Source organism: Ochotona princeps, chromosome 22 (assembly GCF_030435755.1).
Source record: "Ochotona princeps isolate mOchPri1 chromosome 22, mOchPri1.hap1, whole genome shotgun sequence".
Classification (NCBI taxonomy): domain Eukaryota; kingdom Metazoa; phylum Chordata; class Mammalia; order Lagomorpha; family Ochotonidae; genus Ochotona; species Ochotona princeps.
Genome location: NC_080853.1, coordinates 35,176,574 through 35,296,094, shown reverse-complemented (window position 1 = coordinate 35,296,094; position 119,521 = coordinate 35,176,574). Strand labels below are relative to the sequence as shown.

The 119,521-nt window shown below is 50.7% G+C and overlaps 2 protein-coding genes across 2 annotated transcripts; one reads left to right on the top strand and one right to left on the bottom strand.

The window, feature by feature from the left end:
* Nucleotides 1–3,354: 3,354 nt before the first annotated feature.
* Nucleotides 3,355–68,079, top strand: CDS2 (CDP-diacylglycerol synthase 2). Its single transcript, XM_004593342.4, has 13 exons — nt 3,355–3,611; nt 51,644–51,780; nt 53,176–53,272; nt 56,059–56,156; nt 56,279–56,418; nt 58,372–58,430; nt 60,030–60,112; nt 62,406–62,493; nt 63,168–63,236; nt 64,126–64,278; nt 65,612–65,731; nt 66,630–66,733; nt 66,973–68,079. Exons 1-13 carry the CDS (start codon nt 3,555–3,557, stop codon nt 67,103–67,105), a joined length of 1,338 nt encoding a protein of 445 aa, XP_004593399.1. The 5' UTR covers nt 3,355–3,554; the 3' UTR covers nt 67,106–68,079.
* A 20,215-nt stretch (nt 68,080–88,294) lies between these two features.
* On the bottom strand, nt 88,295–95,096 carry PROKR2 (prokineticin receptor 2). The gene is made up of 2 exons (XM_004593343.2): nt 94,504–95,096; nt 88,295–89,063 (listed from the first exon to the last, which is right to left on the bottom strand). The coding sequence occupies exons 1-2, from the start codon at nt 94,959–94,961 to the stop codon at nt 88,367–88,369; spliced, it is 1,155 nt and encodes a 384-aa protein (XP_004593400.1). The 5' UTR covers nt 94,962–95,096; the 3' UTR covers nt 88,295–88,366.
* Between the last annotated feature and the right edge of the window lie 24,425 nt (nt 95,097–119,521).

Here is a 119,521-nt window from a genome sequence, read left to right as displayed (position 1 = left end):
GCGTCTAGTTCTCTGGAAGCATCTCTGGCCCCCAGCGTACACACCCCGAGATGATAGCATTTCTTGATTGTTTATTAAATCTTTTCTGCATTTCTAAAAAGAAATAGGTCCACGTTTCTACAGAGTATGGTGTGTATGTCTGTTGGATAGGGTGCCTGCTACAGGGTGATGTAACGTCCCTTGGAGGAAACTTAATTGACCGATTCCCACAGTTACTACAAACACGGTTGGGCATTTGGGGGCTTGTTTGGGAAATCAGTTCCCTGCAGTGGTGCTGAGTGGAGGGGTCCTCACGGAATACCCTGATACATGCTACTAGTTGGCCTCTAAAAGATTGTCATTTATATCCTAGCCCACATTGTGTGTGACCGTGCTCATTTTCTTCATGGCGTATTAAATATTTTGTTTTTAAATCTGTATTCAAGTGTGTGAAAAGTTATTGTCCCTATTGATTGAAAACATTTTATGAGTATATGTTATGCTAATTGTTTCTCTAAAACACAGAAACATAACAAGCACTTAAAGTATGTGGACAGGTGGATGGAAGATTTTAGTTTGGTGTAAAGATTTTCAAATCCATGTATGTTTGGGTTCTTCAGAAAATTCAAAGAAAATGTATATTGTGTAAAAACTTTCAATTTTGCACCAAAATAAACTTATGCTTTAATATCATTTTTCATATACTTTATTTAAAGATTTATTTCAAAGGCAAAACGACTGAAAGGGAGCGCTCCCCCCCACACACACACACTGTCTTCCATCTGCTGGCTCACATCCCCGGTGCATGCAACAGCCAGGAGCCTGGTGCTGCACCCAGGTCTCCCACACGGGTGGGTGGCAGGCACCGGACCACCTGACCGTCAACTGGATCCACAGCAGTCACAATTCAACTTGAAACACCACCATGACATGCGGGCGTAGCGAGCCGTGGCTTACTCGGCTGGGCCACAGCTCTCACACGTCCACAAGCTTTTTTTTTTTTTTTTTTTTTTTTTTATTACAAAGTCAGATATACAGAGAGGAGGAGAGACAGAGAGGAAGATCCTCCATCTGATGATTCACTCCCCAAGTGAGCCGCAATGGGCCGGTCCGCGCCGGTCCGAAGCCAGGAACCTGGAACTTCTTTCCGGGTCTCCCACACGTGGGTGCAGCATCCCAATGCATTGGGCCGTCCTCGACTGCTTTCCCAGGCCACAAGCAGGGAACTGGATGGGAAGTGGAGCTGCCGGGATTAGAACCAGCGCCCATATGGGATCCCGGGACGTTCAAGGCGAGGACTTTAGCCGCTAGGCCAGACCGCCGGGCCCGTCCACAAGCTTTCTGAAGTGCCTTAGAGGAGACTTGCTTGTTGCTATTTGTGCTGTGTTTACTGCATTTCTCTTTAGTAGCTATTAATATCTTGGCCTGTAGAATTCTTCAGCTCTCTACTACCTACTTAGGTACTTAGGTACGAGTTTAGTTATTTTTTTGTTAGTCCTTAGTGTATTGGAAATGCAGAAAGAGCAGAAGCCTTGTGTCCACTGGTTTTTTCCCCACATCTGCACCAACCGAGGCTGGGCCAGAAGAAAGCCAGGGGGCCGACTCCATCTGACTCTCGCACAAGGTAGGGTCCCGACTGCCTGAGCCATCTGCAGTTGCTTCCCAGGACGCGCTAGCAGGAAGCTGGATGGGGAGTGCAGTAACTGGATCTTGAACAGCGACTTTGTTTTGTACAAGTGGCAGGTTAAGGCCCGGCGGCGTGGCCTAGTGACTAAAGTCCTCACCTTGAACACACTGGGATCCCTTATGGACGCCGGTTCTAATCCTGGCTGCTCCACTTCCCATCTAGCTCCCTGCCTGTTGCCTGGGAAAGCAGTCGAGGACGGCCCAAAGCCTTGGGACCCTGCACCCACGTGGGAGACCAGGCTCTAGGCTTCGGATCAGCACAACACCAGCCATTGCGGTCACTTGGGGAGTGAATCACTGGACGGAAGATCTTCCTCTCTGTATATCTGACTTTGCAATAAAAACAAATAAATCTTCAAAAGAAATGGAATAGTCATTGCAGTAATAGCTGTCTGCTTATACTGTCTTTATGTTCTGGGGGCTGGCAGTTGCATGTTAGTAACCACACAGCACCTGAAAAGAACAGAACCAACCAAGGAATGTGAGAAGCAGTGGCTGTCCCTCAGATCTGTGCCAACCCTGGAAGAATTGACCCCCGCATAACTGAGAACAGGAGGGAGGAGAGAGAGCAGCGTGGTGGAAAGCCCTTCTCAGGGAGAAGCGGGAGGAGACTTGTCGTTTTGAAGAAATGCTCACTTCTTTCCCAAAACTCACAGCTCAGGCTATTTGCAATAGGGAACAGCAATGCCTCTGTGTGTGGGTGTCTCAATGTAAGATCCCACTTTGGCTAAGGGTAGTTACACCTGCGTTGCATCCCGTACAGGGCAGCCAATAGGAAGCACCGGGGGCAAGGCTAGCAGCGGTAGCTGTGAATTAGGCAGGCAGTATGTAGTACGGTAACATACACCGCCTGGGGCTTGGTGATGAACAGGTCTGTATTCCAATTCTTGCTGGGTAGTCGCTTTTCAGCTGCGGGACTTAGCGAGGTCATGGACACCTTTTCAACACGCACTTGTGACGTCTCAGGTACCTATGGGATGCACAATAAATAAAGCAGGCAGCATGCCTCCAGACCTACCATAAGTCTTTGAACATTTCAGACGAAATCTGAAATACGGTGGAAGAGCTTGCAAAAGGAAAACCACGTCCACTTCCAAGTGAAGCGCGTTTTTACAAGGCGATGAACCAACTGGAGCCACTCTGCAGCTCTGGGCCCAGCCAGCACACACCTTGAGTTCAGTCAAGACTACAGACCTCCTGGCGAAGCAAACCGGGCAAGACTGTGCCTTTTCGTAATCTCCTAAGCGGGTAGGTTCACCTGCGCTCTCCAACAACCGCCTTAGAAACGTGAAGGGGGAGCCAGGGCTAGGGAAGACCCAAAGCCGAGGGCGGCGAGGACCAGACCGCTTGGAGCCTCCGGGGGGCGCCGTTTGCCCTCAGCAGCCATTCCCTCCAGCATCCCGGGCGCCCCGCCAGTCTTCCGCGGTCAGGTGGGAGCTCCCATTGGCTGATCCCACTCAGATGCGCAGGTCTTCTCCCGCCCCCTCACGCCACTGTCCAATGCGTGCTCTCCGCTCTGCCTGGTCCCGCCTCCCAGCCCCGCCCCCTGGTGTCTCTGCAGCCTTAGTGGATGTCCCTGGCCGTGATGGAGGCAGTGCGCGTGCGCGCTCGGAGGAGGAGCGAGTCGGCGGGGAGGTGGGGAAGGCGGGCCGCGCTGGGTCGGAGAGGAAGGGCTTCGGGCGGCGGCGGCGGCGCTGGGCGGGGCCGGGCTCCGGAGCTGTCGCCGGAGCTGCGGAGGGGCCTGCGAGCCGCGGCGGAGCGGCGGAGCTCCTGGCTCGGCAGGGTCGGCTGACCGAGTCCGCGCGCGCGCGCTTGCGCTTGGAGCGGCTCCCTCCGGAGGTGGCCACCGCGCTGCTCACCGGGGGCGACATCGCGCCGGAGTCTCCAGCATGACGGAGCTGAGGCAGAGGGTGGCCCGCGAGCCGGACGCGGCGCCCGAGGACAAGGTAGCGGCGGCGCCGCGCGCGCTCGGAGGAGTCCACTGATCCCTCCGACTCCTGGTAGCGGCCAGCGGCCGTCCCGGGCCTGGCGGCGCACAAGGTCCTGGGGACCCCTTGGGACCCCCACGCGTGTCCCGGGTCAGCGGCCCCGGGTCCGCTTGGGGATGGTTACCCGGAGGGTTCTGGAAGGAGCGCTCTGGTGTTGTGCGTACCCGCTTGCCTCCCAGGGCCGAGTGCGTGGGGGTGGCCGAGTGCATGGGGGCCTTGTGGGTGTGACGACTGGAACCCCCGCGGCACGACTTGGTCTCCGCGTTCCCCCTGTAACCTGTTATTATTTTTATTAATTTTCGAGGCTATGGGAGCCAGGACGCAAGGCCACAGGGTCTGCCTCCTGGGAGATTTCATTCTGTCCTGGGGAGTTAAATCCGTTTTCTGGGAGCAGAGAGGTGTGTTGGTGGACGCGGGGAATTGGCTCGGTGGTCAGCAGGTGCTGGAGGCACACACCTGGCTGGGCTTGTTTTCTGCGCCAAGCGTGGGCGCTGAAGGATGGGGTAGAGGAGAGAGGTTCGGAGGAGGCCATCTTGGCGGGACGCAGATTGTGTTTGTGTTGTGTGGGGAGGTGAGGATGGGAGGTGAGGATGATAGCTGACTGCTTTTCCTAAGGGACCCGTCGATGGAGATTGGGGAAGGCGGACAAGGGCTGCAAGGCAGCGTCATGGTTGGGACTTGGCAGTAGGATTTGTGTCTGTTTAGTTAGCGTTGATCTGGCACGGACGTGTTTGGGAAGTTGGTCTTGCCTTGGTGTGTGGAATAGACCGAGCAATTGTGGCTGGCATGATGGGGACTGGTTCATGCCAAAGGGATGCAGACAGGTGATGCTTGCTTTGGCTGACAAGTCGGAAGATTCCTGCCGACAGTCTCAATTTCTTACTTGTCTTGGAGGGTCTGATGTTGCATTCTCCCTCTGGAGAGTGGACTGGAGCTGCGACCATTACTGCCACTGTCCCTGAACCTACATCCAGCCCACAGCACCTGCTTTTGTGGCCTGTGGAGGAAAGCGGTGTTAGGGAGATGGCTGGAGGCAAGCAAGTGCCTGATTTGCTGCTGGATGTCAACAAACCATTATAGCTAGAAAAAACGCTTGGCATTTCAGATTTTTTTTTAAGATGCATATTCTTGGTCTCAAAAGCAGAATTAATGGCAGAGACAGGGAAAGACAGAGAGGTCTTCCATCCTCTGGTTCCCTCCTCAAATGGCCGCAATGGCCAGAGCTGTGCAGGACTGAAGCCTGGAGCCAGGAGCTTCGTCAGGGTCTCCCATGTGGGTTGGGGGACCCAAGCACCTGCGCATCTGCTGCTGCTTCCCCACGGGAGAAGGGGAGCTGGAACAGGACACCTGTGCTGCAGGCGGCCACCTAAGTCCCTGTGCCATAATCCCGGGCCCTCAGGTGGATTTTGAACACCTTCTCGTTATTGCAGTTGGCAGTGGTTCATCCTAGAACTGCCTGATAGGTTTTTAGAACTTTTGGAAGAAAATACAAGGCAGGGAGAGCAGAGCTGGAGACAAGGTGCTTTGAGGTCTCCAGCCCTGCCCCCGAGTGTCTCAGTGTGGCCTGAGCAAGCGCTGTGCTCCTCCTGTGTGGCTGGGGGACCTGTCTCAGGGTGAGGTGATACCTGAAGTTCATGGGAAGGGGTAAGGAGGGAGAGAAGATATGATAGCTGACAGGCAGTATTTTTGAAAAGCTAGCTGCAATTATTAGACGTGGTTAGAAAAAAGTGCAAAATGAAGACCCACTCAGGATTCTAGTGTGAAACAAAGTTTCTGGCTCCTGGGATCTGCCCCAAAGGTAAAGTGCAGGTTGGTTGTTGTTTCAGGTTGGTGTTGAGGGAGGAGTGGAGTGAGTGGAGGAGCTGTCCGGCTGAAGGTGCTCCACAGTCAACACCGCCTTTTCCCTGTGTGTTTAACTGCTGCGATACAAGGGCTGCTCTTCGCGAGTTGTTTCTTAAAATACAGCAAGTGTGCACTCTGAACCTGATGAGGGTCTGTTAGCAAAGAGCAGTGCGCTCCATCAGAGCTCCGAAATTGTAGTGGGTAAGATTTCATTTTTAGCTTTGAGGTTTTTCCTAAGGACAGACTTAGGGACTGGCATGAAGTGTAATGGGTGAAACCACCACCTGTGATGCCCGATAATACTGCTGCTGCATTTCTCATCCAACTTCCTGTTAATAGCCAGAGAAAAGTAGCAGGAGATGGCTCAAGTGTTTGGCCCCTTGCCGCCTACATAGGAGACCCGGAGGAAGGTCCCGGCTTCAGCCCGGCCCAGCCCTGGTGGTTGCAGGCATCTGGGGAATAAACCAGCATGTGGAAGATATCATTCTGTTTTCCCTCTCTGCCTCTGTGTGTAACTTGATTTTCAAATAAATAAATCCGTCTTTTAAAAGCACAGATTTAAAAATGTGTGAAATACAAGATTTGCTTTGATAGTTAAGTTATTAAAAAAAGATTTATTTGAAAGAGTTACAGAGAAAGAAGGAGAGCCAAGGAAAGGGAGAGGGAGGGAGAAAGGGAAGAATGGAGGGAGGGAAAAAGAGAGAGAGAGAAGGAAGGAAAGAAGAGAAAAGAAAAGGAGAGAAGAGAAGAGAAGAGAAGAGAAGAGAAGAGAAAAGAAAGACATAGGAAAATCTTCCATCTGCTGGATGGGGTCAGTCCAAAGCAAAGAGCCAGGAGCTCTTCCTGCTCTCCCATGTGGGTGCCTGGGCCAAAGCTTTTGTGCCATATTTTGCTGCTTTCCCAGGCACATTAGCAGGGAGCTGGAGCAGAAATAGAGCAGCCAGGAGTCAAACCAGCGCTCACATGGGATGCAGCAGCGCCGCAGTGCTAGCCCCAAATTTTGTCTGTTAAAAAAGATGATTTATTCATTTAATTGGAAGAATTTTACTTGTGTGTTCATGTATCTGAGAGAGGGAGAGACACAGATTCTCCATCTGTTGGTTCACTCCCCAAATGTCCACAGATGCTGGAGCCAGGAGCCTGCTATGCACCCACGCGTTTGGGCCATCATCTGCTGCCCTTCCAGGCACATCAGCAGGGAGCCGCACCGAAAGTGGAGCAGCCAGGACTTGAACAGGAGTCCATGGGACATGCCAGTGTTGCCGCCGGTGACTTAAGCCAGCGTGCCACAACACCAATCCCAATAATTAAAATTTTAGAAAGTCTTGTTTTATTCTGTTTCATAGTTGGGGGGAAAAACCTACTTCCATGATTGTGGCGTTTCTAATATCCCTGTTAGAACCCTAAAACAACAGAACTAATAATAAGCCTGTGATTTGAGGGAAATGAATTGTGAAATGGAAACTTACTTAACTGTAAAAGAATTTCAATAACAATTTCAGGTCAATTCTTTAAAAGATCTGTAGCATTTGGGCCTGGCACGATAGCATAGTGGTTAAAGTCCTCACCTTGCACGCGCTGGGATCCCATATGGGCGCCGGTTCTAATCCTGGCAGCCTGCTTGCCATCCAGCTCCCTACTTGTGGCCTGGGAAAGCAGTCGAGGACGGCCCAATGCCTTGGGAACCTGAACCCATGTGGGAGACCCGGAAGAGCTCCTGGCTCCTGGCTTCGGATCAGCTCAGCTCCAGCCGTTGCAGCCGCTTGGGGAGTGAACCATTGGACAGAAGATCTTCCTCTGTGTCTCTCCTCTCTGTATATCTGACTTGCCAATAAAAATAAATAAATCTTAAAAAAAGATCTGTAGCATTCTATATAATGTTAAAGTTGATTAACTGCTAAGGCAAAGCCGTATTGTAAACAGACAAGCTTTAGGATTAAGATAATCTGGAGAATGTGTTTGTTTATAAAAGTCAGAAGGTATTTTGTTATATTTAGCATCTTAGAATGGAATTTTCAAAGCCAATGTCTAATAAAGGAAATGTTCTCCTCTGGGAACTGTGCTTATAATTTTAAAGTCCTAATGCACAGTGAAGTTGCCAAATTAAGAAACTTGGAATTTAGGCTTCGGGAATTGTGCTCTTCCTACCCAACCATTGTGATTTTTTTTCCCCCCAAAGAAGTTTAGGAAGGAAAAGAATGAAACACGGGCCAAAAATTGGCATCTGAGAATTTGTGATTTGCTTGGGATTTCAGGAGGTTTTGTTTTGGAAGTTAGTGGAGGGTTCTGTTGTTTTCCTGCTTTTCTGTGGATGCTGTGGTGCTGTGTAAATGAGAGCTTTAGTGATTTGAACGTTTTCCTCCTAGGTGGGTGAAGCTGGTGTGGAGAGGAAATGGTGACGTCATTTAGGAGAGGGTTTGCATTTGAGCTGAAGGTAGTGATTAAGATCAAGGGCCTTCAGAGTCAGCCAGGGGCTTGGCATTGTCACGCCACAGGTTAAGCCTCCGTCAGTGCTGCCAGCATCCCATACGGGCTCCAGTTCAAATCCTGGCTGCTCCACTTCCGATCTAGCATCCTGCTAATGTGCCTGGGAAAGCAGCAGAGGATGGCCTGGGTCCTTGGGCTCCTGCACCTGTGTGTGAGACTCAGAAGAAGCTCCTGGCTCTTGACTTTGGATTGGCCCAGACCTGGTCCTTGTAGCCATTTGGAAACTGAACCAGAGGATGGATGGAAGATATTGAATAAATAAATAATATTTATATATATATATATATATATATATATTTTAAAGATTTATTCATTTTATTACAGCCAGATATATACAGAGGAGAGACAGAGAGGAAGATCCTCCGTCCGATGATTCACTCCCCAAGTGAGCCGCAACGGGCCCATGCGCGCCGATCCGAAGCCGGGAACCCGGAACCTCCTCCGGGCCTCCCACGCGGGTGCAGTGTCCCAATGCATTGGGCCGTCCTCAACTGCCTTCCCAGGCCACAAGCAGGGAGCTGGATGGGAAGTGGAGCTGCCGGGACCAGAACCGGCGCCCATATGGGATCCCGGGGCTTTCAAGGCGAGGACTTTAGCCGCTAGGCCACGCCGCCGGGCCCAATAAATAATATTTTTAAAAAATCAGATCAGTCTCAAAAAGCCAGATCCATCTGAGCTTGAACTGTACCACTTACCAGCTGGGTAACTTGTAACAAGTCTGTTAAGTTGTATGAGCCTCGGTTTGTCTATCCCTGAAATGGAGCCATGAAACTTCGTATGTGCTCATAGCTTATTTGTGTTAACTCAGTGAGTATGCATGGTAAGTGCCTGGGATAGCTGTAGCTGCTACTGGTGAAAAAAAAATTTTTTTTTAAAGAAAAGATTTATTTATTTACTTGAAAGCCAGGGTTATAGAAAGGGACAGACAGGAAAAACAGAAGGAGGGAGGGAAAGAGAGAGAGAGAGAGAATTGAGAGTTGCCTGCTGCTGCTTTACTCCCCAGATGGCCACAGCTACCAGAACTAGACTGGTCTGAAGTCAAGAGCTTCTGGCTGTCCCACCAAGGACCTGGACCATCTTCTGCTGCTTTCCCAGGGGCGTTAGCTGGGAGCTGGCTGGGAGGTGGAGCGGCCGGGACAGGAGTTGGTGCCTGTTTGGGATGCTTGCATTGTAGGCAGTGGTTTTCCCCACTATCCCATGAAATAGATGTTTTTAGGTTAAAAAAAAAAAAAATTGCTAATCACTTCTAGTCTTGGAAGGTGATTGAATCTTTAAGTTGTATTTAGAATGATCTGATCTTCATCACCTTGATAACAAAGTTTGACAGAGAAGGCCTGGCCTGTGAAGGCCTCGCTTCACGCTTTCTGTGCTCGGAATCACTGGTCAGGCTTTGCTGTGCGAAGAGCCCCGGCCGTTGCCCCATGCAGCTGTCGCCTTTCCTAGCACGCACTCTCTACCACACTGGTGAATAATTAGAAGAGCTATAACTTCTTCAGATGTAGGAGGAATGTGTCATTTTTTTTTTAATGTTTTTACATCGAGGAACAATTTGGGACTTGAAAAATCATTAAACTTGATTATGGTTTTCAGATTTAATTCGAGAAAGGAGGTGAAAAATTGATGGTTCATGTGACCCAGCATATAAAAAATATTTATTTTTTTAATTGAAAAGGCAGAGTTAGAGAGAAAAAGAGAGACAGTGAGAAAGGTTTTCCATCTGCTGCTGGTTCAGTCTCCAAATGGCCACAATGGCCAGCACTGAGCTAATCTGAAACCAGGAGCCAGGAGCTTCTTCTGGGTCTTCCTTGCAGTGCAGGGACCTAAGGAGTTGGTCTATCCTCTACTGCTTTCCCAGGCTACAAGCAGGGAGCTGGATGGGAAGTGGAGCAGCCAGAACACGAACTGGCACCCATATGGGATCCTGGCACGTGCAAGGTCAGGACTTTAGCTGTTAGACTACTGCACTAGACCCTAACCCAGCATTGTTAAGTTTTTGTTTTGTTTGTTTTTTTTTTTGTAATTATTGGAAAGGCATATATACAGAGAGGAAGATCATCTGTCCAATGGTTCATTCCCCAAGGGGCCACAATGACTGGAGCTGAGCCAGTCTGAAGCCAGGAGCCTGTAGCTCTTCTGGGTCTCCCACGCGGGTGCAGGGTCCCAAGGCTTTGGGCCATCCTTGACTGCTTTCCTAAGCCCACAAGCAGGGAGCTGGATGGGAAGCAGGGCTGCCGGGATTAGAACCGGAGCCCATATGGGATCCTGGTGCATTCAAGGTGAGGACTTCAGCTGCTGGGCTATCATGCTAGACAATTTACCAAACAGCATGATTTTATTTGAAAAAACTAAATTGCTTTTTAATTTTTAACAGTGTTATTCAGAAAGTTAATTTCATTGAAAATGTTTTGTGTTCCCTCTAATTTATTAGAATTTAATATGCTAAGATATTCACTGCTCTTCTCAGTCATTAGGACGGGGAAGGGTCCTAGGGGGACCGGCACAGCCCGAGAGTCAACGTTCCTTGCCCAGGCCACCTCCTTTTAGTACACAGGATGGCGGAGGGTGGGCGGGGCTTCCGCTTCCTGACATTGCCTCATGCTGTGGCATACTGATCCTTTCAAGGGTATAGGATGTGTTCATGTTAAACACTTCTACCTTTGGGGAAAAACATGTCCAAATATCACCTGTTTTTCTCATGTGGCTACAAGATGTGTCAATTCAAATGGCAAATATAAAAGTAAAGATTATATACACATAGGTTTAGGTCAGATTTTCTGGGTTGTTGGGTGGCTGGTGATGTATTTCAAAGCCCTTGCCTGGGGCTGGCCTTGAAGGGAGCTTGGGTGCTTGGGCTGCCTGGCTCAGCAGAGTGGTTGGGAGGCCGCAGGTGAAGAAGAGCTTTCTGTGGTGCCCTTGACATCAGCACCATCAGTCAGGCGTTCAGTACAGGATTCCACACCTCAGGACAGGCACCCTCTGTGGGTCGGAGGACAGCTGCTCTCAGGGCCCACGAGGATGAGATCCAGTTGTTAGACCAATTCTCTCTCTCCTTTTAAGTATTTATTTATTCACTTAAAAGGCAGGGATAGAAGGAGAGATCTTCCATCCACTGATTACTTACCAAATGGCTGCAGTGCCTGCCTGGGGTTGGGCCAAGCTTGAGCCAGAAGCCAGGAGCTTCTCCCTGATCTTCCACATGAATGATAGGGCCCAAATAATTGGGTTGCCTTCTTTCGCTTTCCCAGGCATATTGACAGAGAGCTGGATCAGAAGTAGAGCCACCAGGACTTGAACTAGCACCCATATCCATGCAACAAGCAACAGCTTTACCCATTGTGCGACAGTGCCAGCCCCAGACCGATTCTTTTTGAAGATATATTTGTTTATTTGAAAGGCAGAGGGACAGGGTGTGTGTCGCTGATTCCATCCAGTGATTCATTCTTCAAATGCCCACAGCAGCCAGGGCTAGGCAAAGCTAAAGCCAGGAGCCAGGAACTCCATCCAGGTCTCCTGAGAGGGTGGTGGCGACCTGAGTGCTTGAACCCTGCCCTGCTGCCTTCATTAAGGGGGAGCTGGATGGGAGGTGGAGTAATGGGGGCTCAATGGCAGGCTCTGAGAAAGCATGGAGGGCCCATGCATGTCACTGCCTACCAGTCTGACTGATTGCAAGAAATCGTCTAATTTTGAATCTATCTGAGAAACGCCTGCAGATGAGTCGGTATCTAAGCTTCACAGTGTAAACAGCCTTTATACTGCTCGGAAGAGCATGTCCGTGTTCTCCCCTTTCACGCCTTTCCATCTTTTCTAGAATCCCTGGAAGTGGCGTGTGTCTCCCCCGCCCCCAGGCTGTTTTCTGTGCTGTGACAGCTTCCAGGGCTTCCTGACTGGGCCCAGAGACAGTGGGAGGAGAAAGTGGAACTATTCCTAAACACGAGCCCTCTGGTATGACAAGGTGCAGGCACTGTGTCCTGACAATTGGATTTGCCAGATTCTCACTGAAATGCTGATTTGTCCCTAGCAGGGGACAAGCGCTGTCACGTGGTAGTTGCTTGGTTGGGGGAGTAGCAAGCAGACCTTCGTCCGGTCCCCATTAGCCGGTTCCACCTGCCTGTCACCCTCTCCTGTTTGCTCAGTGGTGGAGATGGCATTGGGCTGCCAAATTGAGTGACCTCTTAAAGTTCATTACTAGTGACTTTGACTAGGCCATGTGTGGTTCAGAGCTGGAAGGGTACAAAGGGTACTCTGTGAGGCCTCTCTCCTCCTACTTGCTTCTCCCAGGAGGTCGCCCCCATGGCGGGCTGTGGCACTGTCTGTGGGAGGGACCCAGACAGGCCAGTCAAGATCAGAGATCCTTTTGATTAGCTGCCTGTGGCTTTAGCTCTTTCCTGTTTGGGTCTCTGCAGGACCAGCTCCAGCTCCGGCCTTCTCTGGGTTGAACTTGTGAAAGAGCGTGTGGGACCTGGGGTTTTGAAGATTGATTTATTTTTTTTATTTTATTGGAAAGTCAGATATCCAGAGAGGAGGAGAGACAGAGAGGAAGATCTTCCACCTGATGATTCACTCCCCAAGTGAGCGCAACGGCCGGTGCTATGCCGGTCCGAAGCCAGGAGCCAGGGACTTCTTCAAGATTTCCCACGTGGGTGCAGGGTCCCAAAGCTTTGGGCCGTCCTTGACTGCTTTCCCAGGCCACAAGCAGGGAGCTGGATGGGAAGTGGAGCTGCCGGGATTAGAACCGGCGCCATATGGGATCCCAGGGCTTTCAAGGTGAGGACTTTAGCCACTAGGCCACGCTGCCGGGCCCGACTTTTAATTTTTTTTAAGGGGCTGGGGTCTGGCATACCTGGGTAAGCTGCTGCCTGCAGCAGTGGCATCCCATTAGGCACTGGTTCACCTCCTGGCTACTCCACTTCCAATCCTGCTGCCCCTTGCTGAGCCTGGAAAGCAGAGGAGGATGGCCCAGACCTTTAGGCTGTTCCATGGAGAGACCCAGAAGAAGCTCTTGCTTTCAACTTGGCCTTGCTCCAACCATTGTGGCCGTTTGGGAAGAGAATCAGCAGGTGAAAGACCTTTCTCTCTGTGACTGCTTTACAAATTAATAAAGTCTTTTTTTTTTTTTTAAGAAAGTTATTTGAAAGAGGGATTGAGAACTTCCTGTCTTCCATCCCTGTTTCGCTGCCCAGGTGCCCACAGTGGTGAGGGCTAGGCTGTGCTTGGAATGACAGGTCCACTGGTGAGTAGCAGAGACCCATGTGAGGTGCCATCACCTCACACATCATCCAAGGTGAGCACTAGCAGGAAGCTGGATCCGAAACAGGTGAGACTCAGTCCCTGGCAGTCCTTCCAGGGTGTGGGTCCCAAGTAGCAACCTGAGCACTGTGGTGCGAGCCCTGATGTTCCTTAGTTGTAGCAGAGGTGTTACAGCCTAGCAAGCACAGATTCAGGAGTTGGGCTGCCTCTGTTACAGCCTAGCTCCACCAGTCAGTTGCCTCAGCTCTCTCATCTGGACAGTAGAGCTGAGAACAGTATCTGTCTGTGGGGTTGTTCTGAGATGTTCTTCTGTCTTTATAGGTGATTTGAACCTTAGCACATCCAAGAGTTGATGAGGGCATGTTTGTCTTTGTGAAGAACCGACACAGGAGAGGGAGCGTATTGTTTTGCCCCCTTGATGAATGAATAGGGTGTGGCAGAGATTCTCAGTGCTGCCGCCCTCTGGACAGCTGCCAGGTCCCAGGTTGGTGCTCCGCGCAGGGGCGTGGTCCTGTTGGAAATCTATCTGGGCCTAGTCATGCTTTGGTGCTGAGTGCTCACTTAGCGGAAATGGAGGAAATGGAGGTGGAATAATACCGTGAAGCACTAGGTGGGCAATTGGCCTGGCTGCTTCAGTAAGTAAGGAAGAGGGAGGGAGACAGTGGCGAGAGGGGGCACACAGAGGGCAGGCCCTCCGCACTAAGACCTTCCAGGGGAGTTAGTGATTGCTTGACCGTGTCCGGATCCTGATTGTCAGTCAGGGGAAAGCCTGGGAATTCCTGGCGGAAGTTCTGGATGCACAGACATCATCTCCTTAGTCTGCTGACTGTCGATTCCCCACTTGCTGTCATCACATTTTGATACAGCTTTCCGTATTCTGGCCACGCTGAGGCGGGGATGTCTGCAAGCCCTAACGGCCGGCCTTGGGAGAGCAGCCCAGCTGAGCACGCAGGAGGTCTGGTCTGTGTGCTCAGAGGGTGGCGCGCCCCGTCTGCTCAGGGCAGAAGCTCCCGGGCCCTTCCAGACCCTATTAATGGTCTATTTCGGGCTGCTTGGTTGTATCCTGTGGAATTCTCCTTACATGAACTGATAACTGGCAGTGAGTTATACACTGATAACTATGTATATACCGTCAGTGAGCAATAAACTGATAACTATGTATATACTGTAATAAACCAATAACTGTACGTACTGTCAGCGAGTTATACACTGACGACTGTGTACATACTGTCATTGAGTAATAAATCGATATCTGTGTATGCTGTCAGTGAGTTGCTGCAGTAATTCACTGATGCTGAGGCAGGGACCTTGGGATCCACTTGGTGAGGAGGAGGCCTGGACTTAGGTCCATGAGGACATTCTTGGGGACAGTGTCCCCAGCCTGCTCAGCCTGTGAGGTTGGATGCCAGGTCTGGACAGAGAATGTCAGAATTTGATTGTGTTGAGGACAGCAACTGGTGAACCCCCAAATCCAGAGTGAGTAGGTCCCTGTATTCACACTGGGAGCCTAAGCATGTTCGCGCTGATGATGTGTTTGGTTTATCTGTGCCGGGGGCTTGGCCAGGTTCTCGGCGGATGAGTCTGCAAGGTGCATGTTCCAGGGTTGTTCCAGGGCACAGAGCCTCATCTTCTGCGACAGGCTGTGGTTCTTGCCCTCAGCTCTCTCTGGGGTTTCAGAGGGCAGAGGCCCCTGCTTTCCCGTCCTGAAGTGCACTCCGGCTGCACTTGCTGTCCTGTTGCAGCCGACTCAGCTCCTTGGTCTGTTTTATCATCCAGGAACTTGTTGAGCTCTCTGGCCCCTGTTGTTCCTCTTGCAACCTTGGTCTCATTCCTCACTCTGCCCACTACTGTTCACTTCACACAGATGGTGGAGCCTAAGGCATGAGCCCCGCTTCTCTCCCCAGGAGCAAGTTCTGAGGTTTGGGAAACTAAGCTGACTTTACAGTATAGAGGCAGATGGTTGTAGCACTTTTTGTTTTCCAGTTTTGTTTTTGTGTGAGGGACCATAATGCTTTCTCTTGATTGGTGACACTTGTGAGTTCGGGGCTTTAGCTGTTGGTGTTAGGATGGGGAAGGCCTGGGATTGGGCGTTTGGTGTGGTGATGAAGCCACCACTTGGGACGCCCACATCGGTACCGCCCAAGTCTCAGCTCCACTTCTGCTCTGGCTTCCTGCTCGTGAGCACTGTGGCGTGCAGCAGGTGGTGCTGTGAGTGTTTGCAGTCCTGTTGCCCATGTGAGAGACCAGGTGAACAGAATTCCAGGCTCCTGGCTTCTGTCCAGCCCAGCCCCAGTGGTTGCAGGCCTGTGGGCAATGAACCAGCGGACGTAAGTGCATGCTTGCTCTTTCTCACCATCTTCCCCATTTCAAATAGAATTTTAAAAGGTATGTAGGAGCCTGGTGTGGTAGCCTAGTGGCTGGGGTCCTCGCCTTGCATGCACCGGGATCCCATATGAGCACCAGTTTTTGTCCTGGCGGCCCTGCTTTCCATCCAGCTCCCTGCTAGTGGCCTGAGAAAGTGGTTGAACACAGCTCAGACCCTTGGGACCCTGCACCCACACAGGATACCAGGAAGAGGCTCCTGGCTCCTGGCTCCTGGCTTTGTATCAGCTCAGCTTTGCTCGTTGCAACCATCTGACTTTCCAATTAAAAAAAAAAAAATCTTAAAAAAAAATGATGTGGAAATGCTCTGTTGAAGATAGCCAGAAATCAAACATTACACCTTTGGACAAAATGATCTGGCATGTACCTTGTGTTACCACAGAAACGTGTTTCCTGAATATTGAGCAGTAACTTGCCAGAGGCAGCACAGGTATCCACAGGATTGAAACCCAGGTGCCCTGCTGCCGCAAGTCCCTAATGTGGATGCATGTTAGGTTCTTCGTAGCAACTTGATATGGCTCTTCTCCCTGGGAAATGAATCCGTTATTGATAAATGCTCTTCAGTAGGGAGTCTTTTTGGAAATAGATGAAAGGATCAAGTTCCTGGTTGGGTCTGCTCCAGCTCTGTTAGATTCCTGAGGCTCAGCGAGACGGGCTGGCCAGCATTCTGATGGCCTCTGGCCTGGATATTTTCCCCTGTGGACTCTGAAGGCCGGAACCACAAGCTCGCTTTATCCCCTTCGGCTGTTACTCCTGCTGGAGAATGAGGGAATCCCGGGCTGGCCTGGCCTCCCTCAATTGCAACTCTTCAGCTCCCTTGGAGAGAGTCCTGGTCTGGGCTGTGTTTGGACTGACGCTGTCCCCTCTCATACCGAACCCTGTTTTCTCATGGAGGTCATCCAGGCAACCCAGTTTTCCCTTGAACAGTTATCATTCCCATCTTCTGCCTGTTCCCAAGGATTCTTTGTACAAAGTTTGTTTTGTTTTGTTTTGTTTTGTTTTAAGATTTATTTTTAGGACCCAGCACGGTGGACTAGCGGCTGAAGTCCTCGCCCTGCATGCACCAGGATCCCATGTGGGCGCCGGTTCTAATCCTGGTGGCCATCCAGCTCCCTGCCTGTGGCCTGGGAAAGCAGGCGAGGATGGCCCAAAGCCTTGAGACCTAGCACCCACGTGGGAGACCAGGAGGAGACTCCTGGCTCCTGGCTTCAGCTCTGTTCATTGCGGCCACTTGGGGAGTGAATCATCGGACAGAGGATCTTCCTCTGTCTCTCCTCCTCTCTGTATAACTGACTTTGCAATAAAAATATATCTTAAAAAAGATTTATTTTTATTATTTTTATTTGAAAGTCAGATATACAGAAAGGAGAAGAGACAGAGAGGAAGATCCTCTGTCTGTTGATTCATTCCCCAAAACGGCCGCGACACTGGAGCTGAGCTGATCTGAAGCCAGGTGCCTGGAGCTTCTTCTACGTCTCCCACATGGTTACCAGTTCCCAAGGCTTTGGGCCGACAATCCTTCCAAACTTTCTTTCTCTCTCTTTCTGTCTCTTTTTGTCTCTTTCTGTCTCTTTGTCTCTCTCTCTCTTTCTTTGAAGGATGTATTTACTTTTATTGGAAAGGCAGATATACAGAGAGGAAGATCTTTAGTCTGCTTCACTCCCCAAGTGGCCGCAACTGCTGGAGTTGAGCCAATCCGAAGCCAGGACCCAGGAGCCTCTTCTGGGTCTCCCACTCAGGTGCAAGGTCCCAAGGCTTTGGGCCGTCCTCGACTGCTTTCCCAGGCCACAAGCAGGGAGCTGGATGGGAAACAGGGCTGCTGGGATTAGAACCAGCACCCATATGGGATCCTGGAGCATTCAAGGCGAGGACTTTAGCAGCTATGCTATTGTGCCAGGCCCCCAAACTCTTTCTATGAAGCCAGTATCACCTTAATACCAAAGCCAGATAGAGAAACTACAGAAAAAGAGAATTACAGACCAATATCTTTGATGAACATAGATGCAATGATACTCAACAAAATACTTGCCAAGGTTCTGGACCATCCTTGCCTGTCTTCCCAGGGCACAAGCAGGGAGCTGGATGGAAGGAGCGCCACCAGGATACAAACTGGCACCCATGTAGGATCCTGGTGCGTGCAAGGCGAGGGCTTTAGTTGCTAGGCTGCCGCACTGGACCCATACAGAGAACTTTCAACTTTCAACGGAGTGCTCTGCTGAAAACACGCCAGTGGGGAGTAGTTATTTTGTGAATTTCTGGAAAAAATTGTTTCTCCCAGAGTATGCACAAGATCTGGCATAGGGAGAGGTTCTGATGGAGGAGCTTGGGAAACTCCTCTGTCAGGACACAGTCCCTGCAGGTGAGTGCAAGAACTGAGAAAGGGATCAGCCCAGACCAGGCCAGAGAAAGATATCCACCGGCATACATTTGGCATTGATTGGGGGCAGACCAGGCTGAACCAGTTCACATCACCTGCTGGCCAGAGTACCAGAATAGAGCATGGGTTGGGCCAGGTTCGGCCGCGACACAAACCATTGCACATTACGGAATGCCAAGGTGAGGTGAGCCCTACCAGATGTGGCAGCAGTGCCCAAAGAGCAAACGTGAGATCCAGGGAGGGAGGGTGCAAAGCCAGCAGGGGGAATGTTGGCTCCTCTGCTGGACAGCCACTCCCACTGGAGAGCGTGGGTTGGGATAGGGCAGACCAGGCAGGGCTACAACACCTGTGGGCCTCATGTGAGCTAGACAAGAGAAGGGCCAGGGTGGGCTGACTGTTCCAACTGGTGCAAGCAAAATTAGAGTGGGTGAGGGTTGGTTGGGCTTTGCCGCAGCATCAGCTGGCACTGGAGGCTGGCACTGGAGGCTAAATCTGTCTAGTGTAACTGCAGAACCACCTGGAGAGTGCATAATCCGGGAGTGGGAGTGGCTTAGTAGGGAAATAGTGGGCTCCTCCCTCTTGGGTTACCACTCCCACTGGAGAGCATAAAAACCAGGATTGGGGCAGGGGTGGCTAGACAGAACAGCACCCGCCAGCATGTGTGTGGGCTGGATAGTAGGGTTGGTTGGGTTGAACTAGGCTTCAATGCCCATTTACATGTACGAGAGCTAAATGGTATGTGGGAGAGACTGAACAAGTCTGTGGTACATAGAGGCAAGCATGGGAACCAGGGCAGGGGCAGGCCTGGTGGAGGTTATGGGAAGACGCCCCAACTAGGCTGCAGCTTCCAATGGTTTGCGGGAGGGCCAAGTATGAAGTGGGCAGGAGCGGGCTGGACTGCAGCAACCTTTGGTTTGCGTGGAAGACAGGGCTGGAAACAAAATTGACCCAGCAACTGCAGCGACCAGCATGTGCATTAGCTGATGGGGTGACGGACGGTGCTGGACCCTGTACTGGCAAGCACACACAAGAATCAGGTCTGGGCGTAACAGGTATCAGACGAAGTTTCTTTAGGGATCCCTCCAACTGAACTGCTGATCTCAGAACCCCAACCATGGAGAGACTGTCAGCCAGTGGATTCTGAAGAAATTTCACCGTGCTTGGAACGGTGAAACTGGCAGCAATTCAAAACTGTTAAACTGTTGAAACTGCTAGAGCGGGACCCTCGGAGCAAGCCCCACATCCGGGACCTGGAATGGGTGGGAGGCTGGGTGAGGCTTCTCCCTTTGTTTCTCCCCTTACCCCAGATACAGGGGAAAAATGATCATATTAGTGTGTGGAAACAATGGTCTTACCCACTTTCCTGTAGCCCTTGACCCTTTGTACCCTAATCAACTATATAAGATTATAAAAAAAAATAAAAAATTGTTTCTCCCAGAGATAACAGTTTTTTTTTTTTTTAAAAGATGTGTTTGAAAGGCAGAGTTACAGAGATGGGAGGGAGGAGGGAAGAAGAAAGGGAGGAAAAGAGGGAAGAGAGAGTGAGAATCTTCTATCTGCTTGTTCACTCTCCAAATGCCCGGGGCATGGCTGGTCCAAAGCCAGGAGCCAAGAGCTGCTTCTGGGTCTCCCACATGGGTGCAAGAGCCCAAGCACTTGAGCTGTCTGCTGCTGCTTTCCCAAGCACCCTAACATGGAGCTGGGTCAGAAGTGGAGCAGCTGGGACTCAAACTGAGCCCATACAGGATGCCAGCTCTGCACATGGCAAGTTGCCTACTGTACGATAACGCTGTCCTTCAAGATAATCAACTTCTAGGGTTTGCTGGTCAGGAGAGTGACATCATTATTGGGTTGGGTCGATGCTGCTTGAATCCCAGAAACAAAGTGACTAGACGCACCAACCGAGGGGTAGAATTTTCTCCATTATTGGATTTGGTGTCCTAACGTGGGACACACATTTCTTGTCAGTCTTAAAATACCCAGAGCGCTAGAATGAGCCACTGTTGGAGAGTAGAAGAGGCCTTTTGTGTCCCGAGGGTCAGACAGGAGATGGAAGAGCAGAGGGCAGTTTGAGCGTTTCCAGGCATGTTCAGCCTCCAGCTTTCCCCACTTGCCTTTGGATCTCTGTCAGTCATGTGGTATGGAAGCTGACCCGGGACACTGGCTGCTGTGAGGAACTTGTGCTGCCGCGTGCATTCACGCAGGCGCTCACTGGCTTTGGGACCGCCGTCCTGGCAGGACCCATTACAGTGATCAGGAGGACAGTTGGGCCCATATGTGCCCATAATATTTAACTGCTATGCTCTCTTAGTATTTTTATGTAAGTTTGATAATTAAAAAATTTTTAAGATTATTTTTTATTGGAAAGGCGGATTTCACAAAGAGAGAAGCAGAGAAACAGAGAGAAATTCTTCCATCTAATGGTTCACTCCCCAAATGGCCACAGTGGCCGGATCTGAGCCAGTCTGAAACTAGGAACCCTTTCCACCCACGTGGGTCCAGAATCCCAAAGGCTTTGGACTGTCCTCTACTGCTTTCCCAGACCACAAGCAGGGAGCTGGATAGGAAATGCAGTAGCCAGGACAGGAACTGGTGCCCAAATGGGATCTAGAATGAATCTTTAATCTATCTGTGATGTATTTTACTCTATGATGATGGGAAACAGATTTAAAGTGTGGCATTAGAGGATTTTATAAAAATGGTCATCTGTTTTTCAGACATCCACTGTGATAGCTGAGGACCATGTGGGCAGTGCTGGCTTTGAGGTAGTCAGTGGCTCAGCAGGGCTGTGGTGCTTTACAAGGCCTGGCCATGCATAGCCAGCTGTCCACCCGGATCCTTTCCTAGAGCTGGGCTTAGTAGAAGCACTGGTTACTGTCTTCAGGGATGAGCCAGCAGGCTTGGAGTTGAATAATGGACAAGTTCTAGTTCAGTTCAGTTGGGCAGAATCGGAGTTCCATGATCTTAGTAGCTTTACTTCCTCCCTCGCCTTCCTCATCGCCCCAGTCTGTTTCCTTCCTTCCTTCTCTTTCTCGGTCTCTGTCTCTGTCTCTGTCTTTGTCTCTTTCTTTCCCTCTCTACCTCCTTTAAAAAAATTTTTTTAAAGATTTATTTGCTTTCATTGGAAAGGCAGATTTATGGAAGATAAGGAGAAAGAGAGAAAGATGTTCCACCTGCTGGTTCACTCCCCAAATAGCTGTGATGACTGGAGTTGAGCCAACTCAAAGCCAAGAACCAGGAGCTTCTTCTGGTTCTCCCACATGGGTGCTGGGGCCCAAGGACTTGAGCCATCATCCTCTGCCATCCCAGGCCACAAGAAGGGAGCTGGATGGGAAGTGGACCAATTGAGACACAGTCTGGTGCCCGTGTGGTTGCTGGTGCTTGGAGGTGGAGGATTAGCCAGTTGAGCCGTGGTACCACTCCCCACCTGCTTCATTTTCCATTCATTCATGGTTTGGCCAAGGGACCCCTGACACTAGGAGGACCTGGGAGCTTTAGGGTCGGCCGGCAGGGTCATGGGAAATGGGATAGAATTTACCTCACCCTGTGAGGAAGAGGTGATGACAGGGAACCCTGATTCCTTTGGTTCTGCACACTAACAGCCAGGGCCTTCTGGTGCAGTGGGCAGCCTGTGGCAGAGTCCCAATGAAGCCCAGCTCCTTTCTGGACGCTCCCCAATCTTGTGTGGATGTGCTGCCCAAGACCTTGCCAGAGGCTGCCTCCTCGGCGAGCATTTCTGAAGTTGGCGTCGTTGTGTTGGACTCTGTGGCTCTTGCCTGGTTTACTGAAGCCTGGTGATTCCCCTTGGGGGCTCCTGGCAGGGGGCCACAACTGTCCTGGGTGAGGGGGAGAAGCAGGTGGAGCTCACAGGCCCAGCTATCTTGTCACTGGATCTGGAAGTCCTGGTGCTGTTCAGGTGTGGCTGTTGCTGCAGGCAGGTGTCTGGAGGCCTGGTGGATACTGTATAAGCTGTGAGATCAGCCAGTGTTTTGGAGGTAAGAGACCTCCTTTGGTTTTTAGGAGGACTTAGTTTACTGACTACAGCTGTGTAGCAGAGAGAACACACTGGCACATTAGTGTTTTGTTTTTTTTTTAAGATTTATTATTTTTATTACAAAGTCAGATATACAAAGAGAGGAGGAGAGACAGAGAGGAAGATCTTCCATCCGATGATTCACTCCCCAAGTGAGCTGCAGTGGGCCTGTGCGCGCCGATCCGAAGCCGGGAACCTGGAACCTCTTGCGGGTCTCCCACACGGGTTCAGTGTCCCAGTGCATTGGGCCGTCCTCGACTGCTTTCCCAGGCCACAAGCAGGGAGCTGGATGAGAAGTGGAGCTGCCGGGATTAGAACCAGAGCCCATATGGGATCCCGGGGCGTTCAAGGCGAGGACCTTAGCCGCTAGGCCACGCCGCCGGGCCCGGCACGTTAGTGTTTGTCTTACGTATTGAAGTGCCATGTTGACATGCTTGATATCATTCATTACAGAGTGCCCAGAGAGCCAGGCCATACACACGCAGTTGCGATTTTTTTTTAATTTCTGAGAAGTATTCGCTAAAGGCTCAAGAAAATGAAAACCCTCAGGCAGCTCAGCTTGAGGACCCCTCCTCCTGCCTTGCCCTGGCTTGGGCTGCAGGGGAACCACTTTCTGTCAGGGCACTGGTTGCTGGGCGGGCAAGATGCAGCACGCCTGCAGGAGGAAGCTCAGCATCGTCTGTCAGCCTGCAGATGGAGGTGGACCTGGAGGCCCAGACATCTTCAGACTCACCGCTCCACAACTGCTAGTATGACGAATGCACGTTTGCTCTGCTAACTACCCTAGCAATACCAGGCAGCAAGACTAAGTGCTATCTAAATCAAAAAGAAAACTGCAGAAGAATCCACTATATTGGCACCAGTTAGGTGGCACACCTCTGCCCTGTGGTGCTGGTGTCCCATTTGGGTGCTGGACTTTGTCCTGGCTGTTCCACTTCCCATCCAGCTCTCTGCTTATGGGTTATGAAAGCAGTGGAGGATGGCTCAAGTCCTTGGGCCCCTGTACCCACATGGGAGATCTGGAGGAGGCTCCTGTCTCCTGGCTTCAGATCAGCTCAGCACCGACCATTGTGGCCATTTGGGGAGTGAACCAGTGGATGGAAGATTTTTCTCTCTGTGTCTTTGCTTCTCTCTTCATAAACCCCACTCTTTCAAAGGAAAAAAAAGAATATATACACATACATATTTTAAAGAATGTACTATATTAACTACACCAACACTAATAAATATAACAGTGCTAACTCACTAAAAATGGCCAGGGGGGACAAAAAATGAAAAACTGGTAAAAAAGATAAAATAAGCCCCCCAAAAGGTAGGAAAGAAACAAACTAAGCAAAATGGAAAAAAGAAGAAACAAAACAAAACACAACAACCAACAAACAAAACACCAAGAAACACAGACTACTTTAGATGAGTCCAAGTCACACAGGTCTCCTGAGTAAGGCAGACCCTGCTATGCGCAGCTGGCACCCTGTGTAGGCTGGAGTAATGGCTGCTGCTGAGGTCAGAGCGAGACATGGCCCAGTCACAGCTGCAGAGAACCCCAGGGGTGTCCTCCGGAACCTTCCACCGAGAGAAGAACAAGGACCCCCAGAGCTTCTGGCCTGGCTTCATGATACAGACTGGTGTTTATTTTGTTGAGAAATTAGAATCTGTAGGGTGTTTTCATGACTTTTTCCATTTCTAGTTTAAAATTGATAATAGCTTTTTTGCTTTGAAGACTTCCTAATTTCTACATTTGAAGTATCCGTGCTGTTTTTTTCCAGCCTCTGATGATAGGTCTCAACACAGTGGTACAAGTTTGGGGGCATTATGTGGCAAAATGACACCATGAGGTGCGCATTCACATCCACAGAACTGGGAAGAAGGTCTCTTCCATCACGATTTCCTCTAGCATCATCTTCAGAACCTGGAGGACCAGAGTGTCATGGGTTGATGCGGTCCAGATAGGGGAAGTCAGGGAAAAGTCAACTGAGAAACTGTCCTTTGAGCAGCAGGGAGAGGTGGAACCACTGGCAGATGTCTCAGGGTTGTTGGGTCACTAGAACAAAGTGCTTTGACCTGGGTAATTGAAGAAGAGCAGAAATGTATGCCTCAGTGTTTGGGGGCTAGGAAGTCCCAGGTCAGGATGCTAGCAGGCTCATGTTTGAAGAGGCTCACTCTCAGTCTCTAAGACACTGCTTTCACATAAGATTCAGGAAATGGAAAGGCTGGAGGCTTTGCATGGTCGGTTTAAGCTTTGTGTATGTGTTGAGAATTATACTGTAGCCCTTGAAAATGTGCAAGTCCTGGGCCCGGCGCGGTAGCCTAGTGGCTAACATCTTTACCTTGCGTGCGCTGGGATCCCATATGGGCACTGGTTCTAATCCTGGCAGGACCCGCTTCCCATCTAGCTCCTGCTTGTGGCCTATGAAAGCAGTCGAGGACGGCCCAGAGCCTTGGGGCCCTGCACCTGCATGGGAGAGCTGGAAGAGGTTCCTGGCTCCTGGCTTCGAGGGTCTCATTTTGTGGCTGCCTCCCCGAGCCCCCGTGAGAACCAGCCTTGTGGTGCTTGGTTTGCGGTGTCTCCCTGAGCCTTGCCTCAGGACTTTCAGGCTCTTTTGGACCTTGATCCACATGAGTAAGTGCAGTTTACACTGTGTCCTAACACCAGCTCACACGCGTTTATCCTTTGTAAACAGGTTTTGGGAAGCAGTACTTGCTCTCTGGGGCATTAGGAGCTTTCCATTCTATTGGATTTTTTTGTTTGTTTGTTTGTTTGTTCAGTGGTCTTTCCTTGAAAAGCAGAGTCACGGAGACGGAGGAGAGAGTGAGTGAGAGGTCTTCAGTCCAGTGGTTTACTCCCCAGATGGTTGCAGGTTGAGAACCAGGAACTGGGCCAGGTTGGAACCAGGAGCTGGGAGTTCCAGCCTAGTCTCCCGTGTAGATGGCAGGGACCCAAGGACTTGGGCCATCTCCGATGCCCTCCTAAGTGCATTAGCAGGGAGCTGGGTTGGAGGCAGAGCAGCTGGGTCAGTGGTGTTGCCAGCCACTGTGCCACCACACCAGCCCTGATTCTGAGTATACTTTTTATTGAAGGCTGGCATACATCTAACTTTACAGACTTCTCGAAGCAGCCCCTCCCTGCCACCAGCACTCAGGACACATGGTATCTGGGAAGCCACTAGCCTGACTATGCCACCATGGCTTGTATTTCATTAGTTGTGACCCCCTGAATTGTTTTGAAGACCGAGTAGGTCTCAGCTCATCATTGGAAAAACACAACTTTGTCTTCCCAGTAATCCTTAGGTAGGAATTGTTTATGCTTAAAGGAGGGAGAGGCCCAGAGTTTGCTGCTGTCTCCTGAGGTCACAGCATTGCAGCTGCTCTTTTGCCCTTGTGTGGGCCACTCTGCTCCCTGAGGTGGGGAGTGACTGACTTTAGAAAGCCAGCTGTAGCCCTTGTTGTTTTATGTCTAGCTTATTGCTCCCTGTTAATGTGTTGGCAGGATTGGTATTCATTATTAATGGCACATTAGTGAAATCCTGATTTTTTTTTTTAAGATGCGGAGTGTGTATGTGAATCTGAGTCAGATGCATTTACCAGTGTTCTGGAAATTCTGTGACTTGCAGGCATCCATTGTATTTGTCATCTGGCCTCCGCCCAATAGAATGAACTTCTGCAGGGTATAGGTGACCAGCAGGAGTGGCGAGTGTCATAGCTGCCCTCTCTCACCCTGCAGCCCGACACTGCTCATCTCTGCTTCCTCCCGTTTGTCTGTCTCCCTCAAGCTCTGGAACACCTACCTGGAAGTTCAAGTGCTGAGCAAGCTCACTGTTCCCCACCAGCATCCCCTAGCTGTGAGGGCTGCTAGCTCTGAAGTCCTGTAGTTCGTGCCCAGAAATTCCTGCCAGGGCTGTGGGCCCTGGGAAGACAGCGGTGAGCGACCAGAGGCTGTTCCATTCTGAGTGATCGTTTCAGGCGGTAATTCTGCTGCAAAGCGGAATAAGGCGAGTGTTGGCTAGGAGGGTAGCGCTTGGAGAGCAGGCGTCTGAAGGGGTCTTCCAGGAGGATGTGGTCCAGTTGGTTCAGAGATGAGATGCATTCCGACTCTCCCCAGAGAGTTTTCTCTTCCTGAAGGAAGCACATGGGAATGCTCTTGGACTCATGCGTTCTGTGAGATGCCAGGGGACTGTTCTGAGCTCGGAATGTCTTAACTTAGAGATCACTCTGCCCATTTCATTGTCTCTGGCACTGCATTACCTGTGGATGGACGTCAGCTCATCAGGCTCCACAGGCAGGAGCTAACTGAGAGCCAGACAGGATACAGGCTGAAGGCTCAGTGAGTTTGAAGAGCTGGCAGGGGTGGGAGGACACATGGTGTGCGGGGACTTGTTTGTGAGCTCATTTGTCAGGAAGGGAGTCTAAACAGTGGTTTTAGGACAGAGAGTGAGAAGACCATACAGAAAAGGGGTCAGGGTAGTAGAAGGAGCGAGCAGGAGGGCTTGATTGGTCCAGGAGGGCACTGGGGCCTGGATCCTGAGAGGACAGGCCAGCCATGCCTCAGTTGGTTTGGGCTGTAACAAAATGCCGTAAACGCTGGCTTAAAACAACAGGAATTACCAGACTTCCAGACAGAGCTGGTGCCAGCAGAGTTGCGCGTGATTTTGACAGCTTGCAGACAGTCCTTTAAAGCAAACCTGAACCATCACACCAGGATTCTTCTGTTGCTTCTGGGTGACAATGGAAACTATACTTTTATATTTGGACCTTGTTCTCCAGGTCCCCAGAAGAAGGATCTCCAGCAATAAAAGTGTAGAGGACTTTCTATTAGCAGTGAAGCTTGTGGGCCTAAGGTTGGCAAGTACTGACAGAAACACTTGTTTGCTGTCTTCATGACAAATGGAGAACCTAGGCAGTTCTGAGCAGCTGGCTGTTTGAAGGCAGCCCAGGGAGTTAGGGCCCGCAGGTCCGTGTATCCAAAAGTGGTCATGGCTGCCTGTCAGGGAGGTGGGGTGTCCTGAGGGGATTTGCACCCTGTGTTCTTGGCAGGTGTGCCAGGGGCTCTCTAACACCTGATGGTAAGGACAGTGCAGACAGACTAATGCTTCCCTCCATTCACACTGTACCTTAGCACGGGTGAGCCGAGGCACTAGAGTGATTCACCCCAGGACAAGGGGAGCCTTGCAGGCTTCCCAGCTCCACCCACAAACAAATCACATGCCCGGGAAAGCTTGTTGGATGCTCGCAAAATGTGTCTGCTAGGTTGTCCTGCCGGTTGCAGTGGATGGCCTCAGGCTGGCCTGGCCACTGCTCCCTTACCTCCTGGGGCAGCAGCTGGGAGCTTCTAGCCGGCCGCCGTGCCACATGCCGACCTCAGAAGTCTGAAGCTGTAAGTGCTCAAGTGCCGAGTGAGTTTTGGATTTTGGAGCATTTTTAGATTTCACATGAGGGCTGCTCAGATAGGCTGTGCAGGTAGTCCACAACTTCAAGATCGGAAGCACTCTGGACACTTCGGACAGAAGAGGTGCAACATACATGTATGTTAGGTAGAGTGCAGCTGTTCCTAAAAAGCAGCAACTTGGACAGGTCAACCCTAGTCTGATAAACTGTTTCCATTTAAAAAACCACTCGGGTCCGCAGCCTGGCTTGGGTTGGCTCACATGAGCACCTTTTTGTGCTGGGCACCCCGTGTGCTGCTGGGCATTGGGACTGTGGATTGACCAGGGAAGGAAGCAAGGAAATGTGTGGAGGGAGGACTGCTGAGGGAGTGTGTTGTAGGTGAGGAATGACCTCTGAGGGACTTACGGAAAGTTTAAAAAAAAAAATGAGTCTGTCCAGCAGGACCTGCCTCAGGTCGCTTCTCAGGCCGGTGGCTGCAGAGGCTGCTCCTGCTTGCTGTCCCCAAGGTCAGAACCTACCCCTCGCTGTTGAAGACTAGACATTGTGGTTGCTGAGGGGTGGTCATGGTGTAGACCGGGAGCTGTCACAGGGTGTTAAAAAGCTGGAGTCCATTGAAGGGCCTGACATGGGAAACTGTTTGTTTGTTTGTTTGTTTTTAAAAGCAGAGTGACTTGTGCTGGGCGGTGCATTTGGTAACGGGCCAAGGCAGAAGGAGGTCCACTCAGGCGCACTTCTGCAGGAATTGTGGCACCTGTGGTATAACCCAGCCACTTACCAAAGCTGGGCATCACTCACAGTGGAGTCCTGCCGGTTGCCCTAATATCTGCCCTCAAGACTGACACAATAAAGTCTAAGAGGTAGAGATGCTGCCAGGAACAGAAAGCATTCTAAGAAGGCAGAGAGTGATGGAGGTGCCATTGGGTCCTTAGTCCAAGTCGGTGGAGGAGATCTGTCTGAACAGAGACTGAGGTGGAAGACTGGGCTGTGAGACTTGGAGTCAGAGGGAAGGCCTTAGTCACAAGTGGTTCAGGAGTCTCGGGACAGCAAGGCAGCCACTGGAGCTTTGGGTCTACCCCTCCCCGGAGATTGCTGGTGTGCAGCAAGGGGCGGGAGAAGGGGGCTGGATTATGTGGTCTGTGATAATTGTCTTAAGGCCGTGAGAGGCCACTAAGGGGTCTGACACATGAACTGATACATATTTAGTGAGGAACACAGGTATGATGAGGATGGAAGAGCTGCACTGGAGCCCGTTGTAACATGGGAGAGTGGAAACTGGGGAGAGCCTGTGGCAGAGGAGAGGTAGGACCAATAGGGCTTGAATGGGCTGTTCTTACTGCAGGTAGCAGCTTGTATAAATCATCGGTTTCAAGCAGTGTGGTCATTCCACTTTGCCTCGCAGGTCTTTGGTGTCACCTGAAGGTTGCCCTGGAGATGCAGGCCAGCGGCACGTGGGGCCGTGCTGCTCCACAGTCCACCTGCTTCCTGCCCCTACTGCTGGGGAGAGAGGGTCGTGTCTCTCCCCTCACAGAGCCCTCTGATCCCACAACTCCGCTCTAAAACACTTCTGTTGCACTTCAGTGGCTCTCTGTGAATCTGTTATTCTGGCAGAGGGGTTTGGATTAAAACTAATCTCTCAGGGCCTGGCATGGTAGCCTAGTGGCTGAAGGGAGGATACAACAGGAGACCTAGTGCAAGCAGCAAGGGGTGTGAGAACCTGGAGAGTGTGATATCATAGATGGTCCAGGAAAGACACAGTCACGAAGAGACGGGGTAAGATGAAGACTGCGAGGCCCATCTGATTCGCTGTTGGCATGGAGCCTGTTTGAAATGTGAAATCACTTGGTCCCCAGAGCCTGGGAGGGCAGCCTGAAGCTATGGTGATTTCTCCAGCCCAGGTAATGGATGTGGTTGAGCTGCCCAGGCGGCCCTTTGCACCTTGGCTATGGTTAGACTCCAAGGACAAGCATGTAAAAGCCTTTCCTTTCCTCCTTGTAGAGATCATACTCTGCCCTCCTGCTTGATCTTGATTTGAACTACCCCTCCCTCTTTCTAAATTCTGTATCAACAGAACTTTGCAAACACACGAAAGAGACTTAATTGCCTTGTACTTTTTATATAAAAAGGCACGGAAAGCACTTGGTTTTTCTTACCCTTTCTTTATTGATTCTCCCCATCCCCCAAATAATTGATGTCACAGAATTCTTCAAAGCTGGCCAGAGTGGTTATCATTATGAAGTCAGACTTTCATATATGTGTGTTTAAGTCACTATTAGTTTCCTTATTCATTAAAAAAAAAGATTTATTTTATTTTTGTTGGAAAGTCAGATACACAGAGAAGAGAGACAGACAGACTTTCCGTCTGACGATTCACTCCCCAAGCAGTTGAGACAACTGGAGCTGAGCCAATCCGAAGTCAGGACCCAGGAGCCTTTTCCGGGGCTCCCACGCGGGTACAGGGTCCCAAGGCTTTGGGCTGTCCTAACTGCTTTCCCAGACCACTAGCAAGGAGCTGGATGGAAAGCGGGGCTGCCAGGATTAGAACCAGGGATCCTGGTGTGTGCGAGGCAAGGACTAGCCACTAGGCTACCGTGCCGGGTTCATCTGGGTTTTCCTTATTTTTAATTATTTTTATTTTTATTTGAAAGGCAGAGAGATGAGACTGAAACCAGGCATTCCAGCATGAGACATGGGTGCCGTAAGCACTGTCCCAAATTTTTGCCTCTGTTTTTCTATTTTAAATATTTGTTTGAAAGGCAGAGCAACACAAACACACACACACACACACACACACACACACACACAGACATATATAGAAGGGAATCTTTCATGTGCCGACTCACTTCTCAAATGCTTGCCATTGTTAGGGTAGGGCCAGGCCAGGCCGAGGCTGGGAGCCCGGAACTGCAGTCCATGTCTTCACATTACTGTCAGGAGCCTCCCTGCTTGAGCTGTCATCTGCTGCTCTGTGAGCAAGCTGCCAGCACTTAGAGTTTCTGCATCACATCCCGGAAGGCAGTGTGAGTCCCGACTCCTCACTCTGATGCTCAGTTTCCTCACACGTCTCCAGAGGCAGCAGATGATGCTGCTGGGCCCCCACCTGCTGCAGCAAGATCTGGATGGAATTGTGGGCCACCCGCTTAGGCCTGGCACAGCCCTGGTGGTTTTGAGCGCTTGGAAATGAAACAACAAATGGAGTATATTGCTGTCACCCTTTCAAAAAAGTGAAAATAAATGTAAACTTTAAACATTATAAATGATTCATGCTTGGAGCATTAAGTAAACAACTTGGGCCATACAGTAAACAACTCAGGACACCTGCCCCTCCTACAGGAGCCTGGGAGTTTGGGACACAAGATGCTGGAGACATTAACTCTTGGGGTCACTCACTTTGCCTTTAGAATTCCTGGAGCTCTTATGAAATGGGAGACTCTGAGGCAGGTAGAACTGGATGGTGCTCATCACATAGAGAAGCCAGCAGCACCTTCTGGTTCAAGAAAGCACCCCTGAACCCAGTTTTTAAAAATATTTATTTATTACTTTTATTGGAAAGTCAGATTTACAGAGAAGGAAAGACAGATCTTCCATCCGCTGGTTCACTCCCCAAGTGCCTGTGACGGCCAGAGTTGAGCTGATCCAAAGCCGGGAGCTTTAACTGCCATGTCAGTAGACCTTCATTTCTTTGTGCCACGGATTCTGGTGTGGTGAGGCCTCCTTCCTGCCTGTGTGTGCTCCAGGTGCTGGAGCAGAGGCAGTGCTGAGAATGCTGGGTCAGCTCTGCCCTCCCCAGACCATGCAGGGTAGGTACCCTTGAGGAAGGATGTGGTGAAGCGCAGCAGTTAGGCGCAGTTCCCAAAGGGCTCTCTTAACGAATAGCTTGGAATTTGCAGAGAAGAGAGTGGTCCGCTGACTGTCCTAAGCAGGAAAATATGAGCAGAAGACCGAACAGTGAGGAAGTGCAACCTGTCCTTGGAACTGCCTGCCATTCAGAGCAGCTACAGAAGACCCTGCCGGGGGGGGGGGGGGTAGATGGTTAGAGAAGATCCCATCCCAGAGGGGTTTGTGTGCCATCTGAGTTTATGCCTGTGCTATGGGAACTGGGTAAGGTTCAGGACAAGGCGTGACCGGGAAGTGAACTCAGGACTAGAGGCCGAGTGTGTGGTTAGGCTGCTGCAGACAGAGGAGGGATGGTGTTGGCTTGAAATAAGGAACTTGGCAGGGCGTGGTGTGTGTGGGGCGTGGAGAGGTGGGCGGAAAACGGGTGTGGGCAGCTGCTTCCGGCAGAGGTGATGTGGGCCTGGGGTGTGTTGATTTTTATCCTAGGTCCTTGTCTTTCACAAAAAACAAGCATTCTAGGTGCAGACAAGGTTAAGGTGCAAAAAATGCTTGAAAAAAAAACTGTTTGAAAGGTTTAGAAAATGAACGTTTGGAAATGAATTTGAAAGTTTCATTGCACAATGAACACACACTCATGCATGAGCATGGGTTGCCCCACGAGGACAAATACCCATCACAAGTGGGCCATGGGCCAGAGGATCACCCAAAGGGAAGAGCTGTCGGGGAGCAACGGTGGGGAGGGCACCTGTGCAGCATCTGCAGTGTGGCCTGTAGCGAAGGACCATGGGCAAGCTCGCCTCCTTTATGAGGTAGCAGATGGTGCCTGTGGAGACGTGAGGCCGCCTGGTAATTTTATTGTAGCTCGACAGGTTCCACATGACTTTAATATCCCTGTCATCATAACTCCCTCCTTAAGTCCTAGGTGAAACACGTGCATTCTGGGAAAGGGGATGTTATGATCGACAGGTCGGAGAGTAGAATTACATGGGATGGCGGCAGCTTGCAAGTACTTCCAGCTTAGCAGACCTATCTGCTTCCCACCTGCTTATCTCACATTAGAGGGAGGAGCCATAACTCGGTGAACAGTCAAGACAGAAGTCACACAGGAGGTGGGGATGGTGGGAGGGATGATTAGTTTGGCTTTGGACATGGGGACTTGGAGCAAAGGTTTGTCCACAAGGTGGAGAAGGGTGTTCTCTGCTTGGAGTCTGGCTCACTGGTGTGAGTCAGGGCCTGTGCTGGAAAGGTGAGAGGACAGGAGGGGTGGGTATGCAGTTGGAACAGTGTGAGAGCGGGTGTCTTGGGAATGAGTATCCCTCCAGGAGGCACTCTGTGAATAGTGTTATTTGCAGGCAGAATGGTTCATAGGCTAAATTTTTATTATTTTTTTTTAAGTTGGAGCTCCCTGTTTTTGGCCTGTCTCCTCGTGCAGTTGCCTGTGAGAGCTGTATGAAGGGAAGCAGTCCACCTGGGGTGGCATAACACGCTTTCTTTAGATCCCAGTATAGACCAAGACTTTTGACAACATGGTGTATATAGTACAACACTGAGGTTGACTCCTAAGATTTTCAGAGTAGGGCTGCTCCTCATTTTAAAAAACATTTTCACTTTATTTTATTTGAAAGGCAGAGAGATAGAGAGATATTTCCCATCTGCTGGTTCACTTCTCAAATGTTGCAGTCATTGGGGTTGGACCAAGCCAGGAGTCAGGACCTGGGACCAGTGCTTGAGCTATCCATCATCTGCTGCCTCCCAGGTTGTGGGTTATCATAAAGCTGGACCCATCAAAGTGCCCAGGACTCAACCAGGCTCTCTGAGAAGGGCTGTATGTGTGCATTAACTCACTGTGCCAAAGAATGTTGCATCTTTATTCAGTTGAACTCCTCAGATGTGGTTAGCATTAGAAAGGGCTAAGGAGGCTTTCTGCACCCCTGCATGGGGGATGGGATAGGGGGCAGGCTGTGAGGGCCTGAGGGTTGTGGGCTTGCAGGTGGCCTGGGGGATGGAGCCAGTGCAGCCTATAGGGACCTAGGGGCTTGCTGGGCAGAGCGAGCTTGGGAATTTGGTGCCAGCTTGGTCCTTGGTGCCAGGAGGTGTCGGGAGAGAGGAGGGTAGAACCTTAGGTTAGCATGCTGGCCTGATGTTCTGGTAGACCATGCTTAGGGGACTTTGAATGGGCCTAGGTCTTGGGTATGTGGAGGGATAGGATCCCAGGCCAGCCCATGTGCCAGGAACTTGGGACCATGGAGGGTAGGCAGAGCTCTGGGCCAGCATACCACCTCACTGGAAGATTGGTCTGCAGAAGGCTGGGCTGCCAGCATACCACCCCACTGGAAGATTGGCCTGCAGAAGGCTGGGCTGCCCGCATACCACCTCACTGGAAGATTGGTCTGCAGAGCTCTGGGCTGGGGAACGAGAGCGCTCCTGGGAACAGGGAGTGTGTATTGATCAGGGGAAGGGGCAAGGGCAAGGGGATGTGTGGTGTGGAGGGTTGCTAAGGGAGTATATTGTAGGTAAGGAATGACTTGTGAGGGACTTCCATAGACAAGGCCACTGTACTTGCAGGTAAGCAGGAGGGCTGAGACCAAGCAGTTTCGAGGGGGAAAGCTGGAAGACCTTTATGGGTCAGATTGATGCACCAGCCCACATGGGTCACTGCTGACCACCACTCACTGGCACATACTAAAGCTTAGGTCTGGGGGCCCACCTGGCAGGACTGGATCATAGTACCAGCCAGTGACAGTTGGAACAGGGAACAGATGATGTTAAACTGGGCCATCACACTAACCAGTACACAAGAGAACCAGGTCTGGGGGTAGGTTCTGTGGGGGATATGTGGACCCACCCCTGTGGCACTGCAATTTCTGTTGGTTTGGTTAAGAGCTGGGAATAGTGATGGGCCGAGCTAGGTATGTCCATGGAACCCTCTGGTGTTCATGGGTACTTGGTTTGGGAACAGACTGGGCTGGTCCAGGCTGTAGCACCCTCAAGCACACCCAGGAATGGGGTGTGGGGCGGACCAGGCCGTAACATCCACCAGCTCATACAAAGGCTGGGATGTTGGGTGGGGTCCTAGCACCTGCTGGCACATGAGAGATCTGGGTCTGGAGGTGGCCTGGTGGGGGAAGTTGCTAAACTCCCCTGGTGGACCTTAGCTCCTGCTGGTGAGCATGTAATTCAAGTCTGGGTGTTGGCCAGGCCGAGCAAGGTAGCTCCACCTGTCGCTAAGTGGGAGGGTTGGTTTTGGAGGGGGCAGACTGGCAAGGCCGGGCCAACCTTAGCCCACTGGCATGTGCAGGAGCTAGGCTGGAGTGCAGGACATGCCAGACTAAGCTGTCACTAACCTACCGGTTTGCATGAGCCAGGGATGGGAGCGGACTGGGCAGGGCTGGACTGCAGGGCCCAACAGTGAGAGTTGGGACTGGGGTGGGCCAGGTCAGGCCAAGCTGCACCATCTAACGGAAAAGCCCAAGATAGGAGATGGATTATATCATACTGAGTCAGAGCAACCACTGGCACATGTAAGAGTTTTAGCCAGTTCATAATACCCACTGACAGATGTGAGAACCAGGATCGGGTACAGGATAGACCAAGTTGGGCCACAATACCAGCCAGTTCACTTTAGGGCCAGGACTATTGGCTGTTTGGCCTGGGCTAGGCTGCAGTACCCACCAGCATGAGCTGGAACTTGGGGACAGGTTGGGCCAGGCTAGGCTGAAGCACTTGCTGGCAAACATAGAGGTGAGTCGGGTCATACTAGACTGTGCCACAGCACCCACCAGCATAAGTGAGACCCTAGGATGGGAGGATGTGAGCCTGCTGGGCCACTCTTCCCACTGGTGAGCATGAGAGCTGGGACTGGGGGCAGACCAGGCTGGGCAAGGGTTAGGGGGAGAGCTAGGCTGGGCTAACTGTACCTGCTGTTGCTTGCATGAGCCAGAGTGAGTGGAGGTTGGTTGGGTTTAGCTGCTGCATCAGGTGGCAAGTGCTGGGACTAGGGGCAAATTCTATAAAACTATACCACAGAACTACCTGGAGAGTGCAAGATCTGGGACTAGAAATGAGCCCAATAGGGAAACGGCGGATTACACCTCTCATTGTGGAGCATGGTGGTAGGCATAGCTAGATAGGCAGTGGCACCCACCAGCATGAGCGTGGGCTGGTTAGTGGGATTGGTTACGCTGAGCTAGGCTTCAGTGCCCGTTGACATGTATGAGACCTGACTGGGATGTGGGGCAGACTCTGCTGCACATACTGGCAAGCATAGGAACCAGGGATGGAGGTGGGCCTGGTGGGGGTTGTTGGTCACTCTGACTAGGCTGTAGCTCCCGCTGGTGTACATGAGGGCCAAGTGAGTAGTGGGCAGGGCAGGGCAGGGCTGGACTGCAGCACCCATTGGTTTACAGGGCTGGAGACAGAACCAATCCAGCAATTGCAACCAGCAGTAGTGTGTAGGCTGCTGTGACAGCCTGAGCCAGACCATGCACTGACAAACACACACGGGTCAGGTCTGGGATCACTTCAGATGAGGTTTCTTTGGGGGATCCCCCCAACTGCACCTCTGGACTCAGAACTCCAGCCATGAGGAATATCACAGTAGCTGTAGTCTGACTGTGGAGTGCCTGTGTCAGAGCTGGGCCTTCTCAGTGGCTTAGATGGAGCAGTGAATGGCATACCCAGAATCACATGGGAATATGGCAGTCCATTGGGGCCTGCAGAGGAAGGAAGATAGAACAAATCGGTCAGGTTCCCCAGCCAGGTGTTGACAGCAAATATCTGGGCGAATGGAGACTCTAAGGTGGACTATGTCAGTTAGTGGACCTTGGAAGGATTTCCTCATCCTTAGATGGGCAAGATTTATACCATTTTAGAACTATCAAAACCACTTGAGCAGAACCCTGTGGGTATGCTCCAAATCTGGGACCCTAGGATGTCATCGGGTGACTGTTCTCCATCCCAGGGTACTGAGGTGTTTAGGAGGCTCGATGTAGCTTCCCTCCTCATCCTCCCCTTCCTCCAGACACAGGAAAAAGGAAAAAAAAATTGGAAACAGCTGTTTTCTCCCACTTTCCTCAAATCCCCAACCCTTTCCACCCTGATCAGCCATGTAAACATCATAAAAAAATTTTTTATGTCTAGGAAAAGAAAGGGCTAAGGATTTTTTTTTAAAAGATCTATTTTATTTGAAAGAGTTGAGGGAGAGACAGCTCTTCCATCCACTGGTTCACTTCTCAGGTAGCCACAGTAGGATGCTGGTGTTACAGAGAGCAGCTCTGCCATAGCTCCAGCCCCAGGGTATCTTTGTTCTTACCAACACTACACAGGCGCAGGTCTGTGTGTGTGTGTGTGTATACACACATTCCAATAGGAATTCAGACTTGGCCCCTTTTTCCCCGTGGGACGCTCAAGTGCTTGGAGCTTATTAAGGATTCGTCTCTCATTTGTCCCCAGAGCCTGGTCTGTGTCTGTGAGGACGAGAGGGTTGCCTGCCCCAACAGTTGGGCATAGGCCTTGCTTAAGAAATTGCAGGCATTTAGTAGAAAAAGACTAATAACTTTTCTCTAGGAAGAGGTTTGTAATTTGCATATGAAGCCATGTAAGAAATAACCTGTGGTCTGTAGTGCCAGTGGGAAGGACCGAGTCATTGGAAACTTAAGCAACCAGAGTCTTCAACAGCATCTTTCAAAGAGATTTCTCAAAGATGAAAGGAAAAAAAGAGAGAAGCCTCAAGGAAGGCACGGTTTATCTTCTTTCCCTGATGATTAGTTCCTCAAGGCAGGCGTGAAGAGAATGTTAATGTGTGTGTTGGGGGGTGGTTGAGTGTGAGTTTCTGTAAAGATGCTGATGGCTGTCACTGCACCCAGTGCTCTGCCTTTCCCCAGACCAGGGTCTGCAGGAGCTGGGAGGAAAGCGACCTCCAAGGGCCTCTTTTAGAGCAGCTGTCTTGTTTCCTGTTTACATCAAGGCCACAACCCCTTGGGGAGTGCTCAGGAACTAGGGGAGGATGGGTGGTGGTGGAGATAGTCCTGCTTAGCCTCAGTTCTGAGCCCTGGGCTTGACTAGGAAGGAAGGAGGAGGGGCTGCCTGGGAGTGGCGAGCCTCTTGCTGCGGTGCCCTGCTCCCTGACTGTTCCTGGGGACTGGGAGTACAGGGGGTACATGCTCTCAGTGCAGTCCTTGGGATTTCAAGTGGAATGAATCAACTGGTTAATTGAGCAAATCTGTGTGTTTGCTGTGTCCCAGGCACTGCTCAGTGCAGTGGTGACTGAGGGCCCTCAGCCCGTGCCAGCACCCTGTCTCGCAGGTATTCACCTTGTGATCCTGTTTGCAGATACTAACACGAACTAAGTTGTGTGCATGCTGACCGGCGCACAAAGCCTGCACAGGAAGGTAGACTTGGAAGTAAGCAGGAGACGGGAATGCACACCTTGGTGGCCTGTGTGGCACACACCCGAGTGCAGGGAGCCCTGACGGCTACTGTCACTGTGATGGGCAGCCTGCAGATGCCACTGAGGAAGCCAGGTAGGCCAAAGCTGAACTCACATGGTTTACTAGCACCTAGCCCCCAGCAAGGCTGACGGTCACCGCTCTCTCCAGGCCCCCTTGGGAAGGCAGCTTGGTTGGCTGGGTGAATGTAGAAGACCCTCAAGCTCCTGTGGGTTGGGACCAGGGAAGGGTCGTGCAGCAGGCTCTGGTTGGTCCTCAGGCCTTTGTTTTCATGGACTTTATGGAAGTTGAGTTGGATCATCCTGGAGGAGGTGTGAGTGTCTGAGATGGGAGTCCTTTCCTCCCTAACAGGGACTGGAGGCCTGGCTGTGCAGCCCCGGGCCCTGTTTGCTTGGACTGGCTGCTGGCTGCTGGCTGCCTCCTCCAAAAGGCTCCTGTACACCTGCCTGCTCTCAGTCCCCTGCAGGTGCGGACCGACAGATGTGCTCAGCATCCCTGACTCCAGGCCTAGCATGTGCCACTTTTCTTCTTGGCAAGGATTGGACTCAGGCACCGCCTCCTTCCAGGCCTACCACGGAAACTGCTGTCAGCACTCGGCTTCTGTCCCCTGGCCTTGCTGCCAGGGTGAGGGGGAACCAGGGAGCTGCCAGCCACCAAGTTCTCATGGGTTTCTGCTCTCTGTGTTGCCCGTACGAGGAGGCTAGCAGAGCTGGCTGCCTGGCCCTGATCCGTCGCCTGCTCCTGTCTGTGAGAGTGTAGGGTCTGTGCAGAGCTGACCAGCTGTGTGCGAGGCACCTCCAGGTCCAGCACTGCGGGTGCTTGTTTGGCAAGCTTCGGTGAGGCCTGGCATTCCCGGCTTACAGGGAGGTACAGCCCAGAGAGTTGCTCTTCTGTAGGCTTGTCTCTTCGGTGACTTCCTTCCTGTCTTTATTGTTTATCCTAGTCACCCTGCAGTCTTGGTGGCGAGGAAGGTCATGGTGTCCTTGGGGCCATTTTCTGTCTTCTCTACTACCCTGCCTCGGGAAACTTCCCTTCCTTTCACCCCTTCCTACATGGACGGAGTGGTTAGCTTTGACAGGACACAGTTCTGGGCCAAGGGTTTCTGAGAAAAGGCCCTATGGTCCAGCAAGACTCAGAACACAGGATGGAGCTGCCTGGCCCTCCCTGCACGCCTCCGCTGGGTTTGTTGGTGTCCTTCCTAGGGCGCCAGCAGCCTTTGTGAGTCTCCTTGAAAACAGGATGACTAAGTTAAAAATAACCCCACTAGGGCCTTGCGTGAGTGTGAGCAGTGAGTGCCCTCTCGCCTGCCTGCCTCCCTGCCTGCCTGCTGGTCGAGTTTACACTCAGTGGCTGTAGCTTCCAAGTGCCTCCATATGGGCCTCTCTGGGACCTGGGGCTCACATTTTTTCCCCCAATTTTTTTTTTCTTCCTCTTTCTGGAGGTAACGGGGTAAAGGGAAGGGGAGAGGGATGATTCCAGCAGCCAAACTACCTCAGTGCCTGGAGATGGGGGACGGCTACCCGATGTCATCACAGGGTTCCCAATGTGGAGCATGCTGCTTAAGTGGTTTGGATAGTTTCAAGATGTTATTGATTTTGTTGCTCCAAGGTTGAGGAAATCCTTCCAAGGTCCATTAGGTGACAAAGTCCCCTCTAGAGTATCTACTCACTGTGCTGCTAGCTGTCAAAGCTTGGCTGGGAGAGCTGTGCAATTTGTTCTGCCATAGAAGGTACTCGATGTTCTCTGCAGGTCTAGTGATCTGTCACGTCCCCCGTGTGTATCTGGGCATGGCAACCACTGCACAGGCCGAGGAGACCCAGTTCTGACACATGCACTCCATAGTCAGGCCACAGATCCTGTGATTTTCACCATGGTTCGAGTTTTGCATCCAGCAGTCCAATTGGGGGAGTCCCCAAAGAATCCTTGCCAGAGGTGACCGCAGACGTGGCTCTTATGCCAGCCAATTAGGGATCCAGCTCAGTCCATCACCCACATCAGCCTACACATATATTGGTAGTTGCGGTGGTCCAGTCGGCTCTGTCCCTTGCCCCATCTCTTATGCAAGCTGACAGATGCTGTGGCCCAGTCCAGCCCTGCTCACCACACAGCCGGGTCTCATGTGCACTGGCAAGAACTGCAGCCTAGTCAGAGCAAACTCCCAAAACCCCCATCTGGCCCACCCTCAGCCCTGGTTCCTGGGTAGCAGGTATGTGCAGCAGGCTGGTCCAGTTCATCCCACATCTCATTCAGCTCTTGTTATATATCAGTGGGTGCTACCACCTGTCCAGCCAGGCCTGCACCCAGCCCTGATTCTCATGCTCACTATTGGGAGCTGCAGCCCATCAGAAGGGATGCCTACATTTTCCCTACTAGGCACACAGCCTTGGATCCTGACAGGGCTTGCCCAATATCCCAGCTATCATGCTTACCAGCAGAAACAGTGGCCCAGCAGGAGAGCCCCTGCAGTCCCCTTCCCGTGCTCGCCCCCACAGTGTTACCTGTGCTGGTGGGGCTGTGGCCCAGTCTGTCATGGCCTGCTTTGTCTCGGCATTCTCCAGTGGCTGCTGTAGCTCATGTCGCCAGGTGCTGTCTTCTAACCCAGCCCAACCAGCAGATGTTCACATGTTGAAGACCAAGCTGTAGATTCCAGAGCTGAATGGTCATGGCGCTGTGTCACCTTGTATTGCAGGCAGTTACGCCAGCTGTGGGTGGGAATGTACCATGAAGAATGGATGGCATGGTCTTGGTTCCCTCCACCTAGGGAGGGACAGTGCTGGGTTGGTACAGTATTCAGAACCTCTTGGGGCAGTGGAATAGGACACAACCCTGGGTGGGAGGGATTTTGCTGTGTCTCTTCAGGACATCCCCACAGGTAAGGGGGCTCTTCCTGGGCCCTGTTTTTAAGGGGTGAGGACGCAACACAGGCAGTTGGGGCACTTGTCCAGAGCCCTGTGGCTCAGCTGTGCTTAAACGAAGGAGAAAGTCTTGCTATCAGGAGCTCTGGGACTCTCTCCCTGGGCGCTACTGACAAGGTCGTCTCGGGGGGTCCCTGTCTTTGTGGTTCATGCCACAGTTGGCAGTGAATGGAGAAATAGCTGTCACTACAATTGCAGGAGCCGGACCTCTCTGAGCCACACTGGAATGAATGCTGCTCGTCATCCCTCTCATCTTTTCACCTACAGCAGGCATCTTGCTGTGGGTCAGGCGTGGGACTGTAAGGAGAGCAAGGGATGTAGCACCGACTTCAGGGAGCTTATGTGCAGTGGTGGTGGGAGGAGGGAGGAGTGACCGGTGAGAGTCAGGGTTAGAGAAGGTTGGAGAACGCAGAACTGACACCAAGTATGCAACTCTAGAATGCTTAAAGCACCTGGAAGCCAATGTTAAAGACAGGCAGAGGAGAGCAGAAACACTGACCAGTAATTTGACAGCCTTTATGGGCAGCAAACAATTTGAAACGCTGTTCAGTTTCACTGTGTGTTAGTCATCAGGGAAATTCAGATTGTCAGCTCAAGTTGCAAACTCTGGCTATTGCTGGATTTGCACACTTGCCAAATGCCATCTCTCAAGAGGTGAGGGATGTCCTCTTGCCATTTCTAGTTTCATTTATTCTGATTTTTTAAAATAAAAGAGTTATTTATTTTATTGGAAAGGCAGATCAGATTTACAGAGAGGAGAGACAGAAAGATCTTCCACTCCCCAAATGGCTTCAACAGCCAAAACTGAGCCATTCCGAAGCCAGGAGCTAAGAGCTTCTTCCAGATCTCCCACACAGGTGCAGGGTGCCAAGGCTTTGGACCATCCTCAACTGCTTTCCCAGGCCACAAGCCGGGAGCTGGATGGGAAGTGTAGCATCCAGGACATGAATTGGTGCCTACATGGAATTGCGGCACTTGCAAGGTAAGGATTTAGCCATTGAGCCATTGAGCTGGGCCCTCATTGTGAATTTCTTTGGAAGACTAAAATGGACTCCGGAAAGACCTGGGTTAGTGGAAGTGGGACACATGCTTAGCCTCCCAGGTCCCTGTGTCCTGCTACTTTCTTTCTTCCCAGTCCTATAAAGGGTACTTACTGCTCTGTGGGAGCTCATCAGTGTGGGCAATGCTGTTTGGCTCTGGAGCATTGGGGTTCAATGAATCCGAGTGAGACTCCAAAACAAGTGAAATGATTTTAATTTCTAGTCAAGGGGCAACCTCCTGCCATAAGCAAGAAGCACCTCGAGCGAAATTAATCGTGGGGTTTTTATAGTAAGAGATTCAAAAGTTATGTGACAGTGAGCAAGTACATGATTAGGGGCTAACAGTGGCACAAAACAGAAAGCATGTGACAGGAATTTACAGTGTATAGGTTGGAGGTCCTGATCGTATCACTTCAATGCAGAGAGTAATAAAACAGTAGCACAGTTTATTCCAAGTCCGTGAGTTCTGCATGTAACTGTCCATCAATTTGTCGTTGTGATTTCCACAACACCTCTGAATGTAGATTCCATTGCTGGACGAGTGAGCTGTTTGTACTGACTGATGTAATGCAGTCCCTGCAACTGCAGCAGTCGTCGTAATAGTAATAATACCAAGGATAGCAGTGATTAGCAGCCCTGTGAATCTTTTAAATCTCTTCTTTACTTCATGAAGAATCATGCGAAGGAGGACTGTGTTTGAATCTTCTGCCCAGGGTCTGGACAACTGGACTGGCAGCCAAATATCTACATAGGCTTTTTTTTTTTTTTAAGATTTACTTTATTTTTATTGGAAAGTCGGTTTTACAGAGAGGAGGAGAGACAGAGAGGAAGATCTTCCATCCGATCATTCACCCCCCAAGTGACCACAACGACCAGTGCTGTGTTGATCCGAAGCCAGGATCCAGGAACCTCCTCCAGGTCTCCTACATGGGTGCAGAGTCCCAAGTCTTTGGACTGTCCTCGATTGCTTTTCCAGGCCACAAGCAGGGAGCTGGATGGGAAGTGGAGCTGCCGGGATTAGAACTGGCGCCCATATGGGATCCTGGCGCGTTTAAGACGAGGACTTTAGCCGCTAGGCCACGCAGCCGGGCCCGTACACAGGCGCTTGAAACATATATAGACTGGGTGGAAACATACAGACTGGGTGGAAAAATTAACATTAATGCTAGAGTTTAAGCAAGTGTAGAAGGAACACCTTGTACAGGAAACCAAACATGACGATGGATTCCACATGGTGGTACCACTAAAAGAACAAAAGGTAAACGAACACAAGCCTGTATGGGGACTGTCTGATTCTTCTTGATAATAAATGAAAAGAAACCACTTTGGTTAGCAACTTGTTCCTTCCAAATCTCAAGCGGTTTGAGTGCCGTTATTAATTTCCACAGATGAATTTGTTTAGGATGTTGCGGTAATTCAGGAGCTGGAGGGGACCAGCCTCCTGCATGCCAGGTGATAGAATCTGGGCATTCACTCTCATTTGAAGGAAATCATTATGGGCCTCCCAATACAGTTGTCGTTGAGTATTGCAACTCCGTGCATTTCCCATAGGGCTATAGTCAGTGACATTTCCATAGGAAATATTAATCAGAGAATGGAGTCCAGGCGCTTCGCAAGATCCCCCGTGTATCCAATGAGATGACTTAGGCTTTATTGGAGGCTGACATATTGGTCTTGAGTGAGTCTGATCAAGGATATGACAGTAAAATCCAGTACCATTGATAAAGACAATTGAGGTGTTTTTCTGATCTTTAAGAGCCATCAGCCATGGTTGTGGATATGCATGTAAACGGTGTTCCTCATATCCTGTGCAGATGGGTATGCCGTCAGAACCTGTCTGATAAGTGTCATTTCCTATCATCCCCCCTTCTTCATGTTTACGAGGTCCCCCAAGATCATAAGGACCTGGCAACCAAATAGTTTCATTAATGTATGCTGGAACTGTGGCATTCACCCAAGTTACTGGCATGTTGGAGGGTGGGTTAGGGAAATAAGTCCAATAGGTAAAATTGCTTGTCTGGGAGGAGGTTATCGTGATAATAGCTAGCATAGCCAAGAAAAGTGTTTCAGCATTAAAAGATTGTCCTGTGTTCTGTCACTACGTTGGTCCCTTCTTGTGTTAGTCTTTGTGTTGACCCTGTGTAGGCACAGGCAGCCTAGCTCCGAAAGTCACAGAAGCAGATAAGGACAAAGGTTGTATTCCAGCAACAGGTGCTCCTTTATCTTGAAAGTTAAATCAGGTTCTCGTTCCCCATCTCCAGTGGAGACATGTAGTGGGGAGCCAGCACTCTGCGTTTCTGTAAGGATAAGAGCAAAGCCTCTCCCCCACACCTTTACAGTCTCCCTTTTCCATTCTTTACTTCCTGGTAGTTCTATCTATGAAGATGGAGTGTGCCGGTGCTTGTCTAGCTCTGTGCTTCCATCTTCACATCGATTTTAAAAATTACAGTAAATAATGCTTTCATTAGTTTATAGTTTGGTGATAGGGGTTCCCGTTCTTCCCCCCCCGCCCCCGCCTTTTTTCTTGTTTTAAAAGAAGTATACTTAATGTAGCATGGGAACGTTCAGCAATAGCTTGTCCTTGAGAGTTACAAGAAATGCCAGTGGAAGGGCCAAATGTTATATTGTTGAAAGCCTGGAGCCAGTAGCCAGAAGCTTCCTCCAGGTCCACACAGTTGCAGGGTCCCAAAGGGTTTGGGCCATCCTCAACTGTCTTCCCAGACCACAGGCAGGGAGCTGGATGGGAAGTGGGGCCTCCAGGATTAGAACCGGCACCTGTATGGGATCCCAGTTCATTCAAGGCAAGGATTTTAGCTGCTAGGCCACTGCACCAGGCCCCAAACTGTTTTGGTTCTAATTATGGGGTCTAAAATTAAAGCTGTGGTTTTGAAAAATTGTAAGTGAGGAATTTTAGGAAAATTGACCATGAAACTCTGCAAGAACTATTTGCTATTGTTCATTTAACTGTTGCTACACAAATTTTAATTTGGTCTTGGCCTCTTTGGTAAGCATCTGAGGACTGTTGGATCAGAATCTCCTTCCAGTGTATGAAAAAGATGGGAAAGTGCGCATGTGGGGATGCCTAGTGAGTGTCTAAGCCAATTCATATCTTCTAACACCTTCTGAAAGTCATCTAAAGTCAGTAAAGAATCTATGTGTGTTTGAACCTTTTGTGGTCGTACGTGAATGGCAATTAATTGATATCCCAGATAGCAATAGGAATAGCCTGACTTTGAATCTTATTTATTTATTTATCTTTCAGCGGCTACTTGGAGACCATATTAACTTAAAACTTGAATAGTTATCTGTAAGATATTAGTAAGGGAAGTCTATGTAGAAGCTATTACAATATCAGCCATGTAATAAATGAGCAGTTCTCCAGGAATCATCTTGTGCAAGTCATTTAAAGGTTGTGCAACATATAGCTGACACATGGTAGGGTTGCTAATCATCCCCTGGGGCAAGCATTTCCACTGTATCTAGTCTGTGGCTGAACATTGTTTAAAGCAGGGTTAGTGAAGGCCAAACATTTACAGTCATCGAGATGCAAAGAAATATTATAAAAGCAATCCTTTAAGTCAGTGTAACTACATTCCAATCTTTGGGAATCATAAAAGGATTAGGAATTCCTGGCTGTAGAGTACCCATAGGTTCTCCTGTGGCATTAATTCTGCCCAAGTCGGTAAGCATTCTCGGTTTCCTGATTTTGTTTCTTTATAACAAAGACTGGAGAATTCCAGGGGCTGTCAGAAGATTCTATATGATTTCCTCTTAACTGTTCTTGTATTAATTGATGGAGAGCCTCTAATTTCTCTAGAAATTTTCTCTAATTTCTCTGCTCAGTCTGTATAGGCTCATTTTGTTTCCAGATTAATTAGCTAATTTTGGGATTTTTAAGAGCAGTGGCCCTTATGCTAAATTTGTCCAACCTAAACCTCTTTTGTTTATGTTATTATTTACTGAGACTGGAGATCTGGTTCTCTGGGAATATTTTTTTTCCTAATTTTTTTTATATCATAGCAGTTTTTTTTTTTGTTAAAATTTATTTATTTTTATTGCAAAGTCAGATATACAGAGAGGAGGAGAGACAGAGAGGAAGATCTTCCATCCGATGATTCACTCCCCAAGTGAGCTGCAACAGCCGGTACTGAGCTGATCCAAAGCCTGAAACCAGGAGCTCTTCCACGTTCCCATGTAGGTGCAGTGTGCCAAGGCTTTGGGCCGTCCTCAACTGCTTTCCCAGGCCACAAGCAGGGAGCTGGATGGGAAGTGGAGCCGCTGGGATTAGAACTGGCACCCATATGGGATCCCAGGGCGCTGTTCAGGGCGAGGACTTTAGCCGTTAGGCCATGGTGCCAGGCTGGGGAATATTTTCCCAAATCCTGACTTGCAGTACATCCTTGTCTGGTAAGCACGTTAAAGTTGGCCTTAGAATATCCTATATAAATTTGCGTATTAAATTTTTTAATAGATCTCTTCCCCACAAGGTAAAACCAATATTAGCAATGTACAAAGTGGAAAATATTGTTGGTTGTTCAAAGGTGCACTGCAATTCTTGTTTTGATGGATAAACTTGTTCTAAAGTTCCCACACCTGAAAAAGTTACCGGAACCTGAATTTTAGGCCACTCAACAGGCCAGTGTTCTGAAGCTATAATGGAAACATTGGTTGCAGTATCAATTGATCCAGTAAATTTCTTACTAATAATGACTACGGTCATGGGATGGCATGCAAAAATAACTGTTTGATAGAAAACATTCCTACTAGTACTGCCAAAACCTCCAGTGCACTGGACAATCACTGTGCTATTGGCTGATCTTGAAAAATAGTACGTTCCTGTTCAGTATCATCCATTAGACTTAATTCCCCATAAAAATCTGAGTCTATGACTCCTGGAATTACATGAAAACCTTGCCTTGCTAAGCTACTTCTGGCCAGTAGGAGGCCTACCGAACCTGCCGGTAAAGGCCCACAAAGATTCAAAGGAATTTTCTGTTTGCCTTGTAGAGGAGAAAAATTTTAAGGTTTTGGGGCTGGAATATCTAGGGCTGCACTTCCTGTGGTGGTATAAAAGAGATCGGAGATGCTTCTCTGGCAAGCCTTGAGCCTGGATTCCCAGGAATTCTCCCTGGCCTACAAGCTGTGCGGTGGAGCTGTCAACGCGAGGGGCAGCGCTATGGTTCCTCCTTGTTGCTGAGCCTCATCCTGCCACCAACTTCGAAACTGTAAAAACAAATTTTCTTCTAAAACCATTTTGGCTAAATTTTCCCAGACCTATGGAATCATGCGGAATTGAGTAGCTAAGTGTTCTAATAACCCTCTGGTAAAGGCAGCATGCATTCCATATGAAGCTATAGCCTTCCTGAGTTCTTTGAAAGTATATTAAAATGTTGATGCTCAAATAAACTGATTACAGGAAAGGGTTTACATAATCAGATCTCAAAACAATTGTGGCTGGACCATAAAACAACAAGAAGAGCCACCTGTTATTCCAAAAACCCAAGTAGTCTTTTACTTTTGCCCAACCTGAATTTTTTAATTGTACCAAGATGACATATGGATTGTACAAACAAGCACATTTACCTTTTTAAATATTTTTTCTGTTACAGAAAACTTGAAAAGCTAGTTCACAATAAACAAAAAGTATAACATTTTCTTACCAGCGAACACAGACAGTAATTCAGAGTAACAGTTTTGAGATTTTCTTAAAGTAACTCTAGCTGGAATAGTGATATAATCCTGAAATTTATTGTGAGATCATTCCTTGCTAAGTCTCAGGAGGCATTGAAGCCAAACAACCTTACTGAATATGACATCTCTTTTTATGCAAATTACCTGTTCATCCTAGGGAGCTGTCAATATAGAGCTCTAATTAGCAGTTTCATCTGCATGCCATGCATGTAGAATCAGTTTTAACAAAAAGACAGACATCAAGACAGACAAAGTCCAGACAAGTCCAGATAAGAGGCCACTACACACAATCTGGAAACCTCTTTCCTCTTTTCCTCTCTGTCTCTCCTCCTCTCTGTATATTTGACTTTGTAATAAATAAATCTTAAAAAAAAAAAAAAAAAAGAAGCTGATTAGATTGTACCTTTGAGTAAAGGTCAGTGCAAATCCTGCGAACCAGGCTTCCTGGCTTGGCTGCTAGGGCCGTGTCAATCACCATGGTGGCCTCCCCAGAATACCAAGCCAGGTTCTGGTCACTGCTCTCTGACTGGGGCCTCCAAAATGTTGCAGGGCACAAGTAAAATCATATCATACAAACCTAGGATTTCTTTTTTTGTTTTTAAAGATTTATTCATTTTTTATTGGAAAGGCAGATATACAGAGAGGAAAGACAGAGAGGAAGATCTTCCGTCCGATGATTCACTCCCCAAGTGAGTGCAATGGCCAGTGCTGTGCCAGTCCGAAGCCAGGAGCCTGGAACTTCCTCCGGCTCTCCCACATGGGTGCAGGAACCCAAGGCTTTGTGCCATCCTCAATTGCTTTCCCAGGCCACAAGCAGGGAGCTGGATGGGAAGCAGAGCCGCTGGGATTAGAACCAGCGCCCATATGGGATCCTGGCGTGTTCAAGGCGAGGACTTTAGCTGCCAGGCCACCGCGCCGGGCCCAACCTAGGATTTTTTTTTTTTTTAAGATTTATTTATTTTATTACAAAGATATACAGAGAGGAGGAGAGACAGAGAGGAAGATCTTCCGTCCGATGATTCACTCCCCAAGTGAGCCGCAACAGCCGGTGCGCGCCGATCCGAAGCCGGGAACCAGGAACCTCCTCTGGGTCTCCCACGCGGGTGCAGGGTCCCAATGCATTGGGCTGTCCTCAACTGCTTTCCCAGGCCACAAGCAGGGAGCGGGATGGGAAGTGGAACAGCCGGGATTAGAACCGGCGCCCATATGGGATCCCAGGGCGTTCAAGGCGAGGACTTTAGCCGCTCGGCCACGCCGCCAGGCCCCAACCTAGGATTTCTTTTTTTTTTTTTTAAAAGACTTATTTTTATTACAAAGTCAGATATACAGAGAGGAGAGACAGAGAGGAAGATCTTCCGTCCAATGATTCACTCCCCAAGTGAGCCACAACGGGCCGGTGCGCGCCGATCCGAAGCCGGGAACCAGGAACCTCTTCCATTCTCCCACGTGGGTGCAGGGTCCCAAAGCTTTGGGCGGTCCTGGTCTGCTTTCCCAGGCCACAAGCAGGGAGCTGGATGGGAAGTGGGGCTGCCGGGATTAGAACTGGCGCCCATATGGGATCCCGGGACATTCAAGGCGAGGACTTTAGCCGCTAGGCCACGCCGCCGGGCCCCAACCTAGGATTTCTTAAGGAGTTTTTAATAACCCAGCTTGGTGGTGGCATGGTCCACTAGAAATTATCAAATGAAAAGTCACCATAACCCAATTTGAATCAAAACCTAGGGAGGAAAAAAATGGTCGTTACCGTGAAATCCATCCCTTAAACCGAAGACCTGTATTCCAGTTTCCTCAGCGTTATAAAATATTCGTAAAAGACGTAACCTGGACACATTAACAGAATTGCAAACATCCAACTTTTACTGTTTCTTTGTCCCTATTCCATTACTGTCAGGCTTTGCTTTACTCTAGAGCTGTTTGGCTGCAAGAGGTCTTCTTCCATCCTGCCCTTGGGCTGAATTCACTTTGATTGTTGAAGGTGGACAAACCAGTTCATCTACTGATTGATATGGTCTTAACTTTCCCTCTTCCTTCAAAGAAGGCAGCTCCGTTTCTGCGTTTGAGTGTGACTGCAGTGGCTGTAGGGCCGATGAAATGAGTGAATATCAAGTCCATATATTTTTTTAAAGATTTATTTACTTTTGGGCCCGGCGGCGTGGCCTAGCGGCTAAAGTCCTCGCCTTGAAAGCCCCGGGATCCCATATGGACGCCGGTTCTAATCCCGGCAGCTCCACTTTCCATCCAGCTCCCTGCTTGTGGCCTGGGAAAGCAGTTGAGGACAGCCCAATGCATTGGGACCCTGCACCCACGTGGGAGACTCAGAAGAAACTCCTGGTTCCTTGCTTTGGATTGGCTCAGCACCAGCCGCTGCAGCTGCTTGGGGAGTGAACCATTGGACAGAAGATCTTTCTCTCTTCCTCTCTGTACATCTGACTTTGTAATAAAAGTAAATAAATCTTTTTTTTTAAAGATTTTATTACTATTATTATTGGAAAGCCGGAAATACAGAGAGGAGGAGAAACAGAGAGGAAGATCTTCCGTCCAATGATTCACTCCCCAAGTGAGCCACAACGGGCCGGTGCGCGCCGATCCGAAGCCGGGAACCAGGAACCTCTTCCAGGTCTCCCACGTGGGTGCAGGGTCCCAAGACTTTGGGCCGTCCTCGACTGCTTTCCCAGGCCACAAGCAGGGAGATGGATGGGAAGTGGAGCTGCCGGGATTAGAACCGGCGTCCATATGGGATCCCAGGTGTTCAAGGCGAGGACCTTAACTGCTACGCTATTGTCTTGGGCCCGAAATTCCTATTTTAAATGAGATTCCGAGAGTTTGCTTTCAAGCATTCTTTTCCTCTTTCGGTTTCGCTGCCTTTATCTAAAATTTATCTTCTTAAATAAAATCCCAAAAGTTTGCTTACCTGATTGTTCTGATTTCCTTTTGGTTTCACCGTCTTTCATGAAACCCCAAAAGTTGGGCGCTGGTTGTTGGGGTTCAGTGAATCTAAGCGAGACTCCAGGACAAGTGAGATGATTTTAATTTCTAGTCAAGGGGCAGCCTCTTGCCATAAGCAAGAAGCACCTTGAGCGAAATAATCGTGGGGTTTTTATAATAAGAGATTCAAAAGTTATGTGACAGTGAGCAAGTACATGATGAGGGGCTAACAGTGGCACAAAACAGAAAGCATGTGACAGGAATTTACAGTGTATAGGCTTGGGGTCCTGATCGTATCACTTCAATGCAGAGTAATAAAACTGCATGCCTCGAAGTAGCTAGCTGTCTTTCCTGTAAATCCAAAAACTCCAAGATTCTCCCTATCTCCTGTCTGCCTCCTGGTGTTTCAGGAAGCAGGGGCTTTTTCTCGTAACAGGGTGCAGGTGTCTCTTTGGAGATTCCAGACTTCCAGGAGTACAGGCACTTTTACAATTACAATTACCCCTTTACACTGGAGGGCTGTGCACACACCTGGTAGGCTGTTACTGCAGTACTAAGTGGTTTTATTTCCTCCCCACCGCCTCACACTGCATCTGTTCAGAATCCCCCAAGGGGGATACATTTCCAAGCACAAATTGGGATTCAGAATAGCCTTTCCTTGGGCCTTTGGGTGAAGAGTTGTTGGCTGGCCTGGTTTCAGTCTGTCTCCCCAGGCTGCAGCCAGGTGAGCTTCTGCAGAAGCTTCGTTCGTGGCTAGAGTCTGGCTGGCAGCTCTATGAGGGGCTTCGTGGTATCTGCTGATGGCCAGGCATGGTGGCAGGGGAAGGACAGGCCCCACGATCGGGCGTTGGCAGAGGTAGGCTGTTAAGTGTGACTGCCTTTACACAGGGTGCTCTTGTGATGTCTGGAAGTGACACTGTGGACTTGGGGGGGTGTTGGTGATGGCCCATACACCGGCTATTCCTGAGAGCCTAGGCGGGGACACTGGCCACTTTGGAGGTACTGAGCATCTGTAGCGTGCTGTGTGGAGCAGGGGCTGTGCACTGCCCGATTTAGGTGCGTGTGGGGAGTTTTCCAAGCTGGATGGCCCTTCCTGGAACCCTTCAGCCAGCCTTGATGGGATAAGCCTGAAATCCCTGGGCAGGGCCAGCTCAGGGATCAGCACTGGCAAAAACAGTCACAGCCTGCTTGTTAGGTTCTGGACTGAGCCCTCCTCCCAGACGAGGCTGGTGATAAGCGGACAGACCTCCCAGTAGAGCGCACCGCGACCTTGTGCATCCGTGTCCTGTTACCCGGCTGTGCCGCATCCTCGGCCAGGTGTCAGCCACGTGATGCCCAGTGCTCTCCTGAGCGTGTTTGGCCTTTCCTCCTTGTGCTTCTTTCCTGTAGGAGTCGGAGTCTGAAGCGAAGATCGATGGAGAGACCGCGTCAGACAGTGAGAGTCGAGCGGAGCTGGCTCCCCCACCAGCGCCGGCAGACGACACTCCGGAGGTCCTCAACAGGGCCCTTTCCAACCTGTCCTCCAGGTAACCAGCTTGGCGAAGTCTGCAGGCTTGTGAAGAGAGGGGACAGGGTGCCTGCTTCCCTGCTGGACCCCACTGCTGTCACCTGGTGCTTGGCAGTGACAGCACAGAGGGTGGCCAGGATTGGGGGGGCAGCCCCTCCCGGAGGGAGCTGGCCCTGGAAGGGTGCTCTGGGCAGGCCAAGGAGGAGGAAGAGTGGGGACCAAGGAAGGAATGGACGAGGTTGGCAGGCGTGGCATACTGCCGAAACTTGAGCTTGTGTTGGTGACTAAGAGGCAAACTGCTTTTTGCTGGCGGCCTGAATTTTTGGCTACAAGATTAGTTTTCCCGCTCCCAGATACTTTCATGATGAGTAATTCTTTAAATTCTCTTGGATACATTGGGAAATACTTCAGCTTAGGTGAAACTAGGAGAAATTTTTTTTTTAAGATTATTAATTTGAAAGGCTGAGTGAGTAAGAGAGACAAAGAAAAGAAAAGAGAGAATCTTTGATTCACTGGTTCAAACCCTAGATGACCACAAAATCCAAGGCCTGGGCTAAGCTGAAGCCAGGAACCTGCAACTGTTCCGGTCTCTAACTTGGATGGCAGGGGCCCCGGTATTTGGGTCATCTGGAGTACGTTAGCAGGGACCTGGATCGGAGTGGTTGGCACTCTTAGCATGACAAACAACAGTTTGACCCACTTTGCTACAACATTGGTCCCTGAAAGGAAAAGCTTTTGGCCATTGAGAAGCCGGTCCTCCTAACAGCAGCTCTCTGGGTAGATAGACAACACAACTCACAAGGCCCCAACACTTCATCTGTGTGCCTCCTGCCTTGCTCCCCGAAAGGCTGTGTTGTGCAGTGGCTAAGGGCCAGACCCCAGCACATCAGTCCCAGCTTCATCATGGGCCAGGTGGATGGCATCGGTCTGTGTAAAGCTGGTGGGGTTAGGGCTTGAGTGACACAGGGTATGTGAAGTTCTTACAGATGTGGTGTGTCTGTGATAGTGGTCGTTGTCATTGCTTCGTCTCCTTCCCCCGGGGGTGCTGTGCAGGGCAGGATTGTGCTCCAGGAAGCATGCTCAGTTTGATCAGGCAAACACAGGAGCAGAGGGCACTGCGTTTCCCTGGCGTTGGCTTACCTGATGTTTTGTCTGACACCTGCCTTGGGCCTTCAGCTGAGTGTTCCGCAGTCCGCGGGGCCCCTGCTCATCTGGTTGTAGATGAGGCCCGGGCGTGAGGGGCCCTGTTGCCACCAGCACGTGGCTGCTGCCTCCTTGAGAGTGACCGGGGCTCTGGAAAGCACAGAATGCAAGGCCTTCCAATCTCTGAGGGGAGACCTGGGCCTGGCGGGTTGAATTTGGATTCTTTCAGGACCCTAACCCGTGTTGTCTTTCCTCCCTGTGCTCTAACCAGATGGAAGAACTGGTGGGTGAGAGGCATCCTGACTCTGGCCATGATTGCGTTCTTCTTCATCATCATCTACCTGGGACCAATGGTTTTAATGATGATTGTAAGTGCCACTTTTATACAATTTTGTTGTAAGGATTTATTTTCACTGAATTTGAAAGGCTGATGGACAGAGGGAGAAGCCTGTGGAGATCTTAGATCCGCTGGTTCATTCCTCGAGTACTTGTGGTAGGCCCAACTGAGCCAGACCACCCAGATCTCCCACTTGGGTGGCAGGGGCTCAGCTACCTGAGTCATCCTCTGCCGCCTCCCAGGGTGCATGTTAGCAAGGAGCTGGAATTGGAAGCAGAACTGGTACTGGATTTATTTTTATTGCGAAGTTAGATATACTGAGAGGAGGAGAGACAGAGAGGAAGATCTTGCATCCATTCATTCACTCCCCAAGTGACCGCAATGGTTGGTGCTGCGCCAACCTGGAGCCAGGAACTTCCTCCAGGTCTCCCATGCAGGTGCAGGGTCCCCAGGCTTTGGGCTGTCCTCGACTGTTTTTCCAGGCCACAAGCAGGGAGCTGGATGTGAAACAGAGCAGCCAGGATTAGAACCAGTTCCCATTAGAACCGGTCCAGGCGCATTCAAGGCAAGGACTTAAGCTGCTAGGCCATCACACCGGGCCCGGAACTAGTACTTGAACGCAGGCTCTTGGGATGTGGGTGTCCCCAGCAGTGTCTGAACCACCCCTTCATGCCAGGCTCTCTTGTATGCAGGCACTGACTGAGTTGGTTGGGAGCTAGTGGGGAATCAAGGCTCCTCAGAGCACTTCTGCCTAGAACAGCTGTACCCTGACCTTTCAGCTGCCAGCAGCTGCCAGTTGTTTGTGGTTAAAGATTTCTTCACATTTCTTTGAAAGTTTATTGAAGAAGCAGAGAAACAGAATGTGTACCAGAATGTGCCTACACCCAGTAGCTCAGCCCTAACATTTCATAACAGGCAGGGCTGGGCTGGGCTAAAGTTGGATCTGAGAAATAAGTTTGGAGTCTCCCACATGTGTGTCAGGAACCCCATCACTTGAACCATCACTTTTGCATTCCCAAGTCTGCAACAGCAGGAAGCTGGAGCCAGATGCTGGAGTCAGGAGTTGAAGTCACGAAGACATTGTGGTGCAGAATGTAGATCTAATTTTTTCTTTTTTTAAAGATTTATTTATTTTATTGGAAAGTCAGATCTACAGAGAGGAGAGACAGAAAAATCTTCCATCTGCTGGCTCACTCCCCAAGTGGCTGCAATGGCCAGAGCTGAGCCAATCCAAAATCAGGAGCCAGGAGCATTTTCTGGGTCTCCCACGTGGGTGCAGGGTCCCAAGGCTTTGGACTGTCCTCTGCTGTTTTCTCAGGCTGCAAGCAGCGAGCTGGATGGGGAGTGGAGCTGCCAGGATACGAACCAGTGCCCATATGGGATCCAGGCACATGCACGGCGAGAACTTTAGCTACTAGGCTACCACGCCAGGCGTAAGATGTAGAAATCTTAACTGCTGGACTAACACCTGCCCCCTTAGTTTTTTAAGATTTATTTATTTTTATTGGAAAGACAGATTTACAAAGAGAAGGAGAGACAGAGATCTTCCCCCTCTGGTTCACTCTCCAAATGGCTGCAATGGCTAGAGCTAAGCTGATCCAGAGCCAGGAGCTTCTTCCTAGTCTCCCACACAGGTACAGGGTCCCAAGGATTTGGTCCATCCTCCACTGCTTTCCCAGGTCTCAAGTAGGGAACTGTCTAGGAAGTGGAGCAGCTGGAACACGAACCTGTGTCCATTTGGGATCCCGGCTCTTGCAAGGCGAGGATTCAGCCCTAAGCCATCTCTCTGGGCCCCAGTTTATGATTCTTGCTGTTTACAGCCCTGGCTGTGTCTGCGCACTGCTTCTAGTTTGGTTTTGTTTTTGTGAGGCCTGCTTCCAGGGCTTAGATCTGTGCCGGTTCTAGTTGCTCTCAGTCTGCTCACTCTCCTAGATAAGTCAGACTATACACAGCTGAACCTGCGGCCAGACAGTGTGGGATTTTCAAGCATTTAAATTCGTTTAGAAGAGGAAGAGATTGTTTGAACCGTGGGAGGTTCTGGGATAAAAAGTTAATTGAGGGGGTGCAGGCAGGCATTGTGGAGCAGCAAGTTCAAACTTCTGTGTAGGATACTAGCATCTGGTATCAATGCCTGGAATTCAGTCCCACCTCTGCTTCTTGTCCAGCTTCTTGCCAACACAACTGGGGGGCAGCGGATGATGACTCAAATACCGTGGTCCCTACAACTCACTTGGGAAGTCTGGATGGAGGTCTTGGTTTGTGGCTGAGACCTGGCACAACCCTGGCCGTTGTTGACATCTGGGGAGTGAGCTAGTAGAAGGCAGATAGCTTTCTGTCTCTATACTCCTCAAAGAAATATGTATGTACACTTAAAGGTTCACTACGCATCAGTCAGTGACCATCGCATCCCAAATGTGCCAGGGTTTATTTCCGGATGCTCCCGCCTGATGTACCTGGGGCAAGCAGCAGAGGATGGCCCTGGAGCCCCTGCACTCATGTCGAAGATGGATGAAGCTCCTGGCATCAGCCTGGCTCAGCCCTGACTTTTGTGGTCTTTGGGGAGTAAGCCAGTATATGGAAGATTTCACTCTTTGCTCTTTCCCTGTCACTGCATCTCTCTGTGTAGCTCTGCCTTTCAAAAAAAAAATAGGAAGCATGTATTTTATTGTAAGAAGTTGGATCCACTGTCTGTAACACAAGGGGCAGAACTGTGGGAGTGAGGCTTTTCTTAGGCTTTTCTTGACTGCCTGTGAGCTGCTGGTTTGTAAACTCATGGTAACTGGGCAGGCAGTGAGTGTCTGATGCTGTGTCTTGCAGGTCATGTGTGTTCAGATTAAGTGTTTCCATGAGATAATCACTATTGGCTACAACGTCTACCACTCCTATGACCTGCCCTGGTTCAGAACCCTCAGCTGGTAAGCGCTTTGGGGATATGGGTGGGGTGCTTTGCGGCAGGTGTCCGCAGAGAGACTGGGAGGGACCAGGAGAGGTCACTGCAGGCTCGCGCAACACCCGTGAGACCCGGCTCTACTTGCAGGTACTTCCTGCTGTGTGTCAACTACTTCTTCTACGGCGAGACTGTCACAGATTACTTCTTCACGCTGGTCCAGAGAGAGGAGCCTTTGCGGATCCTCAGCAAATACCATCGCTTCATCTCCTTCACTCTCTACCTGACAGGTGGGCCGCTTGTGTGTCGTGTTCCCCTGTGACTGGCCATGGGAGTGGGGGGCTCCTGGGTCAGGCATAGGCTCTAGCTCCCAGAGGGAGCGGAGCGGAGGCCATGTAAGGTTGAGCAGCATGGCTGTTTACTAAGTTGGGATGGAGGGGGTTGTGTGCTGTGGGGGCTGCAGTCTGTGCCCTCCCCAGGAGGACAGCAGAGCATGGCCGTGGCCTGACTGCGGAGATTTTGCTGTGTCATGCAGGAACTTGCTGTGTTTAGGTGACTGCCTTGAAGGGACATTACAGCCTAGGGAATTTTACCATATTTAGATTTAACAAGTTTGAATGGGGCCTGGCGCGGTAGCCTACTGGCTAAAGTCCTCGCCTTGCATGCACCAGGATCCCATATAGGCGCCGGTTCATATCGTGGCTGCTCCAATTCCCATCCAGCTCCCTGCCTGTGGCCTGGGAAAGCAATAGAGGACGGCTCAAGGCTTTGGGACCCTGCACCCATGTGGGAGACCTGGAGGATTGGCTCAGCTCTGGCTGGGAAGTGAACCAGCAGATGGAAGATCTTTCTCTTGGTCTCTCCTCTCTGTAAATCTTCCTTTCCAATAAGAAATTAGTAAATCTATTTTTAAAAAGTTTTGCAGTCTCAGCAAGGAAATTAGCTTCCCCCCATGTTTATTTATTTATCTTTCCAGATAGTTAAGTAATAACATTAATATAAAGTCAGCTAAGGTTTTAGACTCCCTGTAATAGTGCTGTGGGTTTTCATTGCTGTCTTCAAAGCCTGTTAGAAGCACTGGAGATGTTTGCCTTCACCTGTGTTTGGCCCACCCTGTGGTGGTCCTTGGTGTGAACAGCACCTGGCTCTATAGTGTTGCCTCCCTGCCATGCGCCTGCAGTGGAATATGTGAGAGCAGGCCTCAGGTTTGGGGCAGCGCCATGCCCACTGCAGGTCAGGCCTGCTGTCGCGGCTCCCTAACACCAGGGGCTGGCCGCCTCCTCTTTCTTGTGAGGTGGAGCTGCCGCCTTTTTTTCTGCCATGGTCTGTCTGGGTCAGTGAAACACACTCAGGGTGGTCTTGAGCCCCTTGTATTCTGAGTCCTTCCCAGGCCTGGTCTCAAGATCTAGGGCTGGTGAGCTTTTTTTAGATGGTAAACATTTTAGGTGTGAGGGACCTTGGGTCTCTGTTGTAGGCGCTCAGCTCTGCCACAGTAGCACAAAAACAGCTACAGACATGGATGGCTGCATGGATGGATGGGTGGGAGGGTGGATGGAAGGACGGACGGACGGGGAGATAGATGGCTGGGCCGACTGTCCTGGTAAGATTGCAGAAAGACCAACAGCTGATCTGTCTGGGCGCTGGCCCCTGCTTTAGGAGCAAAGCACTGCTATCAGCAAACCGAGTGTGAGCTACAAGGTGATAAAACAGCATTTTCCTTTGTTGTCCTTTTAAAGTGAGGTTTTAATTTGTTTGAAATGCCAAGGGGCAGAGGATGAGACCTGGTGCATTCCCCAATGGCTGTGGAGTTAAGGCAGAGCCAGATGAAGTCAGCAGCCGGCAGCTTGACTGTGTCTTCCATTGGGTAGAAGGAGCCCAGGTATTCAGCCCATCGTCTGCTCTCCCAGGCACGTTAGCAGGGAGCTGGATGGGAACCGGAGCAGCCGAGACTTTGGTGCTCCGACATGGGCTGCCAGCCGCACAGGCAGCAGCTCAGCCCACTGCACCTCAGTGTGACCCTACCTTTATTGTCTTGAAGGAGTCAGTTTTTCCGCTCTGACTGTTCATCCAAATAGTTAGCTTTTCTGCTCCAGCTTTGAAATTGTGCTCTAGTTTGCTGCTGTGGAGACGTGAAGGGACCACTTATCACAGGTAATGGAAGAGCAGGATAAGATAAAGATGAAATGTCATGTGTGGTTTTTTTTTTTTTTCCTATTTTTTTCTTCCCTCCCTCCCAAAACTAGGTTTCTGCATGTTCGTGCTGAGCCTGGTCAAGAAGCATTACCGGCTGCAGTTCTACATGGTGAGGCAGCATGGCAGGAGGGCCGGTTTGTCTGAGACCCCGCAGACACGCCAAGGCCTTTCATGCTTTCTGCAGTCAGTGGGACCTCTGGGATGCAGGGTGTCTGTCTGTGTGCAGCAGGAACCTAGAGCATGGAGGAGGGCTTCCTGTTCAGGGTTGGCGACTGCATCTTCCCAGGCCCAGTCGCTTGTGTAGATCCGAGTCTGTGCACTCGGATCCTGGGTGCGGGTGTGGGTGAGCTAATATGTGAGATACTACCCACAGGTGTCCTGCCTGGTACCTTTTCGGGTGTTTCCCTGCCTCACCTTGAGACTGTCCCCTTTGAGTGCCCCACGTGCTCTGTAAAGACCAAGAAAGGGAACAGTACTCGGGCCTTGAGCACATGGGTGGGCCTGCCCCCTTGTGGGCCATGGAGCCTCTACTCTGTTTACTGGAGAAGCAGACAGAGCTCCCATCCCCTGGTTCACTCTGAGAATGCCTGCTTAGGGCTTGAGTTGAGCCAGCTGAAGCCAAGTGTAGGAACTCAGTCTGGGTCTGCCCAGCGAATGGTGGAGGCCCACGGACCTGGGCCACCAACAGCAGCCTCCCAGGGTCTGCATTCGCGGGAAACTCAAGTCAGGATCCAGAGCTGGCTGCTGAACCCAGGTACTCTGATGTGAACGCAGGCCTGTATCAACCAGCGTCTTAACCTGCAGGCTCACCGCCTGTCCTGGTAACTGCTTTTGATGGGATTCTTTTTTTTAAAAAAACATCTATTTTGGGCCTAGCACGGTAGTCTAGTGGCTGAAGTCCTTGACTTGCATGTACCAGGATCCCATATGGGCACTGGTTCTAATCCCAGCATCCCTGCTTCCCATTCAGCTCCCTGCTTGTGGCCTGGGAAAGTAGTTGAGGACAGTCCAAAGCCTTGGGACCCTGCACCCGTGTGGGAGACCCAGAACAGGCTCCTGGCTCCTGGCTCCTGGCTTTGGATTGGCTCAGCTCTGGCCGTTGAGACTGCTTGGGGAGTGAATCAGTGAATGGGAGATCTTCCTCTCTTGTCTCTCCTCTCTCTGAGTATCTGGCTTTCCAATAAAAATAAATAAATTTTTTAAAAAAGATTTATTATTATTTTTTTAATTTGAAAGGCAGATATACATAGAGAGGAGAGACAAAGATCTGTGCACTGGTTCACTGGCTGCAACAGCTGGAGCTGAGCCGATCTAAAGCCAGGAGTCAGGAGCTTCCTTGGGGCCTCCCACATGTGTGCAGGGTCCCAAGGCCTTGGGCCATCCTCTGCTGCTTTCCCAGGCCACAGCAGGGAACGGGATGGAAATTGGAGTAGCTGGGACACAAACCGGTGGTGCCCCTATGGGATCCTGGCGGATACAAGGCCAGGGTTCAGCCACTAGGCCATCGCATCGGGCCCTTGACGGGACTATTAACAGTTTTATTGCCAGAATCCTGTTCTGTACCTTTTATTTGGAATAAGCTGGACATAAAAGCAAGCATTTTTTTTGCTGTTTGTCTCTCAGCAACTTCCTGTTTGGTATTAATTATTCTCTGAAGTTACTTCTGAAGTAAGCGTGGTAGGTTGAGGGCTTTTTTTTTCTTTTGTAGTTCGGCTGGACGCATGTGACGTTGCTGATTGTTGTAACCCAGTCACATCTCGTTATCCACAACCTGTTTGAGGGAATGATCTGGTGAGTGCCTGGCAGGGGGTCTGCTGAGAACGGGGGCGCCTCAGCATGCCTGGGGGTGGCGCGCTCCCAGAGTGCTGGGCCGAGGCCTCAGTTTGTGTTTCTGGTGCCTTCCTGGTGATGCTGCTGGTCGGGACCTGCCTCTGAGAACCACTGTTCCAGACTGGTAGGCATGGAGAAGCTTAGAATCAAAGGCCGTGCCCCATGTCAACACGCTTAAAAACTTTGAAGAAGTAGTGTGGTTTTCCAACAAAATGTAAGGTACTGAATGTCATGAAGAAAAAAAAACAGATTAGTAACTGTAAAGGAACGTTGAAAGTTGCGTAGATTCCACATTTGGCAAAAGTAAAGCAACCAAGTGGGTTATCTAACAACATCCTCATGGTAAGGAGCAAGACAAGATTGGTAACTGATCCCCTTTGTAGTTACAGATAAGCCATTCTAAATAAGTCATAGCAGTGAATAGTGAATCAGAAGAGTAATATCCTGTGGTGCTGCGGGTGACACTACTGCTTGGGAAGCCTGCCTCCATATCGGAGCACTTGTTCATGTCCTGGCTACTGGGTTTCCATCCAGCTTCCTGCTATTGCACCTGGAAGCAGCAGGTGATGGCTCAAGTACTTGAGTCCCTGCCATGCACATAGGATCCAGGATGGAGTTCCTGGCCCCTGGTGTTGGCTTGGCCCTGCCCATCCCAGCCGTTGTGCCCATTTAGGGATCGAGCCAGCAGGTAGGAGGTTATGTGTCTTTCCTTCTCTCTGTCATTCTGTCTTTCAAATGAATTTTTTTTTAAAAGTAACATGCCATTGCCAAGTAGGATTTATTGTAGAAATCCAGTGGTTTTAATAGGAAGTGATTTTAACAGGTTGCCTAAAGGAGTTAGGTGATTCTGTGAGCAGGTGTGAGGGAGGGTGTCAGGATTGTGGTTCCGACCCCAGGTGGCGCCTGTCTCCAGGCCTCAGCATTGGCATGCACTAATGCACGCCTTCTGGGAAGTGGATCAGTATCAGCACAGGCAGATGTGTGTAAAACGAATATCATGGTCTGGGGAGGCACCGGCTCCTTGCCTTCCTCTGTGCCTTGTTGAGTATTTCTTAAGGTTGGCATGCGTCAAGCCCCCATCTTTACAGACCCATCTCTAATTGGTTCTGCAGTGACTAATATTAAGACCTATAGTTACCAGTTTTCAAACCTAGACAAGTTAATTATAGTTAAGAGCAGAGTCTGTGCTAGAAGCATTGACAAAGTGAATGCCATGGGGGTGGGAGGTGGGATGGATCATAGAGGAAGGCGCGGATGCTCCTGGTCCTGCCTCTGAAGACAGAGCGAGACAGGGCTCAAGGGGTGTGTGTGTTAAGTCAGTTGAGGAGCGTATGTCAGAGTGAGGGGAGGAGAGATACGGTGTAAGTGTGGGAATGGCCCCTTTCATGATGCGGATGGGGGAAGAATTCCAGCTGTTCCAATTGGGATTTTTGCCCCCAGTCTGTCCTAGGGAAATGTAAGCCTCATAGAGCTAGTGATGAAGAGTACAAACAATGAATTATGAACTAGACTTAAAATATGTTTAGAATTGTAGAGATTTGACAAGAAACTCGAAAGGCTTAAGGTGAGTATTTTTGGGAAAGAGGATAGCGATCGGCAAAAGAACATTTTACTTTTCCTGTGCGGTTTATACTTGTCTGCATATTCCTTTGCCATGGAAAGAGCAGCTGACGTTTGATAGAATGGCATCTCTTTTTTCACCGGTCACTCAGTAAACATGTGACTGCCAACTTCGTAGCAAGCACTCCGTACAGCTTGTGTGATATTTTCTTCTCTTACATCTTTTTTTTTTTTTTTTAAAGTATTTTACTTTTATTGGAAACACACATTCACAAAGAGAAGGAGAGACAGAGAGGAAGATCTTCCATTTGCTAGTTCACTCCCAAAATGGCTGCAATGGCTGGAGCTGTTGATCCAAATCCAGGAGCCAGAATCTTCTTCTGGGTCCCTCACACAGTTGCAGGGTCCCAAGACTTTCGGCCATTCTCCATTGCTTTCGGAGGCCACAGTCAGGGAGCTGGATGGGAAGTGGAGCAGCCAGGATACCAACTGGCATCCATGTGAGTTCCTGGCACTTGCAAGGCAGTGGATTAGCCAACTGAACCACCATGCAAGGGCCTTATAGCTTACTTCTTACTGGGTTATAAGTATTCCATGGATTGTGTTGCTGGAATGTGTGACCGGCATTGTGCTGTGGACTTGGGAGGCATTGTTGTCTTGTTGGGGTTGAGCCTCACCTTAGTGTATTTCCTAGGTTCATTGTCCCCATTTCTTGTGTGATCTGTAATGACATCATGGCCTACATGTTCGGCTTTTTCTTCGGCCGGACACCCCTCATCAAGGTAAATGGATTGGCCCATGGGATCTGTGACTTTCCAAACAAGTAGAGCTGTGGGTGGGACCGGAGTGTGGGAGGAGGTTGTCCTAGCTGGTGTTGTCCTGGTGGCTGTGTCTTTGTGTCACCCTGGTGATTGACTGGCAATTAATTGTAAGAGAAAAGCTAAAAACAAACACTTGCCATTATTTTTTTTTTTTTTTTTTGTTTCAATAGTGCTTTATTAATAGACATATTTTTTTGAGAATCACATTATGGGAGATAACAATTTATACTAATTATTATTAAAATAACAAATCAACAATTCAAAGATCGTAGGAGACAAGGCAGTTTCACAGATCTTTGTACTTTATGGACAGTGGTGACTGTAGAGCTCTATAGCTTAGCAATTGCCATTATTTTTTTTTAATAAAAAGGAGAGAGAGAGAGAAACAGCAATTAAAATCTTTTTACAGATTATATAGACACACCTTGATGGGCTTTGATCTGGATTCATGTATTGTTTAAGTAGTATGCAGTATTGTAGTATAGTAAATTTGTATGATCAATTGAAGTGGAGGGCAAACTGAAGGGTCAAGGGCAGGGACCAGGGAGCCCATGTTTTAGGGTTCAGAAAGGGAGGTGACTGGTTAGCCAGTGTTGCTGTAGTGTCTGCACTGAGAATTTGCCCTTTCTGCACAGCTGTCCCCAAAGAAGACGTGGGAAGGCTTCATCGGGGGCTTCTTCGCTACTGTGGTATTTGGCCTTCTGGTAGGTGATGGCTCCCAGTGGGATCAGGGAGTAGATAGAGGTCCCCACCAACTTCAGAGGCCTGGATGGGCATCAAGGGGTGTCTCCCGAGGTCAGGGACTCTTGCTGAGTGGTGGTGCCCCTACCCCAAAGATGGGTTTGAGCATGACATGCTTTGCAGTGGGTTCAGTGGGCTGGCAGGGTTGGCTACCTCTGTCACCATGTGCAGGCAGGGTCCGGGCAGTGGGAGGAGCAGAGGCCATGTGCACCTGGTTCAGTCTCTGACGCCTGGCTGTGGCGGTCCCCAGCAGGTGCTGTGTTTGTCAGGCATCTGATAGTTCGAGGTCAGGGTGAGTGGTACCTGTGCAGTCCAACCCAGATTGTCTTCCTGCTTTCCAGGGAGCTCCTGAGCCTCGGGACAGCTCTCTGCCCTATTGGCTGCTGCCTGTCCCTAGTGTGGCCTCTCCCAGCTTTCTACTGGGTGCCAGTCCCCTTTCTCCTTCCTGGCTGCCTCTTGCTGTGCCTTCCCCTAGTTGTGTTAAGAGCCCCTGATCAGACTGGCCTGAAGTAGGGAGGGGAGAGCCCATTGGGTTTCTGATGCTCATCTCTTGAGGGTTTCCTGGCCCTCTTTCACGGCTTTGGAGCTTGGGCCTGAGTGGGTGAGAGCTCAGTGGATCATGAGCCTGTGTTTTTGTTTTGTTTTTTTTTTTGTTGTTTTTTTTTTTGTTTTTTTTTGTTGTTTTTTTTTTTAAGGTAGAATGCCTGTGTGGTGAGGCATTAACCTCTAATTTAGGCTGTAGTGTGCAGTTAGCAGGGTTCGGGGCACCATGGGGAATGTGGCTGGTCCAAGTGCCTATGTCCAGGCTGGGTAGCACAGCTTGCCTCCTTGCCTGCCTCCTTCCCTCCTCAGCTCTCCTACATCATGTCCGGGTACCGGTGCTTCGTCTGCCCTGTGGAGTACAACAACGACACCAACAGCTTCACGGTGGACTGTGAACCCTCAGACCTGTTTCGGCTGCAGGAGTACAACATTCCTGGGGTGGTCCAGTCTGTCATTGGCTGGGTATGTGCCAGGGACTGCCAAGAGCCTCTCGTCTGTCACCCTGCCTCTGAAAAACGAGCTTCATCCCTCCAGAGCTGTAAGCCAGGGTGGAGGAGTGTGGTCCAGGCACGGTCAGGAAACACAGCTGCCACTTCCAGTGTGAGCCCATCCTGCAATCCCTCCGTGGGGTCTGTGTGGCCGGAACTCTTCTCCTCATGCTCTGACGTATTTGCCTCTTAAGTCTGTTGATGTGAAGCATAATGAACAGAAGCAGTGGTGACCTGAGTTAAGGCAGCGGCTCCCCTGGGCCCCGCAGGTGGTGGAGCCCTTATGCCACACTCGCCGCGCTCTGAGGGTGTCCGGGACCAGCAGGTGGTGGGGCCTTCATGCCACACTCACCGCGCTCGGAGGGCGTCTGGTAAAACTGTCAGCTGGTTAACTAACCCTTGACCTCGACGCACACACCTTTATAGACATGGAGGGCATGCGCAGAACATTCCTGTTGGCTACCGAAGTGTGGCGCTGGCTGGGCGGAGTACTTAGGAGCTGAATTCCATGTGTTTTTCTTGCAGTGTTTCTTTTTGGTTGAGTGCAACCAACAAACCAGAGTTTTTTTTTTGTTTGTTTGTTTGTTTTTTTTTTTTTTTTTCACAAACCAGAGTTTTTCAGATGAGACTACTTGGCAGACATTTTCCTTAAAACAACAAAGTGAGATTGTCATTCAACAACAACAACAACAAAAATAACTGACAGTAAATGTTCCCATGATAAGATTTGGCTTTCAAGTGAAAATTAGAATTTTATAAGGAATGTCCCTACTACTGTGAGTTTGACAGGCTTCTGCTTAAACTCTCTTCCCATAAGCTCTGTGGTAATTTTAAGGTGATGTTTTGGTATTGTTTAATGAGATATTGTCCAATTGGGAAGATTTGTGTAACTGAAGGAAGCGGTGTTTTCCAGGTGGCCAGTGCCTGGCGTTACACAGTCAGGCGGGAGTAAGGGATCCATTTTGAGACAGACCCAGGGGCTGCAGATGGCTCCTGGTTGGGTTTCAGGCGTCACATGACACCTCAGTCAGGTGCTGGTGGGGTGCCAGAGAGCCCCCGCAGTTACCCAAATCATCCCCTGCTTCAGCGAAGTCACGGCAAGACTGCATGTTCTAAATACCCTTCCACCAACTCAGCATGCTGCAACAGCGTATCTTTATCTTTCATAAAACCAGATGTTGGTGATATACAAAAATCAGCGGAGGATGGGGAAGACACTTTTAGTGTATGTAAATCGATTCTGTAAAAAGTTGTTTCTGCCAACCTGTGCCGAAGTTGAGCTGACTGTCCTCCGCTTCTGTCCGCAGAAAACTGTCCGGATGTACCCCTTCCAGATCCACAGCATCGCCCTGTCCACCTTCGCCTCGCTCATTGGCCCCTTTGGAGGCTTCTTTGCAAGTGGATTCAAGCGGGCCTTCAAGATCAAGGCAGGAGCCCCTGCTTCCCCACCTCCTCTCTCCAGCCCGCCAGTCTGCTGGTGCCCCCTGCTAGCTGCCGCCCCTCCAGCACTCCAGGCTGTCCACACTGGGCGTGAGCCATGTACTGAATGAGCTGGATGCAGTGAAAAGATGTCATTCTTTTTTTAAAAAAAGAGATTTCTTATTTTACTTATTTGATTAGCATAGTTGCAGAGAGGTGAAGAGGCAGAGAGATCCTCCACCTGCTGGTTCACTTCCTAAATACTGCAAAGCCAGGAGCTTTGTCTGGGTCTCCCTCTTTATCCTCCCCTATCCTGTTCCCCTTCCTCTCCCTCCCCTTCTGTCCTCCCATCCTTCCATCCTTATTTCCATTGGAGAAGTATATGTACAGAGAGAAGGAGAGACATCTGTTCCATCTGTTGCTTCACTCCCAAATGGCTGCAGCAGCCAGAGCTGAGCTGATCCAAAGCCGGGAGCCATGAGCTGCTTCTGGGTCTCCCATGTAGGTGCAAGGGCCTAAGAACTTGAGCCATCCTCTGCTGTTTTCCCAGGCCATAAGTAGGGAGCTGGATGCTTAGTGGAGCAACCAGGATACAAACTAGCGATGATATGGGAGCCTAGCACTTTTGCAAGGGGAGGATTAGCCAGTTGAGCCACTGCACTGGGCCTGGCGTTTTTCACAATATACATTTCTATTTAGTTTTTGAAGACCCCTCTCTTCCAAAGAACCTATTGTAATTTATAAGATTATAGCCAGAGGCTGTTAATAGTCCCAGCATCAGATTCAGTATTTGTTTTCATTGTCCTCAGCTACTCGGAACAGTGGCTGGACACAGAGGTGTAGGTGCTTAGCCTGGGGAGTGTGCAGGCCGAGACCAGGCTCAGCCCCTGCTCTCTGCTTTTACAGGACTTTGCCAATACCATTCCAGGCCATGGAGGCATCATGGATCGCTTTGACTGCCAGTATCTGATGGCCACCTTTGTCAACGTGTACATTGCCAGCTTCATCAGGTAGCCTGGTGCCCTGGAGCCTGGGGGCAGTACCAGCAGGCTAGCTTCATCTCCCTGCGTCCCCGAGAAGATCTCTTAGCTGTGAATGCAGTGAATGTGTCTTCATTTGTGGCCACTGGGGGTTCTCAGCCCTCCCCACCCCCTATCCCATGCCCCCCAGAGCAGAGCAGACGTGAGTAATCAGGCCCCAGGAGCCTCCAGGCCGCGACTCAGTGCTGTTTCTTGGTGTTCTGTTCCAGGGGCCCTAACCCCAGCAAACTGATCCAGCAGTTCCTGACCTTGCGGCCGGATCAACAACTCCACATCTTCAACACACTGAAGTCCCACCTGACTGACAAGGGGCTTCTGACAGCTGCCATGGAGGACAAGTAGGGGCCGCCTTGGCGGGGCGCAGGAGCCGGACTGAGCAAGGGGCAGGGCTCCAGGGCAAGGCCAGCTGGTGGGACTTAAGCACTGACAAGGCTTCAGTTCACTGTCTTCTGTCTCTCTCTTCCCCCTGTAGGGTGTTTTTTATTTTTAATTTGTGAGTTTAAGAATCTGTATATACAGTCTGTCTGGATTTGGGTTGTAAGCTGGGAAGAAGTCACAGGAGGAAAACCATTTGGATTTAAAACAAAAAAAGAAAAGCACCAACCAGGTACTCACCACCCAGGAAGACAGTGCTGCGTGGCTCAGGGTGTTTGCTTGTGGTCCTCTCAACGGAGCTGTCTCCAGGCTGAGGCAGTCTGGGCGTCAGTCCATGTCCTGCAGCTCAGCGTGCTCGTCGTGATGTCTCTGTGGTCCCTGAGCCTCCCTGGCAGTCCCCGGAGCAAGTCCCTGGGCCCTGGGAACAAGGGGAAGGTGGCCTGCCACGGCCGGCGGGCCAGAGGCCTGCTCGTCAGACAAACCTTCTGTCCACCCTGACACGTGCAGGGTCAAAGTCAGCCCGGCTTTATGTGTAAATAACATGTTCACCTTCATCACAGATGAAAAGGAGGTTTCAGTTTTTACTGTTTTCAGAAAGCACGAGAAATTATTTATAGTTGTCTGGAGCAAGTCCACACTATAGTAGTTCAAGTGCGTGCAGTAGAACATGCTATCCTGAGCCCCCTCCCTTGTGGCTGGGGCCAGGGGGCTCCTGTAGGGTGGCCTGGCTCACTGTCTAGTCCTGGTTGGCGCTGTTCACGTAGTCCTGTAGACTTGCTGCTGCTGAATCCCTTCCGGGGCTTTGTGTGGGGCAGGGGATGGCAGCCCGCTGTCCGTGTGCCCTCTGCCAGGACATGCTCACAGCTGCTGTGTTGTGTGTGGGTGGGCTTCTCCGAGCCGGAGTGTGTGTGTGTGTGTGTGTGTGTGTGTGTGTGTGTGTCTCTGTGTGTTTGAGTGTCTTCGATCTCTTGTTTGTGCCACTGATCTCGGTTGTGCCACACACTCGTCACTGCACCCGCCAAGTCCTGCTTCAAACGGGGGGACCACACCCGACCGACCCTTCTGCAGAGCAAATGCCGACTTCTTAGACAATGTGACCCTCTAGAAGCAGTTCGTGTTTGACCGGGGGGACCTTTTGTCATTGTTTGTTGAAGTTGTGATTTATTTTCTCCCCTCCCTAACAACAGGGGTGATATTGACTCTGGGAAGGCAGATGCAGCCAGGCCAGTGGGCAGTGGAGTGCAGGAGTGGGAACTTAGTGGCCATACGTGTTAATGACTTCATGCCCAGGGCTGATGGCTTGGCCTTGTCTCAGTGCCCAGGGCTCATGCATGGCTAAGTCACGTTGTTAAGCTCCCCTCCCTGGAAGTGTGCGGCCAGCCCCCGTCACTCAGGCTTCCAGTGGAGACCCAGCCCTTGCAGATTTCCAGCTTCCACATCTGCCCTCCTCACGTGTGCAGTTGAAGCAGCTTTTCTTCCCCTGAGCTTTGATTCCATTTCAGCCTTGTGGCTTTAATTTTCTCTCTAGATCCAAGCCCCATTTCAGAACATGACTGCTGTGGCTCATGTAGGAGACGTCCCTTGATTTTCTGAGCTGGCTTCCAGTTGCACTCTTCTGCCAGTCTAGCTGAGCAAGCTCATGTCACGGGGGGCCCTTGGGACCCTGAGGACGGGCCTCAGGCCCCTGCTAAGTGGGTCGGGATTGCAGCTGCGGGTCTTTGCGGACAGCTCAGGAGTGCCAGGGCAGTTTTCTGAAAAGGGAACTTGTATCACCAAGAAGGGTGACGTATCAACCTGTCGTGTTCCACTGTGGCATCCGGTGGGTCCTGAATGACGGGGCTGAGCTGGGGTGCAGCTGTAGGGCTGCGTTTGGAACCAGGGAGCCTGGTGGCAGCAGTGAGGCTCTGGTTGTTCCTGGGGGATCCTGGGAGGCAGGGCTGGATGTTTACTGTACCAGAGTGGAGGCATGAGAGCAGGGCCAGGGTTTGTTTTCTGTCCCCAAGGCCTGGCGGGGAAGAGGGCTTCCCCCAAGAGCTGGAAGGCAATGCCACCTCGTATCAGTTTAGCATAATGCCCGTTTCCCCTGTTTGACCAATCACAGCTTTGGGGATCCTAATGAATGGCATACCTTGCTTTCAAAGACTCATGGGGGCGGGGTGGGTCAGAAATAAAATGTGAACGAAATGCTGTATTTTCCCTTTCCTTGGAGTCAGTATCTAATCCCTTGCATGGTTTTATGTTTGCCACATATTCATGTACTGCCCCCCATGTTCTCCAGCTCATGTCCTAGGCTTCTCACTGCAGCTGTTGAGCTTGATTCTTCAGGTGCCCACCCGAGCTCCTTAGCAGGCAGAGAGCTTCCCGCTGGAGCTGGAACTCATTGAGTGTCTTGTGTTGCACCTGCAGGACATGGACCAAAAAGTCCCTACTCCCCTTGCTTCTGGGGACACAGTGCCGATGCACAGAACTGCTGTGCTATTCCTCCCTCGAGCTCAGGCAGCAGCAGTTGCTGTTAGCACACAGGTGGTTAAGATCGGGAGCTAAGGCATGGAAACCCTGAGATGGGGCTCACAGTGGAAGCACCCCTGCTGCATGCTGTCGCCCCTGGTCCCGGTGTGGCTGCCATGCTGCGAGCTCTTGCCCCTGGTCCCTGTGTGATTGCCATGCTGCGAGCTCTTCCCCCTGGTCCCGGTGTGACTGTCCTGCTGCGAGCTCTTGCCCCTGGTCCTGGTGTGCTCACCCTGCTGTGAGCTCTCACCCCTGGTCCCTGTGTGATCACCATGTTGCGAGCTCTTCCCCTGGTCCTAGTGTAACCGTCCTGCTGTGAGCTCTCACCCCTGGTCCTGGTGTGATCACCCTGCTGTGAGCTCTCACCCCTGGTCCCTGTGTGATCACCATGCTGCGAGCTCTCTCCCCTGGTCCTGGTGTGATCACCCTGCTGTGAGCTCTCACCCCTGGTCCTGGTGTGATCGCCATGCTGTGAGCTCTCACCCCTGGTCCTGGTGTGATCACCATGCTGTGAGCTCTCGCCCCTGGTCCTGGTGTGATCACCATGCTGTGAGCTCTCGCCCCTGGTCCTGGTGTGATCACCCTGCTGTGAGCTCTCACCCCTGGTCCTGGTGTGATCACCCTGCTGTGAGCTCTCACCCCTGGTCCTGGTGTGATCGCCATGCTGTGAGCTCTCACCCCTGGTCCTGTTGTGATTACCCTGCTGTGAGCTCTCGCCCCTGGTCCTGGTGTGATCGCCATGCTGTGAGCTCTTGCCCCTGGTCCTGGTGTGATCACCATGCTGTGAGCTCTCACCCCTGGTCCTGGTGTGATCACCCTGCTGTGAGCTCTCGCCCCTGGTCCTGGTGTGATCACCCTGCTGTGAGCTCTCACCCCTGGTCCTGGTGTGATCACCATGCTGTGAGCTCTCACCCCTGGTCCTGTTGTGATTACCCTGCTGTAAGCTCTCGCCCTTGGTCCTGGTGTGATCACCCTGCTGTGAGCTCTCACCCCTGGTCCTGGTGTGATCGCCATGCTGTGAGCTCTCACCCCTGGTCTCGGGCACCTGGACTCCCTGTGTGTGTCCATGCCACCCACTGCCAGCGCCCAAGAAGTGCGCATCTGTGGTTTACTCTGAAACTGAAACCCTCTGAGGCAATCCAGGCCATGCTCATGTTTATTGTTTTGTTTTTTATTTTGTTTTATTTTATTTTATTTTATTTATTTATTTTGCCTGTTTCCTGTCCCTGAGTATTTTAATGCTGCCTGTAGAAAGTGTTCACTCCTAGTGTTTAATATGTGTGAACTGGTCCCTTTTCAGAGGGATGAAAGACAGTGGTTGGCTTTATACAGGTGGAGTTTGAAAGTATTTTTATGGTATTTCCCCCCTCGACCCTGGACTTTTCTCCCGCAACTACCTTATTTGAGAAAACTCAAGCATGTGTTTTAAAGGGAGACTGCGCAGACTTGCTGAGTTGGCTGGAGCCTGAGGCAGGGGATCCCTAGGTTCAGATCCTCACTCTGTCGCTGAGCCCCCCGGTAGCTCAGGCCTTCCCCACTGTGGACAGCGGGGGGCAGGTGAGTGACTCCAGGCAGAGCGCCCCTGCCTGGAATACTGTGCAGGTTGATGGGGTAGGTCGCCTGTTTGGTAATGAGTTAGGCTGCTGTTGTTTCTGTGTCAAAGGGAGGCAGAGGAGGGTCTGGCTCCTTGGTACACTGAGAGGACGGTGCAGAGGTGCCGAGGTGAGAGGGCCGACCCGTGCAAGGTGTGCAGGTTGTTGTAGCAGGGAGCCCTGGGCAGACACAGCCCCCGTGCTTGTCTGGGACACAGAGGAGCCGGAGCAGGCACGTCCACTCCTGAGATGCCGCTGGTGCCTGGGCAGAGCCTCCTGCCGTTCCTATCTCGGTCAGACTGCACTTCCTCGTCCCTCTAGCCACTTCCGCAGAGTTGCCTTGCTTCCAGAGCTGGGAGATTCACAGCTCCTACGTCCTAACTTGGTTTCCCTTGTGGGGTGGGTGCCTTGTGGTATGACCTGCACAGGGCGCTGGAGTGTGGTAATGAAGGGGACCCTGATGGGCTCATCCCTCGGTCCTGCACGGCACTCGTGTGCCCAGGAGGCTGGGTCTCTGCTGTGTGACTGCCCTGTCAGGTTGACCAGATGACCGTGTTCACCGGCTGCTCTGCAGGATGAAGGTGGGGCTTTGCTTTGGGGCTGCCTCTCAGCTGCACAGCAGGCTAGGGGGTGTGTGCTGTAGCTGGGTGCTCGCATGTCCTCAGAGCTCAGGAGAGTGGCAGGCAGAGGGGGTGAGCTCCAGTGGCTTCCAGAGCTGTTGGCTGTTTGGAGACCCCATGCCTTCCCTTCTTCTCTTGCAGATGCTTCTACTGAGGTTCTTTCTCTTGACGCTTGAGCCAGTGAGATACCAGCAGGTGTTTGTTAGTCATGATGGTCATCACGCAGTGCTTACTCTGTGCCAGGCACACCGCTAAGGGTTTACATACATTATCTCTTTTCGTCCAGAAAGCCATCTTTGATTGGGTACTATTCTCATGCCCTCTTGATTAATGAGGAAACCATGGCCGAGAGTGATGACCAAGGTGGCAGGCATGGGCTCGCATGGCCTTAGGTCTGGGCTAGTCCCTGGGCTGCCCTCACCCTGCCTGCACTACTGACGTGGTTGGGGTTGGGGTAGGGGATGGCACCTTCTTCCTGGGCTGCATGTGGGATTGATGGAGGGAGTGCACATCTGCTTTCAGCATGCCTCCTGGCACATCATAGCACTCAGTAAATGGGAGTGATGTTTAAGGGCTCAGCCTGCCCTTTAACACACTGTGCTAATGCCAGGGATGGAGGGGGTCTTGGCCACCAACATGCTGCCGCTGCCCCGCACCCCTGCTTTTCCCAGGGAAACGGAGCAAGAGAAGCAGCCCACCTTATGGCTAGCACGGCATCCCAGTGCTTCACACAGCCCTGGGAGGCCGACCCTGACCTCTTCCTAAGAGGGAGGCTGAGGCCAGAGCCCTGCAGGGCTCTCCCAGGTACTGGGCACCACTCAGCTAGGCCGGCCAGCTGGTGCTGTTGTCCCAGGTACCATCCACTTATCCGTGTGGCGGAGTCTGTCCTGGGCTGCTGGGGCGCCATTTTCTGCTCCCCAGTGGGTTCCTGCACTGTTTTTGCTGGTTTCTCTCAAAGGAGCACCGGTTTGGCAAAGGGGTTAAGGATGTTTGTCAGCGGGCCGGATGTGCATAGCTGGTTTTCTGAGTGTCATTCCTGCACGTCCTCGTTTAGCTGCTCCGTACGCAGACAGCAGCCTGTAGGAAACCCAGCGCTCTGATGTCTCACGGGCTGGGTGGCCAGGGGCTGAGCATGAAGCAGAGGGCAGAGCTGGCACCAGGAGCCAATAAAACAGTTGGCCTAGGAGGCAGAAGAGCGAGCCAGGACCTGGGAGGCCACTGGCAGTGCAACAGAGTGAGCGGAGGCAAAGGAGGGGCTGGGAGTTCACTGGGGTCTGGTGTCACAGGCCAGCCCTGCTCCATCCCAGAGGTCCGCGATTGTGCTGTTATCTTGTTGATTGATGTCCAGCACCCCTCCCACCTGGAGCGGAAGAGCAGCCAGCCCCTGCCCGCCTCCCCAGCCCCTGCCCGACTCCCCTGCCCCTGTCCGGCTCCCCTGCCCTTGCCGGTGCCATTTTTGGATTTCTCCCCACTCAGGATTTATTTTCTTGGAAAGGTCTCCCAAACTTAGCAGTGGTTCCCCGCCTCTTCGGGGAGTGATCTGTGCTGGGAGTGCCAGGCAGTCCTGCATGGGTGACCCATCACTGCCAGTGTCTGCACCTACCAGGGGTCTACCCAGGACAGTTGCTCGGCCCCCTCCCCGGCTCGCGTGGAGGACACACAGAGACTGGGTGTTAGTGTCTGTTTCCTGCCCTCAGAGTGTCTCTCAGGGCTGGGGTCCGGGGGACAGTCCCGGTGGCCTCCTACGGGGGGTATGCGCCTGTGCGCTGCTGTGCCATGCACCTGCCCGGCTGGTGTCGTCCCAAAGCAGCACCTGTCCCAGCTGGTCCTTCTGTGTGCACTGCTGTCAGTGTAGATTCTTAGCACAATGTAAGAACACGACCTACTGTACATGGAAGTATCTACCTTATTTATATACCCGAGTGTTCCTACCATACAAATAAACACATTACGTTCTAGATTACGTGTGGGTCTCTTTTATTTTATTTTTGATAATGTTTGGGTGAGAAGGGTCAAGGATCAGGGGAAAGTGGGCAAGGCCATTGTTTGCACATTTTCTTTTTCTTCTTCAGTGTCTAGGAGAGGGCACGCCCAGCCTCCCCAGTACCCAGTGCCATCCCAGTGCCATCCCAGGGTCCCCGTTTGGAGCATGTTCTGAGGATTCCGCTCAAGTGATTACGATGGTTCCAAGATGCTGTTGATGTTGCCACTCCCAGGATTAGTAAATCCTCCCAAGATCAATTGGCTAACGTAGTCCACCTCAGAGTCTCCATTCACCCAGAAATTGGCTGTCTAGTTTCACTGGAGTGGTTGATGAATTTGTTCTACCCTCCTTCCTCTGCAAACCAGTGGGTGCTGCAGCCCAGCCCAGCCCAGCCCAGCCCTGCCCTGCCCATCACACATTTGGCCCTCACACCCAGCAGCGGAAGCTGCCCAGTTAGAGTGGCCCCCAATAACTCCCACTGGACCAGCCCCCCAGCTCTGGTCCTTGTACCTGCCAGCATGGGCAGTGGATTGATCCGGTCTGTCCCACATCCCATTTAGCACTTGTACACATCATTGGCCATTGAAGCCTAGCTCAACCCAACCGACCCCACCCTCTAGCCCACACTTGTACCATTAGGTGCCACTGCCCATCCAGCCATGCCTGCCCCCAGTCCTGGTTCTCAGGATATGACATTCTTGGCTTGGTTCGGTGAGTGCATTTGGAAGGCCATGGTGGTAGGAGGGGTGGCTGCCTGGTGTCTTGGGTCTCTGGTGTGGGACGGCATTGCTTCCTGGGGCGCGCTGTTCCTAAGGGCGCCTTTGCCCTCACAGGCCACCCTCCTGGCCTGTGCCCACCTCTGTGCTCGTCCTTCAGCCTGCTGCTGGCCATCCCTTCTGCTCATCACTAACATCCTCATTCTGCAGCTGGCTGCTCCCCACCCCCTCACCGGACTCCCACCCATTCTCAGGGCTCCACTGCCACAGTGATCTGCAGTGCCAGGCCTGCGCATCTGGCCTGCATGGGCCTGTTTCCAATGGCCCATGGGGCCTCTTCACAGGGGCTTTGCCTGAGCAAACACCAGCTCTTTTCTCACACCTGCCCTGCAGCCAGCAGTATGGAACTCGTACTGTCCTGTCCCCTTGGTGGGCTCAGGATCCAGGAGAGAGGCCTGCCCTCTGCACCTCCTAGATATCCTGAGATTCCTGCTTGTTGTCCGCCCCTACCCTGCTCTGCCCCCTTCACACCTAACCAGAATTTCCGTGGCAGCCTTTGGCCTCTTCCTGCAGGGCAGCCACCCCTCCCTGCAGGTCCATCCCGTGTGCTAGAACCAGCGTGTGCTGGGGCGTGCTGAGCTGGCCAGCAGCCAGAGATTTGCCTTTGGCCGGGATCCTCTGGCTCTCCTTCCCACGGGGCATCCAGCATTGGGACTTGCAGAAGTTTCTTGCAGCAATATGGTGAAGCTGGTCTTTGATCTTCAGAGCTGTCAAAGCGATGATTCTCAGATTAAGAGAAGGAATACCTGAAGAACCTGGAGAGGGCTTGGTGCCCAGACCACACTCCAGCGTTCAGAATCTTTTGGGATAGAATGCAGCCTTCAGTGTTTGGGGAAAAGTTTCTCAGGTGGTTCCGAGGTGCAGTCCAGACTGGAAAGCAGTGGCTGAAGCTCCCTCGAGCAGGCACCCTGTGCTGGTGCCCGTGGCTGAGGTTCCTGATGTCCTAGGGGGCCTTCTGCTGTAGACAGTGTGTCTCCCAGGATGCACTCAGCCTTTTTGCAACTTACGATTTTTTTTTTTTTAAATAAAGATGTGTTATTTGGACCTGGTGTGGTAGCCTAGCAGCTAAAGTCTTCGCCTTGCACACCCTGGGATCCCATATGGGTGATACTTCTAATCCCGGCAGCCTCACTTCCCATCCAACTTCCTGCCTGTGGCCTGGGAAAGCAGTCGAGGACAGTCCAAAGTCTTGGGACCCTGCACCAGTGTGGGAGACCTGGAAGAGCTCCTGGCTCCTGGCTTCGGATTGGCTCAGCTCTGGCTGTTGTGGCCACTTGGGGAGTGAATCAATTGATGAAAGGTCTTTCTGTCTCTCCTCTGTATATCTGACTTTCCAATAAAAAAATCTTAAAGATGTGTGTGGGGACAGGACACACACACACACACACACACACACACACACACCTGTTGTTTCTCTCCCAGTCACTTTCTGAAGTGCATGTGTGTGTGGGTGTGCATGGCAAGTCCATGTCATGGAGCGTCTTTCATGGCCACTGCCCACGGGACAGCCTTCCCTCCTGTGAGTCACACGGGTCCCTGGGCGCCCTGCCCACTGCGACGGTTGTCAAGCACTAGAATCTGGGAGGGGCCCCAATGGAGATAAGTCCACATCTTCTGTGGGTGTCGCCTGCAGAGGTCATGTTACCCGGAGGCCTGGCGGCTGGCTGTGCTTGCTGGGTGGCACGTTGAAGGTGCAGCTGTTTAGCTTTTCCGTTTTGAAGTGGTTTTAGACATGCAGAAATACCGTAAGAATTCTCTGCTTCACTCAAATTTCCCAAATGTTAGTATTCTGTGCTTCACTGTGTCCTCCATTTGCATGTTAAACATGATGCATCCTCTCCTGTTAGGCAGCCTCAACTTTCATCAACTTTCAGCAGTGGTCACTCGCAGAACTTCCCGGCTCCATCCCTTGACTGAGGGCCTGGTGGAGACAGAGTTCCCAATGCAGCGAGGCAGTGCCGTCTTCGGCCGGCAGAGGGCAGCAGAGGGCCACCTGGACCACAGCTGTTTGGGATCCTGGCTCTGCCTTTATTCAGCAGCTTGGACAGAAGCCTCAACTGCTCAGCTTACATCTCTAGGAAATGGACAGTTGAGTAAACCTTAATGCCTCTAATTCCTTGCTCCCAGGATTCCTTCATCAAAAACCTCTCCTTGTAAAATCAACTCCGTTGGTCTGAGAAGTGGATTTCCCAGGGGCTGCCCCTCGCAGTGGAGGCTGGGGTGGGGCTGGGACACAGGGAAGGTGGGAGACCAGGAGATGAAGTGGCCCAGGCTCCCTGAGGCCATTGGGAACAATAGTCCCCGGAAGGCTGGCCAAGCACCTTAGGCCCTTGCCTAGGTTCAAATCCTCCGAGGACTGTATTGGTATGTATTGGTTAAGGCAGTGCCTCAGTCCAATCGGTGCCTCGCTCCATCACTGCAGGCTGTGTGACCTTGGGCAGATGCCTTGGTCTCGCTGGACATCCGTGTCATCTGTGTGGTGGGCGATAGGGACTGTGCTCTGAGCACTGCAAGGGTTCATGAGCTCTGCATGGCCGCTGGCACATTGGTCCCCAGCACCCCCGTTCCTTCTCTTGCCTGATCCACACGCATCACCTTTTCACATCACCCTCGGGCTGGTCCCCTCATGGCTGGCAGCTTGCTCCTGGGATGGAATCTCGCTGCTCCTGAACACAGCTGTTGCTGCTGATTCCAAGCCCCAGGTCTGGGGCCAGTGAACGGAGCGCCAATCCTGTGATCAGACTGGCGTTTCTATAGCTGTGAGCATGTGTCTCCTGTTTATTCTCCCTCTCCCTCTTTTGGGAAAGTGTGGATATGGAATACATGTAATCACACAAACCCTACTCACCAAGGTTCCTATCTGTTAGAGAAGCAAATCACTCCTTCAGTTGGGTTAGTATAACCTTGTTGGACCAGGGGCATTGCTCCCTCAGTTCGGTGAATTCCTTTTCTTAGGGGGACAGACCGAAATCTGGGTCCTGCTTTCAAGACTGACTTCCTTCTTCGATTGCACATAAATTTATTTTCATTCAAACTTATTTTTGGGCCCGGTGTGGTAGCCTAGTGTCTAAAGTTCTTGTCTTGAATACACCAGGATCCCACATAGGCATGAGTTCTAATCCCAGTGGCCCCACTTCCCATCCAGCTCCCTGCTTGTGCCCTGGGAAAGCAGTTGAGGACGGCGCAAAGCCTTGGGACCCAGAACCCATGTGGGAGGCCCAGAAAGAAGTTCCTGGCTCCTGGCTTCGGATCGACACAGCACCAGCCATTGTGGCCACTTGGGGAGTGAACCATCGGACAGAAGAGCTTCCTGTCTGTCTCTCCTCCTCTCCGTATACCTGACTTTCTAATAAAAAAAAAATCTTTTAAAAAAACCTTATTTTCCTTGGCTCTTCTTATATACCAGAGCTAGAACCTGCCTAGCTGCCTTAACATTATCATTTACTTAATTTATTAGAGAAAGAGAGGGTGAGAGCCTTCATCACACTGGTTTCTTCCTCAGATGCTCACAGCAGTGGGGGCAGGATGAGTCCAAGTCTCAAGGCCGGCACCCTGTCCTGGTCTCCCACCTGAGCGGCAGGCGCCCAAGCACCCGGAGCACACGCCTGCTGTGTTAAAAGGTGAGCCTTTGTCGGAAGCTGGAATCAGAACAGAACAGGGACTCAAACCCAAGTGACCAGTATGGGACGCGGTGTCCAAGCAACGTCTTCACTGCTCTGCCCTACGCCTACCCTCCCGCCTCAATTTTGTAGTTGTTGTACAGTTTTCAGAACTTGTCTAGAAACTGATGTGGATAAATCTGAAAAGCAAGTCTGGTTTTCTGCAGAAAAGCAGAAGGTGCTCCCCAGGACTGGAGGGAGGGCGAGCACGTGGGGTTCACTGCTCTCGCGGTCCCGTAAGTACACCCAACACTGCAGAATGCTGTATGGGGACATGGTGACAGTGCTTCAAGACGAGTTTTAAAGATGAGAGAGGCCACACGGCACGGTAGCCTAGTGGCTAAACTCCTCACCTTGCATGCCCCAGGATCCCATATCCTGGCTGCTCCACTCCCCTTCCTGCTCACATCATGGGAAAGCAGGACCGGACAGCTCAAAACTGTGGGAGATCTGGAAGAAGCTCCTGGCTCCTGGCTTCGGATCAACTCAGCTCTGTTGTGGCCCCTTGGGGAATGAACCAGTGGATGAAAGACCTTTCTCTCTGTCTCTCCTCCTCTCTGTATATCTGTCTTTCCTATTAAAAAATAAATAAATCTTAAAAACAGAGAGAGAAAAAGCCCTTGGGAGCAGAACTGCTGATCTGTTTTACAAAGGTCCCCGTGAAGTGTTTCAGTAGGTTTGGAAGTGAGATACTTTTTGAAATAAGCAAAAATATCGAGTCCTGCAAAAAGCATCAGGGAAGAGTGGGGACTTATCAGTGCCGGCAAGAAATCTGCATAATCGGTGATGGCAGAGAGGGAAAGCTGAGTGTCACAGTTCATCACAGCCCAGGCAGCGCAGTCAGCGATGTCGTCGCTGCAGGAGCTTGGGGAGGAAACTTGTAGCTACTACAGTGGAATAGTAATGGAAAGCAAGGACTGAAGGAAGGTGCCCTCCAATGATTTTATCATAACATGTATTGGGGTTTTTTTAAAGCTTTACTTATTTTTATTACAAAGTCAGATATGCAGAGAGGAGGAGAGACAGAGAGGAAGATCTGCCGTCCGATGATTCACTCCCCAAATGAGCGCAATGGCCGGTGCTGTGCCAATCCGTAGCTGGGAACCTGGAGCTCTTCCACGTCTCCCACATGGGTGCAGGGTCCCAAGGCTTTGGGCCGTCCTTGACTGCTTTCCCAGGCCACAAGCAGGGAGCTGGATGGAAAGTGGGGCAGCAGGGATTAGAACCGGTGCCCACATGGGATCCCGGTGCATGCAAGGCGAAGACTTTAGCTGCCAGGCTACTGCACCAGGCCCAAAAGAAATATTATTAAAGCCCCCACTTTCTACACATAAGGACATTGATGCACAGAGAGTTATCACAGCTTTATTCACTACATTGAAAGAAAATGGAAATAACACATTCATGAATGGAGAGTCAGGCTGCAGTACGACAGAAACCACACCATGAAATGTTACGTACCCATCCCAAAAACATGCCACAGTTATTTGCAGCTATTTCTGCAACATATTATTGAGTGAGAAAATCTGCTATCATGTGTTCCCATTGTCATATGTTAGTTGCCAGGAACCTCGTCCGTATGTGCATGCATCTTACTTGCACATCATGTGTACTGTCGTGGCAGAATACACCTGGGGGATCGGGTCCAGGATCCCCGAGGCTCCCCAGAACACGGATGCTGAGGCCCTGCATGGTAAATGACATCCTATTTGCATATAACATGTGTATTTCCCCACATATCTTGAATCATCCCTGTTTACTTCTAATGCCTAATGCAATGTAAACACTATGTGGAAAGTTGGTAAAGTTGCGTACAGAATAATGACAGGAAAAAACATCTAGATGTGTTTGGTGTAGGTGGAAAACATCTGTTGCTTTCCCCAAGATTGATTTGAAGAGTTACAAAGGGGTAGGGGGAGAGAGAGAGAGAGAGTCTTGTATCAGGTGGTTCACTCCCAAAGTGACCACGGCTGCCAAAGGCAGGACATCTTGCTGTGCCATCTGGATGCTCCACCCATGTGGCCGAGGCTCAAGGACTTGAACCCTCTCCCACTGCTTCTCCAGGCACATCAGCAGGAGGCTGGGTTGGAGGTGGAGCAGTTGAGATTCCAGCTGATGTTCATATGGGATGATGATGTCGCAGGCGGAGCCCTTCCCTCATACTACAATGCCTGGCCCCACCTCAGTATTTTCCATCCAGGGTTGTTGGTTCAATCTACGCAGTGGAACCTTGGATGCAGAGGACCACCTGTATGCTCTTAAATTTGTTTTCCCACACTGAATGTTCGGGAAGTTGAAAGGGTTATGAGAGTGCTGAAGACTTACCTGGATCTGTTCCCATTATCCAAAATATTGTTCACACGCTCGCGCCACTCATGGGCTTGGCCAATCAGTCCCACTGTGTCAGTAATACTTGAGGCTTTTGGGATCCACAAGTTAGTGAAAACTTCCTATGGCAGCACATGGAAGTCTGTGTTAACACCACCCACTTCCTTGTGGGTAGAATGTGACAGCTTCCATGACTGTACCTCCCCCGCCCCACCGCAAGCAGCAGAGGACTCTGAGTCGTCTGCCACCCTCACTCCCCCTGGCATCTGTTTTCACTGTCCCCTTATGGAACCACCCACTTTACAACACTACTTAAATACATTGCATTTCTATTTAAAGCTGCCTTCACACAGTTGGGAACATTTGGGGCAATGATACAACAAGGGTATGTATTGTCTGTTGAGTCTGCCACATGGTGGGCATGGTGAACGCTGGTCTCTGAGCGGCAGGTGTCAGAGGGAAGACAGGAGGGGAGGGCAGGAGGCCAAAGTCAGGAGGCAAGAAGTGGAAGAGGGTTGAGATCGTTCAGCAGGTGAGTGGATCTCTGCCCCTTCTCCAGCTGTCTGTGTCATAACTCTTGTCTCACTTGTGCCTGGCATCTCCACTTTGCTCAGTGTGGGAAGACCGCCTCTAGTCCCTGGCTGGCACTGGGCAGGAAACTACAGGGGTCTGTCAGCCCTTAGTTTTAGGAGAGAAGTTGTTCTGTGTTGATATCAATCCATTTGTGCAGCTGTAGTAGAAACCCACTGGCTGGCCATTCATGAACAAGAGATATGTCGGGCTCTTGTTTGCGGAGGCCTGGAAGTGTAAGGTCAAGACCCCTGGTTGCGGCTTGGACTCTGCTTCCAAGGCAGTGCCTTGAACGCCACATCCCCACATGGTAGAAGAGCAGAGAAGAACCAGCTCAGGCTGGAGCCTTTGCTTTAGGCCTATAATCCGTCCCCAAGGCTCTGCCTGCAGGATCTTCTGAACTCTTTGGGCCTCCTCACCTCTTCATACCGTCACTGGTACCTAAGTCTCAACATTTCAGGAACTGGGCATATTCTGGATAGAGTGGTCGTGGACACTGTTAGGCCTTCCAGATGGCCCTGGGACCCCTTCCCTGCTGTCTGTGTGCCTGCAGCTCCAGCTGCGGACGCTGGCACCTGTGCAGTGCAGCCACCTGGACTGGCTGGCCGTTCCATGAACTTCTCCCTGCATTGCTCCATCCCTAGTCCAGGACAGACAGAAGCTCGGCTCCCCACGGCTTTCCTTGGCACTGGACTGAGGGCTCCGCCTCCATGCTGCTTCCTTCTCTCTTTCCAGGCTTCTCCTGAATTAATTATCTAATCCCTAAGGATTTTTTTTTCAATTGGCTACCACACCTGTATCCTTTTCCTAGGTTCTGATGTGACCATGACAGTGGGCAACCCCATATTTGATTCCCCCCGAAAGTCATTCACTTCATATCCCATGTTCCCAGGAAAGAACTGGAGCTGTGTCAGCTTCCAGCACCTGCGACTCAGCAAGGAGATAGCTTTTAGGGCAGACCCCAGCTCTCCGGTGTTGGAGGACGAGGGTCTCAGAGGCCAGCATCCAGTCACCCCTGAGTGTCTTCACTTGGGGGCTCCTGGGAGAGATTTACGTGGGAAATTCGCAATTTACTGAGTGAGAACATGTGTTTTGGACTTCAGAGGAGGTGGTGATGGGGTTAGTGAACTGACAGATGTGTCTGTCATGGTGAGTGTATGGCTGTTGGCCCCTGAATCTGTGATAACATAAAATAGAAGCGCACCTTGGATTTTAGAGGGTGTCTCTCCCAGGTGGGACATGGCAGCTGCTAAATAACACAGCTAACCCATCAATTTTGCAAGTGTTGTTATGGTAACCATATTTTTAAAAGTCCCTAAATTGGCAAAGAACATGAGATTAGAACTATGTGACAACAAGAAGTGTCAACAATGACACAAATAAACCTACAAAAAAAAAAAAAAAAAGAAGAAGAAGAAGAAGAAGAAAGAGCCACTAAGAATACCAGAAGCAAATGCAAAAACACTCAAGGTGGAATAATGGTGCAAAGATACTTTGGGCTTGGCAGCGTGGCCTAGTGGCTAAGGTCCTCGCCTTGATCCCATATGGCTGCTGGTTCTAATCCCAGCAGCTCCACTTCCTCTCTATCTCTCCTCCTCTCAGTATATCTGACTTTGTAGTAAAAATAAAATAAATCTTAAAAAAAAAAAAAAAAGATACTTTAAAAAGTTAGCCATTGTGCTTGCACCTGCAGTGGACGCACAGGCTAGTGGGGGCCTAGGTATGGGGGCTTGCAGGGGACCTGGGGGACAGGGCAGGGGCATGTGGGGACCTGAGGGCTCACGCCCAGGCAGGTGGAGGGAGCCTGGTGACCCTGGCAGAGGGGGAGGAAAGGGAAGAATAAACCCTAGGTTAGCATGCTGGCCTGATGTCCTGGTAGACCATGCTTAGGGGACTTTGAATGGGCCTAGGTCTTGGGTATGTGGAGGGATAGGATCCCAGGCCAGCCCATGTGCCAGGAACTTGGGACCATGGAGGGTAGGCAGAGCTCTGGGCCAGCATACCACCCCAGTGGAAGATTGGTCTGCAGAAGGCTGGGCTGCCAGCATACCACCTCACTGGAAGATTGGTCTGCAGAAGGCTGGGCTGGGGAACGAGAGCGCTCCTGGGAACAGGGAGTGTGTATTGATCAGGGGAAGGGGCAAGGGGATGTGTGGTATGGAGGGTTGCTGACTTTCTTAGACCCAGCGGGCAGCCCAGGACGTGTGCTTCCTTCTGGCTTTTCTCCCACATCTCTCTACTTTGCAGACAAGCTCTCAACCCATCATGTTATCCGGTGGGTGAGTGTTGAATCCAGGGGAAAGCACGTGACTCTTTCTCTTGCCTCCTCTCTCCAAAGAGAGAGGCACTTGGGACCCATGGAGAGACAGAATGCTATTTCCCTTCATACTCTCGGAGTTAAATCACTTTTTTTTTTTTTTTTTTTTTTTTCTGTTTTGGAAGAGCACCAGTTACTTTCTTGTGTCCTGATCTTTCCTTTTGTGGTGTGCACCTGGGGCCTCTGGGAAGAGGAGATAACACATGTTGATTGGCATTGAAGCCATTTCGTCCCAACCAGCCCCACTATCTAGTCCACACTGGTGCCAGTGGTGCCACCGTCTGTCTAAGCCATGCCTGTGCCTGACAGAATTTGCCCCCTGTGCCAGCATATCTGCCAGTTGATGCTGTGACAAAGCCTAATCATTCCACACCCACACTGGCTTATGCATGTACCAGAAGATATAGTAAGCCCAGCCTGGCTTTTCCCTGATCCAGCTCACATGTAGGTCATGGGATGTGGCCCTGCCTGGTCTGGTTTGCTCCCATCCTGGCCCTCATGCTCAGCAGTGGGAGTGGTGGCCCAGCAGGGGGCACCTCGCAGCCCCCTCACTGGGGCCATCTCCATAGCCCCCCCCCCCCAGGTTTCTCATGTGCTGGTTGGGTGCTGTGGCCCAATACAGCCCACCTCACCTCTGCATTTGCCAGCAGGTGCTGTAGCTTGGTCTGGCCAGGCCCACCCCCAGTTCCAACTCACGCTGGTGGGGGCTACAGCCAAGCCCAGCCCTCCCAGCCCCAAGTCCCGGCCCTTATGCGGACTGGCTGGTATTGCACCCTGACCCGGCCTGACCCACACTCCATTCTGGCACTTGAATTTGCCAGTTGGTGATATGGACTGACCTAGCCTGGCCTGCCCCCCGACCTGCGCCAAATGTATGCTGGTGGGTACCATATTTTAGCCTAGTCTGGGCTGCTCTCTGTCTTGGTTCTTGCACTCACCTGCAGGGAGCGAGTCCCAACAGAGGAGTTCCCAATGCTCCCCCATCTGGATTTCTCCCAGTGCCAGGTCTCGCGCACACCAGTGGGTCCACGTGCTAGTCCACCTCCTGTCCTAGTAGGAGCAGTGACCTTTCCTTACCCACTCCGGCTCTTATTGTTGGGTGCTACAGCCCGGCCAAGCCTGGTTCATACCCAGACAAAGCTCACACATGGCTCATTGGAGGCAGAGACCTGTCCTGTCCTGTGTTATACCTACTCTTGTTCTCACGAGCACCAGTGGGTGCTGGATTCTAGCACAGTGTGTCACATCCCATACCCAGCCCACACACATGCCGAGGGATTCTGCAGCTATATCCAGACCAGAGTGCAGCCCCCACCCTGGCCCTTGTACTCTCCAGTGGGGATCACAACCTGGCCAGGGCATCCCCTTTGCTCCCCAGCCAGGCCTGCTCTCCTCCACAGATCTCACACGTGCCAGTGGTTGCTCTGACCCGGCCTGGCATAGCCCCTCATCTGTCTTAGCCTTTGTCTTTGGATGTTGCAAACTGGTCTGACCTAGCTAGCCCCTAGTCCCAACTCTTGCTGACGGGTGCTACAACCCAGCCCTCCTCGGTCTGCTCCCATCCCCAGCTCATCTGAACCAGTAGGTGTAATACCTTAGCCCGGCATGACCTACACTCCAGCCTGGTTTCTGCACTCACCAGTGGGCTAAGGTCTGCTTGGCCCTGCCAAGTCTGCCCCCTTCCAAAACCAACCCACACACTTGCCAACGGATAGGGCTACCTTGCCCAGCTTGCCTGACCTTTGGGTCTGGAACACATGCTCACCAGTGGGAACTATGGCCCAGTAGGAGAGTTTCCCAGGTTCCCCCACTCAGCCCACTCTCAGACCCAGATCTCACATGCTCCAGCAGGTACTAGGACCTTACCCAGCATAGTCTTTCCCTTCATCTTGGCCTTTGTATGAACTGGTGGATGTTGTGGGCTGGCCTGCACTACACCCTGTTTTAGGATGCACATGCAGGTGCTGCAGCTTGGACCTGCCCAGCCTATTCTCAACCCCAGTACCCGTGAGTGTTGACGGGTTCCATGTTCACACCTAGTTCAGCCAATTACTACTCCCAGCTCTTGAGCTAACCAGCAGGACTTGTATTTCTATAGGGTTGGGCCCACTTATCCCCCACAGAATCTGTTCCTGGGACTGGTTCTTTTGCATGCTGGTTAGTGTCATGGCCCTGCCTAATGTGACCTGTCCCCTGTTCCAACACTCAATCAGGTCCTTGGATCTAGCTGTGCTAGACAGGCCCTCAGCCCTAGCTTTCACATGGACTGGTTTGTGGTGGCCAGCAATACTCTGTGTTAACATGTCCATCTCAGGACTTTCATGTGACCTGGTGAATCAGTCTGACCCATACAGATCTTCCAATGTCTCCCCTCCATCCCACCAGGTCTCAGTCCCCTCACTTACCAGCAAGTACAGTGGCCCTGCTGTTAGGTGTCCCCAAGGATTCATTTCTCACCTACATGTACAGTGTCTGTATCCATGGATGTCCCTAGTCACTAATTCGTCACCCCCAAGTCCCCAGAGCTCATTGGCGGGTGGCCAGCAGGAAAAAGCTGGAGTCCAATGGGCATACTGGTCGCCCAAATAAAGTTGGTCCGGCCGCTTAAAAAGCAGCCAGGGGTGGGCTGCGCCCTCTGCTCATCAGCAAAGATTAGCTGACGAGGCAGATGCTGAATGACACACGTTTAAAAGCTTTTCCTGGTCTGTTGTCCTATTGATGTGTGTGTGTGTGTGTCCTGTCCAGCCCAAGGCAGAGGAAATGGTGATATGGGCAGGACTTGGTCCAAAGCCATCCTTTCCCCTTGGAAACTGAATTCACTTGGTTTTTCTCATCACCTCCTACTTGTCACATTCTTCCTTGTTAAATCTGGAATTGGTTTTCAGGCTGCAGAGCTGGAAGTCATCTACTGATTCTTCAGTCTGGGAAGCCATTTCGTTTACGTTTGAGATGCCGAAGGAGACTCTGTAAGAGCGTTTTAGCCATTCTGAGCACATCTGCCCTTTCCTGTTCACAGTCTAACTGTGCGCCAGCCACACGTCCGCAACCATAAAGCAACGGCTTCGTCTTTCCTTCTTCACATTCCGGCTGTGGAACTGGTGACCCATCACAATGTTCCTTCAGCAGACATGGACCGTCAGCTGGAAACAGCCCAGCTTCCTTTCGAAGATGCCTCCATTTCTGAAACGAAAGGGTGCCATTGGCACAGTGGAGCGGTCCCTGCTGACCTTCAGACACTAAACCTGAGGGACGAATGCGATGAGGTTAGGTGCTGGTATGCACTGCCTGATTTCTAAAAATGCCTTCTGTGTTTCAATGTGGAACTATCACGCTGGCTGTGTCTTCACTAATGTCTAAATATTGGCTATTAATATTATATAAAGATATGATAAAGAAAAGATAAAATAAAAAAGATGTAGATAGAAAAGATAAGCAAGAAAAAACACTTGTACCCCAAGGCTAAGATTCCTATACTAGCATTTTCATTTGATAACAACATCACACTTTTATTCACTGGAATATCACAAATACACACTATATTTGCAAGCCTTTTCAGTTACATGTCAATGAAAGGAGGATGGTACATCTTAGGATAAAGAGGAAAGGGGATGAATTCTATTAACAGACTTAATTGGTACACACTCTACTCTTAGAGAATTTTACAAGAAGAGCCAGGGTGGGGTACAAAAGATAATACAGTTATTATTCTATTTGTCAAAAACATAGGTAAGCTGCTTGGCTTTGGAACGCATTGGTTTTTTTAAAGTCAGAATTCATGAATGATTTTGCGTAGGCTAATCCAGCAGCGATGTTGCCTTTTGTGATGGTACAGTGATTGGACTATTAGGGATCTGTTGACTATTGAGAGATTAAAAACAGTGGTCGAAAGTTCACAGTAGGAAAAAGGAACTAACAGAAAATTACACAAACAAACAAATCCAAATAGGCAGACAGCTAAGTATTCCCTTCCCTACAGAAAGTTAGGAGTCGACTAAATGAGAGAGGTTCAACCCTAAACCAGGTGTAGCCTCAGCTGCAGAATGAATCAGGAAGAAATATGGGGACTCACAAGTCACCTGAGCCTCACCAGAGCCCAGTGGGGATGTTTTCCTCATCCCCACTTCCCGAAGGCAAAACAGGGCACCAAGGGCAGAACCTTCGCACGGAGCAGTCAGGAGACTGACACATTCATCTCATTGCCCAAAGGAATGTGGCGCTCTCAAGCACTGGTCAGAAAGAAGTTTTGATTCTTTTCTTGGAAACCAAGCCATTGCAGCCTGGCCTGGTTGCAAGCAAAATGCTTTTCTGGTAACCAGAAGCCTAGAGACTGCTTCTAGGAGCAGTCTCCCCTCCCCTCCCCTCTCCCCCAGGAGCTGGGTGGGAGAGCCCACCATCTCTCCATGAGGCTGCCAAGCCCACACAGGTGAACTTCACCTTGCCATTGTGTCCAAGTGCCTTCTATAACCTTTAGACATTTCTGTGCATAGAGGACGAGGGCAGTAAGGAGGGTGGGTCTCTCTCTCTCTAGTCATTTATCCCCTTCTGGTTACACAGTCTGATGGTTCCCCAGATCTGCTTTTCTGTTTTGTTCTTAAATGCCTTTGCTCAATATTAGCTCCTGTTGTCCTTGTCGAATCCCACTGGCGTGGTTTGCACATGGTAGGATTTCAGACAAGTGAGTCGCCGCTCAGGGCGTGACTGCGTACCAGTGGGTGTTCAGCAGGTGTCAGGAAGTGTTGGCCACTGTGGTTTGCACCTAGTTTCCTTGCAGGTTCTGGCTGAGAATCATCAACCCAGCTGCCCTTGCCCAAGCAGCCCCTGGGCACTTGGCGAAGGGCATGTGATGTTCTGAGCAGACACAACACATCCGCGCATCACTTCAGCCTGATACAGTCCACCTCTTCCGTGGCGGGCATGCCGCTGGTTTTGAGGTCAAGTTCAGCGCTGGACTTGCTCCCTTGGTGGGAGGGACGGCAGTGGAGCAGCAGCATCCTCTTGAAGTACTTGATGGTGTTGTTCTTGACCGCCACGAAGCAAATGGTGTTGATCATACTGTTGCTCATGGCGATGCACTCGACGACGTAGAAGGCGGTGAGGTAGTGTTTCTCCTTCACGAAGACCGTGGGGAAGAAGTCGCGCACCAGGGTGAAGCCGTAGAAGGGCGCCCAGCACAGCACGTAGGCCGTGAGGACACCCATGAGCACCAGCACCGTCCGCCGGCGGCAGCGCAGCCGCTTGCGGATCTGCTCCGTCTGGAAGCCCGGCACCGCCTTGAACCACAGCTCGCGGGAGATCCTCGCGTAGCACAGGGCCATGGTGAGTACCGGCCCCACGAACTCCAGGCCGAAGATGAAGAGGAAGTAGGATTTGTAGTAGAGTTGCTGGTCCACGGGCCAGATCTGGCCACAGAACATCTTCTCCTGGCTCCTGGCGATGAGCAGGACTGTCTCGGTGGTGAAGTAGGCCGAGGGGATAGCGATGAGGAGGGACACAGCCCAGACCGCCACGATCAAAAGGGAGGCTGTCTGGTAATTCATCCGCGGCTTCAGGGGGTGCACGATGGCAAGATACCTGGTTTGGGAGGGGGCAAAGCAACGGTTTTAGTGGAAGCATTGCTGGTTTTTAACCAACCCCAGACACACCAAAGCCGACACATGGGCTCAGTAAATCCTCATGCTTCTGTCTCCAGTCTCCCCAATCTTCATCTTACTTTAGCAACATTTGGCACTTGGTGTAGGGAGGTGATGTGGGAGAGAGAGCACAGGTTTTCAGGTCGAACAGGCTGAATAAATCTTGTTCTGGCCTGTTTCCCTGGTTAGCTCTGGGTTCTAGCATGAGTCAATTACCCAATCTCTCTGATACTGGAACATGAGATAAGACGACACCTGCAGGGCTTCCATGATCATTAAATGCAGTGATGCATGGAAGGTATGCTCTAGGTGCTCAATGGAAAAATAAACCATTAGGGTTACAAAGAGTCCGATTGTACTACTTTGGTTTTCAATCTCACCATTCTGCCCAAGAATGTAATACTTTTTGTTGTTGTTAGATCTTCTGTTTGATGATTCACTCCTTAAGCAGCCATAGTAGCCAGAGCCACGCTGATCTGAAGCCAGGAGCCCAGAGTCTCTTGCAGGTCTCCCACACGGGTGCAGGGTCCCCAAGGCCTTGGGCTGTCCTCAACGGCTATCCCAGGCCACAAGCAGGAAGTTGGATGGAAAGTGCAGCTGCCAGGATTAGAACAAGCACCCATATGGGATTCCTGGCACATGCAAGGTGAAGACTTCAGCCTCTAAGCTACCACGCCAGGCCCAGAATGTAATACTTTGAAACTCCTCATTTCAATTGTCTTGCAACTTAAAAAAAAAAAAAAAAGATTTGTCTGTTTTTATTTGAGTTCACTTCCCCAAATGGCCACAATGGCTGATGCTGGGCAGGTCTGAATCCAGGAGCCAGAGCCTCTCCTGGGTCTTGAACCATCTCCTGCTATTTTCCTAAGAATATTAGCAGGGAGCTGGATAGGAAGGGGAGCCGAATCAGTAAAAACAGCGGTTGGAACTTGAACCATCGCCCATATGGGGTCCAGCACTGCAACTTACCATACCATGGTGCCAGCCCCAATTATCTTATAATTTAAAGAGAAGGAAGGGTTATATGTCTCAGAGGGAGAGGTGGGTGCCATACTTAGGCAGTGTTTGAAGAAGTTATTGATCCCTCCCATTAGGTGTCAGTCTGCATTACATAAGCAGGACAATACGGGTGGGCTTGTGTTGGAGTCAAAGTTAAATGTCCTCCCAAGCTCTCCACCCCGGGCGTGTCTGGCAAGAGCCAGCTGTTCTGGCTGCAGTACACAGAACTGACACTGGGCGGCTCTGCTGGTGCTTCTGCACTGTAGGACAGACTAGTCTCACCAAGGACTATGGAAGTGTCACCACACTCAAACCTAAATGAGTCTGGGGTTCAGCATGAAGTGCGCCCCATGCCTACAGGTATCAGTCCCCATCCTCCAAATACCAAAGTCATTAGGGCAAAGCTGAGAGTTTGCCCGATCATCTTTGCTTTATGTTTCAATTTGAATTGAACCTGAGGAGGACAGAGGGCTCCTCCTTCTCAGGCGTTGTGTTGTGAGACTGGAAATTCAATGTGCGCCTCCAAGGCTGTGAGTGCCTGGGCTCCTGCCATTCTGCAGGTCCCTTCCCAGGGAGAAAACCCCTCTGCCCAGCTCATTCCACAGCCAACTGCACCCTTGAGGTCTCAACCTAACAGCTCATAAAATTAACTCAAACAAGCCAGTTGCCTGCTCCACGCGAACCAAGGTTGCCCCATCCTCCCGCCTCTGCAGAGCCTACTGGGCCCTCATGTTTGCACCCTTCCACAGCTGAAGAGTGACGGGGCTGAGACCCTGCCCTGTGTGTGGTCTTCTTGTATTGTTTAGGGTGAGACGATGCCCCATTCAACACGGAGGTGACTAGAAGCTGATGGGAACAGTACCCGTGTCCTCAACCTCTTTCCCAGCAAAGCTTTCCTGGACTGTATCAATGACGTGATGAGCAAGTCTTCCTTTAAGCGCCTGCTGATGCATCTTGTGATTGGTCTTTGTTTCATGAGTGCCAGTGCTTGGGAGGAAGACAAGCCTTCTGACATCAATGGCGACGCCTTGCACGGCTCTGCGTTTCCACATGCGGAGCCAGGGCACACGGCAGGACCGGGATGCCTGCTGCAGGGCCACTGGCTTGCAGCACATGCTGTTGCTGTCTCTTGTCCCTTCACCCTTGTTTCAATGCACAGCTGTCCACTTGCTCTGCCAACATCTGCATGGCTTTGCCTCAAGGCTTCCAGCGTCCCCTTGAACACGGTATTTCCAGAGCAGCTCTCACCAACATTTAGGAGAGCCCCCAGCCCCTCTCACCTGCAAGAACTCTCAGCTACCATTTACCTGGCTGCAGGTGGACAGCGTGTAATCGCTCGCCCTCTGTCGGGCGCTTCCCTGCCCACTAGGGATTCCTGGGCTGCCTACACATGAATCCTTGTCTCAGTATCTGTTTGGGAGGTGAAGCGAGCCAAGGCTCTGTGCTCGGCACTGTGGAGGCAGAAGATGGAAGGTCTGGTCACAGCACCCAAAGCACACGGGCTTCCCGAAAAGGCTCTCTGTAAGACTTTGCAAGCCGTGGGATGTTTGAGGAAAAGTCATCGAGGGGGATACTCTGATGCTGAGTGGGAGTCTCAGGGCATGTCACAAGCCCCAGGGAGGGAATGTACGTGTTAGGGGAGCCTGACAGATTCCAGCCACGATGCTCTGAAAGATGGTGGGAAAACTGTTGGGATGTGGTGCGGGCCTGAGCACCAGGGATGGGGTAAGGGTGGGACAGGGAGAGAAGCCACGGCTGATGGCTTTCTCCAGGGTGGGGAAGTGAGGATGGCAGAACTCCCCATGGAACTAAGAGGCCGACCAGGCAGAGTCAGTTTACGATGAAAACGGAATCTCTTTTGTTTGTGAGGCTGCACCAGAGCAATGGCTTCCTCAGAAACCCCAAAGCAACACTGTGGACGCTGAGGTCTCAGCAGGACGAGGCGATGAGTGATGGTGCTCACCCAGTGAGCATCACAGTCACCCGAGAAACTGGATACAAATGCAGATTTCTGGGCCCTATCCCCAAACAGCTCCCCTGCAGGGGGTCGGGGACATCATTTCCCCTGGGCAATCTGGTGCAGTGGGTTGATGGTCACATGTTTCAAAAACAGTTCAGGGCTTAGAGAACCTCAGGATTGCTATAAAGAGGAAGGAGCTTCTTGTATCACTGCTTATTCACAAAACAAACAAACAAATAAATAAACTGGCTGATTAAAAGAGACAACAAGCCTAAATAGCATGGAGAACACATTTGAAGAGGTGAAAAGAGACAAAAGGAAATAAAGGGAGATGTGAGGCAGGGTGCAATAGCTCAGCGGCTAAATCCTCACCTTGCACATACTGGGATCCCATATGGGCGCCGGTTCTAATCCCGGCAGCCCCACTTCCCATCCAGCTCCCTGCTTGTGGCCTGGGAAAGCAGTCAAGGACGGCCCAAAGGTGAGACCCAGAAGAAGTCCCTGGCTCCTGGCTTTGGATCAGTTCAGCTCTGGCCTTTGTAAGCCACTTGGGGAGTGAACCAGCAGAAAGATCTTTCTGTCTTTCCTTCTCTTTGTAAATCTAGCTTTCCAATAAAAATGAATAAATCTTAATTTTTTAAAAAAAAGAAATAATGATGATTAAGTACATTGTGAGTGAGAGTTTCACCGCAGCTCACGAGAGTGTAACACCAACAGCCCGTTCAGAGCCCCTAGGAGATACGCAGGATTCGTCATTAGCTGTTCCTGTAAATTTGGACCATTTAATGCAAGTGTATGCAAACGAGCACACCCATCTATGCAACCAAGCAAGCTATCTAATTTTAAAGATTTTTATGTATTCTTATTGAATATACAGATATACAGAGAGGAAGATCTTCCGTCCGATGATTCACTCCCCAAGTGGCTGCAACAGCCTGTGCTGTGCCAATCCAAAGCCGGGAACCAGGAACCTGGAGCTCTTCCAGGTCTCCCACACAGGTGCAGGGTCCCAAGACTTTGGGCCATCATCTACTGCTTTCCCAGGCCACAAGCAGGGAGCTGGATGGGAAATAGGGTGGCCGGAATTAGAACCGGCACCCATATGGGATCCTGGCTCATGCAGGGTAAGGACTTTAGGCTACTGTGTCGGGCCTAGGTTAACTCATTTGAAAACCAGTAGCTTAGCATAGTCATTGGGAAATAGAGTACACAGTATGGCTGGTGTTGTGGTGCAGCAGGTTAAGCTGTTGCCTACAACATCTGGGCATTCCATATGGGCATCAATTTGCGTCTTGGCTGCTCCTTTTCCAATCCAGCTCCCTGCCTACGCATCTGGGAAAGTGCAGATGGTCCAGGTGCAGGTGGCCCTGCCACCCATGTGGGAGACCTAGAAGAAGCTCCTGGTTCCCAGATTCGGCCCAGCCTCGTCATAGCTGTTGCAGCCATTTGGGGACTGAACGAACAGATGGAGGATGTTATGTCTCTCTATAACTCTGTCAAATAAATAAAGCGAATCTTAAAAGAGCATACAGTGTCTCAGTCCTTTTTGCTGATGCTAAAGAATGAGCAAGGCTGAGCTAATAGGGTGGAAATCAGGTCAGTCGGTTGCCCAGAGTGGGAAGAGTGAATGGTGAGGGCCTTAGGATGTCTCCTAGGTGATGGAAAGCTTATGTTTCCATCTGAGTAATGGGTACAGGAAACACTTGGTATATTTTAACTGATTGGAAGCCACGCTAGTTAGTGGTCCCTTTCTTCTTTTTTTTTTTTTTTTTTTAAAGATTTATTATTATTGGAAAGCCGGATATACAGAGGAGGAGAGACAGAGAGGAAGATCCTCCATCCGATGTTTCACTCCCCAAGTGAGCCGCAAAGGGCCGGTGCGCGCCAATCCGAAGCCGGGAACCAGGAACCTCTTCCGGGTCTCCCACGCGGGTGCAGGGTCCCAAAGCATTGGGCCATCCTCAACTGCTTTCCCAGGCCACAAGCAGGGAGCTGGATGGGAAGTGGAGCTGCCGGGATTAGAACCGGCGCCCATATGGGATCCCGGGGCGTTCAAGGCGAGGACTTTAGCCGCTAGGCCACGCCGCCGGGCCCGCCCCTTTCTTTTTAAGTAGTATCTGTCTAAACTTTCTACCTTTGCCTTTGTGTTTGATGTCACCTGCTATCATGTGACCCATTGGTATCTGAAGCAGGTGTGGTATTTGGGGGCAGGGTCCAGAGTTGGGGGGCCTCAGGAGCATCACTCGTGCTCCTACTTAGAGGAAGAGAACACGACTGGAGAAATAAAGTTCCCTCTGACCTCCTGGCCCATCAATGAGCATTCGGCACCAGCCCGCCAGAGCTGCAGTGAGGAAAGTGGCAGCCTGGCCCAGCCTGCCCCGCCCCCCGTCTCTGATCCTCACCCCCACCACCATGCCCTCACCTGTCAATGGCGATGGCCAGCAGGGCGTTGGTGGAGACGTAGAGGGAGACAGTGCGCAGGTAGTTGACGGAGGCACACAGCACGTGACCATGCTGCCAGGAGAGCTGGCGCACCACGTAGTAGTCCATCTCGAAGGGGCAGCAGACGATGGCCACCAGAAAGTCGGAGATGGCCAGGTTAGCAATGAGCAGATTGGTGAGGTTGCGCAGTTTCTTGTAGCGGGCGAGGGCAGCGATGAAGAGAAAGTTGCCGATACCGCAGACCAGCATGATGCCTGCCAGGGCCACGCCGATGACGATCTTGGCTGCGAAGAAGGTTCGGGTCTTGGTCATGTCCTCCTCCTCTTCCAGAGGGAGGTCGTAATCACTGTAGCTGAAGTTGAAGGGAGGGGAGGAAGCATGGTCTTGGGGAGGATTAAAATTGGGTGCAAAGCTGGTGTTTCCATTGTGGGTTGCCATGGTGATGTCTGTAGGTGGTGGGTATGAGTGAGTTGAAGGCTGGAGTGCACTAAGCTAGGGGTTCTGGACCTTGGTCTCACAGCATCGACAAGCCTAGGACCATGTTCCCAACCCTGAGGAGAGCTGACATTCCATCGTGGGTCCTGGAAGGAGACACAAGCAGTGGGTTACGTGCAGAACACCTGGACGCACCCCTGCAGAGTTCCCCAGCACTCTGTCGACTCATAGAGTTACCCAGAGAGCTGGGGCGAGGAGACTTAAGCTCTCCACTGTCCGCTTAGCTGCTGGGAAGACCAAGGCGCAGGGTGGACTGGACGCTTCCAGAGACACCAAGGAGAGGGCTGAGCTGTCCTTTCCCCACCTAGAGCCTCAGGGATCTTCTGGAAGTTTCCCAAGACTGCTTCTGGCACCCAGTCCCGGCTTCTCCAGCAGTCACATTCTCGGACCATCTGTTGGCCAAGGGCAATGAAACAAGAGGCCAGGGTTCCCGGGGGTCCTTTCCTTAAGGCTGGGCATTGTTCCCTTTTGTCCTGGCCAAACCACGGACTTGGGAATACAAAACCCATTTTCACATGGAGTGGCTGATTCATGCCGAACCACTGATTTATGCTCTCAGGATCCCGACCTTCCTGTAAAGCAAATTCCTGTGGCCCTGGCACATAGCAGAGGCCTCTGGAAAACTGAATGTGTGCCCCAGGCCCTGAGCAGGGTGCTGCAGGGGGAGGGTGTGGGAGTGGGAAGGGCTTCTCTGCTGAACCTTGTTCTCTGGGAACCTGCTACAGAGGTCTTCCAACTCCAGCATCCACTATTTGATCAATTTCCTGCTCCACTCACCCTCCCCCCAGTCAGCCCTGCCCTGGAGACACCATCACTGCTCCCCAAGGTCTTTGACCGCCAGAAGTGGGGGTGACCAAGGTTTGACTTAACTGGAAACAGCCCCCAAGTTTGCGGAAGGGATTCCCAGGAGGGTCTGAGGGTGGTATTGTCCTTCCCTGCCAAGTCCCCAGGTTCCTACTGCCTCAGGATGCCCACAGCAGAGGAAACTAGAAAAACAAAACAAAACAAAAAAACACCAAAGCCAAAAACAAATGAACAAACAACCAACCCTTAAGTTCCGCGCCCCTAGAGCACAGGACACCCTGGGGTGCAGCTGGAGGAAAGAAGCTGAACCCCACACCTGCTGAATGGGGCCCCGTGACCAATCCTTAGCCATCCCTTTGCCCCCAGGACACACGGAAATCACCCAAGGGCTGGAGCTGCAAGGTGCAGGCGGCAAGACGCAGACAAAAAGGGACAGGAGTCACAGAGGTACAGCGACACCCATGACACCCACGCTGCGATGTGTCCTCCAGTTGCAAGCGGGAGGCGAAAATCTCTGAGAGGCGATGTTCCAGACACAGTGGCATTTGTGCCCAAGGTGTCCTCCCGTCGGGTCGCCCGCGAGACCTCAATCCCCAGAGACCCCACTCAGTTGGAGCTGAAAAGCCGGAGAGCAGTTCCCGCAGGCTTCGGAGCCCCGGCAGCGCTTCAGCCCTAAGCCCCAACGAAAAGGTGCTGCCCGTGAGGAGCATGTCCTGACCCCATTTCTGTTGTTGTGTCCTCCCGGCCACTACCGAGCCGCTCCAGCGGTCCCTCCGTCCTTGGCAAACTCCCCATGCGGGCGCGCGGGATCGGGAGACGCTGCCAGGCCAAGGGCAAGACCCAAGTCAGAACCGCCTGCTGCAGAAGCACAGCCAGCAGAGCTTTCACGCTGCAAGACAACGTGGGGTGCGGGGAGATCGCACCGGGATCGTAACAATTCTCTTTGGCTCACCTTTCGGGCAGGGGCAGGGGCAGGGACTCCTGTTCCTCCGTGCAGTCTGGGGCTCCCTCCGCGCGTGCTCGCCCGCACCCCCAGTCCCAGCCTACAGCCCCCCTGCCCGCTTTGCCTTCCAGGGAGCACAGGCTCATTCCCAGAGTGCTGGAACGCAAAGCAAAAGCGGGCATCAGAGCCCCTTGCCTGGGGATGCCCAGGCTGCGCCCGCCTGAGCGCTCACCTGTCTCCACCGCTCGCCGTGATGTGCGTGGCTACCTCGCAGCTCGAGCGCGGATCGCGCGAGCCAGGACGTTCCGTTCCCGCCAAGGGATGTGGCCCTGAACTTGCAGTTGGGTTTGTGCGTGTCGGGGGTCGGGGAACGCGTGTGCCTCTTCCTTTTCTTTCTTGCCTGGCGCGCCTCCCCGCCGCGTGGCGGTCTTCGTTTCCCGCAGGAGTTGGCGCTCCGCCCCGCCGCTCTGCCCACCGTCTCGCACCCGCCCTTGCGCCCCGCCCCACGCTCGACGCCGCCGGGGGAGGGAGTGTCCGCTGTCCGCCGCCCGCCTGTGCGCTGGGGTCGGGGAAAGTCAGGGTGCAGTACCACGCCGTGGTCGTGGGGCAGCCATAGTTACCGCGGCTCTGGCGTGGGTCCCCAGGCTGCAGGGCTGACCCCTACCGGGTGCTTCTACGCATTTGCACAGAGGTGTGCCCGGGACCACAGCAGCCCGGAATCTGTGGCATGATTCCAAAGATTGGGCACCTTCGCCTGAGCGCGGCCATGGTGCCCTGTCCAGGTCATCCTTGCAGGGCGAGCATCCGCATCTGCTGCAAGGTCACTCCTTGTGTAGGAACTGGGGCTCAGTGTGGGCCTGTGGGAGGAAAATCCCTGGGAGGAAGCTGGGTTTGGGAGCAGTGTGCCCTGTTCAAAGATCCCGCTCTGAGGTCCTCATCCAAGTTTTTGCTGTCCACCTTGGCGATCCCTCCGCTGTTAAAGACAGTCCCCCACCCCCACCAGGTTTCCACTGCAGCTCTCCACTTTGCTAACGGCAGATTCCAGTTTCAGGCACCTTCTCTGGCCTCCCTGTTCCTTGGGGTTAATCTCAGGAGCTGCCAAGGCCAAGGGCTGACAGCTGGGAAGCCTTGACTGGACAGAGCTGGGACTGCCAGCTGGGACAGGAGACTGAAGGCCTAAAGGGTTCCTTGTGTTAAACCCTGGTCATTATTGCCAGGTTAGCAGGCAGACTCCATGCTATCCAGTTTTCCCATTTTTTGAGAGGGTCTGGGGTGTGAGTGCTTTATAGATACTCTGTTTAGTGCAAATCAAACAAAAAACCTGTTAGCCAAAGAGGACACATCCCAGACTGAAGACATCCATTTGGGCTGGCAATTTGAAATTCCTGGAGAGATGATAGTGCCAAGCCTTAGGGTTGGGGGACTCCCTGGTTCTCCTGCTTTTTCACACCTGCTATGGTTTGGGTGTGATTTGAGTTTCACCAAAAGGAGTTTCCCCAAAAGGTCCTTGTTCTGCAGATTTGGTCCCCCAAAAGGGGGCTATTGGGAGGTGGTAGGACCTTGTAAAAGGTGGAATCTGGTGGGGAATCCTTGGGTTCCTGGGGTATGTGTGCCCTGCTCGTGGGCAGAGTGGAATCCTCTAATTAGAGGAAACCTCCAGCCAAAAATGCTGTGTGCGCCCCTGGGGGACATGCCCCAAACTAGCGAATGTGAGTTTCTGCCGGTTTTCTGACAAAAGGATGCAGACACAGGACCCCCCACTTTGCTCCTGTGTCTTGGGTTCCAGCACCACCTGCGCGACTCCCCCAGTTGCTGCTGTGATCCTGTGAGCAGCCCGAGTGGTTGGTGAATTTCTCTTTGGGGCTGAATTTACCCCGAGCTGAGTTCTGTTGCTTGCTATCCAAGAAAGCCAACAGATGCAGGTGCTTTCATGGGGGACAGGTTAATTTCTAAAGCTCACAGGGCCGGGACTTGGGCTCCTTCGGTGCCCATGGATTTGGGAGAACTGTGGTTTCTCTTGTGTAAGAGCAAGGCGGGTGTGATCAGGAGTTAGGTATGGAACATGCTCTTCTGGCTGCAGGGAGTGTGCCTGCCTCTGCTGGAGTGTTGGGGTGGAAGGAAGAGCTGGACAGAGCAGAATACAGAGCAGGTTGGCCATAGCCCCATGTCTGGAGCTGAGGGTGTTCCAGCTGAGGCAGCTGGGAACCCGACCATCCCTAGTGTTGGTTCTCAGGCTCGAGGGTGTGCCAAGCCCCTCCTCCAATTGCTTCACCTGGGAAGGTTTTTATTCCTCACAGCAGTAAGATTTTCCTGGCCGCTTTAAGTAGTCCTTCTTTATTAATATTCCCACAAAATGCCAACACGAAAACCAAAGATGCTCAGATGGCACCGTCAGCTCTGAGAAGTGGTCTGCTCCCATGTGGCCCAGCAGAGTGGCCTCGCACTGTCTTGCTTGGATTACCGGCCATCAATCAAGATGGTGTATTTTTCTTTCCTTTTTGTTCCAATGCAAATTCATTTTTCTCCGCTGTTTCGTTCCATTGTGACAGCTTTTGAAACACCACCAACTGAAAGTGTCTCAAGACACACATACAAGCCAGGAAGAAGTCAAAATGAGCCCCAAGTTGAACATGCCTGTCTTAAACACCAGCTCCGTGTTAACACATGTAACTGGCCAACATGAGGATTTGGATAGTGCGGCTGAGTTGGGTGGCAGGTGGGGAAGGAGAGCGATGGCAGGTCACCCAAAGGCCGCGCTTGCTCAGAACGGGACATGGGTCTTGAGAGACTGTAGACATAAGCAGAAAGTCGCTTGCATCAATGCATGTGCCTGCTTTGAAGCCCAAGGCCACGCACCTTCAGGTTCAGAAGCACTCTTTTAGGGATGAGCTCTGGGAATTGCGGGAAAGTCAGACAGCCCCCCGTGTCCGTGTTGTCCAATTGGCGGCATGAGTTCGGTCTTTTTAGTAGTTTGGGCTTGAGCTGGACATAAAGAAGGCTGCACTCTGAAACCTCACCACTCGGGTCACAAAGCCCCTCAGTGGAAGAGAGAGAACTTGTCCCGACACGAGCATGTGAGAGTGTGGGACATCAGTATTGTGGGGGAGGGGCAGGGCCAGTCGAGTTGTACAACTTCTGTGAGCATCTTCTTGTGAAACCTGCCATGTCCCTGCTGGCCAATGTCATGTTAGCAGATAAGGGGCTCTCCAGGAGGAATGATGAGGGTTAGAGTGTGGGCAAGACCAGCAGAGGCTGCGGGGACCCCATGTCACACAGGCTAAGGAGGCCCTGCAGGGATGTGCAAAGCCGTTTTTGTGCACTGAGAGCCCATGGCGTTGTAGTGAGAGAGAAGGAGGAAAAGATAGACAAGAACTGCCCAGCTGTGATACGGAAGAACCACGTTCTACAACCAGGAAAGGGGGCGGGCGGGCTTTCCGGTCATTTAAGAGCAAATGGTGCACTCGGCATCCCCGAGGATGGAATTGTGGAATTCCTGAGACAGCACCCGCTGGGAGCTCTCTGAGGCCCATGGAGGGACTGGGGTTTCCGGGTGAGGGACATGGAGCAGTCTTTGGTGCTGTCTTCCTTGAGGCAGTGAAGTGTCCCTGCGTGGGAACACCTGCTGACTGCTGCTTCCCTTTGCAGCAGCGCTTTCCTAGGGGGGCTTTGGGCGAATGGACTGGTAGCAAAGCACAAAGAACTCAGCGGTGGAGTTGATCATCCTGGCATCTGCCGCCAACATCTTCATCGGCCTGCGGGTCACTGGGAGAGGTCATCCCCACTCGGGATTTTTCGCTTGGCTTTTTAAGTTCTTTGTAATGAGAATGCACTCCCAGATAGCCAGGTTCTCCAACATGGCCACTGCAACGAGAGCTGGTGACTATCCAGATGTTTAGGATGTACGAACAAGAGCCTTGGCCTGAGGCCACGTGTCAGCCTAGGTGGGGGGACTGTGGAAGAAACTTGGATGTTGCTTTTAAATTGAGGCATGGGCCACATGTATTACATATAAAGTAAAACTCAATGAAACATATTTAATACCACTTACTTAGTAAATATCACCATTTGACTTCATTCTATGCTTTTGGAACATTTCATTCAGGAAGTGAATTAAGCCCACTAGATAATATGGCACAATTAAAAATTATTATTATTATTTTAGATTTATGTTTATTTCAAAGTCAGATATACAGAGAGGAGGAGAGACAGAGAGGAAGATCTTCCATCCATTGATTCACTCCCTAAGTGAGCACAATGGCTGGAGCTGAGCCTATCTGAAGCCAGGAGCCAGGAGCTTCTTCTGGGTCTCCCATGTGGGTGCAGGGTCCCAAGGCTTTGGGCCATCCTCAACTGCTTTCCCAGGCTACAAGCAGGAAGATGGATGGGGAGTGGGGCTGCTGGGGCTAGAACCGGCACCAATAGGATCCTGGCATATTCAAGGCAAGGACTTTAGCCGCTAGGGTACGGCACCAGGTCCAAAAACTTGTTTTTGATGATTTTAATGGTGTTGAGCAAAATGTATTCCCACGTGGACCCCTGATTAGGGTGGGAAGACACAAGGAATAGGGGAAAATGGCTGAGACCATCGTTTCCAATGTTGTTTTTCTTCTCTCTGTATCTGTGGGAAGGGGGTAGAGAAGAGGAGACGCCTCCACCCCCAACATCCCAATTGCATCAGTTCCTGGGGATGGGGACCAGCCACCCAATGTCATTCCAGGGTCCCTGATGTGGAGTATGTTCTGAGGGTTCTGCTCAAGTGTTTTTTTTACTTCTGAGATGCTGTTGGTTTTGTTGCTTCAATGATGAGGAAGTCCTTCCAAGGTCCATTGGCTGACACAGTCCTCATAGAGTCTCTGTTTACTCAGATACTTGTCGAAGTTGGGATAGAAGAGTTGTCCAATTTGTTCTGCCCTCCATCCTCTACTACGGTACAGACTTCCTCTGCAATGCCCAATGGACGGCCATATCCCCCATGTGCATCTGGATGTGCCGTTCACTGCACAGGCATCAACAACTGGGGAGGCGCAGTTCTAACATATGCATTACACAGTCAGACCACAGATCCTGTGATTCTCCCCATGGATGGAGCTTTGAGTCCAGTAGTTCAGTTGGGCAGCAGGGGGTAAGGTCCCCAAAGGAATCTCACCAGTGGTGACCCCAGACCTGACTCCTGCGTGTGCTAGTCAGTAGGGGTCTGTCTCAGGCTATTACCCACACCAGACTACACACACACTGGTGGTTGCAATTGCTGGGTCAGTTCTGTCTCCAGCCCCACCTCATATACAAACCAGTGGATCTTGTGGCCCAGTCTAGCCCTGCCCACCACACACTCAACCCTTACCTATACCAGCAGGCACTGCAGTTAGTTGATGTGACCTTCAATAACCCCCACCAGGCCCGCCCCCAGCCATGGTTTCTGCATGTGACAGTGTGTGTAGCAGACTGGTCCAGTGTGCCCTGCATCCCATTCAGCCTTCGTACACATCAGTGGGTGTGTACAACTGACCCCACTATCCGGTCCACACTTATGCTGGTAGACGCTACCTCCTGTCCAGCCAAGTCCACTCCCAGCCCTCATTCTCATTCTTACCAGTGGGAGCTGCAGCACTTCACAGGGATGGCCACAGTTTCTCCACTATGCCCGATCCTCTCCCAGGATCTTGCACTTTCCATGTGGTCCTATGCTCTAGCCTGACAGCATTTGCCTGCATTCCCAGCACTTGCCAGCTGATACTGTGGCAAAGCCCAACCAGTCTGTACTTACTCTGGTTCATGCATGCATATGGTCACTTAGCCCAGTGTGGCTCTCCTCTAACCCAGTTCATGGGCAGGCCAATGGGTATTGTAGCCCTGCCCGGCCTGGTCTGCCCCTAGTCCCAGTTCTCACGCTCACGAGCAGGTGCAGTGATAGCCAGACAACTTGTTAGGAACCACCTGGTCAGGGGCTGGGCGTTCTGACGCAGTGGGTTGAATGTTGCTTGCAATGTCAACATCTCCCTATTATCGTGCTGGTTCGAGTCCCAATTGCTTCACTTCTGATCCAGCTCCTTACTAATGTACCTGGGAAGGCAAAGGAAGATGGCCTGAGTCGTTGGGTCCTGCTATCCCTTTGAGAGATCAGGATGAAGTTCTTGGCTCCTGGCCTTTCCCTGGCCATGACAGACACTTGGAGGAGAGAGCCAGTTGATGGCAGATTGCTCTTTCTGTGGAATTTTGCCTTTCAAAATAAAGAAATAGGGCCTGGCCCGGTAGCTGAAGTCCTCGCCTTGCATGTGCTGGGATCCCCTGCGGGCACTGATTCTAATCATGGGGACCCTTCTTCCTATCCAGCTCCCTGCTTGTGGCCTGGGAAAGCAGTTGAAGATGGCCCAAAGCCTTAGGACTCTGCACCTGCGTGGGAGACCCAGAAGAGTCTCCTTGCTCCTGGTTTCGGATCTGCTCAGCTCCAGCACTGTGGCTGCTTTGGGAGTGAATCATTGGACGAAGGATCTTCCACTCTGTCTCTCCTCCTGTCTGTATATCTGACTTTCCAATAAAAGTAGTTTAAAAATAAATAAATGTGATTGATTTATTTATTTTAGTAAAGAACCACCTGATTAAGGCATTTGGTACAACAGTTAAGATGCTGTTTGGGACATCTGTATCCCATACCAGAGGGCCTGGGTTTAAATCCCGGCTCCACTTCCAATCCAGTTTTTTGCAGATGTGCACTCTGGGAAGCAGCAAGTGATGGCTCAAGTATGTGGTCCCTGCCACCTGCATGGAAGACCCAGATGGAGTTCCTGGCTCCTGGCTCCTGGCTTTGGCTTGGCCAGCACTGGCTGTTGTGGGCATTTAAAGGAGTGAGCCAGAGGCTGGGAGATTCCTGTCTGTCTGCCTTTCAGTTAAGCTAAAACCACCTGGTTAAGTGGCCAGGCAGGGTAAATGCTCCTGAGGGAAAGCTGAAGGCATTGGTGAAACCAATGGTGACCAGGCTGAACCTGGGGAGGAGTGTTAGCAGAGCTGTGCAGGACTCAGGCAAGTCACTGCCAAGGCACCTGGGAAGCAGCTTCTCCCAAGGTCTCTGCCTCGCTGTGCACCTTTTCTTGGAGTCCCAGTGACACACTAGGACCAGCTGAACCAAGGAAAGGAACCTGGGGAGACAGCCAGGTCTGACTCACAGGGCCTGCTCAGGACTTATGGGAGCCAGGATCACAGCTGTAGGGGCCCTCGGGGCTGTGCCTCTGCCAGACTTCCCAGGCCCCTCTTGCTGGGTGTCAGCTCCACTCTTGTCCATCCCGGCCCCAATCCAGCTGGAGATCCCAGGAACCTTACATGCCTAGCACAGAGAGAATTTCACTCATCCTGCTTGGATCATCCACCCAGTGGCCACTGGCCAGCAGGTACATTTATGCTATTCAGAAGATGCTACCCTGGGCGAGAGCACAAAAGCCAGGCTTCCTTTTGTGCCCTCCCACTCCACTTTGTGTGCAGTGCCCAACCCAGACAACAGTGCCTGGTATCCCCCTTGCCCATCCCTGATCCAATCAGCTGTGTCTGGGTTAGGGGCAAATAGAATCACCCCTCAGGCACATGGGGAGGGAAAAGATAACACTGCCTCCCTCCATCTTTAGGAACTCTGGAATTTTCTATATACCTTTCTCAGGCAGACTGTCCTGGAACATTCCATTAAGGAGCTGCAGCCCTTTTGTGTTTAAGTTTGGAGAACTTGACAGAATAGAAATGGATTGGTTTGTCATTAGGTGTAGCTAAAAAACACGGAGAGAAAGCTTAAGGTTCAACTTGTAGCATCAGACTTGGCGAGTGACAGCAAAGGTGATGCTTGAGTTGCCACTGAAACATAGTCTGTTAAAGGAAGCCCTGAAGGTCTGGGGGACTTTTCATTTTGGAAATAGCCTGCTGCTGCCAAGCTGTGTCTGTGAGGAAGGAGCCGGGGCGGGTGTGAGGCTGGAGTTGGCGGGCTCCCGCAGGCCGCACTGTACCAGGAAGTCCCCCTTGGAGAAAGCCGTCAGCATTTTCCTCTTTGAACTCTGCTCGAACCTGCGCCCTATAAACTGGATGGCGGTTTTCTGAAATCTGTTTGTAATTGTCAACCTCATTCCCATGGGAGGTATAAAAACCCCATCTGCGGCCCTGGAAAGCTGTAGGTCTCTCTGCTGTTCTCTCACTGCCCCCTCCTCCCTTCCTGGGCTCAGGCGAGACGCCAGGCTGTGTGCCAGGCTGTGTCCGCGAGTCGGGCTCTTGTTGATGGCTCGCCCCTTTGCCTGGGCTTCTCTTCTTTGCTCTTCTGGAGACATGGACTTTCCAAATTTCTTTTGTTTGCAGATGTTGCTGACTGCTTGCTTCAGGTGCTCATGAAGGCTGGGCTCCTTTCCAGATGTCAGTCCACTGGCTTTTTTAGGATGGCGGGGCACTTCATGCTCTCCTAGTTGGAGGTCAACATATTCTTTGAGACATTGGGGGCTATTCCTAGCTTTTTGGTCTCAGATTTAAAAATATGTATATTTTATTTATTTGAAAGGCGGAATTACTCAGAGAGCAAGGGAGCGAGAGAGTGAGAGATCTTCCATCTGTTGTTTCACTCCCCAAATGGCTGCAATAGCTGGAGTTGGATCAGTCCAGGAGCCAGAAGATTCTTCTGAGTCTCCCACATGGATGCAGGAGCCCAAGCACTTGGGCCACCCTCTCTTGCCTTCCTAGGCACACCAGCAGGGGCCTGGATCAGAAGTGGAGCAGCCCCGTCAACCAATAGCACCCACAAGGTATGTCGTCATTGAAAATGGTGGCTGTACCCTCTATGCCACATGCCATCCCCTGATTTCAGATTTTATTGCCTATCTTCTGCTACTCCCAGCCTGATTCAATTCAAGGCTCAACTTTGGGCTAGATGGGAGGAGCACAGAAGGAGGTGCTATGGCCAGATCTGCAATGGGGGCGTAACTGATTGCATCAGACTTGTCTGGTGGAAAGATTAGATGCTGTCTCTGAATTTCTTCTAACTTCTTCCAACCCCAGCATGTTGTTGTCTTTTTGGGGACTAGGGGCCTATCCAGCATGTCTTCATGTTGTAGGTGTGATTTAGGCAACTAACTCTTTAGTGGTGCCTTGAAAGGTTTTAAAAGCCCAGAGAGGAAATGAGTTTGAACCATTTTCAAAGTCCTTGGTTTCCAAGCCCAAGGAGGATTTGTAGAATCCAGGTTGTAAAATGCAGACAAAATGCCCTTTGAATAATAAAGACTCTCAGGGGAAAGTTCAAGGTAATGTGGTGAGTCTCGTGCACATGGCTTAGGAGTCCTTTGGTTGAGCCTTAACGCTCTTGGGATGGAGGGGCCAAGGAACGCAGAGTTGCAAGCCAACAATAACCTTTGCAAAGAGCTTTCGAAGTGTTTCCTGCCAGGTAGAAAGTGACAAAGGATCAGGGAATTGCAGTGGAATGGGCTGTGGAGAAAATTATTGTATTACTTACTCTTCAAATGAAACAGCTGGGGAAATTCTGGGGTAGCAGACATTCTGGGAGAGATGAAAGTCTAATTAGACACTATCAGAAACTTACGAAGTTTGGTCATTAAAGCACTCACACTGTTCTTGCTAGGATGTGAAGTTACTATGAGTGGAAACTAGAGATGAATGTACTTGCCCTCTGACGCCCTGGGAAGGGTGTTGTGGAACACGTGTAAGTGAGTGAGTCACGTAGGCTCGGCTTACTTCTCTGTTACCGAGTTACAAACCACTCCCATATGCAAAACACTGGTGAATTCATGGAGCTAAAAGAACAAAGCTAATGCCTGGGGCCTAATCTCACCGACTCTGATTTCACTGGTGTGCAGAGTGGCTTGAGTATTAGGAACTATTTTTTTTTGTAAAGTTTATTAATTATTTATTTGGAAGGCAGAGTAAGAGGTGAGAAACAGAGAGAAAATTCTTTCATACCATGGCCTTTTTAGATTTATTTTTACCGGAAAGGCTGACTTACAGAGAGAAGGAGAGAGAGAGAAAAAGCTCTTCTATTTGCTGGTTCACTCTACAAGTGACTGCAATGGCCAGAGCTGAGCTGATCCAAAGCCAGGAGTCAGGAGCTTCTTCTGGGTCTTCCTCATGGATGCAGGGTCCCAAGACTTTGGGCTATCTTCTACTGCTTTCCCAACCAACCACAGGCAGGGAGCTGGTTGGGAGTAGCAACTGGAACTTGAACCGGGACCCATATGGGATCCCAGGCAGATGCAAGGTGAGGATTTAGCCACCAGGCTATCGTGTTGGGCTTGGGAGCTGTTCTTTAATGGGTATAGAGTTGAAATTTTTCAAGACGCGAAGAGTTCTGGATTGAGTGGGGGTGGTGGTTTCCAAACAATACCAACATACATCAGCCCCCCAAATGGTGGCTCATTATTATCTTTATTTTATTTTATTTAGTTTGAAAGGGAAAGCTACAGACAGAAGGAGAGACACAGAGGGAGAGAGAACTTCTGTCTACTCACTTACTTACCAATGGCTGCAATGGCCAGAGCTGAGCTGATCCAAAGCCAGGAGCTTGGAGCTTCCTCTTGGTCTCTCATGTAGATGCAGGGTCCCAAGGAGCTGAGCCATCCTCTGCTGCTTTCCTAGACTGTTAGCAGTATACTGGATAGGAAGTGAAACAGCTGGATACCCATATGGGATGCTGACACTATTGGCAGATACTTAACCTACTAGGTCATAGTGCTGACATCCGAATGGTAGATTTTTAATATCCTTAATGTATTGCATTTTCTTTTATTTTATTAAGACATTACATTTTATGCTATGTATAATAAAAACATTACAAAATTTCTTCTATCCCAATGGTTCTTCCTAAGGCCAGACACAGGTGGGCCTTGAGACCCTGGTGTTGGCTCATTTATCATCTGGTCTGGATGGTGACTTCAAATGCTCTGGCATGAATGTCCCCCCTCAAACTAATGTTGAAATCTAAGAGTCAGCTTCATGGCACTGGGAAGCAGGACTACTAAGAGATGATTAGAATGCGAAGGCTTCGTCCTTACGAGTGGGTTGGTGGTGTTATTGCAGGAGTAGGAATGGCCTTCTTACCAAAGTTCTCTCACATTCTTTTGCTCTTCCAGCATCTTCCATGAGATGCACTGGATGTCGGGAAGTACCCAGCACCACGGCCATGGAATTAGCCTCCGCAACTGTGACAAGCAAAATTTCTTCTGCTTAGAAATCACCCAACTTGCAGTATTCTGTTACAGCAATAGAAAACAGGCTAAAACTCCACCAAACTGTTACAAATTCAGTCTCAGTCTTCCTGAGCCTCATTAGTGGCAAATGGAGAGACTGGTGTGGAGGTGAGAGGTGGCATGGCACGTCCTGGAAACCACCGGCTATCCGGTGAAGCTGCAGGGTGGGGTGAGCGGCAACAGGTGGTGGTGAGAGATCATCCCGAGGACGCAACTTCGCTTCCTGATCCACTGAGGAATTGTCATGGCATTCTTCATGTCGGTTGTGTTCCATTTTTGTCATCTGTGAGTCATTTATTGGATGCTAGCATCCCAGAGGACCACTGGTTACAGAGGTCAACACACAGGAGCAATTCGAGACCACCTTCAACTCACACGACGAAAGCATGCTTGCTTAAACAAGAAATGGAAATATTGTGCCCCCTCAATGAGATGACGCTTTTTCCACACTCTTTTTTTTAGACAGGGATGGATGTGCCCTTGTATCCTATCCATTTCTGCTCGTTGTCTTTCTAAAATGAGAAATTCTTGAATTACATACAGGGCATGGGTCTGCACATTGAACCGAGGTGGAAATTCTGGAAGGGTTCTCCTGGAAGGCCGTAGTCAGCACTTTGTCAGGTGAGATGCAAGAACGCTGCACCTGCAAGCTGGAGCGTGAAGTGCTGCAGCCTGGGAGGCAGGGCGGACGGACCAGGAGACACTCCTGGGTTCAACTCAGTTCCACAGCATTTCTTCTCTTCTATTGTAACATTTGGATGTGGTTTTAAAATATGAATAATAGTATGTTATTGATTTCTTTCTCCGAGAAGAAAACACACCATCAAGGCTTGGCATAGCGCCAGTGCTGCAGAACTGAGTCATCCATACAGCGTTTCGATTTGGTTCAGTTGTTGGTCTTTGGCTGTCTGAGTGTCTCTTACTCATGTGTCTTCTAATGCCAAGTTGCTCAAGACAAACCTGAATCCATCTGATTCTTAGCCCTTTGGAGCCAACTTGATTTTTCACTCTGATTGCTTTTGGATTTTATCTTTCTTCTTCTTTTCTAAATTAATGAGTCTCAGAGGGAACCTAGGCCTGCAGGTGCCTTCACGGTGCCAATGATCAACGTGTCCCGCCATTTACCTTAGTTCTTCCAGCTAGTGGAAGCCTTCACTCACCAATACCTGAGCCCAAGACCCACCTCTAGATAGCCATCTGTTCTGAAGTTTCACTGAGACATAGAATATATATATAAACTTTACAAGACATAATAAAATATATAATTTATATATATGCTAAAAGATAATATATAAAATAAAAACTATATAATATATAAATACATATATAAACTTGAAAAAATTATGTCATGACATGCTTATTGGGATTTAAAAATATTTTGTCTTTTTTAGCTTAATATTTTCTTTATTATTTGAGATAATGTATTTTAAATTTAGGTGGTGGCCAAAGGCTTATGGCTTTCCTTTCTTTGGATGGAGATTGCTGTTTGTTCTCATTGGAGTCTTTGCTGTTCTCTTTCTGGAATTCCTTTCCACCAAGCTGCTGCACCACCCTCTTCTGCCAAGGTTCAACTCAAATAATTTGTCTTTCATGAAATCCTGGGCCCCGGGCAGTATACTGAACTCGGTGCTTTGCTTGTGTAAGATCACACACTCCGCAGCCCAGAGAGTGTTCTGTGTTGTCGTAATGCCCATGAGTTCTAACACATTCCAGGACACTGGAGCTCCATGCCTTCTAGCGGGTTGAGTTTGATACTTGAAGTGCTGGAAGGCCGCCGTAGAGAGGGGACGTGGAATTCTGGCTCTCAGAGCCTTCTCCTTCAGTGTTGGGATATACCATCCATACTCAGACACAATTATGCCAGCAAGTAGAGACTGCTGTCTCAGAAATAGCAATAGCGGGGACTGGCCTTGTGGCCTTGGATGTTAAGCCTGCAATGCCATGCCCCACATTAGACTACCAGTTTGAGTCCTGGTTGCTCTGCTTCCAATTCAGCTTCCTGCTAATGTGTTTGGGAAAGCAGCAGAGTATATCCCAAGTACTTGGGCTCTTACTACCCATAGAGGAGAATCAGATGGAGTTGCTGTCTCCTGAATTTGGCCTGGTTCAGCCCTGGCTACTGCGGCCATTTAGGGAGTGAATCAGAGGGTGGAAGATCTCCCCTCCTTCCCCCCCCCCCCGCCTCCTCCGTCCCCTCTGTCACTCAACCTTTCAGATGAATGAAATAAATCTTAAAAAACAAATGCTGTGGTCATGACTAGCTGTTTTAGCTGTCAGTTCAGGCATTTAACAGCAGAATCTCATAGACTGTATGGCCTAAAGGACAGACATGTGCTTCTCACAGTTGAGGATGCTGGAAGTCCAAGACTGAAGTGCCATCACACTGGTGTGTGATGAAGGCCCTCGCTCTGAGTTGCAGATGGCTGCTTTGCTGGGTCTCAGGTGGTGGAGAGTGACAGGGAGGAAGCAAGCTCTGTTAGGTGAGTCGCTTTCCAAGGATTCCACTCCCATGATGTAACTGCCCAAAGTCTCCTAATGCCATCACCCCCAGATGCTGATTGCTGGGGGCTGCAAGATCTCCGATGTGTTGGGTGTCTACTGGGACACAGTCACTGTTCTCAGGGTTTTATTTATTTATTTGTTTATTTATTTATTTATTTATTAGCAGGCAGGTTATGAACTGGTGCCAAGATGGGATCCCTGTGGATGCAAGGCGAGGACTTTAACCACTAGGCTATTGCATTGAACCCCTGTTCTCAGTGTTTTAATTCACTGTCTCAGCTCACACCCAGACAGCAGAGTGAGGCAGGCAGCATGATGGCCTTTTCTTTTCTTTTTTTTTTTTTATTAATTATTTTGCATTATGTGACAGTTTCATAGGCTCTGGGAATCCCCCCACCCCTCCCTCTCCCCTCCCCCTTGGTGGATTCCTCCACCTTGATGCAGTATTACAGTTCAAATTCAATCAAGATTCTTTCCTTGCAAACATATACCAAGCATGGAGTCCAGCTACTTATTGTCCAGATGGGTTGAACAGTTTCTTGGGGAGACCATTTCTGGTCCGAAGTTAGAGCTGGTATAATATCATCACAGTCAAATAAGAGTCCCAATATAACATCAACAGCAATTTGCAATATTATGGAATTGACATGGTTTTGAGTAACCAGTATGTTAAAAAAAAAAAAAAAAAAGCAAGTCCTAACCACAACCCATGATTAGCTCATTGACATCTCAACCCTAGTTTATATACAGGACCGGACCGGCTGCTATATACCTTAAAATGGCTACAGGGTACCATTCAGCTGTCTCGTGTCTACCTCATTTCAGTATTTAGCCATTTGTTGTGTTGAAGTACAATTTTGCTGATCTTGGCAGATTTTGGGATAATCTAGACTGGCTTGTAACTCTAACAAGATATTTGTCGACATTTAAGGTGCAGAACATTTTTTTTGTGGGGGGGGAGGGTGTGCAGGAAAATCATCAACACCATGGTGAGGAGTGACTAATCTTTGTGTCCCACCCAGCAAGGCATGAGCCAAGCATGATGGCCTTTTCTGACCAAGGGCACCGAGCTCCAGGCAGTGGGTGAAGGCGCCTGAGTACCCACAGCTGGGGAACAAACTAAACTGGACAGGCCTGGCTGGCTCATACAGCCACAGCGTTCTGAGGTCTCCCCAAGGGCTATGGCCTTATCCTCGGGTTGCCTAGTAATCACTAAACATTTAGAGGGTTTGGCTAGGGCTACAGCGCAAATTTGCTTTTGCCCCATGAGTACTGATTTCTGTGGCAACTGGTTACTCTGTGGTCCAGCCAACTTTAAACCAGATTTTGAGATCAGTGCTGGACCGCTGCTTGTAAAACCAATCGCTGAAAAATGAGGGTTTAGTAAGTATAGTTATAGTGCAGTATTATTCACACCATCCTTGGGGGACTTTGGAACATTCTTACACTGGTCGGATAACTTGCAGATGTCTTGGCGTAATGATGCCAAACTGTCAGTGACATGTGAAGGGCATGCCTACATTTGTATTTTCATAACAAAGGAAGACCCATAATTCCTGTAGAATTGTAAATCCTCATCATTTATAGACTAAGGCCTGACAAACCTGCCAGATTTTCCTGGCCATGAAATTTTTTTTGTAAATTTTGGCTTGATCTCCTTTTTCTGGTATTTCAAAGACTTGTGATTTTCTTACTAAGCATGTGATACTAATTACATGATAGAAAAATGCCCTCTCTTTGCAATTTGGTCAGTTGGTCTGAGGATAAATTAGGGTGGTGAGGGTGCCCATCCTCCAAGTGTGGATGCCGGGGTTGTGAGTACTGTTTTCTCGGGTCTTGAGGTTAGGGTGGGTAGACTGAGTGGCCCTGTTCAAGACGGGTGGGCAAATGGAGACTACCAATTTACAAGGTGGCTTCATGTTTGAGTAGTCAGGAAGGTCATGCAAGGGGACAGTGACTAACCTGCCTGCTTCGGGTTACCCTTGTCCTGGCTGCTTGGACCATAAATGGAAAAGGTCTTAAGGGTCACGACTGCGGGTTGTGTCTCCCAGAAGATGTTTTGAAGTCTGAGCCCTGGGCCCCTGTGACTGTGTTCTTGTTTGAAATCACTGTCTTTGCAGATTTACATCTGCAAAACTCATTGCCATGGGCCCTGCTCTGACATGACAGGCCTCCCTGGAAGGAGAGTTTGGACACAGGGCACACTTGGAAGACGGATGTCTATGTGAAGGGGGCAAAGAGGGTGGCAGAAATGCCTGGAGCTACTGGAACCTGGCACAGCAGGTAGGGATCCTCCCCTAGGTGCGTGGGGGGAGCAGGGTCCCATTGACAGCATCATCCTGAACTTCTGACCCCCAGAACGCTGAGAGAATCAAGTCCTGCTGTTCAAAGTCACCCAGCTGGTGTGTTTTATTACAGAAAGATCGGGACCCTGATATAGTCAGTGACTCTCTACTCCGGTTCTTGTTTAGAAATTCCTGAAGAACTCATGAAAATACTAATATGGGGCTGGCGCAGTGGCATAACAGGCTCATCTTCCATCTGCGGTGCCAGCATCCCGTATGAGCGTCAGTTCAAGTCCTGGCTGTTCCATTTCCAATCCAGCTCCCTACTTATGACCTGGAACATCAACAGAGGATGGTTCAGATTCTTAGGCCCATGTACCCTCATGGGAGGCCTAGGAAAAGCTCTTGGCTCCTGGCTTTGGCCTGGCACAGCACTAGCCATTGCGTTCATTTGGGGAGTGAACCAGTAGGTTGGAGATCTCTTTTTGTGTCTTTGCTTCTCCGTCTCTCTCTGTAACTTCACCTTTCAAATAAATAAGTAAATCTTTAACAAAAAATACTAATGCTTGGAACTCTACCCCAGACCCTAAGAGCTGGGGTTTCCATGTCTTCAGCCTTGGCCTGAATTTTTTAAATGATTTATTTATTATTTATAAGGCAGATTTATTGAGGAGAGACAGAAAGATTTCCCATATGCTGGTGCATTCCCTAAGTGGCTCAATAGCTAGAGCTGGGCCAGTCCAAATCCAGGATCCAGGAAATTCTTCTAGGTCTCCCACTTGGGTGCAGGGGCCCAAAGACTTGGAGTATCCTCTGCTGCTTTCCCAGGCAGGAGGCTGGATTGGACATAGAGCAGCTGGGATTTGAACCAGTGCCTGTATGGTATATATTGGCACCATAGGCAGAGACTCAGTTTGTTATCCCATGGCACTAGCCTCCTGGGTTTAATAGTTTAGCCTACCTTGATTCTAGCTTCTGCCAGTGCAGACATAGGGGTGCTGGTGGCTGGAGGTCCTCCAAGTGGGAGACCGGGACTAAATTCCCAGCGGCTGGAGTCAACCCTGGCCTAGCTCATCCATAGCAGGCATTTGGGGAGTGAACCAAATGGCAGCTCTCTGCTTCCTTCATCCATCCTTCTTTCCTCCCTCCCTTCCTTCTGTCCTTCCTTCCTTCCTTTTTCTGTGTCTTTCTCAAAAAAGGCAAAACACAAGCAAAAACCAAGGGTGAGTGTTGGGCTAGCAGTTAAGCTCTCTGTTGACACATTCGTAGCCCATGTTGCAGTGCCCAGCTTGCATCCCCACTCCTCTCCCAATCCCAGCTTCTTGCCAGTGCATATCCTGAGAGGCAGTAGATGATGGTTTGAGTGGCTGGGTTTCTGCCACCCATGGGGGAGACTTGGATTGAGTTCTGATTTCTTGATTCTATGTTCCAGGTCCCCAAAGCAGAAGCAGGGTGGATCCACAGTGGGAGACTAAGGTGCTCTACCCTGGCTTCCTTGGTCGGTTTCCCTGGAGCTTACTCAGACCAGCCCCTGACACTTTGGTTGGGGGTTTCCCTTGTCCATCATCAGGTCATGTATTTCCTGGAAAATTCATGCCACTCCAAACTCAGAGGCAAATCTGATTGGTAACTTTCATTGCCCTGACCACATATTTGGTTCCAAGAGAGGCATGTGACTCAAATCAGATCAAGCAGGATTCACTGGATCCAGCAGAGGACTTTTGCCTGAGCCAAGGGAAAAGCAGATCCTTCTGGGAGACTGGAGGTTGAGGTGACGAGGGGTCAGAGCAGCCAGTGGACCCTTGGTAGAACTTGGGAATGAAGCTGATGTAAAAGAAAGCAGAACCCGGAAAGAGAGAGAAGTCCTGGTGTGTGTGTGTGTGTGTGTGTGTGTGTGTGTGTGTGTGTGTGTGTATGTGTGCTTGAAGGAAGACTTGCCTGGAATTCCCATTTATGTGAACCAAAATTATTCCTGAGATTAGATTTTCTGTTGATAGCAACAAAATAATTCTTAAATGATAAGTGTTACCATGCATCAACTATTAGTGGCTGTTTAGGGCACTCTCAGGATCCCGAGGACCAAATCTAGACACAGTGGCACGAGTCAGACAGGAACAGCAGGTGGGGTGGTATCGTGTGCCCAGCTTCTGCAGGCTGGATGTCCGTTTGTCAGAACATCACAGTTTTGATTCTGTCATGAAGGTTGAGTCAGGTGGCTCACAGCTCAGCAAAAATATAAAGTGATCTGTATACATAGCTTAAAAATATATGGTAGCTATATTTAAACAGAAATAGTGAAATTAATTTTAATAGTTTCTTATTTAACCCAAAATATTGCCATTTCAATCGAGAGCACCAGTCACATTTTCAACGCTCAGCAGCCAGAGGTGATGACTCACCAGATGGTCTGAGTCCAGAGCTCAGAGCAGGAGAGCCACAGGTTGGTTGGAACCAGCTTCTGCCAGGTCCTCACTGCACAGCTGGGACACAGAGGCAGTGGCAGGGGTGAGTCCGTTTCCACCGTGAGTAGCGGTGGTGACTTGCTGTGGCATAGTTCCTTCTTCTTCAAACACTAAACGACGAGTGTGGTAAACAGAATAATGCCACTTCTGCCAGCGAAGATGTCCCCAGAACCCGTGAATCCATCACAGGGACGCTGCTGATGTGATCAAAGCTCTTGGGTGGGAAGATTGTCTTGGAAGTTGGGGTAGGCAAGCGTTATTCCAGGGGTTCTCCTAAGAGAGAAGTGATCAAAGATCAAAGAAAGAGATGGGAGGCTAGAAGCAAAGGTTGCCACCACACGCAGGCAAACGGGGGAGAGGCTGCAAACGAAGGAATGCGGGAGGTCTCTGGTTTCTGAGAGAGCTAGATCCCTCCCAAAGCCCCTATAGGAGTCGGTGCAGCCCTGCCGACAAGGCCGCTTTAGCCCCATAGGAATCCTTTTATATTTCTGATCTCCAGAGCTCTTACACAATAAAAGCCACTGAGTTTGTGGTGAATCATTACAGCAATAAAACGGACATACAGGAAAAGGCTGCTGCTAAGTGGATGGATGATCTGTTACCTTTTTGTTTTAGATAAAAACCAATGTTCCCTGCAAGAAGGCATCTGACCTTCACTATGGTCAATACAGTGGCACATGAGACCACCTCCCAATCCCCTCACCCTAGTTCCTTGGGGTATAGATGGAGGGGAAGTGTCCAGAACAGACGTTGGTAGGGGAAGTGTCTCCCACTCTTTGACTCCAAGTCTGGCCTGGGAAAGGGGTTCACAAATGAACTCAAATAGTTTTCTTGTGTCTTTCTACAGGAAATGCCAGGAGGGAGAATGGAAGCCACCCGGAGCTCCTCCCACTCCCTCCTCAACTCTTCTGTTTTGTTGTATTTGTAGTCAAGAAAAACACCCCTCCAGTCCATGCCAGGGCAGTGGGGGGAAAGTGGGCAGAAGGGAGCAGGTGCATTGCCACACAGCAGTGCTCCTGCAGGGCTCTGCAGGCTGCATCTAAGCACAGCAGAGGTGTGGCTGTCACGGTGCCACTGGCCCGGATGGCCACTGGATTGGCCTCAGAAAGGGCAGCTTGGTTCACAGAGCTGGGGCTGCAGGTTGGGAACAGAGCAAGGTTTGTCCTCACAGGAGTTTCCTGTCTTGATTTTTACCTCCACACAATGCTTGGCATCTCTTCCAAGAACTATCAAATAAAGGGGAAAAATCCATGCAAAAAGATCGATTTTCCTCCAAGAAACTGACAAATAGAGAAAAACTCAGAATTTCTCTCTGGCTTGTTCTTGCTCTGCAGTAGCCAGCACACACCCAATCGATCTTGGGGAGGCAGCTAATGTGTCAACCCGGCTGACTCGCTCACAACCTGCGCAGCCGTAGGCCCTGAGTGGCGACCACCGCACTCTGGCTGCAGATAGCTACACTACACCTTCCGTACGTCACACAGAAGTCAACTTTAGGTAGATTGTTGATCTAAACATGAACGGTAAAGACATCAAGAGAATGACTTTACAAAACTGTAGAAGACAACATAGAAGAGTATCTTTGCATCTTTGGGGTATAAAAAGCTTTCATTTTTTTTCCCAAAAAGATTAATTTATTTTTATGTGAAAGAGAGCTACAGAGAGAGAAAGAGAGACAGAGAGAGAGATCTTCTGTCTGCTGGTTCATGCTCCAAGTTGCCACAACAGCTGGGCTGACCCGAAATCAGGAGCCACGTGTTTCCTGAGTCTCATGGTGCAGGAACCCAAGCACCTGGGGCACCCCTACCCGCAGTGCCAGCATCCCATAAGGGGTCTTATGGGATGAGTTCTGACTGCTGCACTTCTGATAGCTCCTTGACTGTGACCTGGGAAAGCAGCAGAGAATGGCCCAAATCATTGGGTCCCTGCACCCACATGGGAGACCAGAAGAAGTTCCTGGCTCCCAGCTTTGGACCAGTTCAGCTCTGGCTGTTAGGATTATTTGTAGAGTGAACCAGTAAGATACTCTCTGTAACTCTGACATTCAAATAAAAACAATAAACAAACAATTTGGGTTGCCATATAGCTATGGCTAGGCAGCTCATAGATAACAGAATATCTTACAGGGCGAGAGCTGTGGGCAGGCTCCGTGTGTGGGGACGCCGCCATCTGCTTTGTGGGTTCGCTTTCCTGGGGTGTCCTCCCATGGTGCAAGGGTTCAGGAATCACTGTCTGAAGGCCAGCATTGTGATTCAGTGACTCAAGTGGCCTCCTGTAACCGTTTTCTGTTGCAGATAGAAACTGAAGCATTTGGATTAATTAAGCTTACTAAGTAGTTATTGTCATATATATGCATTGGTTTCCCAAACATTTTAACATCCATTTCTGTTGTCACATAATTTTTTTTTTTCTGGCAAGTCAGAAGACACCAGGATTCTGCATGTCTTGTGATGTTTGTTGCGAGTGTTAATTATCATTGTCTTCCAGATAAAAACAACAGCAGAAAAATTCACATAATTGTGCTCAGAGCAGATGCTACAAAAGGCTGATAAATGCTACCAAATGCATGCAAACCATTCTGTAAAGTATGCCAATAGCAATGAATATTCTATGCCTTTAAAAATTTTTATTGACTAAAACAGGCTCTCTGGCCTTCAGAGTTCCAGTTTTAATATCCTCAGCTAGTTATCTTGTAATAAATTAATTTCTAAATTTATAGGGAACTAAGCAAAGGTGAATACATAAAACCATTTCATTTCTTATGATCAAAGACTCAGGAAATTTGAGCATTGGGAGAGACTTTGGAAGTTTTGATAAATATAGACATACAAAGAGAATGCCAGGCTGTTATTCCTCCAAAATATAGCAGTCAGTCATCATTGACCCATTCGCAACCTGGGCTACAAATCAGTGAGACTCTTGCTCTACGTCAAGTACACATCATTGTTACTCACTGTGATGGCTGCCTGGAAATTGATGATGCAGGCATTACTGATTTGATGAGCAGGTTGGGTTCCAGGGTATGTTGGGGGATGTTTGGGATTTAGAGGATAAATGCGCATGACTGGGAGACAGTTCAGTCTCCCGTTGGGGCTGAACTGCTCAGGCAAGATGTGAAAGCCGAAGTGCCCTGTGTATTGCTGCTATTAGGAATCCAACTCCTTCCACTTCTGTAGGTCCCGGAGCCTCAACGCCAGCTCTGCCACTCAACTGTGCCTTGGCAGCGGAATGGGCTCTGAGCCTCTGCTCTTTTTACTGTGAACTGGGTATAATCTTATTCTCCTGGGCCTTCATTGTGTCTTCTGGTGATAACTCCTGCTACTACTCAAGTCCTGTGGCATGTCCTTCCACCCAGAACAGAGAGGATCTGGAATTGTGGCCATGACAGACAGGGACCTCCTGGCTGGGTCCCAGAGCACATGGCAGCTGACTCCCCATGCAGCTCTGGCTCTGATGGAGGCCAGCAGTTCTACGATGAGGCTCTTTAAGCACATGGCAAGCAGCTAAGGCCTCCTGCCTCAGGCAGCATGACCCTACCAGGCACGGGAGGGAGTATCCACCACAGCCACGCAAGTCTTCAGATGACCGCAACCTTGACTGACCTCTTAGCTACAATCTCACGAAAGATCCTGAGCTAGAGCCACCAGCTAAATCCTTAAATTTTTTTTAAGATTTATTATTTTTATTGGAAAGGCGGATATATATAGAGGAGGAGAGACAGAGAGGAAGATCTTCCATCCGATGTTTCAATCCCCAAGTGAGCTGCAAAGGGCCGGTGCGTGCCAATCCGATGCCGGGAACCTGGAACCTCTTCCAGGTCTCCCACGTGAGTGCAGGGTCCCAAATCTTTGGGCTGTCCTCGACTGCTTTCCCAGGCCACAAGCAGGGAACTGAGCTAAATCCTTAAATTTTGACTTATGGGTCCAATGAGATAGCGTAGTGGTTAAAGTCCTCGCCTTGCAAGCGCCAGGATCCCATAAGGGTGCCAGTTCTAATCCCAGCGGCCCCACTTCCCAATCCAGCTCTCTGCTTGTGGCATGGGAAAGCAGTTGAGGACAGCCCAAAGCCTTGAGACCCTGGACCTGCGTGGGAAACCTGGAAGAAGTTCCAGGCTCCTGGCTTGGATTGGCTCAGCTCTGACCGTTGTGGTCACTTGGGGAGTGAATCATCGGATGGAAGATCTTGCTCTCTGTCTCTCCTCCTCTCTGTATATCTGGCTTTCCAATAAATGAAAAAAAAAGAGAGAGAGAGAAAAGAGTCTTTAATAAATAATAAATTTAGAAGACTTAGTTTA

Coding starts and splice junctions, on each gene's coding strand:
- CDS2 (XM_004593342.4), top strand. CDS start 3,555: ATGACGGAGCTGAGGCAGAGGGTGGCCCGCGAGCCGGACGCGGCGCCC. Junction 58,431..60,029: donor ACCGGCTGCAGTTCTACATG/GTGAGGCAGCAT, acceptor TTTCTTTTGTAG/TTCGGCTGGACGCATGTGAC. Junction 65,732..66,629: donor AGCGGGCCTTCAAGATCAAG/GCAGGAGCCCCT, acceptor CTGCTTTTACAG/GACTTTGCCAATACCATTCC.
- PROKR2 (XM_004593343.2), bottom strand. CDS start 94,961: ATGGCAACCCACAATGGAAACACCAGCTTTGCACCCAATTTTAATCCT. Junction 89,064..94,503: donor CTGGCCATCGCCATTGACAG/GTGAGGGCATGG, acceptor CTCCCAAACCAG/GTATCTTGCCATCGTGCACC.